Source organism: Homarus americanus, unplaced genomic scaffold, assembly GCF_018991925.1.
Source record: "Homarus americanus isolate GMGI-L3 unplaced genomic scaffold, GMGI_Hamer_2.0 scaffold49667, whole genome shotgun sequence".
Lineage (NCBI taxonomy): Eukaryota > Metazoa > Arthropoda > Malacostraca > Decapoda > Nephropidae > Homarus > Homarus americanus.
The window spans coordinates 3,642,158-3,774,657 of record NW_024738608.1 but is presented as its reverse complement, the minus strand read 5'-3'; the positions used below and the strand labels follow the sequence as shown (position 1 = coordinate 3,774,657).

Below are 132,500 nucleotides of genomic sequence, written 5' to 3'. Positions count from 1 at the left end.
CTCTCCTGTCTTTTCGGTGTCTGTCTCTGTCTTTATGTCTGTCTCAGTGTGTCTGTCTTTTCTCTGTCTGTCTCTTGTGTCTGTCTTCGTCTGTCTCAGTGTGTGTCTTCGTCTGTCTCAGTGTGTCTGTCTTCGTCTGTCTCAGTGTGTCTCTTCGTCTGTCTCAGTGTGTCTGTCTTCGTCTGTCTCAGTGTGTCTGTCTTCTGTTGTGTTTTGTGTCTTCGTCTGTCTCAGGTTGTTCTGTCTCAGTGTGTCTGTGTCTGTCTCAGTGTGTCTGTCTTCGTCTGTCTCAGTGTGTCTGTCTTCGTCTGTCTCAGTGTGTCTGTCTTCGTCTGTCTCAGTGTTCTGTCTTCGTCTGTCTCAGTGTGTCTGTCTTCGTCTGTCTCGTGTTCTGTCTTGTCTCAGTGTGTCTGTCTTCGTCTGTCTCAGTGTGTCTGTCTTCGTCTGTCTCAGTGTGTCTGTCTTCTCTCTCTCTCAGTGTGTCTGTCTTCGTCTGTCTCAGTGTGTCTGTCTTCGTCTGTCTCAGTGTGTCTGTCTTCGTCTGTCTCATGTGTCTTTCGTCTGTCTCATTGTCTGTCTTCGTCTGTCTCAGTGTGTCTGTCTTCGTCTGTCTCAGTGTGTCTTCTTTTTGTGTTTTTTGTGTTTCGTCTGTCTCAGTGTGTCTGTCTGTCTGTCTCAGTGTGTCTGTCTTCGTCTGTCTCGTGTGTCTGTCTTCGTCTGTCTCAGTGTGTCTGTCTTCGTCTGTCTCAGTGTGTCTGTCTTCGTCTGTCTCAGTGTGTCTGTCGTCTGTCTCAGTGTGTCTGTCTTCGTCTGTCTCAGTGTGTCTGTCTTCGTCTGTCTCAGTGTGTCTGTCTTCGTCTGTCTCAGGGTGTCTGTCTTCCGTCTGTCTCAGTGTGTCTGTTGTCTGTCTGTGTGTCTTCGTCTGTCTCAGTGTGTCTGTCTTCTCTGTCTCAGTGTCTGTCTTCGTCTGTCTCAGTGTGTCTGTCTTCGTCTGTCCCAGTGTCTGTTCGTCTGTCTCAGTGTGTCTGTTTCTCTGTCTCAGTGTGTCTGTCTTCGTCTGTCTCAGTGTGTCTGTCTTCGTCTGTCTCAGTGTGTCTGTCTTCGTCTGTCTCAGTGTCTGTCTTCGTCTGTCTCAGTGTGTCTGTCTTCGTCTGTCTCAGTGTTGTTCGTCTGTCTCAGTGTGTCTGTCTTCGTCTCTCAGTGTGTCTGTCTTCGTCTGTCTCAGTGTGTCTGTCTTCGTCTGTCTCTGTCTGTCTTCGTCTGTCTCAGTGTCTTGTCTTCGTCTGTCTCCAGTGTGTCTGTCTTCGTCTGTCTCAGTGTGTCTGTCTTCTGTCTCAGTGTGTCTGTCTTCGTCTGTCTCAGTGTGTCTGTCTTCGTCTGTCTCAGTGTGTCTGTCTTCGTCTGTCTCAGTGTGTCTGTCTGTCTCAGGTGTGTCTTTTCGTCTGTCTCAGTGTGTCTGTCTTCGTCTGTTCTCAGTGTGTCTGTCTTCGTCTGTCTCAGTGTGTCTGTCTTCGTCTGTCTCAGTTGTCTTCTTCGTCTGTCTCAGTGTGTCTGTCTTCGTCTGTCTCAGTGTGTCTGTCTTCGTCTGTCTCAGTGTGTCTGTCTTCGTCTGTCTCAGTGTGTCTGTCTTCGTCTGTCTCAGTGTGTCTGTCTTCGTCTGTCTCCAGTGTGTCTTGTCTCGTCTGTCTCAGTGTTCGCTCGTCTGTCTCCAGTGTGTCTGTCTTCGTCTGTCTCAGTGTGTCTGTCTTCGTCTGTCTCAGTGTGTCTGTCTTCGTCTGTCTCAGTGTGTCTGTCTTCGTCTGTCTCAGTGTGCTCTTCGTCTGTCTCAGTGTGTCTGTCTTCTCTGTCTCAGTGTGTCTGTCTTCGTCTGTCTCAGTGTCTGTCTTCGTCTGTCTCAGTGTGTCTGTCTTCGTCTGTCTCATGTGTCTGTTCTTCTCTTCTCAGTGTGTCTGTCTTCGTCTGTCTCAGTTGTCTGTCTTCTCTCGTCTGTCTCCTTCCTCAGTGTGTCTGTCTTCGTCTGTCTCAGTGTGTCTGTCTTCGTCTGTCTCAGTGTGTCTGTCTTCGTCTGTCTCAGTGTGTCTGTCTTCGTCTGTCTCGTGTGTTTGTCTTCTGTCTTCGTCTGTCTCAGTGTGTCTGTCTTCGTCTGTCTCAGTGTGTCTGTCTTCGTCTGTCTCAGTTTGTCTGTCTTCGTCTGTCTCAGTGTGTCTGTCTTCGTCTGTCTCAATGTGTCTGTCTTCTCTGTCTCAGTGTGTCTGTCTTCGTCTGTCTCAGGTGTCTGTCTTCGTCTGTCTCAGTGTGTCTGCTCTTCGTCTGTCTCAGTGTGTCTGTCTTCGTCTGTCTCAGTGTGTCTGTCTTCGTCTGTCTCAGTGTGTCTGTCTTCGTCTGTCTCAGTGTGTCTGTCTTCGTCTGTCTCGTGTCTGTCTTTCTCTTGTCTGTCTTCGTCTGTCTCAGTGTGTCTGTCTTCGTCTGTCTCAGTGTGTCTGTCTTCGTCTGTCTCAGTGTGTCTGTCTTCGTCTGTCTCCAGTGTGTCTGTCTTCGTCTGTCTCAGTGTGTCTGTCTTCGTCTGTCTCAGTGTGTCTGTCTTCGTCTGTCTCAGTGTGTCTGTGTCCTGTCTCAGTGTGTCTGTCTTCGTCTGTCTCCAGTGTGTCTGTCTTCGTCTGTCTCAGTGTGTCTGTCTTCGTCTGTCTCAGTGTGTCTGTCTTCGTCTGTCTCAGTGTGTCTGTCTTCGTCTGTCTCAGTTTCTCTGTCTTCGTCTGTCTCAGTGTGTCTGTCTTCTCTGTCTCAGTGTGTCTGTCTTCGTCTGTCTCAGGGTGTCTGTCTTCGTCTGTCTCAGTGTGTCTGTCTTCGTCTGTCTCAGTGTGTCTGTCTCGTCTGTCTCAGTGTGTCTGTCTTCGTCTGTCTCAGTGTGTCTTCTTCGTCCTCCTCAGTGTGTCTGTCTTCGTCTGTCTCAGTTGTTGTCTCTTCGTCTGTCTCAGTGTGTCTGTCTTCGTCTGTCTCAGTGTGTCTGTCTTCGTCTGTCTCAGTGTGTCTGTCTTCCTCTGTCTCGTGTGTCTGTCTTCGTCTGTCTCAAGGTTGCTTCGTCTGTCTATTTGTCTGTCTTCGTCTGTCTCAGTGTGTCTGTCTTCGTCTGTCTCAATTTGTCTGTCTTCGTCTGTCTCAGTGTGTCTGTCTTCGTCTGTCTCAGTGTGTCTGTTTTTGTCTGCCAGGGTGTCTGTCTTCGTCTGTCTCAGTGTTCTGTCTTATGTCTGTCTCAATGTGTCTGTCTTCGTCTGTCTCTCTTTAGTCCACGAAGGAAACATCTCAAGACATGTAGGTCCACTGGGCTGAAATTTGTTGTTGTTGTTGTTGTTTCTGTCATTGTATTTGTTGGTGGTGTTGTTTTTGTTGTTGATGGTGTTGTTGTTTCTGTCATTTGTCGTTGTTGTTGTTTGGTGTCGTTGTTGTTGTCTCTTAAGAATAGGGGAGGAGTAAAGGGAGTAAAGGAGAAAGTGGAGGTAGAGGGTTTCATACTAGTGAGGGGGACAGGAGGGTGAAGGGTAGAGTCTCAGTGCCATTTGGGTGCCATCTACACCCGCCATCTTCGGTGCCTGAGGCTAATTAAGTGCCACTTCTAGACGTGTTCTGACGTCATCACTTACCGGGGGAAATATAGTGCGATCCTTTGAGAATTTTTTTTTATTATTTTTTGTGTGGTTAGGTTAGGTTAGATCACCTGAAGATTAGACACCCTATCAGACAGACAGACAGAATAGAATGCACCACACGCAGACAGAACCAAGACAGGTAAACATTAGCAGGCAGGACTCCAATTTCACAGACAGACATTACACACACACCAGACAGGGCTCAAACAGACAGACAGACAGGTGTTAACATGCACCACACACCAGACAGGGCTCAAACAGACAGACAGACAGGTGTTACAGCATGCACCATGAGTCGAGGTTTGAGCCGCTGAGCTTCGAGATCGGAGCCTCACTGGAGGTTTTTGTCCACTTGGTTTTATAACGTAATTTAGGAGCTGAGGAATGGAGGTGGATGCGTGTGGGAGGGTGTAGGGAGAGGGGGTGAGGGAGGGGTGTAGGGAGGAGGGTGTGGGGAGGGTGGGGAGGGTGTGGGGAGGGAGGGAGTTGGGGAGGTGTGGGGAGGGTGTGGGGAGGGAGGGGGGAGGGGAGGGGTGGGGAGGTGTGGGGAGGGAGGGTGGGGAGGAGGTGTGGGGAGGGATGGGGGAGGGGGTGTGGGGAGGGGGGTGTGGGGAGGGTGTGGGGAGGGAGGGTGTAGGGAGGGTGTGGGGAGGGTGGAGGGTGGGTGTGGGGAGGGGGTGTGGGGAGTGGGGAGGGAGGGTGTGGGGAGGGGTGGGGAGGAGGGGGTGTGTGGGGAGGGAGGGGGTAGGGAGGGTGTGAGGAGGGTGTGGGGAGGAGGGTGTGGGGAGGTGAGGAGGTGTGGGGGGGGTGTGGGGAGGGGGTGTGGGGAGTGGGGAGGGGGTGTGGGGAGGGGTGTGGGGGGAGGGGGGGGTGTGGTTTAGGAAGCAGAGGGTGCGAGTGGATGGAGCGTTGTGGTGAAGGATGAAGGGGGTTAAAGAGGATGGGATGGGATGTACAGTGCGAGGATAGTGTGATGATGGAGAGGTTGGAAGAGGGCAGAGACAGGATCATAGAAGGCAGAGAGAGAGAGGAATGATGGAAATGAGAAGAGTGACTGGGATGGTGTTCAAGGGTGACCCACACACACATACATACATACATACATACATATACATCATACATACATACATATACATACATACAAACACACATACACACACACACACATACATACATACATACATACATACATACATACATACAAACACACATACACACACACACACACACACATACATACATACATACATACATACATACATACATACAAACACACATACACACACACACATACATACATACATACATACATACATATATACAAGCACACATACACACATACATACATATACATACATACATACATACATACAAGCACACATACACACACACATACTAGCACATACATACATACATACATACATACATACAAACACACATACACACACACACATACACACATACATTTATGTCAATGTATATTTTCAGCCTTCGGGCTGCATTTCAATAACCGTTAATTATTTATATATTTATTATTATTACATACATACATACACACATACACACACACACACACATATATATACATACCATATATACATACATACATACATAAAACACACATACACACACACACAGACACACACACACACACACACACACACATACATATATACATACATACACACACACACACACACACACACACTGGCTCAGCACTCTAACAGTAACTTTCACCAGCCGTACACCTGGCCAGACGGTACCTGGGTGTGATGTAATGTCAAGAAACTCACATATAGAACTACATCTTGTGTTGGATTTATGGTGGTGAAGTGTGGTGAGTGTTATGGTGTGTGGTGAGTGTTATGGTGTGTGGTGAGGTGTTAAGGTGTGGTGAGTGCTATGGTGTGTGGTGAGTGCTATGGTGGTAGTATATTGTGGTGGTAGTGTTATGAATTGTTAGTGAGTGCTATTGGTGTGTGGTGAGGTGTTGTGTGGTGAGTGTTATGGTGTGTGGTGTTATGGTGTGTGGTGTGAGTGTTATGGTGTGTGGTGAGTGTTATGGTGTGTGGTAGTGTTTTGGTGTTGGTGAGTGCTATGGTGTGTGGTAGTGTTATGGTGTGTGTGGTATGATTGTGTGGTGAGTGCTTTAGTGTGTGGTGAGTGGTGAGTGATGGTGTTGGTGTTGGTGAGTGTTATGGTGTTGGTGTGTGGTGGTGTTTATGGTGTGTGGTGAGTGTTATGGTGTGTGGTGAGTGTTATGGTGTGTGGTGAGTGTTATGGTGTGTGGTGAGGTGTTATGATGTTGGTGTGTGGTGAGTGTTATGGATGGTGTTGGTGTGTGGTGGGTGTTATGGTGTGTGGTGAGTGTTATGGTGTTGGTGTGTGGTGGGTGTTATGGTGTGTGGTGAGTGTTATGGTGTTGGTGTGTGGTGAGTGTTATGGTGTTGTGTGTGGTGAGGCAGTGGTGTTGGTGTGTGGTGAGTGTTGGTGGTGTTGGTGTGTAGAGGTTGGTGATAGTGGTGTTGTGGGTGGTAGTGGTGGGTGTGTTATGGTGTTAGTGGTGGGTGTGTTGTAGTGTAGTGTGGTAGTGTGTGTGTGTGTGTGTGTGGTGGATGGTGCGTTGTTATGGTGATGTGGTGATATAGAGAGCGAGTGTTATGGTGTAATGACAGACTCTCATATATTTAGTGTCCCGTTTCTCAAATACCAGCGCCATAGTTAAAATAATAATTGTTTTCCAGGTAAACATTCTGGTATTTGTGTTTACCTGGTTCATATTTCATTTACCTGCTGTTTACCTTCTACCTGTATTCTACTATACACCTTATTGTTATTGTATATTACAGTAAATACAGTTTTTGTTTTGTTTTGTGTACAGTTCTGATGGTCTGTCTGTCTGTTTGTTTGGTCTGAGTAAAGGGAGAGATGTGTTATTGTGCTACGTGGTGAACTTAGGTTATATTGTATTGTACTGCCTTGTATTGTACACCTCCCTTATACTGTACTGTACTCCCTCATGTTACATTGACGTACAGTACCCTACCATCTCCTCTCCTCCTCACTCCCAGTAACTCGTCCTCAAGCAGTTACTTCAAGATTACCTCCACTTATTTAATCAGGTCTGCCAAGTAGAGTGTGTTGGTCATGTGCTCCGTAATGGGTGGCTTAAAGTAACATCATTGGGGAAAATAGTCACGTCAAGATCAAACTTGCCGTGACTATTATTCTGACAAGGATCTGTCATAACAACACTGCCAACCTGAAGTGACTATTATGCTGACAAATCTAAACGAAACCTGAGATGACTGTCGTTTTGTGAGGCAACCCGGTAAACCTAACAAGGCTATTATTTTGCCGAGCACGTACCGTAATAACAAAGGATTTTTTTTTAGCTTAGAAAGACTTTAAAGAGCACACACAGTCTGGCATTCTTAAGTACATCCTCCGACAGAGAGAAAAAAATAGCGTGGAAGTTTTATTTTATTTCCTGTTCTTTTTTTTTCTTTTTTTCTTTTTTTTTCAGAAGAGTTTAGTGGTAATGGATGGAAGTAATTAAGGCCTTTTTTTTTTTTTGTTAAGGATTAGTTGTGGTGATTACTATGTACAGTTGCCTCCATTTATAACTTGTACAGTGACTGGCGTATTTTGTGAGATGTGGCACCACTGTGTGTTTACATCGTAGTGACACTAGCAGGATGGACAGAACTGTAGTAGATATCCCAAGTAGAACGTCATTGGCTCCTATCTGTTGCCTGATGGGCGGTGGTGCCACATCTTACACAACATACCATCCACTGTTACCAGTTATAAATGGAAGCAACTCTACATTATTGGGTATTACTTCCTATTATGGCCGGCGCCACAACCTCTCTCTCTCTCTCTCTCTCTCTCTCTCGTCACCACTACCTACGTACTGTAAGTGAGATGGTGGAGGGGCACCCATTCATCAGGTAACCTTCGCAGCATCAGTCACTATCTCTCAACCTCAGATTCCAGGTTTAATGGAGGTAAGCTCTTCAGATTCCCCGAAAGGTCAGATTTGCCGCTTCTGTCCTTCTCTCCCCACCTTCCTCTATCCTTTATACCCACCCTCTCCTCCCATCCTCTTTCCTTCACCGTTCCTTCTCTTCCCCTCTTCCCTCATCTCCCCTCAGCTTAATACCCCCCTCCCCCCCAATGGAGAACGGTGTGTGTGTGTGTGTGTGTGTGTGTGTTGAGAGAGAGAGATTTCTGACCATCTCTTACTACCTCGCCGCACACACAGAGACACAGACACAGACACACACACACACAGACACACACACACACACCTGAGCCAATAACCTACTCGGCCCTTAACTTACCTGTAAGAGACCTCATTAACCATCTAGACAGGTTCCTTGTACCTTTTATGCCCCGCCACGTTGCGTATGTGAGTGGGTGAGGGTATATATTGATTTTGTGTGTGCCTGTCTGTCTGTCTCGTAAGATATTATCAACAAGCTCACGCGAATTGTAATATTGAGTTGCGTTGTGTTGCGTTGCGTTGCGTTGCGTTGTGTTGCGTTGTGTTGTGTTGTGTTGTAAAAAACATTAGCCTATGCACACATCCCTTCCTACCTCCCCCCTCCCCCTACAACCCCTCACCCCTTACTTTACCTACCCTCACCCCTTACTTTTACCTACCCTCACCCCATTTTTTTACCCTACTCCCTTAACTTACTACACCTACCCTCACCCCTTACTTTACCTACCCTCACCCCTTACCTTCACCTACTTACCTCACCCCTTACTTTACCTCCCTTACTTTACCTACCCTCACCCCTTACTTTACCTACCTCACCCCTTACTTTACCTACCCTCACCCCTTACTTTACCTACCCCCTTACACCTACCTCACCTACTTTACCTACCCTCTTTACCTACCCTCACCCTTACTTTAGATAATGTCCTCCCCTTTCATTTCTCCCTCATATACCCTCCTCCTCTTCCACCCTCATTCCCATCATCTCTCCCTCACACTCTTTCCTCTTACTCCACCTCCCTCCCTCCCACATGTACATACCCTCCTTCCAACCTCCTCTTCCTTCCTCTTCCTCCTCTACCTTCCCTCTTCCTCCTCTTCCTTCCCCTCTTCCTCCTCTACCTTCCCTCTTCTTCTCTTCCTTCCTCTCCTCTCTTCCTCCTCCCCTTTCCCTCTTCCTCCTCTTCCTTCCTCTCTCCTTCCTCTCCTTCCCTCTTCCTCCTCTCCCTTCCTCTCATCCTCCTCTTCCTTCTCCTCCAGCAGCTTCTCTCACCTGTGTTATATGAGGCAGGTGAGGTAATAAAGAGAGTCGACCCGAACCGTCCATTCCTAGGAGGTCGTTCCCTCTGGTCGTCCCACTATGGTTGTTCCCTCTGGTCGTCCCACTCTGGTCGTCCCACTATGGTTCGGTCGTCCCACTATGGTCGTGGTCGTCCTACTATGGTTGTTCCCCCTGGTCGCCCCCCTGGTCGTCCCATTATTTTCGTTCCCCTGTTGTCGCCCCCCTGGTCCCCCTGGTCGTCTCACTCCTCTGGCATAAACGGTATTTTTTACTGCCCCTTGTCTGTGAGTAGTTTGTGCCTTGTCTGCAGAGTCTTGGCTGTGAGTAGTTTGTGGAGCCCTTGTCTGTGAGTCTTGGCTGTGAGTAGACTGAAATTTTGCTGTGAGTAGTCTGAGCTTTGGCTGTGAGTAGTCTGAGCCTTTTTCTGCGAGTCTTGGCTGTGAGTAGTTTGTAAGCCTTTGTCTGTGAGTCTTGGCTGTGAGTAGTTTGTGAGCCCTTGTCTGTGAGTCTTGGCTGTGAGTAGACTGAAATTTTGCTGTGAGTAGTCTGAGCTTTGGCTGTGAGTAGTCTGAGCTTTGGCTGTGAGTAGTCTGAGCCTTTTTCTGCGAGTCTTGGCTGTGAGTAGTCTGTGAGCCCTTGTCTGTGAGGCGTGCTGTATGTATGCATGTATACAGTATGTATGTTTTTGAGTGACAGAAATATATTTATTTATACATTTATTCAGTAAAATCTCCATTCAAGTTTACAGTGTAGGTATACAAACAATGTATATAAACAGTGCAGGTGTGCGTGTACAGTATATAGACAGTGTAGGTATAGACAGTGTAGGTATAGACAGTGTAGGTATAGACAGTGTAGGTATAGACAGTGTAGGTATAGACAGCAGGCATGGGACGGTTAAGTTTCAAATTTAACTCGTTAAGTTAATTTTAATTTTTTTCCAGTTAGGTTAAGTTAAACTGATTTTTTTAAACGTTAACTAAGTTAAGATTTTTGCGATTAAGTTAAGTTAACCAGTCTGTGTCAAATTTGCTTTAGGTGAATTTTCATGTGGATTAAATAACTTAATATCCTGTAAATGTTTTCCATAAGAGTCAATGAATACTGTAGTTTGAATACCTGAATAGTGAGGCAGTCTGGCACACTACTTCCTCGGTATGAATAAGTCTTGAGATAAAATAATTATAAATTCTTGACTTTTTTATTTTTTACTCAACAGTTTTTCACATGTAAATAATTGTATTATTTCAGTATGCAAAACAAAGTTAGTCTTTCTTACTTGATAAATGATGATCATGATAAGATAATAATCCTGCATATTAAATAAATAATAATCACTTTTTCATCACTTATGACACTTTATAATGATAAATATATTGGATACTCGAGGGCTGTTGTCTTATTTATTGTTGGTTATTGTTTCTAAGCAGTTAATTGATCATTAATCGAAGGTAATCAATTAATTTGCCAAAATTTCGATTAAGTTAAGTTAAACTGTTATCTCAAAAGTTAACTAATTAAGCTAAGTTAATTAATTGACCCATGCCTGCAGGTATACAAACAATGTACATAGATAGTGTAGGTATATAAACAATATATATATATATATATATATATATATATATATATATATATATATATATATATATATATATATATATATATACACAGTGCAGGTATACAACAATGGTAAACAGTATGTCAATTCAACCTTGAGTACAGAGACAGATTAAAGCATCTCAATTTGCACTCCCTCAAGAGACGTAGAGTGAGGGGCGATATGATCGAGGTGTATAAATGGAAGTCAGGGCTAAACAAAGTGATATAACAAAGGTACTCAAACTATCCAACCAGGAGCGAACTCGTAACAATGGTTTTAAATTATACAAACTTAGATTTAGGCGCGAAATAGGTAAACATTGGTTTGGAAATAGAGAAGTGGATGAGTGGAACAAGTTACCAAACATCATCATTAACTAATACGCTGGATAACTTCAAACACAGGTTAGATGGACATATGAGCGATAGGGGTTGGGTGTAAATGGGATTGCCCAGTATGGGCCAATAGGCCCGCTAATCAACAAAACCAATTCACCACGTATAAACTAGCTTCTTCTGTACCTATATTTATCATTCTTTCTTTATTATCCCCTTTTATCTTTCCTATGACTTGTCTTATTTGTTTAGCTATACTACTATCCCCGTTTTTCGCAAGGTGAGCTGTCTGTCGTAGTCTGGCCTCCCGTGCAACACAACACACGACGTTTTCTATCCAGGAACCCGAAATGTTTATAGAGAAAATATTATGGTAATTCATGGATAACTCGTGTGTTCTGTCATGTCGCCGGGTGGTGTCTCTTGGCTCCAGGAGGTTCCCCAAAGCGCTGTAATGGATATTAAATTCTGAAGTGCGGCAATCGGCGGGGAAGGTTTAATAACTACGGCTTCCACTGACCTGCGTTAAGGCTGTCAGTCTGTCTGTCTTAACTACGGAGCCATTGCCTGTACAGTATGCATAAATTGATGACCTTTACAGACACGAAGCCTCTTCCTATTCCTTTCCGCCCTTCGTTTTTCCCTTCCCTCCTCTCCCCCACCTTTTTCGCTCCTTTCTTCCACTTTTTTCGCTCGTCTCTTCCACCTTCTTCCTTCCTTCCTTCTCCTTTCCATCCACTTTCCTACCTCCTTCCGTCATTCATCTCTTCCTCCCAGCTCCCTTCCTCACTCTCTCAACTTTTTCCTCTCGGTTCCTTCCTTCTCTTCTCTCCCAGTCTCCCATCATCCATCCTTCTCACTTAACCATCTCTCTTCTCCTCATCTTCTCACTCTTCCATCGCCTTCTCTCGATATCCCCCACAATCCTCCTCCTCCTCTTTCTCCTCCTTAGCCACTCGACTCGACACCACCTTCCCCCTCCCACTCCCTCTCATCCTCTCCCACCCATCTCGTCAGCTGTCACACACTCGGGCTAACTTCCCAGCAATATTACTCAACTTGTACCGACATCCTGGGCTGCCCCGTCCCCCCTCATCCCCCCTCCCTCCCCTCATCCCCTCCTTCCCTCCTTCCCCTCCCCTTCCTTCCCCCCACCCCCACCCCCCCTACACCCCCCCCTCCCCAACTTTCTACAGGTCGATGAAAAAAATTAATGACAAGCGGAGAGGGAAGGGATTGGAACACCACGCCAGCACAGGCAGACACAGCGTCAAGGCGTTTTGTTGGCCTATATTCTTAAACTCCGTCAAGAAAACTCCACCTAACCACCCACCCCCCACCTTTCCTGCCACCCTGTCGTTGGTTCGTCCGTCTTGTGCCTGCAGTGGCGTTCGCTTATTAGACAAAGCTGGAGGTGTTTGAGGATAAGTGGAGTCTTTCTTGAGGCTGGTCTCTCTCTCTCTCTCTCTCTCTCTCTCTCTCTCTCTCTCTCTCTCTCTCTCTCCCTCTCTCTCTCTCTCTCTCTCTCTCTCTCTCTCCATTAAACCCTAAATTCCAACCTTAAAAAAAAACAAAAAAACTAAAAACTTAACCCTTAATCCCTAGCAAAGTAAGGGCCCGGTTTATGGGCCGGCTGAGCCCCTAAAGTGGTCACGTATCCGAAGTTGTTGACAAAAGTTGGTCTAAAGGCCATGACATTTTGAGGCAGTTATGGTCCCTGATGAAAGGCGAACACCTGACCCCCCCCAGAGTGTATAGTGTTGGTGTGGTGTATGATATGGTGTGGTGTATATGATATGGTGTGGTGTATGATATGGTGTGGTGTATGATATGGTGTGGTGTATGATATGGTGTGGTGTATGATATGGTGTGGTGTATGATATGGTATGATATGGTGTATGATATGGTGTGGTGTATAATATGGTGTGGTGTATGATATGGTGTGGTGTATAGTATGGTGTGTGTAGAATGGAGGGAGGGGGTTGAGGGTAGAATGGAGAAGGAGGGGAGGGTGAGGGTAGAATGGAGGGGAAGGAAGGGGGGAGGGAGGGAAGGTTGAGGGTAGAATGGAGGGAAGGAAGAGGGAGGGAGGAGGGAGGGAGGGAAGGGAGGGAGGGGAGGGAGGGAAGATTGAGGGTAGAATGGAGGGAAGGTTGAGGGTAGAATGGAGGGGAGGAGGGAGGGAGGGAGGGAAGGTTGAGGGTAGAATGGAGGGAAGGGAGGGAGGGAGGGAAGGTTGAGGGTAGAATGGAGGGAAGGAGGGGGGAGGGAGGGAAGGTTGAGGTAGAATGGAGGAAGGAGGGAGGAGGGAAGGTTGAGGGTAGAATGGAGGGAAGGAGGGGGGGAGGGAGGGAAGGTTGAGGGTAGAATGGAGGGAAGGAAGGAGGAGGAGGGAGGGAGGAAGGAGGAGGAGGAGGGAAGATTGAGGGTAGAATGGGAGGGAAGGTTGAGGGTAGAATGGAGGGAAGGAGGGAGGAGGGAGGGAGGGAAGGTTGAGGGTAGAATGGAGGGGGAGGGAGGGAGGGAAGGTTGAGGGTAGAATGGAGGGAAGGAGGGGAGGGAGGGAAGGTTGAGGTAGAATGGAGGAGGAGGGAGGGGGAAGGTTGAGGGTAGAATGGAGGGAAGGAGGGACCAATTAGCACTCAGACATACGGGAGACTTGTCCAGCTGGGAGAGGCTTCCCTGAGGCGGTGGTGGCGGCGAGGAGCAGGGGGTCGAAGAGAGGGAGGAGGAGGAGGAGAGGTCCGAGGAATAGGTCCGAGGAGGAGGTGGAGGAGGAGGAGGAGAAGAATAGGTGGAGGTGGAGGAGGAGGAGAGGTCCGAGAATAGGTCCGAGGAGGAGGTGGAGGAGGAGGAGGAGAGGTCAGAAGAATAGGTCCGAGGAGGAGGAGGAGGAGAGGTCTGAGGAATAGGTTCGAGGAGGAGGTGGAGGAGAGGTCAGAAGAATAGGTCTGAGGAGGAGGTGGAGGAGGAGGAGAGGCGAATAGGGTCTGAGGAGGAGGAGGAGGTGGAGGAGGAGGAGAGGTCTGAGGAATAGGTTTTGAGGAAGGAGAGGGGAGGAGGAGGAGGAGGAGGAGAGGTCCGAGGAATAGGTTTGAGGAGGAGGAGGAGGAGGGGAGGAGGAGGAGGGGAGGAGGAGAGAGGCCGAGGAGGGAGGAGGAGGAGGAGGAGGAGAGGTCTGGAGGAATAGGTCTGGGAGGAGGTGGAGGAGGAGGGAGGTAGAAGAATAGGTGAGGAGGGGGAGAGGTGGAGGAGGAGGAGAGGTCGAGGAATAGGTTGAGGAGGAGGAGGGGAGAGGAGGAGGAGGAGGGGGAGGAGGAGGAGGAGGAGAGGTCTGAGGAATAGGTCGAGGAGGAGATGGAGGAGGTGGAGGAGGAGGAGGAGGAGGAGAGGTCCGAGGAATAGGTTCGAGGGAGGAGGGGAGGAGGAGGAGGGGGAGGAGGAGGAGGAGGAGGAGGAGAGGTCCGAGGAATAGGTTCGAGGAGGAGGTGGAGGAGGTGGAGGAGGGAGGAGGAGGAGGAGAGGTCTGAGGAATAGGTTCGAGGGGAGGAGGGAGGAGGAGGAGGAGGAGGAGGAGGAGGAGGAGGAGAGGTCCGAGGAATAGGTTCGAGGAGGAGGAGGAGGAGGAGGTGGAGGAGGAGGAGGAGGAGAGGTCCGAGGAATAAGTTTCGAGGAGGAGGAAGGAAATTTGCATCCACCTGTGTACGTAATGTCATCCACCTGTGTACGTAATGTCATCCACCTGTGTACGTAATATTTCATCATGTGTGTATTAATTTATGGGGAATTATATCCGGTCATTTGGCTGTGGTGTTGTCCTCTCTCTCTCTCTCTCTCTCTCTCTCTCTCTCTTCTCCCACACACCCACACACACTCATTCCCTCACGCACACTCCTTCACACTCTCCCTCGGACGCTCTTTCTTCCCACACCTCCCTACCCACACACACTTTCCCTTCACACACACTCCCTTCACACTCCCTCTCTCCACACCCCTCCCTCCTACACTTTCCCTCCCCACACTTTCCCCATACACACTTTCCTACCCACACACACTCCCTTCACACACCTCCTTCCAACACACCTCACACACATCTCCCACACCCTCCCTCACACACACACACACACTCTCCCTCACCACACACACTCCCCCCCCCACACACACTATCCTTCACACACATCCTTCCCACACACACACACACTATCCTTCCCCACACACTCTCCCTCCACACACACCATCCTTCCCTACACCTCCCTCCCACACACACACATCCTTCCCACACACACTATCCTTCCTCCCTCCACACACACTATCCTTCCCACACACACTCCCACACACACCATCCTTCACACTATCCCTCCCACACACACTCCTCACACACACACTATCCTTCCCACACACTATCCTTCCCACACACACGCCTATCCTTCCCACACACGCCATCCTTCCCACACACACTCTCCCTCACACACACACACACACACACACACACACACACACACATCCATCCTTCCCACACACACTCTCCCTCACACACACACTCCCTCCCACACACACCTCCCTCCCACACACCCCTCCCTCCCACACACACTCCCTCCCCACACACTATCCTTCCCACACACACTATCCCTCCCACACACACTCTCCCTCACACACACACCACACACACACTATCCTTCCTCTCCCACACACACCATCCTTCCCACACACACACTATCCTTCCCACACACTCTCTCCCTCACACACACAGACACACACACACACACACACACACACACACACGCTATCCTTCCCACACACTCTCCCTCCCACACACACTATCCTTCCCTCACCCCCGCCCCCCCTCACAAACTCACCTTGTTCAGGTGTCCCAGGGCGGTGCTCAGTGAAGCTGTCAGGTACAGAACTGCCTGAGTCCAGCCTCCGGGGACGACCTGTCGTTTTGTGGTGGTCGTGTAGGTAAAGCTTAAAAGAACAAATTGTCGTGTAAAGTGTGGGAACCACCCTTACTATTGTGCTGGTCGTGTAGAGTTAAAGTAGAAGAACGACCCCTACTTTTCTGTAGGTCGTGTAGAGTTAAAGTAGAAGAACGACCCTTACTTATATAGTGGTCGTGTAGAGTTAAAGTAGAAGAACGACCCTTACTTTTCTGTAGGTCGTGTTGAGTTAAAGTAGAAGAACGACCCTTATTTATATAGTGGTCGTGTAGAGTTAAAGTAGAAGAACGACCCTTACTGTTCTGTAGGTCGTGTAGAGTTAAAACTAGTGAAACGACCCTTACTTTTTTGTAGGTCATCTAGAGTTAAACCCAGAAGAACGACCCTTACTGTTCTGTAGGTCGTGTAGAGTTAAACCCAGAAGAACGACCCTCACTTATATGGTGGTCGTGTAGAGTTAAACCCAGAAGAACGACCCTTACTGTTCTGTAGGTCATGTAGAGTTAAACCCAGGCGAACGACCCTTACTCTTCTGTAGGTCGTGTAGAGTTAAAACTATTTTGAACGACCCGTAGTGTTACAATGGTCGTGTGAAATAAATCAGTCAGACACATTTTCACACCAACGTTAACTCATAAGAGACAGACAAATCTTTCAGAATTAATGAACTTTTTTATTTTGTAACTAAAGTGAATCAGATACGTTCTCACATAAGGGATAATTTTCATCTTACGATTTTTTTTTTTTTTTTTTGAGAATCCATCTTTGTGTCGTATTTTGAAGTACTTTTTATTTACATACTTTTTGTTCTCCAATAATTAATCATCTCGGACTTTGAAGATAAAATAATAGATGATGTGTTTATATTTAAGAATAAAACAGACAGAAAAAAACTAACGATATTTCAAGTAACACCTACAAAGTTCAGGTTCTATTTTAATGACATATTTACAACTCACTCCCAAGAAATTATGAAAAACGTAACAACTTATTCAGGTTTGGGTGAGAAAGATATTCAGGGGAGTTGAGGGTGCTTCAGGAGGGAGGTTGAGGATGCTTCAGGAGGGGGCTTCAGAAGTGCTTTAGGGATGGGGGCTTCAGAGTGCTAGGGAGGGGCTTCAAGAGTGCTTCAGAAATTGTTATTGAGGGGGTGCTTCAGGGAGGGGGCTTGAGGGAGGTGCTTCAGGGGGAGTTGAGGGGGTTGCTTCAGGGAGGGAGGTTGAGGGGATGCTTCAAGGAGAGGGGTTGAGAGAGGTGCTTCAGGGGGAAGGTGCTTCAGGATGAGGGGTGACTATACAGTGACACAGTTCTTTTCATAAATCATTCACTGTTACTTCTATCTTCGCTCACTAAAGACAGTCATAAGAATTTTCTCTAAATTAACATTAAATAATACTTCTAAATGTTGGTAATTAATTATTTTTCTCGTTAGATCGTAAGCTGGGTAGAATTGGACCTCTGGTGGTAAAAGTTTTGTAGAATTGTACCTCTGGTGGTGAAAGTTTGGTTGAAATAGACCTCTGGTGGTGAAAGTTTGGTAGAATTGGACCTCTGGTGGTGAAAGTTTGGTTGAAATAGACCTCTGGTGGTGAAAGTTTCGTTGAAATAGACCTCTGGTGGTGAAAGTTTGGTTGAAATAGACCTCTGGTGGACCTAATGGTGGCAGTGACAGACCTATGGCCGACCAGCAAAGTGTTTCCTGAGGGACTAAGGGTGTGTGTGTGTGTGTGTGTGTGTGTGTGTCCGGCAGTCATGAAGTGGGGTGAGTGGGGAGGGGGGTAAGGGTCAGAGGGTGAGCCTACCTGCCTGCCTGCCTACCTACCTACCTACCTACCTGCCTACCTGCTTCCATAAGGTTAATACCGTATTAATATTTTTTCCCAGCTTATTATTTTTTAATGTGTATTGTGTTTCGTCTCTTATTAATTTGTGAGTAAAAAGTTGTTGACATGAGAGTTAGTATATGTAACTGCCTCGTTATGGTCGTGTTGTGTTCATTGCTGTAGTTAAGTACCTCCAATGACGTCATACTGCACACACTATGATTTGTTTTGTTAATCTCTGCTTATTAACCGGATTTAACGTTAAATTACACCAAAACGTAATTTATTTATTTATTAATCCTTCATTTGTATAAGAATATTAAGGTTGTAAAGGCCCTTCCCTGATTCATTGCCCCCCCCTCTTCAGCCCCACCTCAGCAGCTCAGTCCCACAACTCAGCCCCACAACTCAGTCCCTCACAACTCAGCCCCACAACTCAGCCCCCACAACTCAGTCCCCACAACTCAGTCCCCACAACTCAGTCCCTTCCCTTCCCTTACAAAGCGTTCCGTCCCTTTAACCTTAACAACACTAACCCGAAAATAGCTGAATTGGAGAGGGGCTGAGATGAGCTAAGCTGAGGTGAAGTGAGCTTAAGTGAGCTGAAATGAGCTGAGCTTAGCTGTGGCGGAAAAGAATAAGATAAACTTAAAAAGAAAGAGAGACTAAAATACTGAGGGAATAAAGATTAAGATTGACAATCCTTTCTGTCCTGGTGAGAGAGAGAGAGAGAGAGAGAGACAAGAAAAGAACTAACACCAGAAGCACACGTGTGACAGGTGAGGGAAGTGGAGGAGGAGAGGGGAGGGAGGCAGGGTAGGGGAGAGGGTTACTGTCCCAGCTTTGTGGCGAGGCACAACAGGTGGCAGGTAGAAGAGGGGAGTGGAGGAGGCAGCCAGAGAGAGAGAGAGAGAGAGGTAGAGAGAGAGAGAGAGGAGGTAGAGAGAGAGAGGAGGTAGAGAGAGAGAGAGGAGGAGGCAGAGAGAGAGAGAGAGGTGCGCTGGTAACATGAGAGGGGACATAGATTGAGGAAAGAAGATAAGGTGAGCTGAATCAATAAATGTACCTTGTTGGGCCAGACTCCACCTGGTGGGGGCGACAGATGGGAGGGAGGAGGGGGGAGGGAGAATTGGAGGAGGAGGATTGGAGGGGGGGCTATCAGATGAGTGAGGGTGGGAGGGGACAGAGAGGGAAGGAGGAGAAGGGAGGGAGAGATGGCTATATCAGGATGAAAGAGAGAATAGGAGAGAGAAAGTGGGGAGTAAACAGAGGTAATGGGAAATTAGGGAGGTAGGAAGGAGGAGGAGAAGAAGGAGGAGAAGAAGGAGAAGGAGGAGGAGGAGGAGAAGGAGAAGAAAAACTAAAATTAAGAGAGAAGGAAGATATTAGGTCCTGTGACGTCACCAAGATAGCAGAAAGTTCACACGATTAATCTCTCAGGATTAGGTACCGGCGTTCATCCTGGAAGAAAAAACACCTTATCACCAGGAGAGAGAGATGAAGGGGGGGGCCTCGAGAGTAATAGCCAATGACGTGTTAATGGTAGTTAGAGAGCTTCCTTAATGGCCAGTATAGGTAATTAGTGATTGGCTATTCACAAGGTGGTAAGGGGTGTTGTGGAGATCTTGGTAAATGTTTAATGGTGATTCGTGATTAGTTTTAAGATTAGCCAGTCGAGGTGAACACACATACACACACACACACATACACACACACACACACACATGGGACGATTACAATACCCTCTTCTCGCCCTTTTATTATCATTATTATTATTATTATTATTATTATTATTATTATTATTTATATATATATACATCTCCCTTTATCCACCTCCTCCTCCACCCCCCTCCTTCTTCTTCCCTCCACCCCTGTCTACAATACGTGTCTTCAACAATTAGAATAAAACTTTAGCTGTCAAGAGGTTGTCCAATTTGTGGCGCTTTAATGACCAACCAAGCTGAAACTATGATGGTGCAGCTGTCTTCATGATGTTTATAGTGGTGCAGCTGTATTAATGGTGTTTATGATGGTGCGACTGTCTTAATGGTGTTTATGATGGTGCAGCTGTATTAATGGTGGTTATGATGGTGCAGCTGTATTAATGGTGTTTATGATGGTGCAACTGTCTTAATGGTGGTTATGATGGTGCAACTGTATTAATGGTGTTTATGATGGTGCAGCTGTATTAATGGTGTTTATGATGGTGCAACTGTCTTAATGGTGGTTATGATGGTGCAACTGTATTAATGGTGGTTATGATGGTACAACTGTCTTAATGGTGTTTATAGTGGTGCAGCTGTATTAATGGTGGTTATGATGGTGCAGCTGTATTAATGGTGTTTATGATGGTGCAGCTGTATTAATGGTGTTTATGATGGTGCAACTGTCTTAATGGTGGTTATGATGGTGCAACTGTATTAATGGTGGTTATGATGGTGCAACTGTCTTAATGGTGTTTATAGTGGTGCAGCTGTATTAATGGTGGTTATGATGGTGCAGCTGTATTAATGGTGTTTATGATGGTGCAGCTGTATTAATGGTGTTTATGATGGTGCAACTGTCTTAATGGTGGTTATGATGGTGCAACTGTATTAATGGTGGTTATGATGGTGCAACTGTATTAATGGTGGATATGATGGTGCAACTGTATTAATGGTGGTTATGATGGTGCAGCTGTATTAATGGTGTTTATGATGGTGCAGCTGTGTTAATGGTGTTTATGATGGTGCAACTGTCTTAATGGTGGTTATGATGGTGCAACTGTATTATTGGTGGTTATGATGGTGCAGCTGTGTTAATGGTGTTTATGATGGTGCAACTGTCTTAATGGTGGTTATGATGGTGCAGCTGTATTATTGGTGGTTATGATGGTGCAGCTGCATTAATGGTGTTTATGATGGTGCAGCTGTACTCATACCATGATCGGGCTATAGAGATGTTCAACGGAAGTGAGATCAAAATAACACAGGAAGGCCAGAGACACACCTACTATTTCCACGCTAACCTGGCCCAGAAGCCACGCCCCCATACTATTTCCACGCTAACCTGGCCCAGAAGCCACGCCCCCATACTATTTCCACGCTAACCTGGCCCAGAAGCCACGCCCCATACTATTTCACGCCATCCTGGCCCAGCCACGCCCTATACTATTTCCACGCCATCCTGGCCCAGTAGCCACGCCCATACTATTTCCACGCTATCCTGGCCCAGAAGCCACGCCCCCATACCTTATTTCACGGTAACCTGGCCCAGAAGCCACGCCCCCATACTATTTCCACGCTATCCCGGCCCAGAAGCCACGCCCCCAACTATTTTCACTGGCTATCCTGGCCCAGTTTTTACCTATACTATTTCCAGCTATCCTGGCCCAGAAACCACGCCCCATACTATTTCCACGCTATCCTGGCCCAGAAGCCACGCCCTCATACATTTCCACGCTTACATTCTGGCCCAGAAGCCACGCTCCCATACTATTTTACGCTACATTCCGGCCCATGCCCCCATACTATTTTAATACGCTATCCTGGCCCAGAAGCCACGCTCCCATACTATTTCCCACGCTAACCTGGCCCAGAAGCCACGCCCCCATACTATTTCCACGGTGTAACCCGCCCAGAAGCCACGCCCCCTGCTACTATTTCAGCGCCATCCTGGCCCAGAAGCCACGCCCCCAAACTATTTTCACGCTATCTCTGGCCCAGAAGCCACGCCCCCATATTACTTCTTATTTCCACGCTATCCTGGCTCCGGTAGAAACCACGCCCCATACTATTTCCACGCTATCCTGCCCAGTAGCCACGCCCCCATACTCATTTCCACGCTAACCTGGGCCCAGAAGCCACGCTCCCATACTATTTTCACGCTATCCTGGCCCAGAAGCCACGCCCCCATACTATTTCCACGCTATCCTGGCCCAGAAGCCACGCCCCCATACTATTTCCACGCTATCCTGGCCCAGAAGCCACGCCCCCATACTATTTCCACGCTATCCTGGCCCAGAAGCCACGCCCCTCTTCTATTAAAAGATTTTGATTGGTTCATAGAAAATGTTCTTGTAGCTGTCCATTTATTCAAACCCGTTATTCTCTAAAATAATGTTAAATATCTGGAATATCAAATTGCAAATGATATCAAGGCATTAGCACTTCAGAGAGGATGTTAGAAATTTTTAAATATTTATCATAAACGGTCGAAGTCAAAGATGAAATTCACTTTTGAATGAAGTCTTTTCATTATTTCTTTATTTTGTACCAAACATAAAGTAAACAGAAACAAATATTGCCAATCATTCAGCACAATAGGCAGTGTTGAATAATGGTGTTAGTAGTAAATTACTGTTGTATATATTATCATTATCACATGTATCCATCAACATATGAAAGTCTTACTAACTCTCTCTCTCTCTCTCTCCCTCCCCCAGGTAGGTGTCGTGGAGACGCTCACACCTCGTCTACCTGTACCTACAGTATGTGGCTTAATTAATTATTGGAATTGTTTTGTGGTGAATTATATAACTGGGATTATAATTTCTTTTGGGGGACGGTAATTATTGGTAATATTATTGTAATTGTATTCGAGATTTTGATTTTTTTTATGACGAGGTATGTGTGTGTGTGTGTGTGTGTGTGTGTGTGTGTGTGTGTGTCCAGAATTACATGCATGTCAGTGGTGGCAGCTCAAGCCTTACCAGGATTGCGGCATTTTGTTTTACGTTGTCACCAGTTCAAGTTGAGGCAAGTGGGCCCTCGAGCGAGCGTGCCACCCAGAATATCCGGCCCTTCAACGAGCGTACAGCCGTGACGAGTGACCCTGGAGCGAGCATTCTGTCTTTGACAATTGTCCCTGGAGCGAGCATATATCCAAGAAAAACTGGCTCTTCAGTGAGCGTTTTGTACAGAATAACCGGTCCTTGAATGAGCATAGTACTGGATTATTCAGCCCTTGAATGAGCGTTTATCTGAGAATAACCGGCCTCTGAATAAGCATACAAGCATGAAGAGTGGCCCTGGAGTGAGCATACAGCTTTAGCCAGTGACCGTAGGAGGGAACATTCTGCTCAGAATAACCCGCAACCCTGGAATGAGCATACGACCATGATAAGTGGCCCTGAAGCGAGCATCCAGTCTCCAACAAGTGGCCCTGGAGGGAGCGTAGCAGCCTCAGATTACACTGGCTGCTCGGGATGTTGCAACCTTGATTTTTATTATGTTTTTCATTTATCTTTTTTTTTAAAGTTATGTAGAGATCTCAGCCAATTTACATACATACATACATACATACATACATACATACATACATACATGTATACATACATACATGTATATAGCAATACAGTGTTTATGTCCTCTACTGTTTTCCCTTACTGATCTCACTGGTACTTGTTTAGAGGGAGTGAGGGAGTTGTGTACTGTACTGTGTTATGGTGAGTCTTGTATGTGTCAGGAGGCGGAGTATGTTTGTTTGTTGGTAATGTTGATGTAATTAATTCTCGTACTGGGGAAACACCTGAACGACTACAGCCTGCCCTGCCCCTTCCCCTGCCCTGCCAACCCACCCTCTGGGTTTGCTCCCCTGCCCTGCCTTGGGTTCTGCCCTGCCTTTCCCATTCTCCACGTTTCATCTCCCACTCTCCACCACTCCCACTCTCCCACACTCTCCCACACTCTCCCACAGGCTGGTTAAGGCCGAGATAGAGACTCGACACGCTGTACTGGGCTAAGCCTCTGAGTGAGTCTCTGCATCAGTCTTCATGGTCTGAGGTATAAGCCCTTTGGTAGAGAGAGAGAGAGAGAGAGAGAGAGAGAGAGAGAGAGAGAGAGAGATGGGGAAAGTTAAGGAGTACTTGGTGTGTGTGTGTGTGTGTGTGTGTGTGTGTTTTAATCCTTACGAAATTCGAAAGCATTTAAACTTTCCCCTTATTAAGCTTAGATTTAACCGTTAATTTAACATCCTATTACCGCCGATAGTGTTAAATCGTCTTTATAAAATGTTAACTTACACCTAGATATAATTCATAATAAAACCTTTCATATTTAGGTTTAATTTAGAACGTCGTGTGAAAGGTTGGTATCCCGGTGGTGGTGGTGGTGGTGATAATGGTGGTGATAATGGTGGTGGTGGTGAGAGTGGTGGTGATGGTGGTGGTGATGGTGATAGTGGTGGTGATAGTGGTGGTGGTGGTGATGGTGATAGTGGTGGTGATAATGGTGGTGGTATCATCATCATCCCGGTTCCTTGTTCCATAAGTTCGGGTGAGAATGTTCCTCAAGTTTTGATTAAGATTCCTCGTGTGTTAATGAGAGAGACATCGAACCCCTTGCTCTAGGATCCAGTGAACCAGAAGTATGGTGGTGGTAGTGGTGGTGGTGGTGGTGGTGGTGGTGGTGTGGTGATGATTGTGGTGGTGGTGGTGGTGGTGGTGGTACTGGGAATACTGTTAATGATGGTGTAGTAGGTGTTGGTGGTTGGTGGGTGGTGGTGGTGGTGGTGGTGGTACTGGTGTTAATGATGGTGGTGATAGTGGTGGTGATAATGGTGGTGGTGGTGATAGTGGTGGTGGTGGTGACGGTCAAGGTGTTAATAACTTACTCAAAGGAGCTTTATGTGCGTGTGTGTGTGAAGGGGAGAGGGGGGGTAAGTCAAGGCCAGGTATTGTTAAGAGTCTTCATTATAGACACCTTATTATTCCCTCCTCCTCCTCCCTCCCTCACCCCCTCCTCCTCTATCCTCCTCCCTCTCGCCCCTCAACCTCCCCCCTCCTCTCTATCCTCCCCCCCTCCCCTCTCCTCTCCTCACCTCCTCCTCTCCTCCTCTCCCCCCCCCTCACCCTCCCTTCCTTCCCTCCCATCTCTATCCTCCCTCCTCTCGCCCCTCAACCTTCCCTCACCCCCTCCCTCTCTATCCTCCTCCCTCTCCGCCCAACCTTCCCTCACCACCCCTCCTCCACTCTATCCTCCCACCCTTCTCCCCCCCCTCTCTATCCTCCCTCCCCCACCCTTCCCTCCTCCCACGTCCCCATCTCTATCCTCCCTCCCTCTCTCCCACCCCCTCCCTCCTCCCTTCCCACCTCCTCCCTCCTCTCGCCCCTCACCCTTGCCTCACCCATTCCTCCCTCCTCCACTCTATCCTCCTCCTCCATTACCCTCCCCCTTGCCTCACCCTCCCTCCTCCACACTATCCTCCCTTCCTTCCTTCCCACATCACCTTCCCACTTCCCCTTCCTTCCTTCCCACATCACCTCCCCTCTTCCTTCATTATATTCCCCTCATCCTCTCCCCTCTTCTCCCCTCCTCTCTTTCCTTCCATTATCGCTTCCTCCCTTCCTATCTCTCTCCACTACGCCATTTCCTCTTTTTTCTCCACAACAATAATAATCGGCCAATTACTGAACCCGGATTTAAGCCTTGTAACTGAAACACAACCCTGACTTTATCATATTTGTGTGTGTGTGTGTGTGTGTGTGTGTGTGTGTATGGGTGGGTTACTCTTAATATGACACACACACACACACACACACACACACAACACATCAAATTATTTACTCAAAGTTATATATATTTTTTCCAACTCTGAAGAGGAATTATATGACCTCATGGTGACCTTCGATATATGCTGGTAAAATTTTATGTTGCCAGATTCATTTACAATTATACAGTATGTAATTGTTCTTATATAGTTGGTATTATAGTTATGATTCATTATAGAGGAATCTTAAAGGTGTATAATGTTAATAATAATAATAATGATAATATGTATTTATTACACACACACACACACACACACACACACACACACACACACACACACACACACACCCGTTGCTTCATAATGACGCCAGTTTAAACCTTTGTTTAGCGACCAGGTAAATCCACACAGCTTCCCTTCATTAGCAGGTATTATTATTATTATTATTATTATTATTATTATTATTATTATTGTTATTATTATTGTTATTATTATTATTATTATTATTATTATTATTATTATTGTTATTATTATTATTATTATTATTATTATTATTATTATTATTATTATTATTATTATTATTATTATTATTATTATTATTATTATTATTATTATTATTATTATTATTGTTATTATTATTATTATTATTATTATTATTATTATTATTATTATTATTAATTATTATTATTATTGTTATTATTATTATTATTATTATTATTATTATTATTATTATTATTATTATTATTATTATTATTATTATTATTATTATTATTATTATTATTATTATTATTGTTATTATTATTATTATTATTATTGTTATTATTATTATTATTATTATTATTATTATTATTATTATTATTATTATTATTATTATTATTATTATTATTATTATTATCATTATTATTATTATTATTATTATTATTATTATTATTATTATTATTATTATTATTATTATTATTATTATTATTATTATTATTATTATTATTATTATTATTATTCTTCCCTGTGAACTTGTGGTAATACTTCATCCTTGTGTTATATTTGTTCCCGTTCGTTGTATTGTTAATAGAGTTTGTCATATTATTTTTTTCTCATTTTTTTTTCGTTCATTGTTTTAGTTATTATGATTTTTATTTATTTTTTATTTTTTCATATAATATTTTTCTCGTAAATAAACGTAATAATTCATCATTTTCCCTCAGGTGAGATTATTAATGACTTACCTGTGTGTTGAGACCCAGGTATTTTAGTGAGTTAATTTAGAACACAAATTCTCGTGGCGTTTTGTTCAGTTTTTATAGATGATTTTGGAATTATTTTACATATTTATGAAACGTGTGTGTGTGTGTGTGTGTGGGGGGAGGGAAGAGGAAAGGATGGGAGGGCAGAAAAGGAAGGGAAGAGGGGGAGGTAAGAAGGAAAGAGATAGAGAAGAAGAAGGGGAATGGTCGAAAAGGAAGGGATAAGGAGAGAAAGGGAATGTGAGGGGGTAATGGAAGAATGACAAGGAAGAAGGGAGTAATATGAAGAGGGAAAGTAAGAGGTAATGGGAGGAAAGGGGAAGAAGGGAGGATTAATGAGAAGAAAGAAAGGGAAGGTAAGGGGTAAGGGCAGGTAAAGGGGAAAAAGAAAAGGGAAGGAAGTTATTTATCCTCTCTTAATCCTCTGTAACAAAAGATTTACTTTCCAGAGACCTCTGATGGAAGAGGCTTATGGCTCTCTCTCTCTCTCTCTCTCTCTCTCTCTCTCTCTCTCTCTCTCTCTCTCTCTCTCTCTCATTATCAACTGATCAGGTCACTTTCTCTACTCTCGGCTATTCGGCTCCTGGATGAATGGTCGTACAGGGTGGCGTGTGGTCGTAGAGTGTGGCGTGTGTTCGTAGAGTGTGGCATGTGGTCGTAGAGTGTGGCGTGTGGTCGTAGAGTGTGGCGTGTGGTCGTACAGGGGGAGCATGAAGTTGTACTGTGTTGAAGCAGGTGTCGCCGGGGTCGTATAAGGTCATGTCATGTACCAGATGCCGTGAAAGGTCATACTAGTTGTCGCCGGGGTCGTATAAGGTCATGTCATGTACCAGGTGTCGTTGAGGTCGTACTAGGTGTCGCCGGGGTCGTATAAGGTCATGTCATGTACCAGGTGTCGTTGAGGTCGTACTAGGTGTCGCCGGGGTCGTATAAGGTCATGTCATGTACCAGGTGTCGTTGAGGTCGTACTAGGTCGTGGGAGGGAGGTCGTTACAGGGGGTAGGGCCTCTCCTGGGTCCCAGTGGAATAAATTAGTGTCTTGTAGGCGACGCCGGAGTAAACTAGGGAGACTATTTTAAGGGAGAGGAAGGGAGACTATTTTAAAGGGGACGAAGGGAGACTATTTTAAGGGAGACGAAGGGATATTATCTTTAGGGAGACGAAGGGAGACTATTTTAAGGGGATTAATGGAGACTATTTTAAGAGAGATTAAGGGAGACTATTTTAAGGGAGATGAGAGGAGACTATTTTAAGGGAGATGAAGGGAGACTATTTTAAGGGAGATGAAGGGAGACTATTTTAAGGGAGAGGAAGGGAGACGAAGGGATGCTATTTTAAGGGGGACGAAGGGAGACCATTTTAAGGGAGATTAGGGCTGACTATTTTAAGGGAGATGAAGGGAGACTGTTTTAAAGGAGGTGAGGGGAGACTCTTAAAGGAAGTGAGGGGAGAATTTTAAGGGAGGTGAAAGGAGTTTATTTTAAGGGATGTTAAGGGAGTTTATTTTAAGGGAGATGAAGGGAGTTTATTCCTGGAAGGTTATGTCGTAGTGTCCGTGTGTGTGTCCGTTAGTCAGTCTGAACGTCCGTCCGTCCGTGGTGTAGTGCTACCAAGGCCATGATCACTTGGTCTTAACTCTTTGAACACGAGAACTTAACGTCATGAGTACAATAACTTAACCTAATGAGTACGAGGACTTAATTTCTTTAATATGGCTTGATTAGCATCGTACTCAAGGGATGACCACCAAAAACTTAACTCAATAGACTATTTCATTGTACTCATAATGACATTGTACTCGAGAAGCTAAAAGGAAAATATCAGGCGTTTGGACTTGTAAGAGTACGAGATTGAGAATTTGCTGTTGGTCGTACTCTGTTGGGAAATATAAGGGACTTGTTTGGCCTCTTGTTGTAGGGAAAAAATATGTTGGACTTTGGATTTGTTTTAATTTATTCTGACAAAACATCTTAATATCTCTTGGACTAACACATTTTGGGTTCATAATAATAATAATAATAATAATAATAATAATAATAATAATAATAATAATGATAATAATAACAATGATAATAATAATAATGATGATAATAATAATAATAATAATAATAATAATAATATTAATAATAACAACGATAATAATAATAATAATAATATGTAATAATAGTAATAATAAAAATAATTATAGTATGTAAGAACTAATAATAATAATAATAATAATAATAATAATAATAATAATAATAATAATAATAATAATAATGATAATAATAACAATGATAATAATAATAATGATGATAATAATAATAATAATAATAATAATAATAATAATCACCATACCAACCTAAGTTAATTCGGATCCACAATGGTCCTTTTCCCCGAACATTTTTATACATGACGATGAATCCGTATACACTGTTAGGTCAATCCCTAGTCTACGTATTGTATTAAGCCTCCATTAGTTCAGTGTTTAGAAGAGAGGGTATTGAAACCTCATCCCAAACAAACATTATTCGCAATTTGTTTTCTTTTTTTTGGCTTTGATATTGTAAGCCCAAGTGGATCGTATATCGTTAAAAACAGTGGAACTCATTGACGACATAATTCCAACATTATTTTTAGCGTCTCGTGTTTCTCGGTGTGTAAGCGAGCGAGTGATTGTTGTCATAACGCTAATTCTTTTATAGGGGAAAAAAGTTGAATTTTTATTTTCTTTCCCGGATTGTTTGGAAGAAAAAAAATCAGTAACGAATTTTAGGGGATTTGATTTTTTATGTTTATAAGGATTTCAATGTTTATGGGATTAAGTCCTTTAGGTGTATCTTAATATTTTACCCTCGAATTATTTATATAAAACAAATATATACGTTTTAGGTATATTGTACATATGTGTAGTTTTGACTCTTAATAACAATTGCAATAATGTTTTAAAAGTATAGTTTTTAATCCTGGTCAAATGAAAGTCTTATGAATACTCGACTTTGTAAACAAATGATAATAAACTTGCCATTTCATCCACATTTAATAACTCTTAAAACACACACAAGCTTAATACAATAAACCTTCCTAATGGCGCAATAACCAATAGATAAGTAGATAACACAAAATATATTAAGCATTATATAGATGGATAAACAATAAGTAAATAAATAGAGACTTGGGAACAGCGCCGTGTTGTCCCGGGCGATAACGGTGAGTTGCCAGTTAGCTCAATTATCAGTAATTAAGACTTCGTTTCCAAGAGGGAATTGATTAGCGAGTTGATTGGGGAAGATTGGTGGTGCTGGGGGATGAGGGGAAGAGTTTCGGTGATTGGGAGTGGAAGATTAGTGTGTGAAGGGGGAGTAGAAGCAATAAAAACAGGAACAAGTGCAGCAGTAATAGCAATACCAGTAAAAAAAAACAATAAAAACCAGTAGCAATAACAATAATGAAAGTGACAACAACAACAACTACTGTACATCACAACTTGCACCAGTAACAACAACAACAACAACAGTTAAAACAACAACCATAGCAACAACTACAACTACCACCACCATCACAACAACAACAAGAACAAAAATAGCAATAGTAAAAATAACAACAGCAACAGTAAGAACAACAACAACCACCACCACCACCACAACAACAACCGCAACAACTAACCACCACCACAACACAACCACCACCACCACCACCACAACAACCGCAACAACTACAACCACCACCCACAACAACACCACCACCACCACAACAACAACCACCAGCACTACAACCACCACCACACAACAACCACCACCACCACCACCACAACAACCGCAACAACACAACCACCACCACAACAACACCCACCACCACCACCACCACCAACAACCGCAACAACTACCACCACCACCCACCACAACAACAACCACCACCACAACAACAACAACCGCAACAACTACCACCACCACCACAACAACTACAACCACCACCACCACCACAACAACAACCACCACCACCACAACAACACAACCGCAACAACTACCACCACCACCACCACCACCACAACAACAACCACCACCACCACCACAACAACAACCACCACCACCACAACAACAACAACCACCACCACAACAACCGCAACAACTACAACACCCCACAACAACAACCACCACCACCACCACACCACAACAACCACCACCACCCAACAACAACAACCGCAACAACTACCCACCACCACCACCACCACCACCACAACAACAACCACACCACAACAACAACAAACAACTACCACCACCCAAAACATCATAACAACAACATCATTAATAACAACCGACAACTACCACCACCACAACAACAACAACACAACAACAACAACTACCACCACCACCACAACAACAACACCACCACCACCACAACAACAACAACTACACCACCACACCAAACAATTATAACAACATCATTAATAACAACCGCAACAACTACCACCACACAACAACAACAACAACAACTACCACCACACCACCACAACAACCACCACCACCCACCACAACAACAACAACAACAACATCAACAACAACACACCACCACCACCACACCACCACCACCACCACAACAACAACAACTACCACCACCACCACCACAACAACATCAACAACAACCACCACCACCACCCACCAACAACAGCAACGACAACAACAACTACCACCACCACCACAGCAACAACAACATCATAACAACCACCACCACAACAACATCATCAGCAACAACTACCACCACCCAACAACATCATCACAACACTACCACCACCACCACCACGACAACCAAAACTACCACAACCACCACAACAACATCAACCGCCACCACCAGAACCACAACAACAACTACCACCACCACAACAACCAGCAACAACAACATCAACAACAACAACCACCACCACCACCACCACCACCACCACCACAACAACAACAACAACAACTCACCACAACCACCACAACAACATCAAACAACAACAACAACAACAACAACAACCACCACCACCACCACCACCACCACCACCACCACCACCACCACCACCACAGCAACAACACCACCACAACCACCACACAACATCAACAACAACCACCACCACCACCACAACAGCAGCAACAACAACAACAACAACAACAACAACAACAACAACTGCCCACCACCACCACCACCACCACCACAACAACAACTACCACCACAACCACCACAACATCAGCAACAACCACCACCACCACACCACAACCAGCAACAACAACAACAACAACAACTACTGCCACCGCCAGACCGACAACCAACTACCACCACCACAACAACAACAACAACAACAACATCCAACAACAACACCACCAGGCACCACCACCCAACAACAAGCTACCACCACAACAACATCAACAACCACCACCACCACCACCACCCTACCACCACAACAACAACAACGACAACAACAACAACAACCACTCCACCACCACCACAACAACAACATCATCAACAACCACCACCACAACAACATCTAACCAGCACCACCACAACAACATCATCAACAGCCACCACCACCACCACAACAACAACAACAACTACCACCACCACCACAACAACAAAAACTACCACAACCACAACAACAACAACAACTACTCACCACCACCACCACAACAACAACATCACAACAACCACCACCGCCACCACCACAACAACAACTACCACCACCACCACCACAACCACCACAACATCAACAACAACTACCACAACAACATCAACAACAACATCAACAACAACATCAACAACAGCAACCACCACCACCACCACCACAACAACTATACCACCACCACCACAACAACAATTACCACCGACCACCACCAACATCAACAACTACCACACCACCACAACAACAACTACCACCACCACCACAACAACATCAACAACAACCACCACCACAACAACAACAACTACCACCACCACCACAACAACTACTACCACCATCACCCACCACCACAACAACAACTACCACCACAACAACAACTACCACCACCTCCACACCACCACCACCACAACTACAACAACAACAACAACAACAATAACAACAACAACAACTATCACCACCACCACCACCACAACAACTATCATCACCACCACCACTACCACCACCACCAACAACAACAACATCTATCACCACCACCACCACTACCACCACCACCACCACCACAACAACAACAACACACAACAACTATCACCACCACCACCACCACTACCACCACCACCACCACAACAGCAACATCTACACCACCACCACCAGTACCACCACCCAGTACCACCACCACCACAACAACAACTACCACGTGCCCAGTCGCTATAAGAACAGCCCAGTCCCAACCCTTGTAAAAATTATCAATAACTTGTAATAAACCAGTGTATTCACTCCCAGTAAACACTGCTCTACACTGTCACTATGTTGAAATGAACTGTAGTTTGAGCTTTTCCCATCTAGTTATTATATATCTTATTTGTGTCACTTATGTTACTTGTATTATTTGTAAATCAGAACATTCCCCAAATATGTAACTGTATATTTTCCAGCCTTCTGCTGCCAAGCTCTTTCAATAAACCGTTAATTATTATTATTATTATTATCAACAACAACCACCACCACCACCACAACAACAACTACCACACCACAACAACAACCACCACCACCCAACAACAACAACTACCACCACAACAACATCACCACAACAAAACTACCACCCACCACCACCACCACCACCACAACAACTATCACCACCACCACAACAACAACAACAACAACTACCACCATCACCACAACAGTAAAAACAAGAAGACAAGTGGCCCAGCGGGAGACAGCCAAGGCTTGTTACCGTTAACGAAGGGGAGGTGACCAAGCCTTAACCATCTCTCAAACTTTTTTCTTATTGTGTGTCTGACTGTCTGACTGTCTGACTGGTTTATTGGTTTATTGGCTGAATGACTGGTTAGGTAGGTGGGTGGGTGACTAGTAGGCTGGGTGGATAACTGATTGGGTAGGTGGGTGGATAACTGATTGGGTAGGTGGGTGGATAACTGATTGGCTAGGCTGAGTGGATAACTGGTTGGCTAGGCTGAGTGGATAACTGGTTGGCTAGGCTGGGTGGATAACTGATTGGCTAGTTGGGTGACTGGATGTTGAACCCTATTCCGACCTCCTCCTCCCGACCTCCTCCTCCGTCTCCCTCCTCCCGACCTCCTCCTCCCGTCCTCCTCCTCCTGACCTCCTCCTCCCGACCTCCTCCTCCTGACCTCCTCCCGACCTCCTCCTCCCGACCTCCTCCTCCCGCCAGTAGAGAGACAGAGGGGGCCATTTAACACACTCTTGGTAAGTCTCTGACACTAGTGGCCAGATTTTGTTAAGTCGCTGGAAGTATTAGACTCTGTGTGTGTCAGGACCCTTCCCTCCGCCTCCCGTCTCCCCTCCTCCGTCTCCCTCCTCCCCCTGTCTCCCTTCCTCCCGTCCCTTCCCTCAGTCTCCCCTTCCCTCCCGTCTCCCCTTCCTCCAGTCTCCCCTTCCCCTCCCGTCTAACCTCCTCCTCCCGTCTCCCTCCTCCTCCTGTCTCTCTCCTCCTCCTGTCTCCCTCCTCTCCTTGTCTTCCCTCTCGTCTCCCCTCCTTCCTCCTCCTCCACTCCGCCTTCTCCTCCCGTCTCCCTCCTCCCATCCCCTCCTCCTCCCGTCTCCTCCTCCTCCTCCCGTCTCTCCCCTCCCGTCTCCCCTCCTCCCGTCTACCCTCCTCCCGTCTCCCCCTCCTCCTCCGTCTCCCCTTCTCCTCCTCTCCCTCCCTCCTCCCCTGTCTCCCCTCCTCCTCCTCCCATCTCCCTCCCCCTCCTGTCTCCCCTCCTCCTGTCCCCTCCTCTCGTCTCCACCCCTCCTCCCGTCCCTTCCTCCCTCGCCTCCTCCTCCCTCTCCCCTCCTCCTTCCGTCTCCCCTCCTCCTCCCGTCTCTCCTCCTCTTCCCATCTCCCCCTCCTTCCTTCCGTCTCCCCTCCTCCCATCTCCCCTCCTCCTCCTGTCTCCCCTCCTCCTCCCGTCTCCCCTCCTCCTCCTCTCCCCCTCCTCTCATCTCCCCTCCTCCTCCCCCGTCTCCCCCTCCTCCCGTCTCCCCTCCTCCCTCTCCCCTTCTCTCAACTCCCCCTCCTCCTTTCCAACTCTCCCTCCTCCCTACCCTCCTCTCCCCCGTCTCCCCTTTTCCTCTCAACTCCCTCCTCCTCTTCTCAACTACCCCCCTCCTCTCGTCTCCCGTCCTCCTCCTCCATCCCCTCCTCCTCCGTCCTCCTCCTCCATCCTCCCCTCCCTCCCCTCCCGTACTCCTCCTCCCGTCTCCCCTCCTCCCTCCCTCGTCCTCTTCCTCCCGTCTCCCCTCCTCCCCGTCCTCCTCCTCCCGTCTCCCTCCTCCTCCCTCTCCTCCTCCCGTCTCCCCCCTACCATCCCCCAATATACCGAGTAAGGGATAAATACCGAAAATATACTGAGGGGAGATATACCAAGCGAGGGGAAATGCCTGGTGTTAAGGTGGTATTGAGGGTATGACTGTGTGTGTGTGTGTGTCTGTCTGTCTGTCTGTGTGTGTGTGTCTGTCTGTCTGTCTGTCTGTGTGTGTCTGTCTGTCTGTCTGTCTGTCTGTGTTGCGACTGACTATAACCATGTACAGTATTTCTCTACGTCAAGTCAATTGTTTTTGGTCCGTATTGACGTATTTTACAAGACGTATTTTTATTTTTGTTTTAGACTTATTTTGTCTTGTGTCTTATAACATTTAAATAACAATAGGAATAATTCTTAGCAGCGAGTAATAGTTTTCTGCTTCTTGTCGTAATTTATTCCCCAGGATGCCTTATATAACGGAAGTTGTGTCGGTGTTCATCCTGGAAATTATTATACTCTCTGGCGGTCACAACAAGACTCGGCTGGCTCAGGGGGAAGCTTATAGAGGCTGGGCTTTTGAGACCTTTACTGGTGACCTTAATGTTGGTCAAATCCTAACCAAATTCTAACCAAATCCTAACCAAATTCTAGCAAACCCTAACCAAACCCTAACCAAATTCTAACCAGATCCTAACCAGACCCTAACCAAATCCTAACCAAATTCTAACCAAACATTTCGATATATATATATTTTTTTTCCAAGTCGACGAAGTTTTATGAAGTTAGGGTTAGTGGTTTTGTATGTACGTAATATATAGGTGAAATACAGCTCCTCTCTCTCTCTCTCTCTCTCTCTCTCTCTCTCTACTTAACACTTTACATGATATACATAAGGATAAGTTAATAGTGAAAAGTAAAAAGGTTTAAAAGTAGTAAAAAGGAGTGAAAGTGGTGAAAGCAAATGATAAAAAGATATAAAAGTATTGGAAAAGAATTTAACGTTAAGCAATCACTAAAAAAAAATTCGTCACAGATAGAAAGTTTAAAAGTATATAATTAGTGAAGGTTAAAAGTAAAATAAAATAGAAAAAGTAAATTATACCATAAACTATTAAAGAGAATTTATTTTAAAGTACAAATTATAGTTTAAATTAAAGTAGAAATAAAATTAACAAATATAAGTTGGAATAAAAGTAAAAAAAAAGTAAAAAATAAAAGTAGAAATAAGTAAAAAAATAAAAGTGAAAAATAAAAGTAGAAAATAAAAGTAAAAAATAAAAGTAAAAGTAAAATAGAGATAAAAGTAAAAAAAATGAAATAAACAAAAAGTAAAAAAATCGAAAAAAAATAGTAAATAAAAGTAGCAATAAATTTTAAAATCACATAAGAAAGTACAGTAGTTCCATTAAGTAATTAAAATAATTCTTTTGGCCTAACCTAACCTAACCTAACCTAACCTAACCTAACCTTTAACCTAACCTAACCTAACCTAACCAACAGTATGAGTGATCTTAGTGTGATAGCAGGCCACTAGAGGGTCGTACCAGGTTAAGATAACAGAGATTAGCGAGTAGTAATCTTAGTGTGTGATAACAATATGTGCAGTGGCCTATTGGGGTGAGTGGGGGGGGGAGAATGAAAAAAGTGAGAAAGAAAGAGTGGGTGTACCTGAGAGAGAGACGTACCTTGGAAGAGAGAGAGTGTGGGCGTACCTTGGAATGAGAGAGCGTACCTTGAAAGAGAGAGAGAGTGTGGGCGTACCTTGGAATGAGAGAGAGAGAGAGAGAGAGCGTGCCTTGGAAGAAGAGAGCGTACCTTGGAAGAGAGAGAGAGAGGCGTACCTTGGAAAGAGAGAGAGAGAGAGAGAGAGAGAGAGAAATTCGTCCTCTAGACACAACGTAATATTTAGAGAAGCTCTCAGTGTTACCACTCCTACGTGTGGGTCTGTTTGTCTCTTTCTGTCCATCCATCTATCTGTCTCTCCACCCATCTGTCTTTCTATCCATCAATGTGTTTATCTATCCATCTATCTGTCTTTCTATCCATTCATCTATCTTTCTATCCATCTGTCTCTGTATCTAACCTAACCTAACCTAACCTAACCTAACCTAATGCAGAGAACAATAAGGCAACAGTGTGGGTCAAATAAGTGATAGTTGAACAGATGACGCGTTCAGATGACATGTTTGGGGCTGCGTAACACCTTGATTCATTCTTGCTTCATCCTTGCTTCATCCTTGCTTCTGTGTCTTGAAACTTCTTGAGGAAAGTTTAAAAAAAAATACTTACAAAATTATATAACACGAGATGGAATTAATTTAGATGTTATATAATATAGATGAGGGTATAAATAATTATTCCAAACAAAATATAATGTAACTTTGTTTTTATTAAGTGAATATTTTGTTACCGTTACAAATATATTTTCCGGTTTTGATATATTATTAATTTTATAGTTCATATAACCGTAAGAGTGGTTTGTGACTGCGTGTGTAACCATACTGAGAATTACTGTAGGAATTGTGAAGTAAACTAGAACTGATTCACTGGGAGGTTGATTGGGCAGTTAGATGAAGATAGTTGTGAGATGTTCTTAAATAGCGGATTGTTTGGAGTGTCCATACTAGTCAGTGAGTGGCTGCAGGAGATGTCTCTAGCCAGTTGCAGAAAACTTGAAAGACTGCTTGCAACACATCACAATTGTAAATCGAGTTGCCTTCAGATTACAAACTTCATTTTAAGGCTTCATGGAAAACTGCCTCAAGATGCGTCTCTTGAGGTACGCTGGAAGCAGTGTCTGTGTTTGTCTTAAAGGAAAACAAAATATTTGACGAGGAGACGTGCTTGAAGAGACCACTCAAGAGAGACCTTTCAGAAGTGGTCTTGGTGGCGGCAGCTATAAGACAAAGGGAGCAACACTCTGGAAGGATTCTAGTAAGAGCACCTTGAGGCAGAAGTTGTTTAAATTGTCTTTTAGAGGAGTCTGGAAGAATCGCCTCCTGGAAATTTGTCTTGAAGGTGTTGGTGACGGCGGCGTCTTTGACAAGCTGCTGTCTGGAACCATCTCGGGAAGAATGTTGACGGTGGAGTCGTTCTGGAAAGTTCATGCTGTGGTGTAGTCTCTGGAAGTGCTACAGGCTGTGGTCGTCTCTTGAAAGGTACTGCTTGCTAAGTGTCGTAGCTGGAAGGTACTGTTAGCTGGGGTCGTCTCGAAAGTACTGCTTCCTGGTGTCGTCTCTGGAAAGTACTGCTAGTTAGGTCGTCTCTGGAGTCGTCAACTGAACACGGACGAGAAAGTTTGATAAAACAAATATATTTGAAATAAATTGAAAGCGAATCTCCCCTCCTCCCCCCCTCCCCCTCCCTCCCCCTCCCCTCCTCCCTGCCCCCATCACCAAAACGCCTTTACTGCTCAATGATTTTTGGTGCTCGATTTTTTTAATGCTTAATTCCATGTCTCCAAATGTGACTACGTCCCTCCAACACTACAAGGTCGATTACACCCTCCACACTACAAGGTCGACTACACCCCTCCAACACTACAAGGTCGACTACACCCTCCCTCCAACACTACAAGGTCGACTACACCCCCCAACACTACAAGGTCGACTACACCCCTCCAACACTAAGGTCGACTACACCCTCCAACACTCAAGGTCGACTACAACCCCAACACTACAAGGTCGACTCACACCCTCCAACACTACAAGGTCGACTACACCCCTCCAACACTACAAGGTCGACTACACCCATCCAACACTACAAGGTCGACTACACCCCTCCAACACTACAAGGTCGACTACACCCCTCCAACACTACAAGGTCGACTACACCCTCCAACACTACAAGGTCGACTACGCCCCAACACTACAAGGTCGACTACACCCTCATCACTACAAGGTCGACTACGCCCCTCCAACACTACAGTCGACTACACCCTCCAACACTACAAGGTCGACTACACCTCCAACACTACAAGGTCGACTACACCCTCCAACACTACAAGGTCGACTACACCTCCAACACTACAAGGTGACTACACCCTCCAACACTACATACCCCCAACACTACAAAGTCGACTGCCAGAATCCAATACCCTCAAGGTCAGCTTCGCCACTATCCAAAAATATCACGAAAGAAATCACTATGTTTGCGGGAGGGAGTAGAGGGGAAGGTGGGAAGAGAAGAGAGATAAAGGAGGGACGGAAGAGAAGTGGAGGAGGAACAAAGAAGTGGAGGATAAGAAGAGAGGGAGAGGGAGGAGGACGAGGATGAAAGGTAGAGGATTTAGGAAGGAATGGAAGGAAGAGGAAGACTGGGAGGGGGAAGATGATGGAAGGAGGAGGAGGAGGAGGAGGAGGAAGTAAAGAGAAGAGGGAGGAGGGAGGGAGGAAGAGGATGAGAAGGAGGGAGGAGGAGGAGGAGGAGGGAAGTAAAGAGGAAGAGGAGGAGGAAGACTGAGGATGACAAACGTGATGTGACTGCATGACAATTCTTTCCGTGCTTCCTTCCTCTCCCCTCCTTCCACCCTCCACCTCCCCTACCTCCTCCTCCCCACCTCTACCTCCTCCTCCCCACCTCTACCTCCTCCTCCTCCTCCTCACCCACCCCTCCACCCCCTTTGCCTCCTCTCCACTCCCTCTCCCCACCAACCCTTTCTCCGCCACCCTCATCCCCCTATACACTCTCATTCTTTCTCCCTACCCCATCCTCCCCCCTCTCCTCCCTCCCTTCCCTCCCCTACACATCCTTTCCCTAACCTATGTACCCTCCCACTCCTCCCACCTCCCTCCTCCTCCCCACCTCTACCTCCTCCCCCCTCCTCACCTCACCTTCCTCCTACCACCTCTATTCTCCTCCTCCTCTCCTCCCACCCACCACCACCCCCACCCGCCCCAATGCAGTAGTCGGGGCCAGACAGTGGCCTGCACTCCCCAAACACCTCACAGACCTACTGTGAGGGGATGGGGGAGGGGGGGGAGGGGGGAGCAGGGCATGCTAGCAGGTAGGAGGCTTAGGTCTCAGGGAGGCAGGCAGGCAGGCAGGCAGGCAGGCAGGCGGCAGGCAGGCAGGCAGGCGACAGGGCAAGCTGACCAGAGGCGTGTGTGTCAGTGCTGTATATTATCTGAGGTAGTCGTGGATATGTGTTGCCTGATGATGGAAATTGACAGGCCTACATTTATATACTGTATTCATAGGCTCATTTATTTATATATACTATCTATCCGGAGAGAGGAGAGGGAAGGAGAAGGAGAGGAAAGGGAGAACGGAGGAATAAAAGTGTAGAGAGGAAGAGTTAAGACAACAGAAATAATGATAACACACACACACACACACATCACACACACACAACACACACACACACACACACAATACTTCACACACACACACACACACACACACACACACACACACACACACACACACACACACACACACACACACACACACACACACACACACACTCACACACACACACACACACACACACACACACACACACACACACACACACACTCACACACACACCTCCCAAGGACTACTGAGAGGCTCCTCCGCTTGAACACAACCTGTAGATTGGCAGTTACTAACATTGGCCGCCCTCCCTCCTCCTCCTCTCTCCTCCATGTTCCTCCCCTATTTCTCCTTTCCCTTTCTTTCTTCTTCTCCTTTCTATTTCATTCTTACTTTACATCTTCCTTTTCTCACGTGTTTCCTTCCTTCCTTCCTTCCTTCCTTCCTTCCTCCCTCCCTCTTGCTCTCATTCTTCTCTCCTTCCTCCTCTTCTTCCTCTTCTCTATTCTTCCTTCTCCTCACCCTCCATTTTTTTTTTCTTCTTTCTCTGTGGCTGTATAGGTCTAATGTCTGTCTGTGTCCGTGTCTGTCTGTGTCTGTGTCTGTCTGTGTCTGTCTGTGACTGTGTCTGTCTGTGCCTGCATGTGTTTGTGCCTGTATGTGTCTGTATGTGTCTGTGTCTGTCTGTACCTGTATGTGTCTGTGCCTGTATGTGTCTGTATGTTGTCTGTGTCTGTCACCTGTATCGTGTCTGTGTCTGTCTGTGACTGTATGTGTCTGTATGTGTCTGTGCCTATGTGTCTGTGGTGTCTGTACTGTATGCTGTGTCTGTCTGTGACTGTATGTGTTTTGTGTCTGTCTGTGTCTGTTTGTCCTGTGCCTGATATGTGTCTTATGTGTCTGTGTCTCTATGTGCTGTTTGTGCCTGTGCCTGTCTGTGTCTGTATGTGTCTGTGTCTCTATGTGTCTGTTTGTGCCTGTGCCTGTATGTGTCTGTATGTGTCTGTGTCTGTATGTGTCTGTTTGTGCCTGTGCCTGTATGTGTCTGTATGTGTCTGTGTCTGTATGTGTCTGTTTGTGCCTGTGCCTGTATGTGTCTGTATGTGTCTGTGTCTGTATGTGTGTTTGTGCCTGTGCCTGTATGTGTCTATATGTGTCTGTGTCTGTATGTGTGTCTGTGCCTGCCTGTATGTGTCTGTATGTGTCTGTGTCTGTATGTGTCTGTATGTGCCTGTGCCTGTATGGTTTGTGTGTGCCTGTGTCTGTATGTGCCTGTACCTGTATGTGCCTGTACCTGTATGTGTCTGTGTCTGTTTGTGCCTGTGCCTGTATGTGTCTGTTGTGCCTGCATGTGTCTGTATGTGTCTGTGTCTGTTTGTGTCTGTATGTGTCTGGTCTGTATGTGTCTGTTTGTGCCTGTGCCTGTATGTGTCTGTATGTGTCTGTTTGTGCTCTGTGCCTGTATGTGTCTGTATGTGTCTGTGTCTGTATGTGTCTGTTTGTGCCTGTGCCTGTCTGTGTCTGTATGTGTCTGTGTCTGTATGTGTCTGTTTGTGCCTGTGCCTGCATGTGTCTGTGCCTGTATGTGTCTGTGTGTGCCTGTACCTGTATGTGTCTGTATGTCTGTGTCTGTATGTGCCTGTGTCTGTATGTGTCTGTGTCTGTATGTGTCTGTGTCTGTTTGTGTCTGTGTCTGTCTGTGTCTGTATGTGTCTGTGTCTGTCTGTGTCTGTTTGTGCCTGCATGTGTCTGTGCCTGTATGTGTCTGTGTGCCTGTACCTGTATGTGTCTGTGTGCCTGTGTCTGTATGTGCCTGTACCTGTATGTGCCTGTATGTGTCTATATGGTCTGTATGTGTCTCTGTCTGTCTAGTCTAACTTCTCCCTCCCTCTTTCCTTCCCCCTCCCTCCCTCCTTTCCTTACCTTCCCTCTCTCCCTCCTTCTTTTTTATCCATCCTTTTCTCCTCTTCCCTCCTCCCTCTCCTCCTCATCTCTCCCCACCTCCTCTCACCCTCTTCTCCCCACCTCCCCTCACCTCTCCCCTCGCCCACATGTTATTCTTTCTCCACTTCTCCCCTCTCCCTATCTCAACCCATCTCCCCTCTCTTCTATTCTCCCTTTTTCCTCCCAACTGCACCTCTCCTCTCCTCCGTCCCTTCCCCTCTCCTCCTTTCTCTTTCTTCCCTCTCTCCCTTCTCCCTCCTTCCTTCCTCCCTCCCTCCTCATCCCTTCCCCCTCCTCCCCTCTTCCCTCCTCCTTTCTCCCCAATCCTCCCCTCCCTCCTCCTCCTCTCCTCCTCCTCTCTCCCCACTCCTCTCCCCACTCCCCTGAGGCACAATAGCGCCGCGAGAAACAAGTGAACATCAGCGGGTGAGAGGCGCAGTTAAGAAAATGAAATATCTCTCAGATTGACACCGAGAGAGAGAGAGAGAGAGAGAGAGAGAGAGAGAAGACTAATATGATTCACTGACACAATTTCCGCTCCTCTGATTTTTGAATATTGTATGGTGTGTGTGGCAGTGAAGGAGGAAAAAGGTGGAGGAGAGAAAGAAGAAGAGAGGTGTTATAGTGTGCGTGTACAGTGAGGACGAAAGGACGGAGGGAAGAAGAAGGAGAAGGAGGGAAGGAAGTGTAGTGAGAGGAGGGAAGGAATGAACGGAATCAAAGTGAGGAGGGAGGAAGAGAAGGAAGGGGGGAGAAATGAAGGAAAGAGAAGATGAGGACAGGAAGCTAAGTGGAAGGGAAGGAGGAAGAGGAAGGGGGGAGAAAATGAGGGAAGAGGAAAGAGAAGGAAAGGTGGACAGGAAGCTAAGAGGAGGAGGAGGAAGAAAGGAAGGGGATAAAAATGAGGAAGGAAGAGAGGAAGGAGGACAGGAAGCTAAAGAGGAAGGGAAGGAGGAAGAAAGGAAGGAGAAAATGAGGGAAGGAAAAAGAGGGAGGGAGGAAGAGATCCTGAAGAAGAAGAGTAAAGATGGAGAAGAGTGAGGGGAGGGAAGGAGGTTGGCTAGGGAGGGGGTGAGGGAGGGAGGTTGGCTAGGGAGGAGATTGAGGAGGGGAGGCAGAGTGAAAAAAAAGGTGAAAGGTGAGTGAAACAAGGGAGAGAGGAAGGGAAAGGAGAGGGGGAGAGAAGGGGGAGAGGAAGGGAGATAAATTAAGAGATGAGAGGAGTAAGGGAGATAGGGAGGGGGAGGGGGAAGGGGTGAGATAAGTCAAGTTAAGAGATGAAAAGGGAGGAGAGAGGAAGGGAGAGAAAGGAAGGGAAAGAAAGAGGAGGCAGAGAGGACATACTGAAAAAACACCCGACGAGATGATGTTTTTGAGAGGGGTCGACACCTGGTAACCTGAAATTGTGGCACTGAAGACGAGGGGTGACGCAGGGCCCTTACTTGTGACGCAGGAGCCCTTTCTTGTGACCAGGGAGCCCTTTCTTGTGAGACGCAGGGAGCCCTTTCTTGTGACGCAGGGGCCCTTTTCTTGTGACGCAGGGGCCCTTTCTTGTGACGCAGGGAGCCCTTTCTTGTGACGCAGGGAGCCTTTCTTGTGACGCAGGAGCCCTTTCTTGTGACGCAGGGCCCATTCTTGTGACGCAGGGGAGCCTTACTTGTGACGCAGGGGCCTAGTTTGTGACCGAGGGAGCCTATTTTGTGTCAGGGGGCCTGTTTATGACCTAAAGAGCCTTGTTAATGGCGCAGGGAGCCTTCCTCCCTCTTCCCTCCCCCAGCTCAGAACTCCTCTGTCCCTTCTTCCTATTCCTTCCCCTCCCTTCCTGCCGTTTCTTCCCCTCCCCTCCTTCCTCAAACCCCTCTCCCTCCTTTCTTCCTCCCAATTCCACTTCCTCCAACTTCCACTTCTCTCCCTTCCCTTTCATCACACATTCTTCCTCCCATCGCTACTCTCCTCCCACTTCTCCTCTTCTTCTCCCCTCCCACTCCCTTTCAACCTACCCATCCTCCCTCCCTACCCCCCCTACCAGCTGGGAGTATAGAAAGACAGTCTGGTAGTTTTGGGTCGATTCCGCCACCTGGTGATCGCTCTCATAACCAGCTGAGACCTTCCCCTCACCACCTGCCCCCCCTCCACCTCACCCTGCCTCTCCCCCCTCACCACCTGCCCCCCTCCCCTCCACCTGCCTCCTCCCCCCTCCTACCACCTCTCTCCCCCCCTTTCTTTCATTCTTCTTACTTACTGTGCCCTCTTCCTCTCTCTTCTCTATCTTTCTCTCCCTTCTCTGTTCCTTCCTTGTCTCTCTCCTCCTCCTTATCTCATCCCTCCTCCATTCCCCCACTCGTCTCTCACCCCCCCTCAATCTAAACTCTTCCCCGTTCCCCACTCAGCCACCTCTCCCTAAACACCCTCACCTCATCCCTTCCCCTCCCATCCCTTCACCACCCTCACCCCCCTCACCCCCTCCCCCCTCTTACCCTTGATGGGGGGTGTAATAAGTGTGTTTGTAGGGAAGGGAGTCAGTTTGTGTGTGTGTGTGTGTGTGTGTGTGTGTGTGTGTGTGTGTGTGTGTGTGTGTGTGTGTGTGTGTGTGTGTGTGTGTGTGTGTGTTAATTAATACAACTCTGAGCTGTCAATTTTTGGGGGAATGTCACGCCACTTGATACAGATGGCGGGTGGGGAGGTGAGACTACCGTGCTATACTCTTCCTTCTTTCTTTCTTTCTTTCTTTCTTTCTTTCTTTCTTTCTTCCACTGGCTCTTTTTTACCTTCCTTCTTTCTTTGTTTCCTTCTTTCTTACCTCAGCTGGTTCTCACTTCCTTCTTTTCCCTCCTTATTTTACTTCATGTCTTCTTTTTCTCTCTTCTCTCGCTTCCTTTTTCTTCAATTTGCTTCATTTCTCCTTCTCCTCCTTCTCCTTTCCTCTTTCTCTCCCTCTTCCTGGTTTCAAGATCAATCGTTCCGAACATCAGAGTTTCGAAACCCAAAGTTCCAAACCTTATGTTGTCGAATCTCATTGACTCACTGCTTACAGATCCCATGTTTACGAATCCCATGTTTAGATCCCTGTTTACAGATCCATGTTTACGAATCCCTGTTTACGAATCCCCTGTTTACGAATCCAGTGTTTACCAATCCCGTGTTCACAAATCCCATGTTTACGAATCCCCGGTTTTCGAATCATGATTGGTGAATCCTTGACGATTTCTCCCGCCGATTTGATAATAAAAATTCCCAACTTTTTAATAAATGTAACTTTTCGTTGAATCTAGTGAGCGAGGGGATGGTTAGAGAGAGAGTCTTTAGGGAAATTAACGTCTCGCCAATTAAGACTCCTCGCGAAATAAAAGTTCACGTTAATTTGATTTGGCGTTGATGGCATATACTTAATAAAATTAGTTCAGTTTTTTTACTTTATTTTTGTTATTTATATTAATTTTTTTTATTAATCTAGCGGATTCGGGTCTTTCTTTTTCTTAGTTATCATCTGTTATCGGGTCTTTGTGTTTCTCTTAGCTATCGTCTGTTATCGGGTCTTTGTGTTTCTCTTAGTTATCGTCTGTTATCGGGTCTTTGTGCTTCTCTTTAGTTATCGTCTGTTATCGGGTGCTTTGTTGTTCTCTTAGTTATCGTCTGTTATCGGGTCTTTGTGCTTCTCTTAGCTATCGTCTGTTATCGGGTCTTTGTGTTTCTCTTAGCTATCGTCTGTTATCGGGTCTTTGTGTTTCTCTTAGTTATCGTCTGTTATCGGGTCTTTGTGTTTCTCTTAGCTATCGTCTGTTATCAGGTCTTTGTGTTTCTCTTAGCTATCGTCTGTTATCAGGTCTTTGTGTTTCTCTTAGTTATCTCGTCTGTTATCGGGTCTTTGTGTTTCTCTTAGCTATCGTCTGTTTGTTTTTGTTTTTTCAGTTATCGGGTCTGTGTTTTGGTTGTTGTTTGGTTTGTGTTTTGTTGTTGGGTTTTGTTTTTGTTTTGTTTGGTTTTGTGTTTTTTTTGGTTTGGTGTTTTTTTTGTTGTTTGGTTTTGTGTTTTTGTTTGTGGTTTGGTTTTGTGTTTTGTGTTTTGGTTTTTTTTTTTGTGGTTTGGTTTGTGTTTTTGTTTTGTTTGTTTTGTGTTTTTGTGTTTTTGGTTTTTGTTTTTGTTGTTTTGGTTGTTGTTTTTGGTTGTGTTTGTTTTGTTTTTGGTTTTTGTTTGTGTTGTGTTGTTTGTTTGTGTTTCTTAGTTATCGTCTGTTATCGGGTCTTTGTGTTTTAAGTTGTTGTTTTGTGTTTTTTGTTTGTTGTTTGTTTTGTGTTTTGTTGTTGTTTGTGTTTTTTTTTTTTTTGTTTTTGTTGTTGTTTGGTTTGTTTTTGTTTTGTTTGGTTTTGTGTTTTTTGTTGTTGTTTGTTGTGTTTTTTGTTCGTCTGTTATCGGGTCTTTGGTGAAATGGAGGGTGAGGAGGTGGTGTGGGGTGAGGGAGGTGGTGGGAGGGAGGGGTGAGGGGTGGTGGAGGAGGTGGGGGTGGTGGGTGGGTGGGTGGGGGGGGAGGTGGTGGAGTGGGGGGAGGAGGTGGGGAGGAGGGTGGGGAGGTGGTGGTGGAGGGAGGGGTGAGGGAGGTGGTGGTGGGAGGGAGGGGTGAGGGAGGGGTGGTGCAGTGGAGGGTGAGGGAGGTGTGGTGAGGTGGGGTGGTGGTGGAGGGAGGGTGAGGAGGTGGTGAAGGAATGATGAAGTTGGATGTGGGAGGTGATGGTGATGACTGTAGTTGGTAATGGGGCGGTGATAGTGAGGAGGCGGTGACGAGTTAGCGATGACGCGTTGATAGTGATGAGTTGATGGTGATGAGTTGGTAATGGTGATGAGGCTGTGATGGCGATGGGGCAGTAATAGTGGGGGCATAGTGATGGGCATAGTGATGGGGCAGTAATAGTGATGGGAAGTATGTGGGTCGGTGATAGTGATGGGGCGGTAATAGTGATGGGGCAGTAATAGTGATGGGTCGGTGATAGTGATGGGGCAGTAATAGTGATGGGTCGGTGATAGTGATGGGTCGGTGATAGTGATGGGCAGTAATAGTGATGGGGCAGTAATGTGGTGATGGGTCGGTGATAGTGATGGGGCAGTATGATGGGTCGGTGATTGTGATGGGGCAATAGTGATGGGGGTAATAGTGATGGGTCGGGATAGTGATGGGGCAGTAATAGTGATGGGTAATATGATGGGTCGGATGGTGATGGGGCAGTAATAGTGATGGGTCGGTGATAGTGATGGGTCGGTGATAGTGATGGAGGTAATAGTGATGGGGCAGTAATAGTGATGGGTCGGTGATAGTGATGGGGCAGTAATAGTGGAGTGGGTCGGTGATATGTGATGGGGCAGTAATAGGATGGGGCAGTAATGTGATGGGACAGTAATAGTGATGGGGCAGTAATAGTGATGGGGCAGTGATAGTGATGGGGGGCAGTAATAGTGATGGGGCAGTAATAGTGATGGGGCAGTAATAGTGATGGGGCAGTAATAGTGATGGGTCGGTGATAGTGGTGGGGAACAATAGTGATGGGGCAGTGATAGTGATGGGTGCATGTGATAGGGTATAGTGATGGGGCAGTAATAGTGATGGGGTAATAGTGAGGGCAGTATGTGATGGGGCAGTAATAGTGATGGGGCAGTGATAGTGATGGGTCGGTGATAGTGATGGGTCGGTGATAGTGATGTGGTGATTGATGGGTGTGATGGTGGTGGAGCGTGATGTGGGGTTGTGATGGGGCAGTGTAGTGATGGGTCGGTGATGTGATGGGGTAATGGTGATGGGGCAGTAAGTGATGGGCAGTATAGTGATGGGGCAGTAATAGTGATGGGTCGGTGATAGTGATGGGTCGGTGATAGTGAATGGGTCGGTGATAGTGATGGGTCGGTGATAGTGATGGGTCGGTGATAGTGATGGGTCGGTGATAGTGATGGGTTGGATAGTGTGATGCAAAGGTAATAGGTGATGGGGCAGTATAGTGATGTGAGCAGTAATAGTGATGGGTCGGTGATAGTGATGGGTTGTATAGTGATGGGGCAGTAATAGGTGATGGGTCGTTGATAGTGATGGCAGTAATAGTGATGGGTCGGTGATAGTGATGGGTTGGTGATAGTGATGGGGCAGTAATAGTGATGGGACAGTAATAGTGATGGGGCAGTAATAGTGATGGGTCAGTAATGTGATGAGGCAGTAATAGTGTTGGGGCAGTAATAGTGATGGGTCGGTGATAGTGATGGGTCAGTAATAGTGATGGGCAGTATAGTGATGGGTCATAATAGTGATGGGCAGTAATAGTGATGGGGCAGTAATAGTGATGGGTCGGTGATAGTGATGGTCGAAGTGATGGGTCGGTGATAGTGATGGCCGGTGATAGTGATGGGTCAGTAATAGTGATGGGCAGTATAGTGGATGGGCAGTAATAGTGATGGGTCGGTGATAGTGATGGGTCGGTGATAGTGATGGGTCGGTGATAGTGATGTGTTGGTGATAGTGGATGGGCGAGTGATGGTGATGGGACAGTAATAGTGATGGGGCAGTAAATAGTGATGGGTCGGAGATAGTGATGGGTGCGATAGTGATGGGTCGGTGATAGTGATGGGTCGGTGTGGTGATGGGGCAGTAATAGTGATGGCAGTATAGTTTGAGGCGTAATAGTGATGGGTCGGTGTTAGTGATGGGTCTGTGATAGTGATGGGGAGTAATAGTGGTTATGTGATGGGTCAGTAATGGTGATGGGTCGGTGATAGTGATGGGGCAGTAATGGTGTGGGGCAGTAATAGTGATGGGTCAGTGATAGTGATGGGCAAGTGTGATGGGTCGGTGATAGTGATGGGTCGGTGATAGTGATGGGGCAGTAATAGTGATGGGTCAGTAATAGTGATGGGTCGGTGATAGTGATGGGGCAGTAATAGTGATGGGTCGCAGATTGTGATGGGTCAGTAATAGTGATGGGGCAGTAATAGTGATGGGTCGGTGATAGTGATGGGGCAGTAATAGTGATGGGGCAGTATGGTGATGGGTCGGTGATAGTGATGGGTCGTAATAGTGATGGGTCGGTGATAGTGATGGGTCGGTGATAGTGATGGGGGCAGTAATATGATAGAGGTGTGGTGTTGGGTCAGTGTGATGGGGGAATGGTGATGGGTGGTGTGTGATGGGGTTGTGATGGGGCGGGTGGGTAGTGATGTGAAGGGTAATGGTGATGGGGGCAGTGATGGTGATGGGTGCAGAGTGATGGGGCGGTGGTGATGGGGTGGTGTGTGTGCAGTTGTGATGGGTCGGTGATGGTGTGGGGCGTTGTGTGGGGCAGTGATGTGTGGGTCGGTGGGTAGTGTGGGTTGTGTGGTGTGTGGTGCGGTGTGGTGATGGGGAAGTGTGGTGGTGGTGTGTGGTGATGTAGAGGTGTGGTGGTGGGTCGGTGATGGTGATGGGTCGGTGATGGTGATGGGGAGTGATGGTGATGGGTTTGTGATAGTGGTGGGGCAGTAAAGTGTGGGCAGTGATGGTGATGGGGAGTAATGTGGATGGGGCGGTAGTGATGGGTTGGTGATGGTGGGGCAGTAGTGATGGGCAGTGATGGTGATGGTGGTGATAGTGATGGGGGCGTTGGTGATGGGGGCGTTGTGGTGGGCAGTATTAGTGGGGATGGTATGGTGATGGAGTTTGTGGTGATGGGGCGTGTGGTGATGGGTCGGTGATAGTGATGGGTCGTTGATAGTGGTGTGTTAGTGATGGTGGTGTAATGGTGTTAGTGGTGGGTGCATAGTGATGGGGCAGTAATAGTGATGGGGCAGGATAGTGATGGGTCGGTGATAGTGATGGGCAGTAATAGTGATGGGGCAGTAGAGGTGATGGCAGCAATAGTGATGGGGGCAGTAGTGATGGGTCGGTGATAGTGATGGGTCGGTGATAGTGATGGGTCGGTGATAGGATGGGTCGGTGATAGTGATGGGTCGGTGATAGTGATGGTCTAAGATAGTGATGGGTTGGTGATAGTGATGGGGCAGTATAGTGATGGTACAGTGTAGTGATGGGGCGGTAATAGTGATGGGTCTGTGATAGTGATGGGTTGGTGATAGTGATGGGGGCAGTAATAGTGATGGGTCGGATAGTGATGGGGCAGTAATAGTGATGGGTCGGTGATAGTGATGGGTTGGTGATAGTGATGGGGCAGTAATAGTGATGGGACAGTAATAGTGATGGGGCAGTAATAGTGATGGGCAAATAGTGATGAGGCAGTAATAGTGTTAAAGGTAATAGTGATGGGTCGGTTGATAGTGATGGGTCAGTAATAGTGATGGGCAGTAAGGCAGTGATGGGTCAGTAATAGTGATGCAATAGTGATGGGGCAGTAGTGATGGGTCAGTGATAGTGATGGGTCGGTGATAGTGATGGGGTCAGTGATAGTGATGGGTCAGGATAGTGATGGGTCAGTATAGTGGATGGAGAGTAATAGTGATGGGCAGCAAAGTGATGGGTCGGTGATAGTGATGGGTCGGTGATAGTGATGGGTCGGTGATAGTGATGGGTTGATGATAGTGATGGGGTGTAATGGTGATGGGACAGCAATAGTGATGGGCAGTAATAGTGATGGTTTATAGATAGTGATGGGTCGGTGATAGATGGGTCGATGTTAGTGATTGGTCGGTAATAGTGATGGGGGCAGTAATAGTGATGAAGCAGCATTAGTGTTAAAAGGTAATAGTGATGGGTCGGTGTTAGTGATGGGTCGGTGATAGTGATGGGGAGTAATAGTGATGGGGCATTAATAGTGATGGGTCAGTAATAGTGATGGGTTTGTGATAGTGATGGGCAGTAATAGTGATGGGGCAGTAATAGTGATGGTCGGTGATAGTGATGGGTGTCAGTGATGGGGCATAATAGTGATGGGTCAGTAATAGTGATGGGTCGTTGATAGATGGGGCAGTGATAGTGATGGGGCATTAATAGTGATGGGTCAATAGTGATGGGTCGGTGATAGTGATGGGGCAGTAATAGTGATGGGGCATTAATAATGATGGGTTGGTGATGGTGATGTAGAAAATAGTGGGATGGGGCAGTAATGGTGGGGGCCGTATAGTGATGGGTCGGGATGGTGATGGGCAGCAATGGTGATGGGTTAGTAATAGTGATGGGTCGGTAATAGTGATTGGTCGGTGATAGTGATGGGGCAGAATTGTGATGGGGCGGCAATAGTGATGGGTCGGTGATAGTGTAATGGTGCACTGTGATGGGGCGGTAATAGTGATGGGTCGGTGATGGTGATGGGGCAGTAATAGTGATGGGTCTATGATAGTGATGGGGCAGCAATAGTGATAGGGGCAGAATAGTGATGGGTCGGTGATAGTGATGGGGCAGTGATAGTGATGGGGCAGTAATTGTGATGGGTCGGTGATAGTGAAGGGCAGTAATATGGGATGGGGCATTAGTGATGGGTCGGTGATGGTGATGGGGCAGTATTAGTGATGGGTCGTTGATAGTGATGGGGCAGTAATAGTGATAGGGCAGTAATAGTGATATGTCGGTGATAGTGATGGGGCAGTAATAGTGATGGGGCAGTAATTGTGATGGGTCGGTGATAGTGAAGGGGCAGTAATAGTGATGGAAGGTAATAGTGATGGGTCGGTGATGGTGAGATGGGCAGTATTAGGTGATGGTCGTTGATAGTGATGGGTCGGTAATAGTGATGGGCAAGCAATAGTGATGGGGCAGTGATGGTGAGTAAGTGATGGTCAAGATAGTGATGGGGCAGTAATAGAAGGGCAGTAATAGTGATGGCGATGGGTTGGAATGGCAATGAGTTGGCGATGGGACGGTGATAGTGATGGGTAATAGTGATGGGGCGTGGTATATATGGAGGCGTCTTCCTGCTACACCAGCTATATATACACCTGCAGCTGGAGTTAGCGTGGCCCCTAATCACACCCGGTCATTCATTCACGCCTTCTCCAACAGTCTCCTGATTGGTCAATGGCTCAGCCGACGTCACCAGATCTTGTAATTGTGGGTTACGAACCTAATACATAAATCCACAGACACGAGCGAGCGTTGAGTGTGTGTGTGTGTGTGTGTGTGTGTGCAACAGCTGCATGCGTCAGAACCAAGCAAGACTGGCAATCAAGAAATGGAGTTTAATCTCTAAACACGACACACACACACGAACACGCAGCACGCACACACACACAGACACACACACACAATACAGTTAGGACGTATTAATTTCTAAGTTTTCTGAATATGGTGTGTGTGTGTGTGTGTGTGTGTGTGTGTGTGTGTGCTGGTGGTCTCTGTACATGACTACCTTAAGCTGTTCAGTTAGTTCAATAACACTGTCGGTTGGGTATCCATTTCCTCGCTTTAAACAAACTGAACAGGAAGTGTCGGGAGTATTTCACTGTGTGTATGTATGTATGTATGTATGTATGTATGTATGTCAACACTAGTTATAACCACAGGTCGTTAGTGTGTGTGTGTGTGTGTGTGTGTGTGTGTGTGTGTGTGACCGTTGAAAGCTGCAGGACTAATGAACCATTCTGTCACCTGGGATATAACTTGAACCCACCTCTTGTTCATTATAACCTACAGAGATATGGATGTTATAGGTGCTGAAAGGTTGTTATGGTTGTTGTGGTGGTGGTTGCTATGGTTGTTGTGGTGGTGGTTGTTGTTGTTATACGGGTTGGCAGCTGCGGTGTGTTAGTGAAATGCGCCTTAAGCTTAAATGCGCTGTTGGGCAAGTCGAAGATCTTTTTTTTTTTTATCTGGTCATCCGTCATCAGTTCCGGGAAACGAAATCACTGGATGGAAGACTGTATTTATAGAGTAGAGACTTTGGCCTGGGAACTGAATCTATGAACCACTGGACTGGAAGACTGTATGTATTGTTGGTCTACCTGGTGTTTGTTCTTGGTTGTTTCTTCCTCGTGTGAACCCTGAACTCTTTAGTGAATTGAAGATGGGGAGAGATTGAGTGGGAGGGAGGGGGAGGTGTGTGGGGGTTGTCTTTTGATGGGGGGGAGGGAGGGGGGAGGGGGAGAATGGGGGGTGAGGGGGGAAGGGTCATGGATGGGAGATAAAACAAGATGTATAACGCTTTAACAATAACTTCTGTGTTTTATGGTGAGTGTAATCGTCTTTGTTAGCCAGATGACGTATTACTAGGTTATAATAGTTTGAGTAGAAGAGGATGACCCCATGTACTAATTAAGGTGCTCCAGTGCTAAAGGCATTTATGACACCAAATGATTACGGATATGTTTATATGTTTGAATCTGTGTCTGTAGAAGCAGCGATGTTTGGTTTAACCCCTGACTACGAGATGGCACTTCTCAGCTGAACGATAACACATATTACTGAAGGGTTTAGTTAACAAGCGGACACCAGATATTTATTGGAATACAAACTTGATGAAGAAAAAGTGGTTGAGTTGCAGCTGTCTGGTATAGAACAGCAAATATAGTTCATTTGTGCAAACAATTAAATTAAATGGGTAGAATATATTTTGATGTAATATTATTTTCAATCCTGTGCAATTTTGGTGTAAAGCGATATACTGTAGTTGTTGTTAATGGTCTTATGTAATAAAGTTTCTATTGTATGTTGTACACAGGAGAGAACCTCAATCTCGCACCCTCCTGCCTCCCACCCTCCCTGCCTTCCCACCTCCCTCACCCTCCTGCCTCCCCCCACCCTCCCCTGCCTCTCCCCACCTCCCACCCCCACCCTCCCCACCCTCACCTCCCCACTTCACCTCCCCTGCCTCCCCCACCTCCCCTGCCTCCCCACCCTCCCCTGCCTCCCACCTCCCTGCCCCAATCTCCTGCCTCCCCACCTCCCCACTTCACCCTCCCCACCCCCACCCTCCCACTCCCCCACCCAACTCTCTACTTGGGTTGCTGGTAGTCGAATCACCACAGTAAGACAATTTACGAGTAGAATAGTACTATCCTCCTCCTTTCGCTGAGGAAGATGGTGAGAATGGTACTTTCATCTGCCAGCACTAGACTCTACGGCTAGTATTGTTAAAGCGTTATTTTGTATTGTATTATCTCCTCCCCAACACAAACATCTCCCCAACACAAACATCTCCTCCTCCTCCCTTACCAGTACCTCTCCTACACAAACATCTCCTCCCCCCTCCTTACCAGTACCTCCCCCCAACATCTCCCCCCCTCCTTACCAGTACCTCCCCCAACACAAACATCCCTCCCCCTTCCCTTAAGTACCTCCCCCCCTTACCAGTACACTCCCCCAACACAAACATCTCCTCCCTTACCAGTACCTCCCAACACAAACATCTCCTCCTCCACTTTCCTACCTCCCCCAACACAAACATCTCCTCCCCAACACAAATCATCTCTCCTCCCCAAAAAAAATGGGTGAGAGAGGGAAGGGGGAGAATTAGGGACTGAGTAAAACCTAATCAGGAGGCCAGAATCGAATCCCAAAACGAAGGCGAGGGATTAGGGAAGACGGTGCGCCCTAATCTTCCAAGCAGAGGAAAAGTCAACAACAGTTCTTGGGCGAACCAAAAGAGGATTGTGGTTTTTAACTCTCTCTCTCTCTCTCTCTCTCTCTCTCTCTCTCTCTCTCAGCGGCTGTGGATTTAATGGGAGTAGCAATGATAACGGGAGTGACAGTCCTGACAACAGACGCAACAGGAGACAGCAACAGACGCAACAGAGACACCAACACACACAACAGAGACAGCAACAGGGACAGCAACAGACACAACAGGGACAGTAACAGACACAACAGACACAACAGGGACAGCAACAGAGACAGCAACAGGGACAGCAACAGACACAACAGAGACAGCAACGGACAGCAACAGACACACAGGACAGCAACAGACACAACAGACACAACAGGGACAGCAACAGAGACAGCAACAGGGATAGCAACAGACACAACAGAGACAGCAACAGAGACAGCAACAGAGACAGCAACAGGACAGCAACAGACACAACAGAGACAGCAACAGGGACAGCAACAGACACAACTGGGACAGCAACAGACACAACAGACACAACAGGGGACAGCAACAGAGAGACAGCAGGACAGCAACAGACACAACAGAGACAGCAACAGGACAGCAACAGACACAACAGGGACAGCAACAGACACAACAGACACAACAGGACAGCAACAGAGACAGCAACAGGGACAGCAACAGACACAACAGAGACAGCAACAGAGACAGCAACAGAGACAGCAACAGGGACAGCAACAGACACAACAGAGACAGCAACAGGGACAGCAACAGACATAAATAGGGACAGCAATAGGGACAGCAGCAGACACAACAGGGACAGCAACAGAGACAGCAACAGACAGCAACAGATACAATAGGGACAGCAATAGGGACAACAGACACAACAGAGACAGCAACAGGGACAGCAACAGACACAACAGAGACAGCAATAGGGACAGCAACAGACACAATAGAGACAGCAACAGGGACAGTAACAGACACAACAGAGACAGCAACAGGGACAGCAACAGACACAACAGAGACAGCAACAGGGACAGCAACAGACACAACAGAGACAGCAACAGGGACAGCAACAGACATAACAGGGACAGCAACAGACACAACAGACACAACAGGACAGCAACAGAGACAGCAACAGGGACAGCAACAGACACAACAGAGACAGCAACAGGGGGCAACAGAGACAGCAACAGGGACAGCAACAGACACAACAGAGACAGACAACAGGGACAGCAACAGACACAACAGGGACAGCAACAGGGACAGCAACAGACACAACAGGGACAGCAACAGAGAGCAGCAGCAGACAGCAACAGACACAACAGGGACAGCAACAGGGACAGCAACAGACACAACAGAGACAGCAACAGGGACAGCAACAGACACAACATAGAGACAGCAATGGGACAGCAACAGACACAACAGAGACAGCAACAGGGACAGCAACAGACACAATAGAGACAGCAACAGGACAGCGAGCAGACAATAGGGAGATAGCAACAGGGACAGCAACAGACACAATAAGACAGCAACAGGGATAGCAACAGACACAACAGGGACAGCAACAGAGACAGCAACAGAGACAGCAACAGGGACAGCAACAGACACAACAGAGACAGCAACAGGGACAGCAACAGACACAACAGGGACAGCAACAGACACAACAGACACAACAGGGACAGCAACAGAGACAGCAACAGGGACAGTAACAGACACATAGAGACAGCAACAGAGACAGCAACAGAGACAGCAACAGGGACAGCAACAGACACAACAGGGACAGCAACAGGGACAGCAACAGACACAACAGGGACAGCAACAGGGACAGCAACAGACACAACAGGGACAGCAACAGGGACAACAGACACAACAGGGACAGCAACAGGGACAGCAACACAACAGGGACAGCAACAGGGACAGCACAGGACACAACAGGGACAGCAACAGGGACAGCAACAGACACATAGGGGACAGCAACAGGGACAGCAACAGAGGGGGGGGACACAACAGGGACAGCAACAGAGACAGCAACAGACATTAGGGACAGCAACAGGGACAGCAACAGACACAACTAGGGACAGCAACAGGGACAGCAAAAGACACAACAGGGACAGCAACAGGGACAGCAACAGACACAACAGAGACAGCAAAAGGGACAGCAACAGACACAAATAGGGACAGCAACAGGGGACAGAACAGACACAACAGGGACAGCAACAGAGACAGCAACAGACAGCAACAGACACAACAGGGACAGCAACAGACAGCAAGCACAACAGAGACAGCAAATAGGGACAGCAACAGACACAACAGAGACAGCAACAGGGACAGCAACAGACACAACAGAGACAGCAACAGGGACAGCAACAGACACAACAGAGACAGCAACAGGGCAGCAAAGCACAACAGAGACAGCAACAGGACAGAACAGACACAACAGGGACAGCAACAGAGACAGCAACAGACAGCAACAGACATATCAAAGACACCAATAAATAACAAAAACACCCACAAAAAAGAGGGAAAATTAACAAAAACATTAATACGAGAAATTACAGCAAAAACACCAAAAAACCCAGCAAGAACAACAAAATGAACAAAAAAAGCAACAAAAACAGCTAAACAACAACAAAAACAGCAAGAACGGCAAAATGAACAATAACACCAAGAAAATCCGCTAAATAAACAATAACGGCAAATAAAAACACCAAAACAAAGCAAACTCACCAAGAAAATCCGCTAAATAAACAATAACTGCAAAAAAACAGCAAAAACAACGTAAACAAAAACCGCCAAAACAATAAAATACAAAACAACAAAATAAAAACACAAAATAAAAAACACAAAACAATAAAAACAAATTAAAACACGAAAACCGCCAAAAACAAATTAAAACACGAAAACCGCCAAAACAAATTAAAACACGAAAACCGCCAAACAAATTAAAACACGAAAACCGCTGAAAACAATAACAACAACTAAAACAACAAGAGCAGCACCAGAGGGAGGACGCTGACCAACACTTGGAGTAGCCCAGACGACTGATCTGGCCTCCTCTTGGAATCTAATTGGGAGCTAATCCTCAGTGTCTCCGGTATCAGGGTCTCGCTCTAGCTGGACCGAGAGATTCTTAACACCCCTGGACTGTCTATTAGGGCTGGGAGGGACTCTTTAACACCCCTGGACTGTCTATTAGGCTGAGGACTCTTAGCACCTCTGACTGTCTGTATAGGGGCTGGAGGGACTCTTAACACCTCTGGACTGTCTATTAGGCTGGGAGGGACTCTTAACACCCCTGGACTGTCTATTAGGCTGGGAGGACTCTTTAGCACCTCTGGACTGTCTATTAGGGCTGGGAGGGACTCTTTAACACCTCTGACTGTCTATTAGGCTGGGAGGACTCTTTAACACCCCTGGACTGTCTGTTAGGGCTGGGAGGACTCTTAACACCCCTGGACTGTCTATTAGGCTGGGAGGACTCTTAACACCTCTGACTGTCTATTAGGCTGGAGGGACCTTTAACACCCCTGGACTGTCTATTAGGCTGGAGGACTCTTAACACCTCTGGACTGTCTATTAGGCTGGAGGACTCTAACACCCTGGACTGTCTATTAGGCTGAGGACTTTAACACCCCTTGACTGTATATTGGGGCTGAGGACTCTTATACTCCCTGGACTGTCTATTAGGGCTGGAGGACTCTTAACACCTCTGGACTGTCTATTAGGGCTGAGGACTTTTAACACCCTGGACTGTCTATTAGGCTGGGAGGACTTTTAACACCCCTTGACTGCTTTATAGGGCTGGGAGGACTCTTAACACCTCTGACTGCCTATTAGGGCTGGGAGGGACTCTTAACACCACTGGACTGTCTCTTAGGGCTGGGAGGCCCCTTAGCACCCGTGGACTGTCTATTAGACTGGGAGTGACTTTAACACCCCTGGACTGTCTATTAGGGCTGGGAGGACTCTTTAACACCTCTGGACTGTCTGTTAGGGCTGGGAGGACTCTTAACTCCCCTGGACTGCCTATTAGGCTGGGAGGACTTTAACCCCTGGACTGTCTCTTAGGGCTGAGGGACTTTTAGCACCCCTGACTGTCTATTAGGCTGAGGGACTTTTAACCACCCTGGACTGTCTATTAGGCTGGAGGGACTCTTTAACACCCTGGACTGTCTATTAGGCTGGGAGGACTCTTAACACCCCGGACTGTCTATTAGGCTGAGGACTTTTAACACCCCTGGACTGTCTCTTAGGCTGAGGACTTTAGCACCCTGGACTGTCTATTAGGCTGGGAGGACTCTTTAACACCCCTGGACTGTCTATTAGGGCTGGGAGGGACTCTTTAACACCTCTGGACTGTCTATTAAGGCTGGAGGACTCTTCTTACACTGGACTGTCTCTTAGGACTGGGAGGGACTCTTTAACACCCTGGACTGATTATTAGGGCTGGGAGGGACTCTTAACACCCCTGGACTGTCTATTAGGCTGGGAGGGACTCTTTAACACCCTGGACTGTCTATTAGGCTGGGAGGAACTCTTTAACACCCCTGGACTGTCTATTAGGGCTGGGAGGACTCTTTAACACCTGGACTGTCTATTGGGACTGGGAGGACTCCAAAACCCTGGACTGTCTATTGGGCTGGGAGGGACTCTTTAACACCCCTGGACTGTCTATTGGGCTGGGAGGACTCTTTAACACCCGTGGACTGTTTATTAGGGCTGGGAGGACACTTTAACACCTGGACTGTCTATTGGGCTGGGAGGACTCTTTAACAGCCCTGGACTGTCTATTAGGGCTGGGAGGGACACTTTACCTCTGGACTGTCTGTTAGGGCTGGGAGGACTCTTTAACACCTCTGGACTCTATTATAGGGCTGGGAGGACTCTTTAACACCCTGGACTGTTTATTGGGGCTGGGAGGGACTCTTTAACACCCGTGGACTGTCTATGGGGCTGGGAGGGATCTTTAACACCTCCTGGACTGTCTATGGGCCTGGGAGGGACTCTTTAACACCTCTGGACTGTCTATTAGGGCTCGGAAGGACTCTTTACACCTCTGGACTGTCTATTAGGGCTGGGAGGGACTCTTTAACACCTCTGAACTGTCTATTGGGGCTGGGAGGGACTCTTTACACCCCTGGACTGTCTATTAGAGCTGGGGAGGGACTCTTTAACACCTCTCTGAGACCTGTCTATTTGGGCTGGAGGGACTCTTTAACACCCCTGGACTGTTTATTAGGGGCTGGGAGGGACTCTTTAACACCTCTGGACTGTCTGTGGGGCTGGGAGGGACTCTTTAGCACCTCTGGACTATCTATTGGGGCTGGGGGGGACTCTTCACCCCTGGACTGTCTGTGGGGCTGGAGGGACTCTTTACCGTGGACTGTCTATTGGGCTGGAGGGACTCTTCCCCTGGACTGTGTATTAGGCTGGGAGGGACTCTTTAACTTCTGGACTGTCTATTAGGGCTGGGAGGGACTCTTTACACCTCTGAACTGCCTCTTAGGACTGGGAGGGACTCTTTAACCCCTGGACTGTCTATTAGGGCTGGGAGGACTCAACACCTCTGAACTGTCTGTGTTAGGGCTGGGGGGACTCTTTAACACCTCTGAACTGTCTATTGGGCTGGGAGGGACTCTTTGCTTACCCTGGACTGTCTATTGGGCTGGAGGGACTCTTCTTACCCCTGGACTGTCTGTGGGGCTGGGAGGGACTCTTTTACACCCCTGGACTGTCTATTAGGGCTGGGTGGGACTCTTTAACACCCTGGACTGTCTATTAGGGCTGGGAGGGACTCTTTAACGCCCCTGGACTGTCTATTGGGCTGGGAGGGACTCTTTAACACCCTGGGACTGTCTATTGGGGCTGGGAGGGACTCTTTAACACCTTGAACTGTCTATGGGGCTGGGAGGGACTCTTTAACACCCTGGACTGTCTATTAGGCTGGGAGGGACTCTTTACACCTCTGGACTGTCTATTAGGGCTGGGAGGACTCTTTAACACCCCTGGACTGTCTATTAGGGCTGGGAGGGACTCTTTAACACCTCTGAACTGTCTATTAGGGCTGGGAGGGACTCTTTACACCCCTGGACTGTCTATTGGGCTGGGAGGGACTCTTTAGCACCTCTGGACTGTCTATTGGGCTGGGAGGGACTCTTCTTACCCCTGGACTGTCTATTAGGGCTGGGAGGGACTCTTTAACACCCCTGGACTGTGGGGAGGACTCTTTAACACCCTGGACTGTCTATTAGGGCTGGGAGGGACTCTTTAACAACTCTGGACTATCTATTGGGGCTGGGAGGGACTCTTTAACACCCTGGACTGTCTATTAGGGCTGGGAGGGACTCTTTAACACCCTGGACTGTCTATTAGGGCTGGGGGGACTCTTTAACACTCTGGACTGTCTATTAGGGCTGGGAGGGACTCTTTAACACCCCTGGACTGTCTATTAGGGCTGGGAGGGACTCTTTACACAACTCTGGACTATCTCTTAGGGCTGGGAGGGACTCTTTAACACCTCTGGACTGTCAATTCGGCTGGGAGGGACTCTTTAACACCCCTGGACTGTCTATTAGGGCTGGGAGGACTCTTTAACACCCTGGACTGTCTATTAGGGCTGGGAGGACTCTTTAACACCCCTGGACTGTCTATTAGGGCTGGGAGGGACTCTTTAACACCCCTGGACTGTCTATTGGGCTGGGGGACACTTGACACCCTGGACTGTCTATTGGGGCTGGGAGGGACTCGTTACACCCCTGGACTGTCTATTGGGCTGGGAGGACTCTTTAACACCTCTGAACTGTCTATTAAGACTGAGACTCTCTCTCTCTCTCTCTTTTTTCTCTCTCTCTCTCTCTCTCATCTACACTTTATTTATTGCCTTACATTTTACTCATTTTATTTTTATTATTTTAATCTATTTTTGTCTGTCAATCTTTATTCATCTATATATCTGTCTGTCTGTCTATGTGTGTCTGTCTATATCTATATCTATCTATATCTATATTTATCTATCTCTCTATATATCTATCTATCTATCTATCTATCTATCTATCTATCTATCTATCTATCTATCTATCTATCTATCTATCTATCTATCTATATCTATCTATCTATCTATATATATCTCTCTCTCTATCTATCTATCTATCTATCTATCTATCTATCTCGGTCAAACTCCATTAACTTTGACCCGGAACCAATTATGAGGTGATTTTCAAGTCATTAGTGATTGGTGAGGTGGACAGGGAAGACACCTGTGGATATATTGGGGGATGATTGGTTAGGTTAGGTTAGGTTATGTTAGGTTACGTTACGTTACGTTAGGTTAGGTTGCGTTAGGTTAGGTTATTACATTAAGACAGTGGGCTCTTTCTCTCTTAGCTGTGGTGTCGTAACTAAGATACAGTGTTGTAGTGGTTCGTGTTAGTGTTGTATAGTGCTGTGATAACTGTACACACACACACACACACACTTTTTTTTTTTACGGGTATTAGCCCTCCCGGGCACAGGTCAAACGACCCAAGCAGGGCCTGGGGACGAAAAAAAAAGAATGGAATTGTAAATATAGAAAAAAGGTTATACTGTATTAATCTACACCACGAAGATGCCGGAAAACCAGCGTTTTAAAGTGAGACAGATTGTAAGAGCATGGAAACACAGAAGAAGGCAGAGCATTCCACAGCTTGGCTGTGCGAGAAGAAAAAGTACTATAACGGGTTATTCTCGTGTGACCGACATCCACGGAAAACGGTGGGCACCGCGGGCAAGACGTGTGTTACGACCACGGCCTTACCGGCGGTACACAGGATGCCAAATCCACTGAACATTGCCCGTTAAAGTACCTGTAAAGAGAGAGAGTGAAGCAACATTGCGGCGAAGAAAGGAAGAAGATCGTCGACTAAAGGAGGAGAGTTAATAAGACGAAATGCCTTTGATTCCACCTATCTAATAGTTGGACAGAAGAAGAGCCACCCCAGATATGAGAGCAGTACTCCAAGTTAGAACGAATGAATCCCTTATATACTTGGAGCAACTGCTCAGGGTGAAGTAGCTGCGGCATCTGTACAGCATTCCCAACTTTCGGGAGGCAACTTTAGTTATACTAAGGATGTGTGATTTCAGGACATATTGGAAATGGTGAGGCCTAACATATTTATTTCAGAATTTGGGGGATGATAGCGTCCTGAAATGTAATTGGGAGATCGTCTAATTTACAAAGTGTAATGGGTAAATATTGAGTTTTATTACTATTGAACTTAACCAAGTTTGTATCTCCCCATTCAGAGATGCTGCACAGATCGCGTTGATAGAAGTTATGATATCAGCTCTAGAAACAGATCTAGTTTGAGAGTTAGGAGAAGGGGAAAATGTGAGGAAGAGTGAAGAGTAGAATCATTGGCGTAAGAATGGATAGAATTAGTTGTAGTGTGAAGTAAATAATTGATAAAACGAAGGAAGACAGTTGGTGAAAGAACAGAACCCTATGGGACTCCACTATTGGTAAGAAAGAGCGAGAAATCGATCCCTCGACAACAACTGCTATGGATCGGTTCTCAGGAAGCTAGAGATGAGAGAACAAAGTGGGGAAAGGAAACCAAAAGGGAAGTTTAGATAGCAAAGACTTGTGCCATACCCTGTCAAATGCTTTGGAGATGTCGAGGGCCACGACAAAAGTTTCCCCACAGTCCCTAGAGAGGATGACCAAAGATGGGTGCAATAGGAGAGCAGATCACCAGTAGATCTCGCCTGGTGAAAGCCATACTGGTGATCCGACAAAAGAAAAGGCGTTCAAGGTGACGGAAAATGGGAGTTCAAGATAGTTTCGAAAATCTTAGAGAGGGATGAAGTTAGGGCAATGGGGCGATAGTTAGAGGATTAGAATGGTCACCCTTCTTCGGGATGGGCTGAACCAAGGCATGCTTCAATAAGAAGGAAATGTTTGGTTTTTGAGGCAAAGGCGAAAGGCGAGCAAGCACAGGGGCAGGGCTTCAGCACACTCCTCAGAACACGAGGGTATTCCGTCCGGTCCATGCGCCTTACTCACATCCAACCTGGATAACACACCGGCAACCCTGCGAGTGGAGATTATAGGAAAGTGCATACGTTCAGTAGGAGGTGTAGAGTGGAGGGATAGAGTGGGAATCGTCTAAGGTGGAATTAGAGGAGAATAAGGTGCCAAGGGTTGGCTTTGTCAGGGAAGTTGGCTATAGAGTTATTAGGACGGAAGAGGGGAGGAAAAGAAGGCGTGCAGAAGTTGTTACAGATGTTTTTAGTTAAGGACCAGAAGGATTTACTAGAGGAAGAATTAGTCAGGACAGCGGTCTTTCTTACTTTCTTACTTAACACCAATACGTGACTCAGTGCACACTATATACACTTGATGTTTATATAAGTAGACATAAAATTATCACCGAGTAGGTTAGCATATAGAGCGGAAACATGGTGTGTGTGTGGGGGATAAGACCACACACTCTCTCTGGTGGTGTGTTGTGAGGAGAGAACACACCACACTACATGGGTTGTTGTGAGGAGAGAACACACCACACTACATGGGTTGTTGTGAGGAGAGAACACAGCACACTACATGGGTTGTTGTGAGGAGAGAACACAACACACCACGTACATGAGTTGCTTGTGGTGTGTCATGTAGAGTTGTGTTCTTGTGTATGGCTGTGTGTGTGTTGGGGGAACGTGAGGGAGGGCTGTTGGGAGGGAGGTGAAGGGTGGGGGTGTAGGGGGTGAGGGCTGTTGGGAAGGTGGGTGTGGGGGGGTGAGGATGTTGGGGACGGAGGTGAGGGGAGGGTGGGGATGTTGGGAAGGAGGGAGGGTGTAAGGGGAGGGGGTGAGGGGATGTTGGGGAAGAGGAGGAAGGGGTGTAGGAGGAGGGGTGTGAGGGCTGTTGGGGAAGGAGAATGCAGAGAGGGGTGAGGGCTGTTGGAGAAAGGAGGGGGAGAGGTGGGGGAAGGGGTGAGGGGCTGTTGGGGAAGGAGGAGAGAGGTGAGGGGGAAGGGGTGAGGGGTGTAGTGGGAGGGGTGAGTGGCTGTTGGGGAAGGAGGAGAGAGGTGAGAGGTGTAGGGGGGAGGGGGGAGGGGCCTTTGGGAAGGAGGGGAGGGGCTGTTGTGGGCAGGGGGTGAGAAAGGGGTGAAGTAGGGCAGGATACAACGTCACTGTACACACACACACACACACACAACCTTAGTCAGTCAGTCATTTCCTACCACCATTCCGAGCTGTCGGTACTCCCAACCTCAACAACCACCATCACTACCATCCCTCCCACAACCACCATCACAACAACCACCATCGCTATCACCACAGTAACAACCATCGGTACCACCATTATTCAAATCTCAGTAAGTATACAGTACTTATAAAACGTAGTATTGGCCTCTTGAGTATTACGTGTGTTGCGTGAGTGTGTCGGGGTATATAATAATAATAATAATAATAATAATAATAATAATAATAATAATAATAATAATAATAATAATAATAATAATAATAATAATAATAATAATAATAATTAACGGTTTATTGAAAGATCATGGCAGCCAAAAGGCAGAAAATATACAGTTACATAATTGGGGAACGGGTCACTTGTGTGTCAAATACTATACAGGTAACATAAGTGATACAAATATGATATATAATAACTAGGTGGGGAGAAGGTCACACTACAGGGCATTTCAACATAGTGACAGTGTAAAGGTAAGATTGACTGGGAGTGAACACACTAGTTGACTACGAGTTGCTGATAATTTTACAATGGTTGGGACTGGGCTGTTCTTATAGCGATCAGTACGTGCTCGTATGGGCTGGATGCGGTTGTGGTGTTGTACAGTAATTCGCGGACGAGGGATCTCGGGTGGAAGCAGGAGCCGGTGTCGAGGATGGTGCAGAAGCTTCTTTTGAGTGTGTCGGGGTGTGAGTGTGTCGGCGTGTGTGTATGTGTCGGGGTGTGAGTGTACCGGGATGTAAGTGTGTCGGGGTGTGAGTGTGTCTCGGGGTGTGGAATTACGCAGGGTGTCATTGTACCAGGGTGTGGAGTGTCAGGGCTGCTGCGTGTGTCGGTGTGAGTGTGTCAGGGGTGTGGAGTGTGTGTCAGGGGTGTGGTGTGTCGGCGTGTGTGTATGTGTGTGTGTCAGGGGGTGTGAGTGTGTCAGGGGCTGTAGGGGTGTGTCGGGGTGTGGGTACCGGGATGTAAGTGTACCAGGGTGTGTGAGTGTGTCAGGGAGCTGTAAGTGTGTCGGGGTGTGAGTGTGTCGGGGTGTGAGTGCACCGGGGTGTGAGTGTGTCGGGGCTGTAAGTGTGTCGGAGTGTGAGTGTGTCAGGGTGTGAGTGTGTCGGGGTGTGAGTGTGTCGAGGTGTGAGTGTGTCGAGGTGTGAGTGTGTCGAGGTGTCTGTCATACCAAAAGGGTGGGAGGAGGATATCTAGGAAGTTGATTGGTCAAGTTATATCCAGAAGGCAGCAATGATTGGCCGTTCAGCTCCCTGTTGTTAGGAAGCGACAAACTGAAAGGACCAATCACAGACGCGGCTTTAATTAAACTTCCCCCCTATTGGCTACTGGATAAACCTTAAGTGTGTTTTCTTTTGTCTGGTTTATCTTCCGTATTTTTGCTCCCTCTCCTCTCTTTCACAGTCCAGAGAGAGAGAGAGAGAGAGAGAGAGAGAGAGAGAGAGGTCGGACGTCAAAGAGACACTCGTGAACTTCCAGCTTTGACTCGCCTTTCAAGTGACGGGGATCCTGTTCTCTCTCTCTCTCTCTCTCTCTCTCTCTCTCTCTCTCTCTCTCTCTCTTTCATCGTGATTTTGCCTACCTTGATAACAGCTTGCTTGTCTCGGATTGGCTTGTATTGTGTCAGCCTTTCTTCTGATTGGTTGGTACTACTATCCTACTCTCCTATTGGTGGTACCAGTGTCATTTCTCTCCCTACTGGCTGGTACTGGTATCATCTCTCTTTCTATTGGCTGTTACCTACATCAACTCTCTCTCTCTATTGGCTGGTACTGGTATCATCTCTCTCCCTATTGGCTGGTACTGGTATCTCTCTCTCTCTCTCTATTGGCTGGCACCAACATCAACTCTCTCCCTATTGGCTGGCACCAACATCAACTCTCTCCCTATTGGCTGGCACCAACATCAACTCTCTCCCTATTGGCTGGCACCAACATCAACTCTCTCCCTATTGGCTGGCACCAACATCAACTCTCCCCTGGCCAGGCTCGTGTGTACACAGAGGTGGCAATTTGGGACAACTCAGAATGGGGGCGTGTGACGTGTGACTGTTGTTTTAATTCCATCATGTGGGTAATACTGCCTCCTCTCTCCTCTCCTCTCCTCCTCTTCCTCCTCCTCCCTCTCCCTCCTCTCCTTCTCTTCTTCCTCTCCTCCTCTCCTCCTCTCCTCCTCTTCCTCCTCCTCCTCCTCCTTCTCCTCCTCCTCCTCCTCCTCCTCCTCCTCATATCATTAGTTTGGAGGAAAACTCTACGCACAAACCTATGATAATTTGGCCCTATTGTACTGTATTTTTTGTAACATTTTCCACTACCTAATACTAAATTTAAAATTATCTCCCTTAATCACCACTTTGATATATATATATATATTTACTTACTTAATTCTCCCTCACGTAAACATCACATTATTTAATTTTCTCTCCATATTTTTCCCTCTATCGTCCATTTTAACGGTGATTTTTTTTTTGCTTTTTTGCTTTGTATTTTCCTGAAAATTCTTCCTTGTTTAATATATGTATTTTTTTGTGTGTGTGTGTGTGTGACTTCCAAACATTCATCACGGGAAGAGAAGTTTGACAAAAAGGGAGGGGGAGGGGGGGGAGTGGGAGAGGGAGGTTATTAAAAGACTTTATATGTCTTAGCAGAGTTCGCAGAAGTTAGCCCGCCACCTTGATCATCTTCGTATTTAATCAATGTAATTTTTTTTTGCGTGTAATATTATCTCAAACCGTCACACTGATATCACATCCTACTACATATCTACCTTACACTACCAGACTCTACCGGACACTACCAATCACCACCACTACCAGACACTACCAGTCACCACCACTACCAGACACTACCAGTCACCACCACTGCCAGACTCTACCCGGACACCACCAATCACCACCACTACCAGACACTTCAGTCACTACCAATCCCCACCACTACAGACACTACAGTCACCGCCACTACAGACACTACAAGTCTCACCAGTCACCACTCTGGGCCACTACAATCACTACCAGTCACCACCACTACCAGACACTACCAGTCACCACCACTACCAGACACTACCAGTCACTACCAATCACCACCAGTACCAGACATTACCAATCACCACCGACCAATCGTCACTACATGCCTCACACACACACACACACACACACACACCGCCCTTGTGTATTGTCACCAAGTGTGTATCTTGACGTTACTCTACTCTACTCTACTCTACTCTACTCCACTCTTTCGAAAAATTAAACTGAGAACCAGAATTAGGATGATAACCATTTCATTTTAGTCTACCATTAACCTGAATTTATGCAATGTAAACAGTGTGCACGTTTTCTATGACTCTTGTAACCGTAAACTAATATATATTTTTTTTCGTGTTGACAATCTTTATGGTACGTAATCTATATATGTTTGTCTTCTTTGTTATGATGTTATTGTCTCATGTAAGGGAATTTATTGTAGATTATTAGAGTGTTTGTGTAGCGGGAAGTTAAAGCATAGTATCTCTCTCTCTCTTGCCAGTGGCCAGTCCGCCTGAGAAGAAGAAAGACGAGGCTGCTCCACCGCCCCCACCCACCAGCAAGAATGGTCAGCTGTCAAGTAAGGCAATTTTAAGTATTATTATTATTATTATTATTATTTGCTGCTATGGTATAATTTTAATTACTTAAGTGTTCATCAATTGTAGGTACAGTAAGGTACAATAGACTGTTGTGTTGCTGGTGTTGTGGTGAGAGAGATTATGAGTGTTTAGTGTTGTGAGGCGTTGTGTTGCTGGTGTTGTGGTGAGAGAGATTATGAGTGTTTAGTGTTGTGAGGTGTTGTGTTGCTGGTGTTGTGTTGCTGGTGTTGTGGTGAGAGAGATTATGAGTGTTTAGTGTTGTGAGGTGTTGTGTTGCTGGTGCTGTGGTGAGAGAGATTATGAGTGTTTAGTGTTGTGAGGTGTTGTGTTGCTGGTGCTGTGGTGAGAGATTATGAGTGTTTAGTGTTGTAGGGTGTTGTGTTGCTGGTGTTGTGGTGAGAGAGATTATGAGTGTTTTAGTGTTGTGAGGTGTTGTGTTGCTGGTGCTGTGGTGAGAGAGAGATTATGAGTGTTTAGTGTTGTGAGGGTGTTGTGTTGCTGGTGTTGTGGTGAGAGAGATTATGAGTGTTTAGTGTTGTGAGGTGTTGTGTTGCTGGTGCTGTGGTGAGAGAGATTATGAGTGTTTAGTGTTGTGAGGTGTTGTGTTGCTGGTGCTGTGGTGAGAGAGATTATGAGTGTTTAGTGTTGTGAGGTGTTGTGTTGCTGGTGTTGTGGTAAGAGAGATTATGAGTGTTTAGTGTTGTGAGGTGTTGTGTTGCTGGTGTTGTGGTGAGAGAGATTATGAGTGTTTAGTGTTGTGAGGTGTTGTGTTGCTGGTGTTGTGGTGAGAGAGATTATGAGTGTTTAGTGTTGTGAGGTGTTGTGTTCCTGGTGTTGTGGTGAGAGAGATTATGAGTGTTTAGTGTTGTGAGGTGTTGTGTTGCTGGTGTTGTGGTGAGAGAGATTATGAGTGTTTAGTGTTGTGGAGGTGTTGTGTTGCTGGTGTTGTGGTGAGAGGAGATTATGAGTGCTTAGTGTTGTGGAGGTGTTGTGTTGCTGGTGTTGTGTGGTGAGAGAGATTATGAGTGTTTAGTGTTGTGAGGTGTTCTGGTGCTGTGGGTGAGAGAGATTATGAGGTTTAGTGTTGTGAGGTGTTGTGTTGCTGGTGCTGTGGTGGAGAGAGATTGTGAGGTTTAGGGGTGGTTGTGGAGGTGTTGTGTTGTTGGTGCTGTGGTGAGAGAGATTATGAGTGTTTAGTGTTGTGAGGTGTTGTGTTGCTGGTGCTGTGGTGAGAGAGATTATGAGTGCTTAGTGTTGTGAGGTGTTGTGTTGTTGGTGCTGTGGTAAGAGAGATTATGATGTGTTTAGTGTTGTGAGGTGTTGTTGTTGGCGTTGTGGTGGGAGAGAGATTATGAGTGTATATGTTGTGAGGTGTTGAGTTGCTGGTGTTGTGGTGAGAGAGATTATGAGTGTTTAGTGTTGTGAGGTGTTGTGTTGCTGGTGTTGTGGTGAGAGAGATTATGAGTGTTTAGTGTTGTGAGGTGTTGTGTTGCTGGTGTTGTGGTGAGAGAGATTGTGAGTGTTTAGTGTTGTGAGGTGTTGTGTTGCTGGTGTTGTGGTGAGAGAGATTATGAGTGTTTAGTGTTGTGAGGTGTTGTGTTGCTGGTGTTGAAGTGAGAAATTACGGGTGTTTGGTGTTGTGAGGTGTTGTGTTGCTCGAGTGATTTGAAGTCCCTGTGGAATTACAGTACATTAGCTTCGTTGCATAAAGAGCGCCACTGCATGCAAAACACGGCCGAACGTTCGCTTGGTTAATCTACCATACAAGATATCATTAGGGTGGAAGAGTAACGTCAGGCGAAGTTCATTGCTCATGCTGCCTTCATGATACCACGCCTGGTTAGATGATGAACCCGAGAATGGTGTGTGTGTGTGTGTGTGTGTGTGTGTGTGTGTGTGTGTGTGTGTGTGTGTGTGTGTGTGTGTGTGTGTGTGTGTGTGTGTGTGTGTGTGTGTGTGTGTGTGTGTGTGTGTGTGTGTGTAGATGACTGAGTGTTGATCTGTTGTGTGAGTGTCTCTGCGTTTTGGTCTGAGAAGAAAGAATGGAGACTGGAAGGGACGAGGATATCTGGTGCAGGTGATCTTTGAAACCTACTCCACCTCTCTCTCTCTCTCTCTCCCCTGATAAAGAGCAACCCCCTGATTACAGCCTCTGTGTCGTGTCCCCCAGAACAAGGGTCGCTTACCATCCTGCGACGCCCCAACAGCCGGAGTCAAGGCGGCGGGAGGACCACTCGCCTCTCCTCCCAAGCTGACAGCGACACACTGGACGCCGTCGACCTCATCCACGACACCCTGCCCGCCGTCGACACTCCGGAGTCCTGCGAGAAGGCTGCCCTCAGGTAGGTGTTCCTCTCTCTGTTTATTCCTGGTGATTATATCTTTCTTTACTCTCTCTCTCTCTCTCTCTCTCTCTCTCTCTCTCTCTCTTAATTGTAACGCTTTGGTTAAGTATATTACGACGTCCCCCCCACCATGTACCGTTACGGAGGGCCTTCACGTGTCCTCTGGTTACTACAGTGGGGGAGCAGCCGTTGTGGTTACAGATGTAGGAGACAGTATCACTATCTCCGGGTTATGAAGATGAAATGTACAGTACCTCCTGCTTGTGATAAATGGCGGAGGATAGGTAGTCAAGTTTATTTTATTATTTTTCAGGCTTTGCATGTGACTAATGTCTCGCTCTCTCACTTGCGGCAGGTTGCGGAGCCTTCTGCGGCACCTACAAGAAGGGGAGGTGCCGGCCGCAGTGCTCCAGCAGAACCTTCAGTTTGCTGCAGATGTCCTCGACTCCATCTACTTGGATGAGACCAAGTGCGTATGTCCTTCTCCCCCTCCCTTTATCTCTCTCTCTCTCTCTCTCCTTCACCCCACTTCGCCATACTACGTCCTGTAAATGTAAATCCAACACAAACTTACTCGTAGAGCGTAGAGGTGAGGCTTTGCTAAGACGCTTAGGGGGGAGGGTCGGCTTTCAGGTGTAAGCCATCAGGTGTGAACCACCTGGTATAAACTACCAGGTGTGAACCACCGGTTGTGGACCACCAGGTGCGGACCACCAGGTGTGAACCACCAGGTGTGAACCCTGGCAGTCACTTTTATGTGTAGGTACAGTAAATACACATGTGGGTGTTTTAACTAATACACATGATTGTAGGGATACATACTCATTTAGTTGTGTACATACAGGTGCACATATATGCTTACACACAATACATACACACCCTTACAGTAACAGGGACCTACATGGTGTCTTGCACACCCGCATTCGTTCACACACACACACACACACACACACACACACACACACACACACACACACACTAAATAACCACTAACAGTATTCTCAACCTGTCGTATTAATACCCCCCTCCCCCTTAACTCCCCCTAGCTGGTCATGAGAGAACGCAGATATAGTTAAGGTACAAATTATGTAAGAGTATTTTCAAAATTACTGTAGATGAGTTCCTTAATATTCTTATTACTTCCAAAGTTAACATAAATCATAAATATACAGTAAATGTTCTTAACTTTGGTGACGACGGAAACCTTAAGTTAAGGTGTCTCTTAACTCGAAGTAAAAATTGGTGTTACGATAAAGTCTGATTATAACCTGTCTGACGTAAGTTATGGTCTATAACTGTGTGTCATAGCTTACGTTAATAGGTTATATATAACACGTAGTACCTAGTTAAGAGAGAGGTATTATCGTGGGGAGCCCTTGATAGTCCTTCTCAGATGCTTATTGATTCCCACGTTAAATTTTTCATCGTAAGTGAGGATTTGTAAAGGCTGGTGCTGGATAAACACGTTCAATATGGCGTCAATATTACTCAGAGACTCTACCTTAACTAGATACGTTCACTTAGCACCAGTTAGGAGACAGAGTATTACTCATTGTTACTCATACAATCTCTTGAAGTTATGACCCCAGCCTTAATATCTTTTCAGTCTCACACAGTCTTTTAAAAATTCGTGAAAAATAATGGCACATACGATATTGGAACATGTGAAATATACCTTAATATTGCATTATGTTTTCCCAATATTTATTCCCCTTTTATATACATCTTTTTATATATATTTTGGTGTTAAATAGCAAACCCACAAGTTATATTTTTCGATAGATATATTTTTTGTAGTATTTAGGTGGTTCATGACGATAAACCATTCCAATACTTTTTTCCTCCAAATCTCTCTTTCGTGTTTAAAACTACAATATTTTACCCTCTCAAAAAACATTTTTCAACGAGTATTTTGCGTAGGTTATGAATTATTATCAATATTATTAGTATTTATTATCCCCCTCCCCCTCGTTTTAATAGTATAAGGGAGATGTTTGTTTGTTTGCTTTACACCACTGACCACTGTTGTTATGGTGTGTGTGTGTGTGTGTGTGTGTGGGTAAGTTGGTCTAGTCTCCGCACTTTTTTTAATTAATGCACGTATCTATGCTTTTATATCTCTCCATCCCTTATAATAACACGTAATTAATTTGTTTGTACCATAGTGGATGTTTGATACCCTCATTATCTCTGTCTCTCTCTCTCCCTAGACTGGAGGAACAGAATAAAAATATTTCTTTTTTTTTTTTTTTGCCTTTAGAGTAAAACAAAAAATCCTGAGACATTTTTTTAAATATATCTCTTTATCTCTCTTATCTTTAGTCATAATCATAGTATTGATAAAAGCATCCCACTTCTTTTGTTTAAATATGATAAGGTAAATATGACCCAATTACGTCTGCTTTAAATATTTATTCCCGTGTTAGTTATTTCCTTTCCTCATGGCACTCTACTGCACTTATCACCCCAGTATTTAAAATATATATTTATAAATTATTACATTATCTTTCACTCTCTCTCTCTCTCTCACACGTGTATCTGTTATGCAATGTTGAGCTTGTTGCATCATCTCTGTATTAGACTTGGATATTGAACTTCTTATATGTTTGTGTTATTAGTCTTGCAAGCTTTTTATATCGATTTATATATAAACATTTAAAAAAATTCTCTTGCCATAGAGATTGGCTTTGTGTTCCTGTTGTAGATTCCGTCTCTAATACTTGGATTCTCTCTCTCTCTCTCTCTCTCTCTCTCTCTCTCTCTCAATCCTTCTCTTTTTTTCTCTCTTCCTCTATCTCCTCCTCCCTCACTCCTATTCCTGTTATCCCTATTTTACGTTTAATCTCCTGTTTTCTTCTTGAATATTTATGTTTCTTATCCTCCTCTTCCTCTTCCTTTCCCTTCCCCTCCTCTTCTTCCTCATCCTCCTCCTTATCTACCCTTACTCCTCTCTCTATTGGTTTCTCTCATCTCTCCGTTCTATTTATTCTATGTTTTCTTATTTATCATTTGTGTTCGTTCTGTTTTTATTCATTATTTTCTTCTCTGTTCTTCTTTATCTTGTCTGTGATGACTCTCTGTCCCTACTCCGCCTCTTTATCATTTCCTTTCCATCTCTCATGTATCTTCTTCCTCTCTCTTCCCAATCTTTCCTTCATCCCCTGCCTCTCGTTCCCTCCTTTCCTCCCTCGTTTATCTATCTCTTCCCCTCCCTTTCCTTTATTTCCTCCACCTCCCTCGCTGCCGTCCTGTCCTCCTCCTGTCTTTCTGTCTCTCCCTTCGTCCCCTTACCGTCCCTCCCTCCCTATACCCGTCTCTCTTCAGCAGATGCTCGGCGCCGCAGGATCGAGCTATAACCATCAGCCTTGAACCTCCCGCGAGGAAGGGCCGGCGCCCCCCCACCTCGGCCGGCGCCTCCACCAGGTTATAACAACCAAAACACTAGCATAGCTCTCCCTTCTCCTCCCTACTAATAACGTTTTTTATGGTAATGGAGTGTTTCGAGCGCAGATTAACACCTCCTCCTGCCTCCCTAACCCCCCCAGCTCTTAACCCTCCCCTCTACCTCAGTCCCACCGTACTTGTGTTACCTCACCGGGAGGGGGTAATTAACGTGCTAATTGTGTTTCTCTTTATCACAGGGTTGGTTAATGATTTGATTAATTGGTATTTGTATTATATATAAATTTACTAATTACTCTTTCTTTCTTTGTTTAACTCATTTGTTGTTTAAGGTTTATATAGGTGTAATAATTGTTTGTTTTGGTTGTTTTTGGCATTACTTATTACACCTCTTTCCTCTCTCACCTGGGTAATATACATGCCGTATTAATTACTGCCGCTCTGGAATAATTATCAACTTTTGAATTGTTCTCTACCTGTCGTTAATATGCTAATGGCACCTGTCTGGGATAATTAATGTCGGATGAACGGGTCACCTGGTGTGTGTGTGTGTGTGTGTGTGTGTGCACCCTCCACTACCTTAATCAGGTAATTCGTAGTGATGATGACAGTTAGTAAGGCTCACCCACAAGATTAGACACCTCCGCTTATTGCCTATGGATATTAACGAACCTACCCTAACCTACCCTACCCTAACCTAACCTACCCTACCCTACACCCACCCTACCCTACCCTCACTCCTACCCTACCCTACCCTACCCTACTCCCCACTCCACCCTAACCCCACCCCACCCCCACACCCATCTCTAATTCCCACCCTACCCTACACCTACTCCCAATTCCCACAATCCACCCCTATCCCACCCTACCCTACCCTACTCCCACTCCTGCACCCACTCCTACCCTACTCCTACCCCACCCCACCCTAACCCACTCCCACCTCTACTCCCACCCTAACCTACCCTACCCTACCCTACCCTACCCTACCCTACCCTACCCTACCCTACCCTAACCTAACCTACCCTACCCTAACCTGACTTAACCAATAATTAATTAATGAAGAAGTTTGCCAGATCTACTCGTTCAGGAAAATAAAAGTTAGTGTAGAGAATTATACTGTGCCAAGATAACACCCCGCTAAATTTACCATTTGTTTACATCGATCAGCTGACATTGTTATTCTTTTTTAACATTGATCAGCTGACATTGTTATTCTTTGTTTACATCGATCAGCTGACATTGTTCATCTACGTATATACTTGTTATCCCTCGTCACAATAGATGAATTACCTGTTATAGTACTGTTGTTATTCCACGTTATTCCAGGTATTAATGTAGTGGAGGAGTGTTATACCTGCTGACACCTGGCAACTCTTGATGTCCATTCCTGTTTAATTCCTGTTTGATTCCTGTTTGATTCCTGTTTCATTCCTGTTTGGGTCTGTTATTTTGTTCTGATTGTTGACTTTTTTAAATCTCTTGTTGTTCTTTTTTATGGTGTTTGGTTAATAACGGTAAGATACGAGGTTATTAAGGGATAAATTACCTTAGTGTGAATGAGTGCGTGATGGTGGCAAGGGTTGAGTCAGAAGTGAGTGTTGGCTATACTGGAAACACAACGCCAGTAAGGGCATTTAGAAGTCTACTTTGACGCCACGGAACGCCAGATGCATCTTCGCCAACCTTCTCCAGCTGGTAACATAGATCCCTGACAGATGATAATGACAGTCGTTAAATTTAATCAGATTCCGTGATTCTTCAACATTTTTAATCTGATTTGAGGATATTTCATCAGCGTAATTTACTGTAAATCTTCGCCGGGTTTTAATGTTGAGTTATATATTTAACTTAAGTCAGTAGTTCCCCCACCTCTCCAGGGCTCCGAAAAACAGATGAAATTCAATTAGCGAAGTGAACCGCACCTCCAGTGGGTTGGTTGGAGCTTGACGCGGGAAGACTCGCCCCTCGCCCAGCTGATTCGTGTAAATAAACAATATGACGTCCATGTAAACAAAGGTTGATAATGACGTTAATATAAACAAAACACTAAATATGGCCTCTTTGTAAACACTCTGAATATGGACCTGTAGATAAATGAATTATAACATCCATATAAAGTGTAAATAAACTCTAAACAGCTGGAGAAGTATTAAGTGTGTGTGTTAGGTTCGTGTTGAATTCGTGTTGAGTTCGTGTTAAATAAGTGATACGTGAATGATAAGCAAGTGAGTTGTGAGGTTGTTAATTTATTTTGCCTGCAGGAAACTCTCGAGGTGCTGGGCCAGGTGTTGTCTCTTGCATGGTTTAATAATTATCGTCTCTCTCTTCCACCACCCCTCCTCTCTTCCTTCCTACCACCCATTCCTCCTCCTCCTCTTTACCTCATCCCCATCCATTCTTACCCAATCACATAACCTCTCTATCCTTTTCCCCTCCCCTCAATTCCTCTCTCTCTTACCCTCCCCACCACCGACCTCCCCTCCTCTACTTTCCTTTGTGTTCCTCGTCTTCCCCCTTCTCCAACCAGAACTTGCCCCCCCCCCCACCCCCAAGACGCCATAATAGCCTCGTTCACCAAAGACTCACCTAACTATGGTCGGCTCAGCACGCACGATTGTCAACTTTTTTTTTCCAACAACTTGTAATGAACTTTTAAAAACTACTTTACACTTTTGCATTACTTATATAAACCTTCTCTGACAGTCTTTAATAATAATGAGCTTTTTTTGTATCTTTAAATAATGATTATAACTTTCTCGTCTGGCTTTGTTGTGCATGGTAGTTAAACACTCATTATATTTAACCATTATCTCGTTCCCCTGTAGATCAAAATTAATAACCCATTAGTATTGTTATTCTGCTAATTAATCTTGACTAATTAACTCTGGCTAATTGATAATACTAATTGTTTTAACATCATGGTAAGTATTGGCGTTAAAGGTTTAAGATTTGGTTTATTGAGAATATTATTTTGTTGTTGTTATTGGTGATGGTTTTTTGGGGGGTTAGTTTACCTGCCTGGCCCCGTCACACCTGTTCGACCTCTATGTAACAGGTGTGATGGAAGGTGTGTGTTATATATCACATTATGTAACAGGTGTGATGGAAGGTGTGTGTTATATATCACATTATGTAACAGGTGTGATGGAAGGTGTGTGTTATATATCACATTATGTAACAGGTGTGATGGAAGGCAGGTGTTATATATCACATTATGTAACAGGTGTGATGGAAGGTGTGTGTTATATATCACATTATGTAACAGGTGTGATGGAAGGTGTGTGTTATATATCACATTATGTAACTGTGATGGAAGGTGTGTTATATATCATTATGTAACAGGTGTGATGGAAGGTGTGTGTTATATATCACATAATGTAACAGGTGTGATGGAAGGTATGTGTTATATATCACATTATGTAACAGGTGTGGGGTGTGTTTTTTTGTACAGGTGTAAGTGTTGTTTCGTGTGGTGTGTGTTATATATCACATTATGTAACAGGTGTGATGGAAGGTGTGTGTTATATATCACATTATGTAACAGGTGTGATGGAAGGTGTGTGTTATATATCACATTATGTAACAGGTGTGATGGAAGGTGTGTATTTATATCACATTATGTAACAGGTGTGATGGAAGGTGTGTGTTATATATCACATGTATGTGTAAAAAATTATGAAGAGTAATTGTCCGTGAGTGAGTGGTAGTGAGTCGATAACAGTGAAGTGAGTGTGCGAGTGAAAGGAGGGTGAGTGTGTTGCTCTAGTGAATAAATGAAGTCAATCTGTGTACTTACAACACTACTCTGCTCTGCCATTGGTTGAAGCCTACACTACTCTGCTCTGCCATTGGTTGAAGCCTACACTACTCTGCTCTGCCATTGGTTGAAGCCTACACTACTCTGCTCTGCCATTGGTTGAAGCCTCACTACTCTGCTCTGCCATTGGTTGAAGCCTACACTACTCTCTCTGCCATTGGTTGACCTACACTACTCTGCTCTGCCATTGGTTGAAGCCTACACTACTCTGCTCTGCCATTGGTTGAAGCCTACTACTCTGCTCTGCCATTGGTTGAAGCCTACACTATTCTCTGCCATTGGTTGAAGCCTACACTACTCTGCTCTGCCATTGGTTTGAAGCCTACACTACTCTGCTCTGGCATTGGTTTGGAAGCCTACACTACTCTGCTCTGCCATTGGTTGAAGCCTACACTACTCTGCTCTGCCATTGGTTGAAGCCTACACTACTTGCTCTGCCATTGGTTGAGCCTACACTACTGCTCTGCCATTGGTTGAAGCCTACACTATCTGCCATTGATTGAAGCCTACACTACTCTGCCATTGGTTGAAGCCTACACTACTCTGCTCTGCCATTGGTTGAAGCCTACACTACTCTGCTCTGCCATTGGTTGAAGCCTACACTACTCTGCTCTGCCATTGGTTGAAGCCTACACTACTCTGCTCTGCCATTGGTTGAAGCCTACACTGCCCTGCCAGTAGCTGTATCCTGTTGTAGTCTGCCTAGTCTGCGGTAGTGCCGCAGGGAAGCTTAATCCCTAGTACCCGCGTGGTGCCGCATGCGGGAGAGGGGAATCGACTTCGCTACCATCACCAAGACAAGATCCCCTCTACCCACACCACCCACACGTTCACCCTTTCACGCCCTATACTACCACCACCACACTCCACCACCACACACCACCACCACACTCCACCACCACCACACACCACCACCACCACCACACCCACCACCACCACACACCACCACCACCACCCACCACCACACACCACCACACCACCACACACAACCACACACCACCACCACTCCACCACCACCACACCACCACCACCACAATCCACCACCACCACACACCACCACCACCTCCACACCCACCACCACCACACCACCACCACACTCCACCACCACACACACACAGCCACCACACACCACCACCACCACACACCACCACCACACACAGCCACACACCACCACCACACACCACCACCACCACCACACTCCCACCACCACCACCACCACACTCCCACCACCACCACACACAACCACCACCTCCACCACCACACACCACCACCACACTCACCACCACACACAACCACACCACCTACACACCACCACCACACACCACCACACACCACCACCACCCCACCACCACCACACACAACCACCACCTCCACCACCACACACAACCACACACCACCACCACACACTCCACCACCACACACAACCACACACCACCACCACACTCCACCACCACCACCACACTCCACCACCACACACACACAGCCACCACACACACCACCACACACACAACCACACACCACCACCACCACCACCACCACCACCACCTCCACCACCACACTCCACCACCACCACCACACTCCACCACCACCTCCACCACCACCACCACCGCCCACCACCACATCACCACCACCACCACACTCCACCACCACCACACACCACCACCACACCACCACACTCCCACCACCACACACCACCACACACCACCACCACCTCCACCACCACCACACAACCACACACCACCACCACACTCACCACCACCACCACTCCACCACCACCACCACACTCCACCACCACCATCCTCCACCACCACCACCACACTCCAACACCACCACACCACAACCACCACACACCACCACCACACACACCACCACACCACCACCACACCACACTCCACCACCACCACACACAACCACACACCACCACCACACTCCACCACCACCTCCACCACCACACACAACCACACACCACCACCTCCACCACCACCACACACAACCACCACCACCACCACACACTCCACCACCACCACACACAACCACACCACCACCACACTCCACCACCCACCACACACCACCACCACACACCACCACACACCACCACCACACTCCTGCCACCACACACCACCATCACCTGCACCACACCACCACCACACGTCACCACCACTCACCACACCACCACACCACTACCACACACCACCACACACCACCACCGCCACCACTACACACCACCACCACCACACCCACACCACCACCGTCACCCACCACACCACCCACCACACCACCACTCACCACACCACCACCACACCATCACCACTCCACCACCACACCACCACCACCACCACCACACCACCATCACCACCACACCACTCACCACCACCACACACCACCACCACACCACCACCACCACACACCACCACCACACACCACCACCACACATCACCACCACACCACCACCACACCGCCACCACACCACCACCACCACCACCACCACACATCTTTCTCACCACCACCACACACCACCACCACCACACACCACCACACCACTACCACCCACACACCACCACCACTTTCACCCACCACCACCACCTCCACCACCACCACCACCACACACCACCACCACACCACTACCGCCTCCACCACTCACCACCACTACACCACCACCACCACCTCCCACCTCCCACCTCCCACTCTCACCTCCCACCTCCTCCCTCCACCTCCCACCTCCACCTCTACCTCCCACACCTCCCACACCTCCCACACCTACCCCTCCCTCCCCACACCTCCCACACCTCCCACACTCCCCACACCTTCACTCACAGGCTGGTGGCTCCCCGTGAATGTGCATCACAGTTTGAAGGCACCAGCAGAGATGGATCTCAGTGTTAGAGGTGAGTTATGTAACACCTCAGTGATTCAAGTTGTGCTTTTTACTGCGTCTTGATGACCAATCCCGAAATATTCAAACTCTATATATGGTATTATGGATATGCCCTTCCTCCCCTCTATTTGGTTCATAGGCCTTGTCACACTCAAGGTTAGCCATAACCTCGTCTTTGGTTCCCACATGTCGTCAGTATTCCATTAGAAACCTCTCTCTCACCCATCTTGGCTAATCAACATTTAGGGTGAGTTGTTAGTCCTTTCAGTCATCATGTCTTTTTGCGTGTTTCGTCTGCAATCATCTGCCCCAAGCAGCCTGGGCATATAACATAGTATGCTTCGTGGACTGGCCTGCAGCTCTCTGTAAGGTATTCAAGCTAACTAAGGGCTTTCCATCCTGGTAAAATATTCAGTATCGGGTGGTGCTGCCTCCATCGTGCCCAGGCAGCGCAGGCCTGGATTTGTTTATGTGAGGGTGAGCCAGAGTGTCGTACTGCAGTGTATCGTATACTAGGTGTAGGCTGTCATCACATCTGCCGGTAGTGTCAATGTCTCATTAATCAGCGATAGTGTCATATTATTACTATTGTGGTATGTCATTACCTTGTGTATGTCATATATACCAGTAATGAGAATTTTAGTAAACGAAAATGTCATGTTAGTATACGCCGTACAGTCAGTATTGTGTCATGTAACCACCAATATGTCGTTCGGTCGCTGCATAAATGTTATATAATGTAACAGCAGTGTTGTATATATATTGTGACGGTGGTATTATGTATACTTGTTAGTACCCAGGCATGTGACTGTGTAGGCTTCATTGGTCCCTTGTCCTATGTTTGCCATACCTCTACCCACATCCACTACCCATACCCTCTACTACCCATACCATCCACTACCCTACCCCTCTACCTTTTCCCTCTCACCTGTCCACTACCCTCTACTACCCATACCATCCACTACCCATACCCTCTACTGCCCATACCATCCCTACCCCTTCCCTCTGCCCCACACCATCCCCATACCCTCTACTGCCCTCGCATCACTGCCCATACCACTCTGCCCTGCCATCACCACCATACCCTCTCTGCCTACCATCCCTGCCCATACCCCTCTGCCCATACCATCCCATACCATCCTACCCATTACCCTCCTGCCCATACATCCACTACCCATGCCACTCTACTGCCCATACCATCCACTACCCATACCTCTTCCTGCCCACCATCCACCTGCCATACCCTCTACTGCCCATTACCATCCACCCATACCCTCTACCCATGCCATCCACTACCCACTTCTCTTGTCTGCATCCACTACCCATACCCTCTACCTTTACCATCCACTACCCATACCCTCTACTGCCCATACTATCCCCTATGCCACCTCTGCTGCCCATGCCATCACACCCATGCCTCTGCCCATACCATCCACTACCCTTATAATCACTGCTTACGCCATCACACTACCCATACCCTCCACTGCCCATGTCATCCACTACCTTATCACTGCCCATGCCATCCTGCCCAGCCACCATCACTACCCGCCTCTACTGCCCATATCTGCTTGATCACTGCCCATCCCTCTGCTGCCCATCCACTACCCACACCATCACTGCCCGCCCATCCACTACATACCCTCCACCTGCACCCTCCACACTGCCCATACCATCTGCCCACCATCCACTACCCACCATCCACTACCCCACACCCCTCTACCATCCATCCTGCCCACACCCTCTACTGCCCACACACATCCACTACCCACACCATCACTACCCACCCTCTACTGCCCACACCATCCCACACCGTCACTCCCACCGTCCTCACCCACCCTCTGCCCCCACCATCCACCCACCATCCACTGCCCACCGTCCACTACCCACCTCTGCCCACCCCTACACCCACCATCACCTACCCGCACTCACCTTGCCATCCACTACCCACACCATCCACACCCAGCCATCTGCCCTGCATCCACTACCCACGCCATCACTACCCATCCACTACTGCCTCTACCGCCACCATCACTGCCCACGCCATCCGCTGCCGCCTCTTACTGCCCACGTCACTGCCCACGCGTCCACTGCCCGTGCCCTCTACCGTCCACCTGCCATGCCTCTACTGCCCATGCCATCCACTACCCGCCGTCACTACCCACGCTCTGCTGCCTTGCGCATCCACTGCCCACACCCTCTGCTGCCCACACCCTCCACTACCCACACATCACTACCCACACCATCCACTACCCACACATCCACTGCCACCATCCTACCTTACCTCTGCTTGTCCTGATACAGTAAGGTAAGGGTAAATAAAATCCGTCAAGTGCCAGTATAAAGTATCATTCATTATACAATTTTACCTTAACTATGTCACCCAAATAATGGCTTAACAAATATGAATAAACAAGTTTTATTTTCATTTGATCTGATTATTTTTTTTAAGAGTGGTTATTCTTATTTAACATCTTTAAAATTTATAGTGGTTGATCTGTTGTTCTCTGCCTTCGTTGGTTCACTGTAGCTGACTTTGATATATTGTACTCAGAGCATGACGAGTGAGGAGACTTGTTTTTTGTGTGGTCCAGAGTAGATATATGCATCAGTGACGTCATCTCTCCTTCCCCTACTGTTGTTTCCTTTCCTCCTCTCTCATTTACCCTGCCTCACTTGTCCCTCACACCTCACTACCTTCTTCACACACTCATTCATTCCTCCTCTCCCTCATTCACCCCCACCTCCCCTGCCTCCCCTCCCGCCCCTCCCACACACACACCTACACTCAACCAATCACCTTCCAGCTGTCCACTCACAGCTCTTACAATTTCTAGCTTTGTTTCTGCAGGGTATTGTTAACTATGAATACTGAGAGAAAGCATGTCGTTGCTTTATGTGTCTATTGTTTTTGTTTGTGTGTGTGCATGTTTGTGTGTGTGTGTGTGTGTGTGTGTGTGTGTGTGTGTGTGTGTGTGTGTGTGTGTGTGTGTGGGCAAAGTTACTAAGTGTTCGTCAAGTGTGAATGCTTTGTTTTGGTACAGCTTTCAGTGTGTGTCCAGTGTGTGTATTCCAACACACCTGGGTTTTCTGTACCTGTGTTCTTTTAACACACATACACACCCACACACCCCACACACACACACACACACACACACACACACACACACACACCTCATCTTGGTTTGGAGGCCTGAACCATCATCTGTGGCGTGTGGGATGGGGCTCCAGGCTGGGAGGCCGTGACGCCTGACAGATGCTGGGCAGTAATTGTCCCCCTGAGACCTACCTGACGAGATCTTTGTCTCCTTCTTTGCCGTTCTCAGTTCTCTCCTGACAGTGACCGAGTGATAAGGGGGCGGAGGCATTGGGGTTATGGTTGCATTTATTAAGAGCGAGAGGCAGAGAACAAGATGAAGACATGAGTTAGGGGAACAGAGGAGGGCGACACGTTGATGCTGTAACGCCTCTTGAGAGAAGGCAAAATAAGGGGATCTAAATGTTTTTAAGTGTTCTGCTCTAGTTACGATCTCATCTGCTGATCCTAAGGGGTCATCACACACACACACACACACACACACACACACACACACACACACACACAGAGTTACTATCTCTTTACATCTTTGCTGACCTTTGTAGATCTTTGTTTTGGCCTTTGTGGCCTGTGTTGCCAGTGCCAGAAATAGTGTGGCATCTGGTGGAATGTTTGGGTTGTTTGAGACAGGCATAAATGTTATGTTGTTAGGAAAGTGGCTGTGTGTGTGGAAATGCTACTATCTCCTCTCTCTTCATCCTCTTCCTCTCTTCAGGCTGCTGCTTACCCCCCTCCTCTCCTCTCCCCCTCTTCTTCTTCCTCCTCCTCCTCCTGACCGTCTGCTCTTCCTGACTTTCCTTGACCTTCCTTTCCTTGGCTTTGCCTAATCCTCTTGCTCCCCTCCCTTCCCCTCAGCATTGTAATCTCAGAAATTAGCAACTGGTGAGTGTCAACCTTTGTGCCGCCACTAATGAGCTTTCATTGCAAGGTTTCTGTTTTTACTGAACTTTCTGTTTTATTCCTTTCTGGTACTGTGGCTTCTTTTCTGTTTCTGATATTTGCTTTGTTTTTTTGTTTGCTTTTATAGACTTTCTGCTTTGTTTCTTTTCTGGCTTTCCTTTTATAAACTTTGCTTTTATAACTTTCCTTTTTTTCTTTCCTTTTCTGCTTTTCTGAAACTCTGCTTTCTGCATAGCCTATCTATAGGCTTTTATGAAACATATAATAGGCTTTGCTTTTTTTGCTTTTTGGCTGCTTTTTGTTTTGCTTTGTTTCTTTTATAGCTCTGCTGTAGGCTTCTTTTTATGGGCTCTTTTATGGGCCTGTCTGTAGTTTGCCTGTCTTTCTATTTTGTGACTTTGGCACTATAGACTCTGCTTTGTAGACTTTGCTTTTATATGAACCCTATCTATAGACCTATTTTTAAACCTACTTTATAAACACATACTATGAGCTTTCTGCTTTTATAAACTCTTTTATAGGCTTTCATTTTGCTTTCTATTTATAAACTTTATTTTCTTCTTTATAGCTCTGCTTTCTGTTTTTTGCTTTTATGAACTTTCTTTTTATGAAACTTTGCTTTCTGCTTTTTGTTTTGCTTTTATAGCTCTGCTTTTATAGGCCTATGCTATGAGCTTTCTGCTTTTATAGTTCTTTTATGAGCCTAGCACTTTATAGGCCTGCTTTATAGACCTGTCACTATAGACTCTGGCACTATGAACTCTGCTTTATGAGCTTTCAGGTACAAGGGCTTTCTACCTGAAACTTTGTTACTGGCCAACCTAACTTTTGCAAACCTAACTATAGGCACCATTTCTGCTATAGGCTCTTAACACTATGAACTTTGTGCTGTGGCCTGGCACTGAACTCTGGCAACATATATATATATATATATATATATGCCCATCACAGGAAAATACAACATACTTTCGTCTTTCGTGTTTGCCTGAATGTCTTGAGCCATAGCTAAGGTATATATATCACATTTTCATTGTGGATTTACGTGAAATATATATATATATATATATATATATATTGCTCGTGAGGTTGTTAGAAGTGAAAATGGCTTCCCTCCTCGTTACGTCCAAAAAGTGTATGCATCGGCCGGGAATCAGCCAGGCCTCCCATGTGAGCGAAATTACCACTGAACCACCGTGCTGCTTAACCTACGCGTCGCATTTTTGTTCCTTTGTTCGTGGTATACAATATTAAATTCTTTATTCTCACTCACATATTTCGTGTTTATATTATGTTACTTGGTTAGGTGTTTTATTACGTTCACTTATGTAATTGGGTTTTGTATTTACATTATATATTTACTATACAGCGTTAGGATTCATTCACTGTTAGTCACGTTCTGTATGTTACGGTATTATTTTATTGTTACTCTTCGTTTCCTTGTTATGTGACTGAATTTGTTTTTTTTTGCGTTACATTCATCATAACATCACGGGGATTTGTTACGCATTCATTATACATTCCATTCTTTGTTCTTTTCTCCTTTCGTTTCTTATATGTAAAACACCTGACGTAAACATTTATGCTGTAGTGTGGATGTTCACTGTTGTCGACTGCAGAACACCATGGAGACACGACCAGCACGCCCACTCTCACCACCTAGATGAACAACACCAGAAAGTATATGCTTGATTACTCTCAAATTTTCAGCTCTTAATTTAGGTAGTTATATTGTGTGTGTGTGTGTGTGTATTTGTAAGTTTGAACACAATGGTAGATTTTTCGCTTTAAATAGTGTGTGACTTGGCTACTGTAGTTAGAACACATTAACCTGCCGTGTCAGCCTTGGCAGCATGAGGTTATCTAATGTCTCTAGTGTGCGTCTTTATGGACTTTTGTCTTATTATAGATGTTGGTGACGACTCTTATTACCAGATGCATTTATTGAGTTGAACTATAAATGATAATAGCAGCCATTGGTCGAGCTTACGAAGATCAGCCATTGATTGAAGTTATAAAGGAAAATCAGCCATTGATTGAAGTATGAAAAACAACTATTGGTCAAAATAAAGTGGCCTTCATTGTATCCAACTTCAATGGTGTCTACAGTACAGTACTTTTGGTTCTATCAAAAAATATCTGTGCTTTCCTTCATTACATTCAGCTTGTTGGTTATATTACACAATACTATGGCTTCTAATGTCACCTCTTCCCTCACACCTGAGCAGCTCAGGGAACTCTGTACACCTGTCAGTTCAGGTATTGTCTCTGTGTAAATTTTCTCTCCATGTTGTGTAGTTTATTATTTGAGTCATCTGTCACACGTTTGTTTTGGTGACCTGATGTGACTTGACTAGTGTGCTGCTGGAGATTCTTGGTTATTCTGTCCCTCGCTTTTAAAGTATACGTGTGAGTTGTGGCTGTTGAGAAAATATGATTAGAAAAATCGCCTGAAGAAAAATCCCATTATTATTGTTGTACCGAATTAATTTAGTAAAAATTTATTGTGTAAGATTTTTCATTTGGTTATTATCTGATCCATCTACAGTATTTAGATAAACTTAACCACTTTTAAATTTCGTTTTGTACCTTATTAAATATTTAAATATAATGTAACTTTTATCGCCAGGTAGTAATTTTGTGACTTTATTTCCGTTAACTGGCTTTCCTTTGGCTGTCGTCTATCAGGCAGCCTCTATCAGCTGTATCACTTTTTGTTGTTTATAGCGCCAGTGTTATGTTCTCATAATGTTTCTCCCCCCAACGCGGCAAACCACGTCAGACATGTAGGTATTGAAGTACACACAGGCCTGGTATTTCTGTCTTTCTCAACAGGTGGGTTAATTAACAGGAGGACGGCCTATCTCCGTGCCTCAGGTGACATTCAGGTATTTTTGTATATGTTAATATCCTCCATAAGACTTGAATTGATTGATTTCTGACTTTGTGGATGTTTTGAGTACTGAATGGTGACCTCTGGTGACTGTCTCTCAGCAGGGCGTTGGGTAGGGAGGATGAAGACGAGTTATTGAGGTAGAGGCCTGATGTGCCCCGGAGTGAGAGTGGCTGCCTCCACCTTCACGCCAGCTCTCCACTGCGAGGAAGAATGACGAGAGCCAAGGTTCAGGTGAGTCCTATTTCACTTAGTTTCTTCACGGGTTACTGTGTTTGGTGAATATTTTCTCCTTTGTGGTGTGTCAGTTCAGTTTTGCTTCCTCAAATGATTATCATTAGACAGTTTCCTCTGGTTTTTATTAGGGAGTTTTTCTGTGATCTGTAAAGGTAAGTAAAGTCCTTGTAATCACATCTGTTTGTTTTTTATCGTGTTTTGTCTCTCACGTCACTTGTTTTGGCTATTATTCTCAAACACCGACGCCATCGGGCGTAATCTTCATGGGATAGCCTATGTATGCTCACACAGTTGGGGGGCGAATCCAGGGGGATCAGGGTTCGGATTTTCATCAGAAAATTACAATACTTTTTCTTTAATGCAGTATTGTAGTAATTCCTTTGTATGGTAAAATTAATTACTATTTATTTGGAGTATCCTAATATCAAGTTATATGACTTCCAAATAACCTGATATTGGTCAGATTTAAAAAACAGATCTTGGGGCTAAGGGGGCGGATCCAGGAATATTAAAAGGAGGGAGTCCAAAAGTTTTTTCTTAAGGGGTGAACATGGCCATAAGCAAGGCAGTCCACCTAGTGTTATTTTTGGGGGGCAGCTGTTATCTAATTGTTTTTTAATATAATAATATAATAAAATAATAATACACTAATAATAATAATAATAATTAAATTGTAAAAATAATAACAAGTAAAATTAAAATAATAATTACAAAATAATAACCATGATAAATTATAAAAAGATCATTAGTGAAGCAATAGTTTTGAGTATATGTTGTGTTGTCAATAGTAAGAGAAAACAATTGAAATCCTGCAATTGTGTTTAAATGAGGCGAAAGTCAAATCGCAACCTGGACTTGATACATTTTTTGTGATGTCATGGCAGAAGGGTCTACCATTAGACAATGTATTATGCCAATATCTAAAACTATATCCACTAAATAATTATATGAGATTAGCTGAAGATTACAACCCCAGCATATCGTCTTTAAAGCTAACTTAAACCGGACGTCACATTAGCGTTTTTGCGTTGTCTTGCATACATTTTCTAAAAAAAAATTCTGAGCGCCTGGACACCCACATATACATAAGTACCATGCCGTAAAAGGAAGGGGTTGTAGTGGATACCTCCCTGTAAACGCTGTTTGTCGCTGAGTAGCCGACGCAAATTCCCCAGTGTATGCCTCTGTTGCCTGGTTCAACCAGCGCCGCCTTATGACGGAGGTCAAGCTTCTTTGCCACGCTACTCCCGCTTGCTAAAGACCTGACCTCGGTGACCTACCTCTCTTTCTACCTACTGCCACATCAAGTAACACCCTCCTCCGCTCCTGCCTGGCGGCCTCGCTCCCCGCCGGAGAACATTAGCAACCCACAAGCTGGTCCTCTTCTGAGCACCTCACCAACCAGCTCTCTCCCACGCTTGTAACCATGCTGCCACTTCCCAGCAAACTGCATTGTACATCAATACAATATGTATACAAGCACATTGTGAGTTTTTTTGTCTCCATCCCATCTAGTGTGAACACAAGGTAGCAGTCATATCAAACTATAATTGACATTATAAAATGGTTTGACTTCAATTATATAATTAGCCTCTTATCTTGGAGTCTTTTAAATCATATAAATATCCAGGAAGGAGAATGTGTAACGCTCTGGGGAGACGATAGGGCCAATCAGGCTCATTGACCATAACAGTCGTGAAAGATGCATGTTTTATCGACATGAAGATACATGTTTATCGACATGAAAGAATGTGTTTTATCCTTTGTCTTCGTCTTAAATTTTTGGGTGTGTAGTAAGCAGGTGATATAAGCTGGGGCTGTTATTAAAGAGCATAGATATAATTGCAATAACGGAAACATGGATAAATTCAAACAGCAAGCGTTTTTAGCAGAATTTCATATTCAGGATATATATTTAAATTTGACAGATAGGGAAGGAGAGGTGGCGGTGTAAGCGGTATATCAGGTTGTCATTAAAAAAGCTGCAATAAAATCAAAACAATTACGACAATGAAAGTATTTGGGTACTTGTCGCTGCTCCTAAATTTCTTGGGGTGTAGGCAGGTGATATAAGTTGGGGGCTATAGTAAAGGAGAACATAGATATAATTGCAAATAACGAAACATGGATAAATTCAAATGCAAGTATTTTTAGCAGAATATGGTTCCAGGAGAGAACGTTAAATTTGACAGAAGGGGCTGAGAGGTGGCAGTAGCAGTGCATACTAAATGCTAAAAGCTGCACAAATCAAATATTAAAAACAAATAGTGACAATGAAAGATTGGGGTAGAGATTGGTGAGGCAGTGAACTGTGAGTCATTGGTAAAGGTATATAGACCACTCAATTTGAGTAGGAACGACAGTAAATTGCTGTGGAGGAAATAAAGTTATTGCAATTTGATAGAAACAATGTATGGCCTTCTAGGCGATTTCAACTTTCAGGCAGATAGATTAAAAATTAACTTAGCTTATAGTGAATCTAAAGATTTTCTAGAAGTAGAGGATAGTTTTTATAATAATTCATAAAAACTTGCCCACTAGAGGAAATACTAACAACTTCATTTAGTTCTCAGTAATAATGAAAAATTTAGCAAAAGATGCTGGGATTGGAGATGAACTAGAAACAGGATCATAGCCATATTTTAACATAATATGGGATGGTAGAAGAAGGTACCGCCTTGATCCCGATTTGATAACTCGAATTAATTCTAGTAGCCATTATGAACAATTTAGACAGACAATCAATACTTTCCAAAAATAAACACATCCCTAAAAGAAAATTCAGATCGATACGGAACCAACAAATGATGGAATAATAGACTCCTAGATTTCAGAAAAAGAAAGGAGTATATAGAAAAGTTAAGAAAGGCGAAAAATCACTTACTTGTTACTATCAGAACTCACAAGACAGGTAAAACAGAAATAGGAAAGCAGCAGAAATTATGAAATCAAGGTAGTAAACTAATCGAAAAATAACCCAAGCTTTTTATCAACTGTATAAATCAAAGGTTAGAGATAATAATAGGTCCCCTTAAACTACGACAGGAGAAATGACTGATGATGAGTTAGAAATGTGTAGTGCACGTTGAAGAATATTATTCAGATTCACAAATGGAAACCTAGCACAGTTTCCAGAAGTTTCAAGGGGTATATAATTATTAAAGAAAATATGTTGATGAATACTGGTTATTACTAGTAATACGCTGCGCTAGCTCACAAACTGAAGTCTATAAATCGTCTGGTCCAGACAGTATATGCTGAATATTAAAAAGAATGTAGAGAAGAGTTGAGTAATCCATTAGCAGTTTTATTTATCAAGTCATGAATCGGGCCCAGTGCCGTAGCTTGGAAACTCGTAAATGTAAATCTGATTGCAAGCGCAAAATCAATAGCATCAAATTACCGTCCCATTAGTCTTCACTTCAATCATAGGCAAGTTGCTAGAGTCAATTATTTGCCACAAAATCGTAGTCACCTTGGAAACATCCAACTTAATTCATTCTTTCCTCAGCACGGTTCACCTTAGGACGCTCTTGTCTCTGCCAAATTTGCTTAGCTTTTTCAGAAGTATTTGAAGCGGATACGATAAGTCATATGATATAATTCACGACTTGTAGCATCTGATAGAGTCCTCATGAGAGATTGATATACAGAGAAGGTCAAGGAATAGGTGATCAGTATTAAATGATTAAATATGGTTAACTGCAGGAACAAAGAGTCAGTATAAATGGATTAAAGTCAGACTGGGGGTGCGGGTCAAAAAGTTGAGTTCCCAGGATCTGTATTAGGCCCTGTTGTTTGTTATATTCATTAATAATGATCTTGATGAAAGGTCTAGTAGATTAGTAACTCTGCAGATGATACCAAAAATGGGAGAATAGATAATTCAGACAGTGACTTTGAATACCTTCAAAGAGATCTAGATACCATACATGAGTGTGGTCAGTAGACTGGCAAATGAATCAATAATGATAACGTAAGGTACTACAGATAGGGAAGACGAATACAAACGTTGCTATAAACCAGGTAACACGTGAAATAGAAAACCTAGTTTAGAAAAGATCTAGGGTATTTGTTAGTACGACCTGAAACTGCAGCAATGTATTAGCGTCTGCAACAAGGCAAACAGGATTCTTGTTCACATCTAGGTCTGTGAGTAACAGAACTGCTGACGTTATCTGAAACTTAATTTCTAGCATTAGGAGGCCAATACATGGATTATGTGGTTCAGTTCTGGGTGTCTCATTATGTGAATGGACATAGATTCTTTTTGAGAGAGTACAAGAAGAATGACAAAATGATCCTATATATTATTAGAAACCTTCCATAGAAGAAAGACTGAAAAGCTTAGCTTACATTCATATTAGAGAGGCGTAGTTAGGGGAGAGGTGATAGAGGTACAGGTAAGGGGATTAATAAGGGTAAAATGAAGATGTTCTGAAGCCCACAGTAATAACGAAATAACTAGAACAAAATGGCTTAAATTAGATAAATTCCATCTAGAAAGGATATAGGCAAGCACTGGTTTTGGTAATAGAGTTGTGATATGGGAATAGGCTTACTGAGTGCTATAGTAGGATCGGGGATGCTAGGGAGCCTAAGACGAAGTTGATAGGCACATGGAAGTGCTGGGATAGGTGATAGGTGTGAAAGGGATCTGCCCTGTAGGGCCAGTCGGCTCCCTGCAGTATCCCACTTTCTTATGTTCTATGTTCTTATGTTAAGTCAATTAATAATAACGTTCACTGATGGATACTATTGCATCATTATTGTGTCATTCCTCATTCTTACGTCAAAAGTTACATCATTATTGCATCAATTGTCATCGTATCAAACCACCATATTGCTCCTCCACATCACTTCAATCACCACTAGGTATTACCAGTTTCGTCCATCCAGGAAATCAAATAGGATTTAAAACCATTGGAGCCAGTAGTCAGACAATCTCAAAGACACCTGTTACGCTTCCTGGCAAACGACACATGCCGAGGGAGGCTTCAGAGGTCATTTGTAGAGGGAAACGTCACAGAAGATAAAATTTCGGTAATTATTTCACCTGTTCACTAAACGATTCCCGAAATTTATACTTGTAATCAGTAATTGACACTTTTCAGTGGTATTTGGGCAAGTTAAGTCACGTGATGTACAGGCACTTATTTATTATGTATGAAAATTTTTCAAAATTCATACAAAATGAATCTCTCGTGAATTTTAGTTGAGCGGTAATTTTGACAACTTAAGACACTTTCCTCAATGCATTCTAGCATAATTACGTATAAGTGAGATATTTAACATTTTTTTATGTATGTTCACACGTATGCACACAAAACCCAGAACATCGAACGACTGTGACCTCCAGTTAGATTAGGTTAGTTAGGTTAGGTTATAAAGGTTAGGCCAGGTCAGGCATGTAACAAAACTATTTTTCCGGTGGTTTTATGCTTTATATAAACTTAGATTCTGAGAAAGGTATTTTCTTGTAGCACTGTCTAATTTTACCACTAATCTATTATCATATTCGGAATAAGACGTCTAATTATAAGATAATTTTCATCTATTATATCAACGCGGAAATGTATAATAACGGAGATAGCTCTCCAAAATATTTTCTATTTTCTTCCCATTAACCTCAACACTATCGTCTGCCTCCTCCAACACTTCCCCTTCATGAATCATCACGGTCCTGTACACGTCACGGCCAATAAGCGTTTTATTTTGAAACCGATTAAAAATGTTTTTTGCTTAATTGCGGTATTTTTGGCCCAATCAAACCCGCATTCTTTTGGTCTCTATTTTGAAATTCAAAAGTTCAGTGCCACCAAAGTCTGCAGCACCACCAAAGATATGGAGCTGATTGAGAGTTTTTAAAAAACAGAAAAGAATAGCATTTTTCACCATGGGTGTTCTTCCAACCCCAGTAAAGTGTACTCAAGAGCAAGACTGAGGTAATACATGTAACGCGAAAGACCAAACATATGACGCGGTAAGAATCCCCAGAATGCAACCATGAACAAGAACCAGGCCACTAATAAAGAAATAAGATTCCACTATGAGCCAAAAGAAGTTAGGTTAGGTTATTGTTTTTCTAGTGTTTTATTGTGTATTTAGTTAGTCGCTAGCACTTTTTTTTCGGAAAACGTCAAACGAAAAGAAACGCCAAAAAACCCGTTAATTTCCGCCAAAAGAAGGTCATATACGGTCTCAGCACACAAATACACTAGAAAAAATATATTTAACCTGCTACAAGTGAACGTGCTAAAAGAAAATTTACCCTGAGAAACTATTGACTGAACCAAAATTAAGGTTAAACTTCATAACACTCAAAAGCCATCGAAAACGTAGTTTCAACTTCGATTTCTGTGAGAAAACCAAGTAAAATTTACCCAAATTTCTAAGATCCCAGTTGTCCAAAAGTAAACTTACACAACATTACATCACTTACATCATCATCTCACTTGCATCAGTGTGTTATGTTATTAGATCATCACTAAGATGTCCCTTCGGCAGGTCGGTGGTAAACGCCATCCGTACGATCTTCAGGAGAGAATCCATCATCGCTTCTCCTCCACCATCTTCCTCCAGAAGCTGCCACCAGAGGTCACAAAGATCCCTACAAAAGGCCACCGGTATCACTTACAGGTTAATATTAAGAGGTCAAACATTGAAGTTTTCAACAGTGTTATTATCAGCCGAGGTCAGGAGCGGATGTCTGTCCCGGAGACAAGATCACAGAGAGTCATGTAGTCGGCTGTTAAGTTACAGGTTATTACTGTCCACAGGTGTTACGGAATTAGGTTAATAGGCCAGGAGCACCATTTCAGTTACAGGTCAGTGCCACAGGTCACAATGTGGGTCAGTAGAAGGAAGATATGATCATGTGGGATAAAAGGAAGGTTTATTGCTGTGTGAAGGTGAGTTAGGTTAAGGTCTGTTTAGGTGGAGATTTTAGTTAGGTCAAATTAGGGTTTGGCTAGAGTTAGGCTTCAGGTTGCTAGATAGGTTAGGCCAAGTTGTGGCTGGGTTAGGCCACTGTGGGCCGGTTGTAGGTTGATTAGATTGCTGTGGCTGGATTAGATTAAGCTGTGGCTGTTAGGAAAGTTGAGGTTGCCTGTGTCAACAACAATGTGGACGATGGCTGCTGGTTAAGGTGAAGTGTGTACAGTCATGTTAGGATAGTTTAGCTAAGTGAAGTGAGTTAGACACATCAGGTTAAGGGTTACATCCTAATGCCAATGATAAAAACAATGATATATATATATATATATATATATATATATATATATATATATATATATATATATATATATATATATATATATATATATATATATATATATATATATATATATATATATATATATATATACTATATGTGTAAAACCACCAAGACAAAGTATGATAAATGATAATGAATGGTTTGAAATCCTGTTCTATCATGGAACTGGAGATTCAAGACTTGAACTGCCATTTATGGACAGAATAATGTATCAGTGTCTACTGCTTCTGGTTCACTAGTCTGAATCTCGTGGTTCGCGGGTTCGAACAGACTTTGTGACTGTACTGTACAAATAATAGTACACAGTAAAGCATTCGACCAAGATAGGCAACAAACCCATCAGATTTTTATTTCAGGGTGTTTATTATCACCATATCCTGGATAATACCCTGAATATTAAGCAATAATAATAATGATACTACCTTCCCCAAGCAGTATAGTAAAGTGTCTTAGATACAGTCATGTCATTACAGAGTGTAGATGACTGGCAATTTGATGTGGAAGCTACAAGAGGCGCAGTAATAACACACTCCCGCCTCCGCTGCCTGGCATATGAGTTACTGAACCGCTATGGCCTTTTACACAAATTTAAAGTAAGTTTTGAGTACTGTACTGTGAAGGACAAGGAATATGATGATGGGCAAGGAAGGACCTTGGGTGATTTTGTGGCGGTGAAGTAAAGGTGATAAAGATGATGCACAATTGAGGTCTTGCTGTGAAAGAGAATACTGTACTGTACCATAGTAGTAATCACATCTGCTACAGAGAAGTGAATTATGGGAGTGTGTGTGTGTGTGTGTGTGTGTAAAAGGGCCACCAGGATAACACTTGAAAGAGGAAAGAAGACTAATGATAATGAAATTTTGTAATAATGATTATAATATTTATTCAGTAGTTATTACATAGGTTTACAATTGATAACTATGTTTATAAACTGCGGTTATACAAAGTTCAGCATGAATAAAGACAATGTAGGTATACAGTGCACGAGACTGTGGAAGAATCCTCTATACTGTACAGTTTCCTGTGTGTTGAGACAGCAGTAAACAGTCAGGCAACTTTGACCAAGAGTAGCCCACAGTTGTCAGGTGCTTATTTCAGAAGGGCCATTTGCTGAAGCTTATGCTTGATCTCTACTAGTAATAGTATGTCTATCGGGAGTGTTAGTGAAAGTTTATTTGATAGAATTCAACAAGCATTACATTGAGCTTGGACTGTCCCGAGGCTGGCAGATCAATACCTTAGTACACGGCTCTCCTCGGATTTCTGAATTTGACTGATTATAAATCAATCACAAAGACTTTCACGACCTGCCTCAGTCGCATTCTCAAATTTGGTCAAATTACGATTTTTGAGTCCCCAAAGTCAGTACACAGACAAAATTTTTAGTTTTGTAACTCAATTCTTAAATGGCTGGCAAGCTTAAAAAGTGAGTGTTTTGTGGTGCTGAGAAGAAAAAGAGACCCATTTTAGATTTTATATGTATTATTTGACGCGATTCGGATTTACTAATTATTTCGACTTTCATTTACCTGGATGCCGGTTCCTAACCTCGCCATAAGTCGGGAGGAGTTGTACTATATTCTGTATTTATCAATACAATACAGAGTGATCCCCAGGAATGGAACCCATTCGCTATGACAGATACCTGTATATTGGTACATAAACTTTGTGACATACTCTCAGACATTGATCAAGCAATGCAGTACTGACTGAATTTTTATTAATTTATTGTATTTAAACTTTCCTAGAGGTCAGTTTCCTTTCATATACAGTATATCCCTGTAGGTACAGTAACCAGGATTGGGCAATTGTCATTTAGAAATTTCACTAAAGGTGCATCACTACTTTTGAATGTTGGGTGTAGATTATATACAGATGTAGTGTGGGGTCTGGAAATGAAAAATTTATTTGTTGTTACGTGAATCTTTTATGGAAAGAAATTCTTCTTGATGACTTGGCCACCATGAAGGCCAAGACAACATAGTGCTAACAATATTGTTACAGTTCCTTGAAAATGTCCTCCTCCTTGAGTATATCTTTCCATACATTTAAAAGGAAATACACACACCACAGTTGTTCAAGTTCTCACTCTCCAGCTTTAAGAAGGGTGACATACACAGTACAGTACTGTTTAGGTTGTTAATGTGACCATGATGCCCTCCAGATGCTCTCCCTGCCACCCTGGAGACATTCCTGACACAAGTGGAAACTACTGCAAGTACAAGAACCCTACTATAACAACGCATATGCTGCCAGACGTCCTCCAGACCATGCACCACATGCCTCCAGACCGCCCCATGGTGAATATTCCCATTTCTTCCAGAAGCTTGTGGAGCTAATAATCTTTGACTTAATCTGGTAATTTATACACTGTTTATTGCCCAATGAGTCAAGTGAGTGTTGATGAGAACATTGAGAGTCATGCAGAAAGGACTTCTTATTTTTATGGCAGGAATATAAGTTGTTGATGTGAACGCAGTCATACCGTGGGTATGTATGGGTAGTGTATTTGTGCTTGTTGTTTACCCATTTCTTACTTTCTGCTTTGCTCTCGTGTTGCAAAATTATTCTTCCCTGATCATCATTTTCTCCTAACTTTTGAGATTTTTGTACCCCTGAGAAATGAATTTAAGATAAGTGACTGTGGAGTAAATCCATGAATATATATCACTAAGAACCCAGAAAGAGTTTGTGAAGTGTTTAGCTAGAGTGATGAAGGAATCATATCAGTATGTGAAGATTATATTAGATTGTTGAAGGGAATGTAACGGTGGACAGAAGTGGACTGTGTATGTTAATGAATATACCTCAGTAACTATGTGAGTAGGGTGGTTGCAAGTGAGATTAGTGAAGTGAAAAAAAGGTAAATAATGGCATGAGGCTCTAGAGGATTAATTATTTACATATTTTTATTCTAAAGTATACTATTTGTAGTCAGTACTTTCCCAGCCAGAACCAGTATGAATGATGGGAGATTCTGGCAACACTGATGGCAGCTCTCATTCATGACCATTTGGTACACACTGGCACCACCAACAAACTTCTGAGATGTAATGTCTGGCCCTGAAACAGCCATCCTGGGGTACAATGATCGCAAGTAGTTCTTGGAGAACCACCATGGTTCACAGCAGCTCAGGTAATTCCACATGCTTCCCATCCTCATGTAGAGATGACGTTTGCAATAGCATGAAGAAACCTATTCCATGCTCTTCTCTTTTGTGGGGATGTGTATATGTGTGAAGAACACATATGCATTTGGTAAGATGGATAGTAAGTATGTACAGTAAAACATCATGAGCGACTACATAATATTGAATCAGGAAGTTGACCCAATAGATAACATAACATAATGTAACATAACATAAAGCAAGTTAAATTAACATAAAAAAATTTTTTTGCAGGTGGAACTTTGTATTCTTCATCTAACAGTGCGTATATTAACTGATAGTCTTATGACCACAGACTATTAAGTGCAGAAGAACACACAACGCCTTGGTGAACCTGTCTCGGGAGGAGTACCGTGAGTTCCCGTGACCCTCGTGATAGAGATGGTGCTGGCCACTGGCGATGTCATCACATCAACAGAACAGTGTCATGAAGAATTATGTTGTCCCTACAGGACCTGGTGTGTGGTTTATTGCCTCTTTTCTCCACCTTTAGTTTATATTTTATTTTTATGTAGTTTCTCCAGATCTCAAGGCACAATTTTGTCGACCTGGTAATTTATAGATTTATTGCTTTGCGTTTGAAGTATTTTATCAGTTTAGAAGAAACAATAAATTGCATCCTACATTGATTGAATATCAATGTGTAAACATGAAGTCTTATATTACTATGGCTCATGTAGTGATGAGTGTAGCCACTAGGCACATCACTGGTCATTTATAGAGGTCTCACCGAATTATAATATTATTTTAATGAACCCTCATCCATTATATAAATACTGTACTGTGATATAATGATATATTTATGTTTTTTAATGGTGGAAGCTTTTGTGCCACCAGATTTAAGTCGGTGCTGATCTATTCATGGTAAAATGTATAGGTGTACTGAAAACTACATTTATACCAGTAATAGTTTTGGGCCAATCTACAATTTGTTGTAATTACCAGGGCCATTAATTAATTCAATTCTATTGCAACGTGCATCAGCTGTTCAGATTCATAACTAGCATGTAAAGGAATAACCTTATGAAATGTAACAAAATCTAAACTTTAACCACTTTTGCTCCAATGCCAATTATGCCAGCCTGTAAGTTTCTGGACCATAGCTCTCATATTTTACCACAAATATAGACCGATCCTACCATTTAAATTGTCAATATTTTTCAATTTCTTCCAGAGAAAAGCTCAAATTGGCTGAAAACGTGTGATGTATTATACCAGACGCCATCACCAGAGGGGGCTTGACCCTCCTTCTTCCCTCCCAGGCCCACCAGGAGGGTCTAGACAAAATGGTTCCTATTCTCATGGGGTTGCCAGTTTGAGTAGGAGCCGCATCGGCAGCATCATCCCCAGCCCAGACCATCAGCCTCGAATACCCCCATGTGTTTTTTCTATGCGATATCAGTATGTAATGCTGGGAGACGGGAATCCTGATGTTGAGCTTATTATCGCGACATTGACTGTGCTCTTCAGGGCTAGAAACATACCCCTGTCCTTATCTCAGCCAGATGGGCAGCCAGGTTGGGCCCGGCCAAGTAGACTTCCATCTAGTCACTGTGGTTGCAGGGCAAGATGTACTGTGTACCTGGCACTCCTATGGTCTAAGAACTGCCATCTTTGCCACCTGGTGGTTACCCACGATATTTCCCCACTACTCCTGATGACCCCACCAATCCCCTGACCTCCTCTGATGCCAGTACCTGCTACACACAGCTTTATCAGATGAAAAAAGGGCACTGGGTCCCAACAATACCCAAGTATAAGAGCTGCAGGGGGCTGTCTAGATGATAATCCACATTAATGCTTTACCAGGAAATCTACCAGGTGTGTTCAAAAAGGTGATTTTTCTAAATATTTAGTGTTCCATACCATAGAAGGCAAGCTTGTACGGGACTCTGGGATTATATTTCATGTCTACAAAGCCAGTAGTAAATAATTTGTAGGAAGAGAACCTAAAATATCCACTGAGTTAAGATGGTAGTCTCCTCGGAAGTCTCCTTCCCCTTGATATAGTGCTTCAACTCTGCACCCCCGTCTGAGGTACCTGGTACTCCCAGTCTCCTGTACTTCATATAGAAACTTAAGCAGTGTTGAGGGGTGGCATTTCAGAGCTGCCCCTGGGTCACTCAGTGCCCTGAGTCCAGAAAGTGGTGAAAGTGGACAGGTTGTGCAAGAAAGAGAATGGCGTTTTTAACACTACACCAACTCTGTTATTGGCTACTGACTTCTTTATCTCCAACCTCTATCATGGTTGCTGGAGAGCGTGCTCCTTTGCGTGAAAACCAGATCCAAACCTAGACGATGCTTCCATTGGTTGGATATTTAATATGTCTTGCCATACTTGGTCAAGTTGCGCTGGTGTTCCTAAGTGTTAGCTGTGGTAAGGCCTATGAGGGTCAGAAAGGTCTGGTCCGGGTCTGCTGTTTTCCCTAGTGAGGCGACTGACCTCTTTCTAGTGAATGTGATCAACTAGGCTCGAGATAGAGATATTCCATATCCCGCATGAGAGACAAAGGAGTTTGCTGAAGCCAGAAACACAGCACTGAAATCAGCCCCAAGTCAAGGGGTATTCATATGCACAGGTTCTATTCAACACAAGGGCTTGGCTTAACTGTTGCCGCGACACCGAGAATCAATTTGTACAGAAGCCAAACTACTATCTAGGCAGGGTGGGGGGTCGATAGGTTTCCAAAATTCCATGCGACTAGGGGTGACAGCCTCATATATCGCCAAAATTTATCGTCCATGGTCTCATATTGTTTCCCTCAAAGTATGTACAGATAGTTGTTGCAATCTATTGTAACGGTATTAACGGTGCTCCTACACCCACTCGCAAAGCCACTAACTTAGTCCTCAGACTTATCCCTGTAGTGGCTTAGTCCTGGCGGATGAGGCCAGCACATCTGCTACTCTTTCATCTTTCTCCTCCACCTTACCATCCAAGATAAGCATCCGCTTGAGTTATAATGCAGGTGGATGCCATCGAACAAATGTTTCCGGGCGATGATCTCTCCCTGCTTGGGTGCCTGCGATATCAGGGACTGCCGCACCACTGGGAGACTGTTTGTTGCGCGCCTCCACATTGGCCATACACAGCCGTCTTCTGTGTTTTTTAAATAGAGAGGCTTCTCCTATTGTGATGACTCATGGTGGGTTCCATTGACTGTTTGACACCTGAAATTTATGCTATTTATTATTTGTGTTTTTGCCTTGCATTATTTATTTTACCTCTTGAGCCAGAACTGTGCTTAATTGGGTGGCATATAACCCAAGTTGTCAAACTGCCTCGTTTAAATATGGTTATTTATTTCCATGAAGGAATATGTTAGATGCGGTGGGACCACATCGTCCGTACAAGGTTGTTTCATAAACAATATTTAGTGACCAAGAGATAATTTGACCATAAAAAAAATATCCAAGATTCATATCATTATTTGATTTGTTAGTTACTCAGGTGGTCCGGTACTCAGATTTTTGCTGTAATTATCGGTAATTAATTAACAATAATTAATCAAATAACGTATTTGGCAGTTCAAGAAATTGGTTTCTTTAAGACCGTCTATAATTTGTTCTCAACTCTGTAAACTTATTTTATTTCTAATGCATCTAGTACGATTTCCACATGACATAGAATGTTTATAATTTTTGGTTTATGACATATTGAATTATCAGTAAGACTCTTCATCTTGTTTCGTCATCCACCTTCATGCACAGTTTTTCTCCCACAGTTTGTCGTCTCTATAATTTAATGGACTCTTATTCCTCAGTTAGTGACCTGGCTTGCATTTAACTAACCCCTTCATACTCTCTCTCCCTATTGCAACATACAGTATTCTAAATAACTTACAAGTATCACAGGATGATAATTTCTTTTTCCTTTTTCTCATTCTCAGCAGTTTGGACAAAGCGAAAGCATTGTCACTAGTCCTCCACTGCTGTGACATCTCACACCCAAGTAAAAGTTGGGATCTTCACGAGCGGTGGACAAAGCAGCTCCTGGAGGAGTTTTTCAGGCAGGGCGATAAAGAGCGGGAACTAGGCCTTCCATACTCCCCACTTTGTGACCGCAACAACACCTTAGTGGCAGAGAGTCAGATTGGTGAGTTCCCTCTTTGTGGCCAAACTCCTAAGAGATCCCTCCAACTGTGATTAAAACAATTACCTTGTGTCACATGTCATTTGATGAGTTCCCACCTTGTGACTGGAACAATAGTCTGGTGAGAATATTCTCTTTTCTTGAATATGTGTACTGATGCTGAACTTCCAAAAAAATAAATTGTTTTCACAGTGAGTTCTACAGTATATCTTATAATGTTTACATTGTTGATGACTAGTGTAATTACTAACCTTGTTAAGCCCTTCACTATGTAGATGCCACTTTTAGTATCCAGTTTGGCTAATGACAATGATTTTACTTAGCACAAAGGGATCCTGTACTTAAGTGGTTAAAGACTGGTTGTTGTAGTGCAGTAATAACATTGTTTTTATTTATTTGTTTATTTTTTTTATAATGCACACAGGAATATAACTGAGGATACACTCACGGTGAAACTTGCTCTTTTTACAATAGGCTTTATTGACTTCATCGTGGACCCAAGCCTGGGTGTGTGTGGCGACTTGCTGGACAAGGTGGCGTCGCTGTCTGCTCCTCCCGCCACACCAACCATCTCAGAGGAGCCACAAAATGGTATGTCATTATTAGAAAAATTAACTGATTTTGGCTAATGTGAAAATGCCCATGAGATTATCATATGTCTTAGTTCCTTTTGTGTATTACTTGCTCAATACTGTACATACATGAAGGTGAGGGAACCCCTTACATAAGTGGTCTGTCATTTGTGTTAATGAGAGTAGTAAGTGGCAACATAATTATTCTGTTACAAGACTTATGATTATGGAACCCAAATATTTCCCTATTTATTTATTTATTTATTTATTTATTTTTTTTTTTTTTATCCTCTTCGCCACTGATCGGCTTGTTAGCCGCTTGGGCGATCGGTCACGTCTCTTTTCATTTATATTCTTCACCAAAAGATCGGCTCACTAGCCGCCCGGGCGATTGGTCACGTCTCTGTCACGCACTGTTGGCAAATACTGGGCATGCACCGGCTCCTGAATGTACCTGAACCCGCTCCAGTGTTGGTCAAGCCTTCTCTTGAAAGAGCTCACACTCGGTGCCGTCACAACACTCTCTGGTAGATTGTTCCAAGAGTTTACAACCCTCACTCCGAAAAAGTTTGCCCTCACGGTTTTCTGGACTTGCGGCTTCTTCAATCTTGAGCTGTGACCCCTTGTGGGGCGAGCATCCGCCAGCTCCAAGTAAGGACACTCAACTGAGTAGTGCCCCCTGAGATGCTTATACACCTCAACTAGGTCCCCCCTTGCCCGTCTGTAGTATAAGCTAGGCAAGTTCAGGCGCTCCAATCTCTCAGGGTAGCTGAGGTGCCGCAGTGCAGGCACCAGTTTGGTGGCCCTCCTTTGAACATTTTCAACCAACTGACAGTCCCTAGCGATGGGGTGACAGTACTCCAGATGGGGAAGCACTTCACTCCTGAAGATCGTCACGAGGGACGGACCGTCTAGATATCTGAACGACCTTCTTTATCAATGTCAACTTTGAATATACTTTACCTGCTTCTGGTACTTTGAGGAATGTTTGAAAAAGGCCACAGGAAAAAAAGTCATAAGAAAAAAGTCGGAAAAAATTCTCGGCAAGAAAGGTCACAGGGAAAAAATCATAGAAAAAAGTCACAGAAAAGGGTCACAAGAAAAAAGTAATGGGGGAAAAAATTCAGAAAAGAGTCTTGGGTAAAGTCAGAAAAAAATCCTAAGAAAAAGGTCAGTTTGTTACGTTTTCATTTTTGAACATGTCAAAAAATAGTTACACTTGGATAATTCAGTCTTTAGTCTCTTCCAGCCACTAAGCAAAAGGTCCCCAGTGACTGGAAAATGGCTTATGTAAGTCCTATATTCAAGCAGGGCAATCGCCATTCCACGAATTATTATGGACCAGTGAGCCTGGCCAGCATAGTGTGTAGAGTACTGCATGGTACAAAAGAACATTATAAGAGTGTGGCCACACTAGCGTACATTTTGTCGCCAACATGTGATCGACAAGACGAAATGAGGCACAGGGTTCCGACTCTAGTAGGGTGTGGCCGTGTACACTACATAAGAACATAAGAATGGAGGAAACTGCAGTGGGCCTATTGGCCCATACTGGGCAGTCCCGTTTACACCCAACCCCTATTGCTCATATAAGCATCCAACCTATGTTTGGAGCTATTCAGCGTATTCGAGTTAATGATGATATTTGGTAACTTGTTCCATTCATCCACTACTCTGTTTCCAAACCAGTGTTTACCTATTTCGCACCTAAATCTAAATTTGTCTAATTTAAAACCATTGTTATGAGTTCGCTCCTGGTTGGATAGTGTGAGTACCTTTGTAATGTCCCCTTTATTTAGCCCTGACTTCCATTTATACACCTCTATCAGGTCGCCCCTCGCTCTATGTCTCTCGAGGGAGTGCAAATTAAGATGCTTTAACTTGTCTCTATACTCAAGGTTCCTAATGCCCGGGATTAGTCTTGTCATTCTCCTCTGAATTCTTTCCAAGGATTCTATATCCATTCTGTAATACGGTGACCAGAACTGAACTGCGTAATCCAGGTGTGGTCTCACAAGCGCAAGATACAGTTTTAGGATGACCTCGCTAGTCTTGTAACTAACACTCCTTTGTATGAACCCAAGTACTTTATTAGCCTTGTTACTAGCAAAAACACATTGTTTACTTGGCTTAAGGTTCCTACTTATCATTACTCCTAAATCTCTCTCGCAGTTGATCATACTGTATGTTGGCGACAAAATGTACACTTGTGTGGCAGCTCCCTAAGAGACGGCATGATGGAGCATCTACTACAGTATTAAGAAACCTTGTAAAGGACTGCCAACATAGTTTTATGCCTGGACACTCCTGTTTAACGCATTTACAAAATGTGCTGGATGTTTAGAAGACACAGATTCAGGAACATGGTGGCAATATTAACTATAAATATGTGGATTTCTCAAGGCTTTTGACGGCATACCCCACGAAAGGCTAATAATTAAACTGGAAGGGTACGGGATTCGGGGAAGTGTCCTAGCATGGATTGGAGACTTTCTTCATGATTACAGCCAGTGTGTGTGGTGATTAATGGCACGAATTTGTCATGTGTACCCATGACAAGCAGGGCACCACATGGCAGTGTACTGGGCCAATTATTGTTTGTTATTTTCATAAATGACATGCCAGAAAGCTGTACATTCCTCCATACAAATGTTTGCAGATGACACCAAGTTATTCAGTGAAATTAAGAACCAAACAGACTGTGAAGAGCTACACAAAGATCTCTGTGAGCTTCAAATGTGGTCGAATAAAAAGCTGTTTAGATTCAATGTCACAAAGTGTAGAGTATGCAGCTAGGGCATGCCAACAGTAAGGAGGAGTATCTTGTGTCCCAACAGAATGGAGAAACAGCATTAATATAGACCAAATGTGAAAAGGACCTGGGTGAGTATGTTGACAATGAACTGAAGTTCTTGGGCCATTGTGAGAAGAAAGTGAATTAAGCAACTAAAAGTAGGTATTATAAGGAGGTTGTTCGAATATCTAGACCAGTTGTTCCCAACCTTTTAAAATTTTTGGCCCCCTGGACAAAATATGATAACCTATGTGGCCCACATCTGCATGTTTCTTCAACGAAGCAAACAAAGCAACGTTTTCTCAAATGAGCTTAATGTATACGAGATTTTAATGTTTTAGTGGTACTGGTAACTACAGGGACAGCTGAAGATAAAACTGCCACACAAGAAAACAGCATGAAGAGGTTCCAGGTCATGGGCATGTGAAAAATTATATCCTTTGTTGTGTCTGCAGTAAATGCAGACACAAAATAAGCAACTTCCAAGTCATTTGTTTCATAGTTTTTCTTGGTAATGATGCAATAGATCGATATTTTCTCTGAAGATTTAAAAAAAAATTAAATTCTGTACAATGTTCAAAAACACGGTTCAAAACAGCAGTATAGAACAGAATCGTTTCATGTTCTGTATTCATGTTTTTTCACAGCTCCTTGAACATTCAGGTGTTGAAAGCACCTGCCTTGATGTAGTTAACAGTTTTGATTAAGACTTCAAGGGCATAGTGATGAATTATATAGTGAATTCTTTTTGCTCGTGGTGGCAGCCTCTTCTCTTTGGCTTGGAATCCAGTTTTGGAACCAAGCATGGCAGGAGCACCATACATTCTCACTGAATTCCTCCCACATCGAAGAACAACATCCCTTTTTTCCATGACTTCTTCAGCTTTTGTCATTGTTTCCAGGACAGTGCAGAACAAGAATTATTCTTTGATATCATCTCCTTGGACATAACGAACAAATTCCAGTAGCTGGGAGAAGAAACTAACATTAGTCAATTCATCGGTTTGAAAAGCAAACAAGTCGAAAGGCTCTGCCTGAATCTCATTGATGATCAGCTGTTTCACGTCTTCCGACATGACACGGATGCGATACTACACTGTGTTATTTGACAAAGACATCTGTTCAACCTTGTGAGCCCCAGCCTTGCCAAGAACCCATTTGACAAAGAGGAGAAACTTCATAAGAAGCCTGGACTGTTGCTACATTGTTCTTGAAAAGCCCCTCCCTTATCTAACTTCTGTCGCCTCTCTTGCCTAACTTCTGTCGTCTCTCTTGTCTAACTTCTGTCGCCTCTCTTGCCTAACTTCTGTCGTCTCTCTTGTCTAACTTCTGTCGCCTCTCTTTTGTAACTTCTGTCACTTGAAATTTTTTTCGTGACGTTTTAAAAATTCGGGATCCTTTTTATGTTGTGTGTGATTTGTCTCAAGGTGCAACTTTAACTTGATGACTGTGCTAGTATAGTGCCATACCATTCAAGTTTTATTTAAATTTTATTATTTATTAGCATCATTAGCTCATATGGTTTAAACTCTGGCACTCTGCTATGAGAGTCAAGCCTAATTATATTTTTGTTATGAACTCATATGGTTCAAATTGCCCCATGGCACCCAGGTTGGGAACTACTGACTAAACAGTCTTTCCCTTTTAAAGCTCACCTTCAAAAGTGAGGTGTTTCCCTGTCTGGAGTACTGTCACCCCGTCTGTTCCCAAGATTTGCAAGGGACTGTCAGTTGATTGAAAATGTCCAAAGGATGGCCACCAGACTGGTGTCTGCACTTTGGCACCTCAGTTACCCAGAGAAATTAGAACACCTGCAGTTGCCTAGCTTATTCTATCGGGGGCAAGGAGTGACTTAATTGAAGATTATAAACTTCTCAGAGGCCATTACTCAGTCGAATATTCATACCTGGAGCTGCAGGATGCCTGCCCCACTAGGGGTCACAGTTTGAAGTTCAATAAGCCACAAGTTCAGAAAATTTAAAGAGCAAACATTTTGGAGTGAGAATTGTAAATTCTTGGAACAATCTGCCAGAGATTGTTGTGATGGCAACGAGTGTGAGCTCATTCAAGACCAGACTTGACCAACACTGGTGCAGGTACAGATACATTCTGGAGCCAGTACTTGCCAACAGCGCATAACAGAGATGTGGCATCATGTGACTGACTGCTCCAAGCGGCTAATGAGCCAATCAGTGGCGAAGAGCATGAAGTAAAGTAAAGTAATCCAACCCAGTCCAAACCAAGAAAACCTAAACTAACTCAAACCAAACCAACCTAACCTAATCTAACCAAACCAAACCTAAACTAACTAACCAAACCCAACCCAACCCAACCCAACTTGACGTAACCTCATCATTGGTCCATTACTCACCAACAAACTGATTAACACACTGATACTGTACTCACATTAATCACATTTGGGTTGCTGCCTCACTGCTTTAACCCTTTTACTGTACTGTATCATTAGAGTTTACTTCCACACGTCTCATGTCAGTATAAATTTTTATCATAAACACCATAAAATATGTTGTACTGTACTGTACTTCTGTACTATATTCATCTTTTACAGAACCTGGCGGGCCCATCAAACGACCAGTGCGTCCAGGAGGTGTGGTTGGCACAGAAGTTCGGCGTCCTTGGCAAGACTGTCTGTCAGCAAACAAAAGTCGCTGGAAGGAACGAGCCATGAAAGGTTTTTAGATATTGTTTATACAGTATATATTTTAGTAAAAAGTGGGGAGAAAGCATAGTAAGAATGAGACTTGTGGTCGTAATATGACCTGCTGTACGTGGAGCTTTAGAGTTGGAAACATTCTAACTTGCATCAGTGGGTGACCCACCCACTTCCTCCTCCTTGTTAAGTAGGGCAGTAAAACAATCAGAGAATCCCAAAGTAAAGATTATATTTCATCCAAAGCATTTGGCATTTAGTATTCAATTAGGGAGGAGTTTTAAATCAATGGTGTGCAACTGAGACGTGACCGACTGCCCAAGTGGCTAACAAGCTGATCAGTGGCGAAGAGAATAAAGTAAATTAAAGTATCTCAAAATTATTTGAAATATATTCAAAATGTTTAGAAAGAGAATAAGGATCTGATAATGTTTCCCTAAAAATTGTGGGAAAGGATTAGCCTTACAGTTTGGGCCGTAAAATTCATTTGCTTTCTTGTGTAAGTAATTATTGGAAATTGTGATGAATGTTATTTGTTACAGATGCAGAACTTCGAGCAGAAATGGCTCTAAGAAATGAAAAGGTGAACGGCAACTCTGCTGACGATGAAACACATGACGATGCAATTAAGGAAGAAGATGAAAAAGAAAATGAAGAAGCAAGTGATGAAGTTAACACTGAAGATGCTGAGTAACACAACAAGTACTGTACCAGTAACTCAGTGAAGAGCATTTTGACTATTGTGTGTTAAAGTACAATACAGTATATATATACAATAAACTTTAAATTCATATAGTGTTTGTGGCTTAAAGATAATTTCACATTGAAGGAGATTCCCATTAAATTAATCTCCGGGTGGAAATGGCGGGAATAATGAGCTTTAGTTATTATTTTGATCTTTTGTATAAAGGACAGAAGTTTTGCCTTGTGTAACTCTGGAGCTGCTCAGCGGTGTTGTAAAGGTGTGTCAGCCAGCTCTTGGTTCATAATCCTTTGTTGCTGTATCAAGAATCTCACGCGGCAAATAATTGTAATGTGTCATATCATGAAAATTTCTCGACAAGTGGGACTCTTGCCATTGTCTTGTGATGCGGGAAAGGAAGACTGTGACGGAGAAGTTGAGAGTAAATTTTCAAGAACTTGTCACCTTGTACTTCCTTTATATATCTGCAATGATGTTCTTTTGCTCTGCAACTCATGTCAGATAAAAAATTAGCAAACAAACATTTTTAAGACTCAATTTGTGGAGTTTGCACAATCCTAATTTAGGCAGTAGAATAGATGTGCAGTTTATTTCTTGCTATTATTTAAATTGTTTTCCTACTTATAAGTGACCAGCAACTAGTGTTGATCAGCCAGAGTGTATGCTTTACTGGTCTTGGAAGTCACATCAAACATTAAACACACTTTTGTTTCACCAATCACTTTCCATCATCAGAACCTAGAAAACAAACATTGTGTGCATGCGTGTGTTACTTGCGGATCCATCCCAAGGCCAAACTGAATTAGTGTGAATGGAATACCTTAATATTAATGTGCATAAAGTCCTAAAGTTCCTGAATTGCTTGTCCTTAAATGGAGAATTTTTTTATCATAGGTCATAAATACATATTACTGTATATATAATGATCAGTACACATTGTTATTTGTTGCGTTGCTGGCTAGTGAGAGGCCATGTGGCCATGTTTAAACTTTGGTTAAAAAAGGAAATTGTATAGTATGGTGTATCATGATGATGTTATTGAGAAGTCTTTAACTGGGCTGGGAACATTACAGAGTTTAGGAGATTGTTAATAAACTTAACATGTTGGAACTTGATCCAGACAGTATTAGATTATAGAGTAAAAATATATGACAGTGTTTGGTGGCATTGTGTACTCATATTATTGAAATGTTACAGCAGTATTAACATAGTGTTTGGGATGACAGACCTACAGTACACTCCTGGCTGATTAACCATGTGTGGTGACGTGGGAAAGCGGGTATTTGTGAGTGCCGGGATCTTGGGTTTTCCTCCTGATGTTAAGGGCTGACATTCCTCCCAAAAGTGTACCATTCCTACCTGGCTTTTGCTCGGTGGTAGTTGATGATGGTGGCTGCTCTCACGGATTTCTCATTCTTAACCAACTCCTCTACATAAACCAGCGCAGTACAACCTCGATGATTCATAACAACCAAATCCATGTACAGTACAGTAGGTTGGTACAGTAGTTGCCTTAAGAAAAATGTTGTGTTAAAGAAAAAGCAAATTAGACTTCAAAAGAGTAGGAAATCTAGAAAATGTTGTGCATAATGCTACAGTATTTCATGTACTGTAATATCATAATAATTTATGTTATAGTCTTGTGAATTATCCAAATTTACAAGTATAATCACATAAAATGAGGATACATCATCCTATATGGTTCAGTACTAGGTAAACATTCAGTAGGAAACATAATGACTGTTTGAAATTGAATCCTCTTGTCATTTTAGGCGATTTCTATATAAATCTTATATGCCTTGTTGTTGACGGCGACTGCTATTCCTTGAGAGGGTGGTCAGGGTGGTCACACATTGAATTTTACCCAGACATTTCAGCCACTGACCTCTCCATCTACACAAATATATAATTGAATTGCTTTTGACAAGTTTGTTTGGTGATCTTAAAAGTGAAACTGTCACCTCTGGCTCTTACCAAGGGGCAAGAAAATAATGAAGGATGTGAATAGGTGTAGTTGTTGTCACAGCCTCTGTCTATTGCATTTTAAGGTTTTCTTGTGCTCCTTTCTTCTGTTATTTGCAATGCTCCTTAATTCTGGTGTTTTTCCGTAGATATTATAAATAGGTAGATAAACGACGAGGGATATCTGAGCATAAGTGAGAAAGTCAAATGCTGGATGATAAAGACAGAAGACCACAAGGGAATACCATAGAGTAAAGTACAGGGAGCCCCAAAGTACAAACACCATTACTGTACAGTAATTTTGTATGCATGTTGTGGCTCTTATCATAGTAAACAAATCAAATGTGAATAATTCTACAGCTGGATGATAGATCATTAAGTGAACCACAAAACATGCTCACGTTTGATCTTTCAATTTTACTGTACAGTACTTTACAGCACAGTAAATTGAAAGATTAAACGTGAGCATGTTTTGTGATTCACTTAATGAGCTGTCATCCAGCTGTAAAATTATAAACATTTGATTTGTTTACTCTGATAAGAGCCACAACAGCATACTAACTACATGTCGTGCAAAAGTGGGATGTAATATTTTTCTTGTCATCTGCCAGTCATGCGGAGAATCATCAAAAAGGTTATGTATCGTTAAATTTGTCATTGTTATCCCATTACAATACCAGTATATGTACTGTTTTCTTGATAATGTAATCAGCTTTGCTAGATTTTATTTTTAATTACTGATTAGGAGTGTATGGTGAGGTCAGGTCAGGTCAGCTTAAATACTGTGAGCTTGGCAACCTTAGGCACTGGCACCCACAACCTTGTGTCCTCTCTCTTCCTGGGTTCACAATTATCCAGTATGTAGATTCTTGGACAAGTCAGATGTTTCTTCATTCTCACCAACAGTTGAAGGTAATAAGTGGCTGAAATATGTGGAGAGATTCTAATGTGGTGTCACCCATCAAGGCCCTCATAGAGAGAAGGTTGATAATGTGGGTAGATTAATCAAGTTATTACAGTGTTCGTATCGTCTTACTTTGTTCCTGCAGCATTATGTGTGTGAGGAACATTTATTAACTAAGGTGCTTCAATAACTTCTTTTTCCATACCATTTTACACCTAAAGTTTTGTTCATTTGCTAGACCCTACCATCCTCTGCCTGTTTGTGAAAAAATCAGTGAGAATTTTATGTAAATTTTAGCTGTAGAGCAGCAGCGCTATGAACTGTAGATGTATAATTTGCACTTTTAGCTGTTTCATGTACAGAATTATTTCTTCAATTTAATTTTTACTTATTGAGGTTGTACTGTTCACACTATTGGTAATTCTCAGAAATATGGAATGTATCAGGTTATTCAGAAGTATATCTTCAAGTATATTAATACTACCAAGTAAAATTTGAAGTAAATATTGTTTTCCAAATAACTAAGTATTGTACTGGTATACCCCTGACAGATCTCATGAATACAGTATTGTCATGAATAATATTTGATGGTGTGAATCAAATGTGGTTGAAATAGGTCAACAGTCAGCAGTGTAAATACAGGGTACAGTATACCAGATTTAAATAATCATCATTATCTTCATAAGTTTCCTCTTAAAGTGTCGGTGTTGTTTATTGGTGCAGCATCAACTCTTGTGTTGCTCAGGTCTTCCTTTGAGCAAGGCCTGGCACCTATCAGAAGCAGTTGTCCAATAGCTGTTGGTGTTGTACGGAATGGAATCTTTCACATATAGTACTCTGGTGTTTTATAAGTGAATGTTTTTTACTTTGAGAAATATGTGAAATTGAAAGAACTGTGTTGATAACAATCTCTCCTTTGTTTCCTGTGATCGTCTTCAACTTATGACTAAAGAACACTTTTTTGTATTTCCAGAAATGAGCAAAGCAAAATCTGCCTGTATTTTTAAGCATGGCCTCTCAGATTACAAGTACCAACCACTACAGTATGTATTGTAATTTTAATAATCTCATTCAGTATGTGTTTGTGTCGCACAGTGCCAGGTGGAGCTCATTTATTGCTGTGGTGACTAATGGGCGATGTGCCCAATTATAACTCTCACAAACATCACTGAGATGTTTATAATGGGACTCAATCCCTTAATCTCGTGGAAGTTATTGTCCAGTAGGTTCTGATCTCTCTCATTGTGGGTTCATATAGACAAAGTTTGTAGGGTTTTGTCCACCCAGCTAAGATGAAGAAACAAAGAAACATGAATATAATAATGAACGTAATTTAAGATAGGAATCTAACCTCACCTAAAATGTAAATATTCTACATTATCACTTCTTCGTGGCTCTTACATGTACGTACAGTATTTCTCATGTAAGTTATAACAAAATCACAAAATGTCATGTTGCTGTCTGAGTGGTGAGACAACCATTGCCACTATAATCTTTATGTAAAGAATAAGAGTTCCATTTAACTTGTGTATCTTAAAAGTATAGTAACTTCATTGGAAGTAGGAATGAAATTACTTCAGTATACAGTATTGGGTATATTTTGTCATGTACAGTAGTGCATTTTCAAGGCTCCTGCCATCATGAATTAACACACATCTTAATCTACAGTATATATTGTAATGTGATAATATTGCAAGAATTTATTGCATCATACATTAATGAAAAGTTTAATTTAAATAATACATTGTCATGACTGCTATTGTCAGTTGCTGTGCCACTGACAGTGTTGAGGCTGAAGAATGAGATATATTGTAAGTCAAGACCTGTGGAAGACAGAACGCTGATGACTATTCAAGTTACTCTTTAGATTTATGTTGACATGAAATTTAGTTCTATTTAGGTACAATTGTACAGTATTGTATGTTTATTTCAATTTGCCATACTGTATTATGTATTCTTTCATGAGCAGTCACACTTTAGATAGCAACATAATCTTGATTTATTAACAATTAGTTTAGTATAATTATAGGGGAAATGTCTTTTATTGCATAAATGCATATACTGCATGGAGCAGCTGTACACTCCAGCAAGTCAAGCACAGACGCAGTGGTTGGGGGACTACTGCGTGAATGGCTATATTTTTCTTTATAGTTTAAGATATATTTTTTTTTATAGTTTGAGATATAAAGGGTATCTAAGCTTGGTCTTTTATCATTTAATAAAAACATACAATGTAAATTAGAACAAAATTATAATTCCATATGCATTTTTTTCTCTCGCTCTTGGCAGCCAGCCGTGTTAGTGTAGGTTGGCCACAGCCAGGAGGACAGACTCTCTCAGTATTATATTCCATCATAGCACAGATCCCTTTTGAGGTAATTCAGGCAGTATGATGCATCCCCTGCATAAAAGATAAACCGACTACAATAACTTGGGATAAAATTGACGACATTACAATATTTGGATAACGTGTTTCATATTTTTTACTTTTTTTTTTATAATTACTATGAAATCTCAGAACCCAAACACCAATTGTCCATTCCTTGTCATGAAAGTGAGCCAGGCAGGTGTTTTAAAATGATATCTTGTAACTGTTCGGACTTTCTGAAAACATGTTATGGTTTTACGGTATTATAGTAAGTAACGCGGAAAAAGGGAAAATCTATTGTTTTCCGGTGGTGTTTATTGTCATTAATGTATTTGTCATAAGTGTTTCTAAAGGTAATAGTAATAACCAATTGTGGTGGGGAGTATTTAAGTATAAGTGAATTTATTTTCTATATACTTTCATCTTTCTATCCACTGGTATTCTTTTAATTCTTAAGCTGAACTGTGAATAATAAGTGGATACTACAAAGTGTACATGTCTGTCTGTTTCTCCATCTTTATGTCAAATAAGTGAATATACCTTGAAATGTGCACCATATAATGCCTGTTGGTAAGACTTCATTGTTAACACTGCCTGTAGAGTGGGTGGTTTATCCTTGACCTGGACTACTGAAGATGTCTCTTAAGTCAGTGGCTGATATTGACTAATTTCAGTAATAATGTTGTCAGGGTCTTTAGTTAATATCCAGTACCGTCTTAGTTTATGGTCCTTGAATAAGCTGAATCTGGTTAGGAAATAACATGAGACTGGCAGTCGTGAGTGTAATGAATGACATGAGCTTCCCTCCCCCCTACAGTGAGACAACCCAACATGCCCTCGGCCTCAGTTAAAGTTCATTCCCTCGGATGAAAACAAAATAGGAAATTTTCCAGAGCGATGTAATTTTATGGAGAAATTTATAATACTGTTTAGTTTTAAAGGAGAATGACATTATATAATTTCACCAGCCCTTAGTATATAATATGAAATTCAGCTTTTATTAGTGTATTATATTGTATTTACTATATTATACAAAGAGGAAACAATTGTACACAAGAATTTGGTTCTGAGAGATTAATTTTTCACTTCTTGTAGGAAATGGGGCAGAACGTGTTTATTGAGAGTTGTGAAGTGTAGCTCTTCTGCTGTATGTAATAATGAAAATGGGAATGTACCTTAAAAGAGAATGTACATCAGGCGGTAAATGAAACGGGAAGGAGGAGACCAAACACCAAGTGAATGAGGAAAACTAGATGTGAAGTGGAAGAAAAAGAGTGAAACTAGAGGGAAACAGAAGGAGGAGGGTTAAATTGGCTGTGAAGTGAAGGAACATAATGAAAGAGGACATGACAGAGAGATGGAATGAATATCAATGAGTGTGGTGTGTTGTTGTGTTGATAAAATTACATAGAGGAGACAACCACCCTGTAGTATTAGTGGAAAATGCTATAATAGATATAGGTTTATAGAGACAAGTTATCTTATTGGGTATTACGTAAGTATATAGAGACAGGTTACCAAGGAAGGAAGGTATTCTGCTGAATGTGACTCATAGCCAAATTTTGGTGTGTATAAAGTGAATCAACATTGAGGGAGATGAAGGGCCCTTGTGGTTAGGGGGGGTGGGTTAGGAATATCTCATCTCATGTGTCATTCAACTGGAAATATGGTTGATGCTCATGAATGAAGAATGAGAAATTCATTAGTGATATGACTCTAGTTGATAAGGAAGCAGTTAAGAGGGTCATTAAGAAAGGGAAAGTGGAAGATGTTAAACCAAGATTCCCATGGTTAATATGAGCTGTGACATCCATGGTATTATAATATGGGCTATGACAATCCTGTACTGTATATCCCATTCAGTGACATAAGGCTTTGGAGATGAGGCCTCAGTGTTGGGATAAGTTCAGTAAAACAGTCTTTATGATTGTGACCTTTTTTAACAAATGTGTCGGAAGACAAGTCTCTGTGAACATGATGAGAAAGAATGGCACTGTAGTTTGTGGTGCCAGACTCACGTAGGACTGCTTCACCTGCTGACTCGCAACAAATATTAACAAATTCACAGTAAACTCATTAATTGCAACACCAAGATGATAGTGTGAATATCAGTACTTTATTGACTAAAGGAAAACTGTCAACATTCGGCGTGGGGGCACGAGTGGACAGTTGCTTCAGTCTATCTAAGGATTGTGATGGATCAAGGGGAGAGTAGATGTTGTGACTGTGTTTCAATTGTTGAGATGTATGTGTTAGGATAATGGAGTGAACAGGAGTTTCTCAAAAAACTCAATAGTTTTGCAGATACTCAGGTACTGCAAGAATGAATAATGCCTTGATAAAGTACTGTTAATTTACATAATATCTTGATAAATACTGTACAGTACAGTAAAATGATTACCACTTTGACAGGGGTGATAGAATATAGCTAATTATTACTTTAGTAATACCACAATTTGATTTATAGCATTGTAACAAAATTAATTGTTGTTTGCAGGATACCTGACAGTGGAGGATTAGTTGAGGATGTTGTAGTAAATTCTCAATTGTCACACAAGGTTGAGCTCATTTTAAATGAAAAATGGATTACTTATGTTCATTTTCTTGCCTGTTACAATTTGGACAAACAGACAGGCAGGCAGATCTGTTTAGTCAGTAGCTTATGTGTGTGTTGCTTTAAGTGGCATAATAATTTTTGGCATAATGTACCTTTTTTGTCAATATATGTTGTACCATGTACCTATATGTATGGTGTTACAGCTGTACAGTAAGTGTCATAAGTGGTGTTTCATGAAAGGAATGGATTATTGCAAAACTGGGCTCATGACGACCATAGTAGTTCAGTGAGTTTTACCGCATTTTTTTATTTTGTCGTTTGATTTTATACCAATGATAAAATTAAAATTTCTGATGTTTTAGCAGTTTTTTGTATGAGGTGTTGTATGTTTCTTCATATTGGATAATATAAATGAAGTGTCATTTGTGAATTTGAGATGCCTTTTTTTTAAGAGGTTTCATGTACACTAGCATCACCATCATAAGACTAATTTTACATTAAGGGGAGTTATTGTCAAGGCTGACTGGTACAAACATGTGTGAAGTCTTGTTAATTTGACTAGTGTTTATTTAAATTTTCTGTCATCAAGTAAAATGAAGAGTTGTAAACTTATCAACAAACAAAACTGCTGAATTTCCTTATGGGAGTTTTGTAGTTGAACAATAGTTTTAGGAGAGAAGCTCTATAAAGTCAAACACTTGTTGATTGACTTTATATTCCACTATCACAAGACACAACTCTTTAAGTGATAAGTTTCCTCTTACTCTGGTCTTGCCTTATATCATAGTCATCCTTCAGCTCGACAACGCACCATGGGTCACTCGGGCCACAAGCACAATTCATAAATTAGAATCTGATAAATGTTTGGGTAATGAAATCATAAATTCAGAAATTGAATCACAAAACTATTTTATATGTACAGTACTGTAGTAACTGTACTTCTGTTAAAGATGAATTTAACCATAAAACATTTTGTGTCTGTCAGTTAAAAGTATTGAATGTGTTACTGTGAATGGCCTCGCCTGTGTTACTGTTGTTGTTTACTTACAGGACAGGACTGTAAGACTGATTTTGTTTTACAGTGTTAATTTTCTTGTATACATGGGAGTAATTCTGTACTGACTTCAAGTGAAATACTGTTTTAAGTGTTATCTGTTGTAAGCATACATAATGGATCAACAGCTATGCCTGGTTACCCACCTAGGTGTTGACCTACAGCCTTGTTGTCATTTTGTGTGTTAGTACATGAAATTTGGACCCAATGTTAACGTACAACCGTAATACCATCATGATTACTTGCAAGGAAGCTGTGAATCTGTCAAGTTTAGTTTTATGTGGATGTGTAGAGCTCTACCAGACAGTGTCTAATCCATCACATAAGAATTGTAGTTTTCATCAAGTTGATAATATCTAAAATAGTTTAAGTAAATTTGAGATGATGTAATAATATAGTATTGGCAGCAATGTGGAGGCTGTGTTCTGAGAGGAGGTGGATGTCCAACTCTTAAATGTTGAATATTCAAACTGAAAATTGTCAATAACAGGTCAGCATTTGCTTGTTCACAGGAAACACTTTTATTATTTTCTATAGAATATAGTTTTCTATTTAAAACTATTCACCATCTCTTTATTTTCAAGGCAAATAAAACATATCTCCAAAATATTTAAACTTTCACAAATTCAGATGCCAAATTCAGACACAGAAAAGAATGGAATGTTTTTAAAGAATTAAGTCTTAGCTCTCATTGAATGTATGAATAATAAAGTAACCCAACAGATGCTCAGATCATTATGTTGCAAAGTGATACTTTCATGCATCAAGAGAATCATGAATCCCTACAGATGTATAGGTGTAGGGAGAGAAAGCTCAAGTCCAACAGCCAGGTGTAAAGAACAGCAATTTTCCTACAATCCTCTGAACAGATGCAGAGTTATAGCTATGCATCCCTCCAACTCAGTAAGATGAAAAGTAGTTGATTTATATTTCTTGGTAGGTATTTTGCATTTCATGTGAATGGGATATGCTGTCTGTGCCTGCCTAGCTTAGCAGGCAATTGAAGTTTTAATATGCGACAGGCGTTCATTCAGTACATCAAACTTGAGAGGCATTATGTGTTCTGTCATAACTATGGTGTTCTAATTTAATATGGCATGTTAAAATTTGTCATTGTTAGGAGAGGAAATGCTGCTGTCACGTCCAACTTTGTGTGAAGATGATGGTGTGTGTGTGTGACTCAAAGAGTGCTAGTTGTGCTTATTGAAAATGTAGGTCATTAATATTTTCCTCCAGCAAGTTGGGTGGTTGATTACTGTGTGTGTGTAAATACAGGTACAAGATTATATACTGTTGATGTATACATAAGTGAAATACAATGTGTACATCAACAAAATATGAGTAATTATTAATTTTTACAAAAGAAGGATGTGTGTTTAATTGTATACTGTACAGTATATATATATATAGTACTGAATATGAAAATGATACACATGTACTGTATTAATAACCGAGTGAAAGCCAGGCACTTACCTATGTGTGTATATGCATGTTGTGTGCACATGATGTAATCACTGCAGTGTGTGTTAGTGGTGGCCTACGCATCGCTAAGGCGAAACTCTCTGGTGGCCTGTCGATGCTGTGATAGATCACTGTTTTATCAGGGTTTTTTTAGAAGACTTCATAGTAGAAGAATAGATCAAAATAAATTGTGACAGAACTGTTTGGAACGAAAAATGTATTTGGTGATGAGTTGTGTGGGAGTTGGGACAAAAGTGTTACATGACATAAGTATTGGTGTTAAAGTAAACAGACGAATCTGACCTTGGATGCCTGCTTGTAAGGCAGTGATTACCTCAACCCCTTTATTAAAAAAATGGAAACACAGTAAGAATTCTTTATATTTATTTGTGTCGGACAATGTTTTAGGCTTTTCTTTGCTTCAATGTCACTTCCTCAAACTACAGAGAATATACTGTAGTAGAGTAATACAGTAGTAATATTTGTAATTTATTTGTTATGTAGAGCTTTTTAAGAGGAAGTGTAACTTAGATGATGATAGCCCTCTGGATTCCTTACTCTCGGTATGTGAGTTACGTCCAGTGGTGAGGTACTGAAGGGGTGCTGGGGTGTGACTATACATGGTGTGAACTGAGCAATAAACTAAGTTTAGCCTCCCAGCCTGGGGACGGCTGCCCTGAAAATTGTAGATGATGATGTGGAGGATGTTAACTTATAGGTTTTTAAACCATGATTTCTTTGTGAAGTTTTGCCTTGCAAGTGTAACAGTAAGTGTGTTTTGTTGATTATTGATATTGCAGCTTTGCTAAATATATTTTAATGAACATTCACAATTATACATTTCAGAAAAGAGATTTTACAGTCATAGCATTAGAGAGCTTGTTGACTCGAGTCACATTTCATATTGTTACAGTTAACAAGAAACAAAGTAAATTAAGAAAGTAATGATTATTGTGCTATGGAAATTTATTGTTTTACTTGGGTGATAAACATTAATGTCACTTGCTTTTATCAATTATAACTTGTATCCTCTTGAGTTGGGACAGTGCAGATAGAAGCTATGAAAGATAAGTACAGTACAGTACAGAAATTTGAAAAATTGGCTGGGAGCTGATTGTGTGTGTGTGTGTGTGTGTGTGTGCAAAGTTCACATTGATGTAATCCTCACCAAGTTGTTAATTGGCAGACTCCTATTGTAAATGTGATTAACACTGTATTGATGCCAATTTTCTGGCATAATGGAAGAAGCTTACCTAAAAGAGATTGATGGATTAATTGGTGTGTGAAAAGCAAAGTTATCTGACATGTTAGATTTTATTCAGGGTGGGGTTTCAGTACCTCTGTCTGAGATAATAAATAACTGGATGTGTTCATTGATTTACCAGTCCTTCGATACAACTTCCTGATCAGCGTTGCATATGTCCATGTGGGGAATGTTAGCAGGACAATATCAAGTGAAGGGCACCACTCTTTAACACTGATGAGATTTACGTAACTAAATGGATATTGTTACAGGTGTTCACCTCGTCCATTTCATACATACTATTAGTGTTCACTGGCAGTGTGAGCTGGAGTGTTGATGTGCATTCTAATCCAATGTTATTTATATTATTTACATATTATTCTGTCTAGACTATGGAAGGAATAATGACAAAGTAATTTTATAGCATGTACTTAACTACTCTGGCCTAATATGTGCCTGTCATATATACAGTATACATATAAATATACTTACATATGAATTCTTCATACACTCATTCATATCTACCCTCCAATAATGTAGGAATAGATATAACATATATAGATATATATCTGTAGGATAAGAATGGTAGCAGTATTAAGAACAACACCAAGCCCTCACTCCACAGTGGTGTTGTGTGTGCCAACACAGACGGTACCAGTGTTATAACCAAAGTAATTACTATGGGAGTTGGCGCATGTATAAACACTGGTGTTGTATGTGTCAGCACATCAGATGCACTCATGGCTCTAACGAATGAGAACCTCGTAGAAGGCTGGACTTGTGACGGTTTTCATAAATGATAAAGGTATTGGTGCTTTTTTTTAGTTGAAGCATTGATTTACTGTTGATATACTTCATGGTTGAAGTATAATTGCAATGGAAATTGATATATAATGTATATAAAATATTTCCCTGAAAGGTACAGTATATGCTTTGTGATCTACAGCCAGGGACTGACTTGAGCCACTATTTAATGTTAGTCAATAATTATATAATACGAACACATATCCCTACCGTATGACTTTGTATATTTATTGATTGTTTAATAATAGCACGTTACCAGTGCACTTTCTTGGTGATGTCTCAACGTCCGAAGGCTTCAAGAGCAGTGTTTAAATATCCTTGTATTACTGGTTTTATGTCTTAATATGAAAGTTTTTATTGTTAGTCAACATGTAGGAACATAGAACTATTTGCTATAGTACAATTGAAATCTTCATTTGACACAATTTGTCATGTAAAATCTTGTTTTCTATTTTACCAATACTATTGTGTGTGTCTGGGCGGGGTCCCCAAACTTTGGGACAAAGGAGACCCGCTGACAATGTTTTTCCTCATAATACAAATCCCCTTCTATAAGAAAAAATATATTTACACCTAGTCCATGGACAATTTAAAGCTTACATCTGTATATATGAAATGATAAATATATCAGTATATACATATAACGATATTTATTGACCTGTGAATTTGTGTATACAGGGTAGTTAGAAAACCTTCAAGCCTAGTGGCAGCATCTGAGACAATTGGAGGCCTGATACACCCTTAAACCTGTTTAAGTACTGTACTTGCTCACCTTAAGTATAGGTACCATAATACCCACTACTGTACTTCTATAAGCCACTAACACCTTAATAATCACTCCCTTACCTTAATATAACCCAATTTATCTTGAGTGTGCAGCTGCTGATGTCTCTGCACTGACCTGAATGATTAGTGTACAATAGATACAAGTAGTAGAAGCTCCAAAAAGTTGCTGGTAGCGAAAGTCAGAGCGGGAAAGATGACAGAGGAAGAAGTAGGGGGTTAGGAAGGGAATTGTAGTGGGAGAGATAGAGCCTTGGCCTTAACCGACTGCGTTATATTTGATTTACTTGTGCTGAGTGCACGAATTGGGTTTTGTCTGTGTTGGGTGTGTGATCCTCGGGTCACCACTCCTCCGGATTGTGTTAGATACAAGTATTAGAAGCTCCAACAACTTTCCCTGAATGCGAATTCGCAAGTTTTCTATTTACAACAGGCACCTACTTACTGCTAGGTGAACAGGGACCAAGGGGCTCAGGAAGAGTTTCCAAACAATTTTCCGCCGGCCCGGGAATCGAACATGATTAGTGTACAGTCCACGCCACTTATAAGCCACACAGACTGGCAGCCTCGAAATTCCTAACCAGCAACATGGCTGGGTCCATCCCTGCCCCACCTGTCCCTAAACATACAAACCAGACAATTAATCGACGGTCAGCTAAATGTGTAAAGTCATCAGTTACACCCGAACACATCAGTATGGAGTTTTAGAAATAGAAAGAAATGTAATTAGATGTCAAGAATAGCCCCCCTCTCCCCCAATTGCCACAATGTAGACAATAACAAACTTTTCCCCACTAAGTAAAATGAATAATCACAACAGCTGAAATAACATGTAAAGCAACAGTTTGTAAATAAAGACACAAGAGTGCACATGATTTATTGTGCTGTGTATGAGACCCCCAACTTACATCATAGAGATATTTTACAACGCCATCTACAGGGTGACCCATGTTGTCATGACACCAGACAGGGACTGATCCAAGAATATCAAAGGGGGGGGGGGTACAAGAAATTGTAGCTGGAGAACATGGCGAGTGCAGCGAGTCCACCTAGCAGCAGGGTTTTGGAGGGGCGCTGTAAGCCCCCAGAATTTTTTTTTAAACTGACAAATATTATGGGCATTTTGAGGCCATTTTGAAGCCATGCACACTTGAAATTAGGAGATATTCTGTAGTCAAAGGTAAATACTTTTTACTATACAAAAATGCCGAGTACAATACTGCAAAGAAAAAGTATTGGAATTTTCTGGTGAAAATGGGGGTCTGGACCCACAGGACCCCCCCTGGATTCGCCCTTTCACCATAGATATAAGCTAAACTGTATATATTGTTAGGATGGATGAAAATGCATCAAATTGTAACAAAATGTTTATTGTTCTATGGAAATTCAAATTACTTATGGTGAAAATGGTTCTCTTAAGATGGTGCCCTCCAGAACCACAGCACTCGTGGCATCGAGCCAGTACATACGGTATGTGAGATACTGTACAAAAATATGGTCTTCACAGAGACACACACTGAAGGTTCAATTTCTTTTCTTGAATGACAAAAATCTCTCAAACTAAACTGCTTGAAGTATCATGCAGGCCTACCTCACAGCAGTAAGTAACTGCCCCAAAAAAATAACATGATGCTGACACGAATTTTTTTAGATCAAAATTTTTGCACTATTCTACCAACAGGGGTGAGCGAGTTGAGTTATTTCAACAGTAAAGAATAAAGTGCAAGAGTAAATGTGTATGTGTGTGTGTGTGTGTGTGTGTGCGCACACCCCATGAAAGGCTGATAATTAAGCTGGAAGGATACGGGATTTGGGGGAAATATCCTAGCGTGGATCGGAGACTTTCTTCACGATCGCAAGCAGTGTGTGGTGATTAATGGCATGAAATCCTCACGTGTACCTGTCACAAGCGAGGTACCACAGGGCAGTGTATTGGGCCTGTTGTTTATTGTTTGTTTCATAATGACATGCCAGAATACAGTATATACACTCCACCATACAAATATTTGAGGACGATGCCAAGTTATTTAGAAAAATTAAGAACCACACAGACCGTGAAGAGCTACAGAAACATCTCTGTGAGCTTCAAAAATGGTCGAAAAAATGGTTGCTGGGATTCAATGTCACGAAGTGCAAGAGGCTGCACCAACAGTAAGAAGGCATATCACATGTCCCAACAGGACGAAGAAACTGCATTAGTTGAGACCGAATGTGAAAACAACCTGGGTGTGTATGTCGACAAGGAACTTGAATTTTTGGGCCATTGTAAGAAGGTAGTGAATTATGCAACGAAACTAGTAGGTCTTATAAGAAGGCCGTTTAGATATCTGGATGGTCTATCCCTCGTTCCGCTCTTCTGTACTGCGCACATCATTGTCATTCCTAAACACCCATTTTAATTCATATTACGCTACATAACATTCAAATCCACCGCGCTTGTAGAGTCTCAGGAGAGAAGTGTTTTTCCCATCTGTTTTACCCTCAGGATCACTCCCAGTAAGTCCCGCCTTCGAACACAGTTGTCACTACGTTTACTGTACTCTCTACTGGCAAACGCAACCTTGAATTAGTCTGTGTAAATCAACTTTAGTAATTCACCAGACCTTTGTCAACTGAGGGTCATCCTTGAATGAGTAACAGTTAAATTGTTTGTAATTTCTGTCATTGCGTGAGTAGCGATCGCTGGCAACTCAGGAGATATAAACCAGTGCGAGGCGGGAGGAGTAGACCTCCCGTATCACCTTTCACCTTCGTTCTCAGATCGAGGGTGGGCTTAATTGAAACCCACCGGTCGCTCGGAGCCGGTGGATACCCAGCAGTGGTCAACATAGGAGTGATGGCGCTGAGTCGGCATAATTAATCGGCTCTACTCTACCTCGTGTATCAAAAGTTAAAACTATAAGCTGTGTTCAGTTAAGTATAATGTCTTTGTTTCTATCGTCTATCTATTCGTGCCGGCCATTCCTGGTGGTCCGGGTCTGATACCCGGCACTCATAGGTGATTATGTTTTGTTTACGTTGATTTACCTATATATATATATATATATATATATATATATATATATATATATATATATATATATATATATTACGGAAAACTTCAAGTAATTAATACATTGAAGACTCTTGATATAAAGGCCTTGTTCAACTACTTCATATAGTATTCATTCGAAACTGATATCCCCATTGTATTCAGGTATTGGTAGAGATCATCCTGTCACACTGGTTTACTTCTTCCCATAAGCAGTATATTAACACATCTTCAGCATCCATCAGCAGTAACGTTGGCCGATATTCATAGTAATATCCTAACCATCTCTTTTTTGATGAGTCTTCGTTTGAATCAACCTGTTCCGTTGTCAGTTCATCTTTAATCAATTCTGGTTAAAGCGCTAGGGTTAATGATAATAATAACAACTGTAGAAGGATTACCGTGGTGAGATTTAATGAGCAACATTTTCTTCTGGAACATGTCGTCACCAGGATCTTGCAGTTTGTTGACATGCTGAGGCCGGAAGCGTGAAAGTAGGTTCGTGACTCTGTATTCTCCTCCTAATGCAGGGGTTTTCAAACTATGGGTCCCGACCCTTCAGTGGGTCGTTAAATAAATAAATTGGGTCGCAAAATAAAAATGGGTCGCGAAAATAAATAAGAAAAAAAATAAAATGGGTCGCGAAAATAAATAAGAAAAAAAATAAAATGGGTCGCGAAAATAAATAAGAAAATAAAAATAAATGCACCATAATTTAGGCTTGGTTATTGTAATGTACACTCCACAGTCTAGGAAGCGACTGCAAGGAGAGCATTTCCTGATTCTTTCTTACCTCTCATGAATTTTGTCGATGTTAAATAAAGGAAAATTGTGAACAGTGTTTGTCTTTGATTTACTCATTTCATATCATTACACTTAGGTTTAATGGGTCGTAATTCAAATTGTTGTTCTGGCTGTGGGTCGCAGTAAAAAAAGTTTGAAAAACACTGTCCTAATGTATCATAAAAGATTGTTATATTATGTTTTCCTGAGTCATGCGTTATAGGTTGTATTTCACATTATACATCATACCAACGCTAATTTCACACATAATTTGTGTAGAGCTCAAGGATTTTATTCCAGTTTTCAGCATTTCGGAGACATCCAGCTCTCTTGACCGTTTTGTTTGAACAATTCTAAATAACTTTACCATTTAAAGTATGCTAACTTCAACGATACATGACACATCCTCACGGTTAAGAATTTAATACATAATGATAAGCCATCCGTCGGTTAGAACTTGGTGATTCGGTTGGTTTGAAGCTGTTTTGGTCTGGATCGAGTTACTCTTAGTTGCTCAACTGATTAGCTTGTTTCCGGCAGCGAAGTGCACAGGTGACGGTTGCGGTGCTCTCAACTCTTACCTCCACTCCTACCTTATAAGACTTGTTATTTGTGTGGTGTATGTGTGTGTGTATGTCTGAAAATGAACCATAGCTGGAGTGAAGCATTACCTGGGTGCCGCAACACATCAGCAACGAAGGATCAGGTAAGCTGTTAATCGTGAAGGCAGATGAATTGATGGTGGCATGATTTACTAGGCACAGAGGTGGGCGGCTATGGGTTTTGTTGGCGAGAATTACGGGCTATACGGGGGAGAGGGCAATGGAGAGAGAGACAAATTATTAGCGCACAAAACACACGAGGGAGGATATTATCAAGGTAAAAGGGGTAGAAGGTTTTGAGGTTCACTGTAGCCATTTGTCTTGTTGTTCTAGTCTTCGAGCCAATGTTCCGTCAAGGTGTAGGTGTTCACGATATGGCATCACTGTCGCCGCGGGGAGACTCTAGTTATTGTAGCTAATAGCGTCCGGCCTCTCAGAAATAGAGTGAAGAGTTAACAAAAATGTTGGGTTACGTCACGACCAATTGTGTAAAGTTAAGGTAGGTATTTTAGTTATGTACACCCATCTCACTCAGGGATTTGGGCTTTTGCAATCTATAGATATTGGATGTGTTTTATTCTCTTGTTATTATCATATTCAGGAGCACCTGTCACCTGTTCACTTTGTTTACAACCGACTCACTCTATCCGAGCGTACTCTCACGTCCATAAGAAACCCATAACATTACACCATGACGCTCCAACAAAGTTGCTTTCACTGGTACCAGGTATCAAAATAAGTACTTTCTGTTTAATATGGCAGAGGATTACCCCACGTTTAGGGAGCTAGGTAAGGTTTGGTAGGCCTCTATGGTTGCTTTGGTAAGGTTCTATTAGGTTCATTATTATTCACTTGCGACGGAAGTGTATACTGTATAATGAAAGTAAGTCATAATCATGAGATATATCTGTTGCATGTGATAAAATTCCCAGATTCCATGGTTGTACGAAACTAAAATTTTACCCAAGTTAATTAAGTTTGGTGAAGTGAACGTGTGTGAAATTTAGGTTGGTAAAGTATGAAAAATAACCAATAAAGGGCGGTGACGGGCCAGGGTGGAGGGGAGGGTATTACTGCTGTAGGAAGGGAGGGTATTGTTGGGGTTGGAAGGGAGGGTATTACTGGGGTAGGAACGTAAGAACATAAGAATGGAGGAAACTGTAGCGGGCCTATTGGCCCATACTGGGCAGTCCCGTTTACTCCCAACCCCTATCGCTCATATATCCATCCAACCTAAATTTGAAGCTATCCAGTGTATTCAAGATAATGATGATGATTGGTAACTTGCTTTACTCGTCCACTACTCTATTTCCAAACCAATGTTTACCTATCTTGCGCCTAAATCTAAATTTGTCTAATTTTAAACCATTGCTATGAGTTCGCTCCTGGTTGGATAGTTTGAGTACCTTTGCTATATCACCTTGTTTAGCCCTGACCTCCATTTATACACATCGATCATATCGTCCCTCACTCTACGTCTCTTGAGGGAGTGCAAATTAAGATGCTTTAACCTGTCTCTGTACTCAAGGTTCCTAATGCCCGGGATTAGTCTTGTCATTCTCCTCTGGATTCTTTCTAGGGATTCTATATCCATTCTGTAGTACGGTGACCAGAAATGAACTGCATAATCCAAGTGAGGTCTGACAAACGCAAGATATAGTTTTGGGATAACCTCGCTATAGTCTTGTGACTAACACTCTTTTGTATGAACCCAAGTAGGAAGGAAGGGAGGTGTTGAGCTAGGGAGGGTGGGAGGTGTTGAGCTAGGGAGGGTGGGAGGTGTTGAGCTAGGGACGGAGGGAGGTGTTGAGCTAGGGACGGAGGGAGGTGTTGAGCTAGGGAGGGAGGGAGGTGTTGACCTAGGGACGGAGGGAGGTGTTGACCTAGGGACGGAGGGAGGTGTTGAGCTAGGGACGGAGGGAGGTGTGGAGCTAGGGACGGGAGGAGGTGGAGCTAGGGACGGAGGAGGTGTTGAGCTAGGAGGAGGGTAGGTGTGGAGCTAGGAGAGAGTTGTTGAGCTAGGAGGGAGGAGAGGAGGAGGTAGGTAGGTGTTGAGCCAGGGAGGAGGATGAGCTAGGAGGGGACAGAGGGGGAGGTGTTGAGCTAGGGAGGAGGGAGGTGTTGGAGCTAGGGAGGGAGGAGCTAGGAGGAGGGAGGGAGGAGGTGTTGAGCTAGGAGGGAGGGAGGTGTTAGCTAGAGAGGGAGGTGTGTTGAGCTAGGAGGGAGGAGGGAGGTGTTGAGCTAGAGGGAGGGAGGTGTTGAGCTAGGGAGGAGCTAGGGAGGGAGGGAGGAGAGTAGAGCTAGGAGGGAGGTAGGTAAGGCCAGAGAGGAGGTGTTGGAGAGGTAGGTGTTGAGCCAGGAGGGGAGGTGTTGAGCTAGGAGGAGGCAGGTGTTGAGCTAGGAGAGGGAGGAGGTGTTGAGCTAGGGAGGAGGAGGTGTTGAGCGAGAGGAGGCAGGTGATGAGCTAGGGAGGGAGGGAGGTGTTGAGCTAGAGGAGGGAGGGAGGTGTTGAGCCAGAGGGAGGAGGTAAGGAGCTAGGGAGGGAGGAGGTAGGTGTTACTAGGAGGTAGGTGGTGGGTGTTGGAAGGAGGAGGGAGGTTGAGCAGGGAGGAGGGAGGTTGAGCTAGGAGGAGGAGGAGTTAGGGGAGGAGGAGGCAAGGAGCTAAAGAGGAGGTGCTGGAGCTAGGAGGAGGGAGGAGGTAGGTGTTGGAGCTAGGAGGAGGTGTTGAGCCAGGGAGGGAGGGAGGAGGTAGGTGTTGGAGCTAGGAGGGAGGGAGGTGTTGAGCTAGGGAGGAGGAGGTGTTGAGCTAGGAGGGAGGGAGGTGTTGGAGCTAGGGAGGAGGAGGTAAGGAGCTAGGGAGGGAGGGAGGAGGTAGGTGTTGAGCTAGGAGGAGGAGGTGTTGAGCTAGGAGGGAGGAGGTGTTGAGCTAGGAGGAGGGAGGTGTGGAGCTAGGAGGGAGGGAGAGGCTGGAGCCAGAGAGGAGGCAGGTGCTGAGCTCAGGAGGAGGTGTATGCTGAGCCAGGGAGGGAGGGTGCTGAGCAGGGAGGAGGGGTGTTGAGCTAGGAGGGGAGGTAAGGAGCTAGGGAGGGAGGGAGGTGCTGAGCTAGGGAGGAGGTAGGAGCTAGGAGGGAGGGAGGTGTTGAGCCAGAGAGGGAGGAGGTAGGAGGGGAGGGAGGCTGAGCTAGGAGGGAGGAGGTGTGGAGCTAGGAGGGAGGAGGTGTTGGAGCTAGGAGGAGGGGAGGTAGGTGTTGAGCTAGGGAGGGAGGGAGGAGGTAGGTGTTGAGCTAGGAGGGAGGTAGGTGTTGAGCTAGGGGAGAGAGGTGTTGAGCTAGGAGGAGGTAGGTGCTGAGCTAGGGATGGAGGGAGGAGTGTTGGAGCTAGGGAGGGAGGGGAGGGGGAGGGCTAGAGGAGGTAGGTGCTGGAGCTAGGGAGGAGGAGGGGAGGGAGGGAGGTGCTGGAGCTAGGAGGGAGGGAGGTAAGGAGCTGGGGAGGGAGGGAGGTGTTGGAGCTAGGGAGGTAGGTGTTGGAGCTAGGAGGGAGGTGTTGAGCTAGGAGGGGAGGGAGGTAGGTGGGTGCTGAGCTAGGGAGGGAGGAGCGAGCTAGGAGGGAGGTGCTAGAGAGGGAGGTAGGTGTTGAGCTAGGAGGGAGGCAAGGGAGGGAGGTAGGTGTTGGAGCTAGGAGGAGGGGAGGGAGGTAAGCAGCTAGGAGGGGGTAGGTGTTGAGCTAGGAGGGAGGGGAGGCAGGTAGGTGGAGCTAGGGGGAGAGGTGTTGAGCTAGGAGGGAGGTGCTGAGCCAGGGAGAGGAGGAGGTGCTGAGCTAGGAGGAGGAGGCAGGTAGGTGCTGGAGCTAGGAGGGAGGGGAGGTAGGTAGGCAAGGAGCCAGGAGGAGGGAGGAGGGAGGAGGGTGCTGAGCTAGGAGGGAGGAGGTGTTGAGCTAGGAGGGAGGGAGGTGCTGGAGCTAGGAGGGAGGTTGAGCTAGGAGGTGAGGTTGGAGCTAGGAGGGAGGAGGTAGGTGTTGAGCTAGCAGGAGGGAGGTGCAGAGGAGGAGGTAGGTGCTGAGCTAGGAGGAGCTTGAGCCAGGAGGAGGTGGTGCTTAGAGAGGGAGTGTTGAGTTAGGGAGGGAGGAGGTGTTGAGCTAGGAGAGAGGAGGAGGTGCTGGAGCTAGGAGGAGGTAGGTGCTGAGCTAGGGGAGGGAGGAGGTGTTGAGCTAGGAGGGGAGGGAGGTGCTGGAGCTAGGAGGAGGAGGTGTTGAGCTAGGGGAGGGAGAGGTGTTGAGCCAGGAGGGGAGGGGAGGTGTGAGCTAGGGAGGATGTGTTGAGCTAGGAGGGAGGAGCTGAGCTAGGGAGGGAGGTGTTGGAGCTAGGGAGGGAGTGCTAGCTAGGGAGCCAGGAGGAGGTGTGTTGAGCTAGGGAGCCAGGGAGGGAGGTGAGGTATGGAGCTAGGAGGAGGTATGTTGGAGCTAGGAGGGAAAGGATGGGAGGGGAGGTATGTGCTGGAGCTAGGAGGAGGTATGTTGGAGCTAGGAGGAGGTATGGAGCTAGGAGGAGGTATGTGGAGAGTTGTTGAGCTAGAGGAGATAGGTGTCAGGCCAGAGAGGGAGGGAGGTGTTGAGCTAGGGAGGGAGGTGTGTTGAGCTAGGAGGGAGGTAAAAGGAGCTAGGAGGGAGGTAGGTGTTTGAATAGAGAGGAGGTAGGTGTGTTGAGCCTGGGAGGAGGAGGTGTTGAGCTAGGAGGGAGGTAGGTGTTGAGCTCGGGAGGGAGGTAGGTGCTTAGCCAGAGGAGGCAGGTGCTGAGCTAGGAGGAGGTAGGTTGAGCTAGGGAGGCGTAGGTGTTGAGCCAGAGAGGAGGGAGGTGCTGAGCTAGAGCTGGAGCCAGGAGGGATAGCAGAGATGGGATGGCAGGAGAGAGCAGCTGAGCCAGGACGTGTTGAGCAGGAGGCAGGTGCTGAGCCAGAGGGGCAGGTGCTGAGCTAGGGAGGCAGGGAGCTGAGCTCAGGAGGAGGTAGAGCTTAGAGGGAGGTAGGTGCTGAGCTAGGGAGGAGGGAGGTAGGTGCTGAGCCAGAGGGAGGGCGTAGGTGTTGGAGCTAGAGGAGGAGGTGTTTAAATAGAGGGAGGTAGGTGTTGAACAGGAGGAGGCGTGAGCCCGGAGGAGCAGGAGTTGAGCCAAGAAGGAGGGAGTGTGCTGAGCCAGGAGGAGGCAGCAGGTGCTGAGCCAGGGAGGAGGGGAGTGCTGAGCCAGGAGGGAGGGAGGCGGTGTGAGCCAGGAGGAGGGAGGGAAAGTGCGGAGTCAGGAGAGTGTAGGTAGGCAAGGAGCCAGGAGGAGGCAGGTGCTGAGCTCAGGAGGAGGAGGCAGGTTACCAGGCGGAGGCAGAGTGCTGCCAGGAGTGAGTGCAGGTGCTGAGCCAGAGGGAGTGCAGGTGCTTGAGCCAGGAGGGAGGTAGGCGCTGAGCCAGGAGGGAGGTAGGCTGAGCCAGGAGTGGAGGCATGCTGAGCCAGGAGGAGGCAGGTGCTGAGCTCAGGAGGAGGGAGGTAGGGCTGAGCCAGAAGGAGTGGCGCTGAGCCAGGATGGCGGTGGTGCTGGAGCCAGAAGGAGGCAGGAGCTGAGCTAGGAGGAGTGCATGGAGCAGAGGAGGCAGGTGCTCAGGAGGGAGGCATGTGCTGAGCTCAGAGAGGAGGTGCTGGTATCAGGGAGGAGGCAGGTGCTGAGCCAGGGAGGAGATGCTGTTGGCGGAGGGAGGAGCGTTTCAGGAGGAGGGAGGTGCTGAGCCAGGGAGGGGCGAGGGGA

The 132,500-nt window shown here is 44.3% G+C and overlaps 1 pseudogene; it reads left to right on the top strand.

Moving 5' to 3' along the window:
* Nucleotides 1-65,357: 65,357 nt before the first annotated feature.
* LOC121874137 lies at nucleotides 65,358-122,159 on the top strand (annotated as a pseudogene).
* Nucleotides 122,160-132,500: the final 10,341 nt, after the last annotated feature.